Source organism: Setaria viridis, chromosome 5 (assembly GCF_005286985.2).
Source record: "Setaria viridis chromosome 5, Setaria_viridis_v4.0, whole genome shotgun sequence".
In the NCBI taxonomy this organism is placed as follows: Eukaryota; Viridiplantae; Streptophyta; class Magnoliopsida; order Poales; family Poaceae; genus Setaria; species Setaria viridis.
In genome coordinates this window covers 36,648,007-36,776,132 of record NC_048267.2, presented here as the reverse complement: position 1 = coordinate 36,776,132, position 128,126 = coordinate 36,648,007, and the positions used below count along the sequence as shown (strand labels likewise).

Sequence of the window (128,126 nt, the reverse complement as noted above, 5' to 3'; positions counted from 1 at the left end):
CTTCAGCTCAACTGAAATGATATCCAGAGTTCCAGACCTTGCTATGTCCCAGGTAACCACGCGAATGATATTCAGACATAGCATCTGCAACCTTGATGGTGGATTGGTGGTAACCTTTTACATCTGGGATGCCATGCTGATGTGCTCTCCAATCCATGCGCACTAGGCAAATCCAGAACTCTGTGGCGCCTGACAACTCCCGGCGACGAAAGAGGCTTCACTGTTTGGGGAATGGAAGCTGATCCAAAACAGAGAGGCCCGCCAGATCTATCCTAAAAGGCCTGAGCAGATACGATGTGCAGCATTGCTTTATGGCTTTATCTTTAGGTCGACACCGATGTGTGGATACCTGAAGAAGCAGGAAGACGGGAGATGGAGTGCCCACGGAGAAGTGTCGAAAGGAGAGATGGCATTCTCCGTCTGAAGAAGAATCAGATGTTGAGGAAGCAGCTCATGACGTGAAGACTTGCAGCGCACAGTCAGACTTTACAAAGCCACGAATATGTTCCCCCCGCCAAGGAAATTATTCGACGCGAGTGGAGCAGACACTCACTGCCCCTGTTTTTACCGCTTTTAACCCGACCCGGCAGACGCACCTTTCCAGACTCCAGAGTGTTCGAGAAAAATTTAAGCCCCACTTCTACCCATAATGCAGAGCTGCAAACATAACAAGGCAGCAGCCATTAGAAAGCAGGGACGATCAACTGAAATGGATAGCTCGTTCCTGATCATCGTCCCAGAAAACAAAGGCTCCATGCGGCATGAGTCACGGTGTAGGGCCGACGCCATGGAAACTGGAAAGCCGGAACTCGCGCTGCCAATTCCCCAATTACACCCACCGGGTACGCCTCCTTTTCTGAGGCGGCGTGCAGCGTGCGCGCAGGTGGAGGAGGGTCTATCTCGTACGCGTGCGGGTAGCCACGCCCGGAGGCACACGCGCGCGCACGTACGCGCCCCCACCACGATCTCCCCCGATCTCGAGTGGAATTGCAGCAGCCTTTCGACGCCGGGATGGACGAACGAAGGAGAAAGCCGACCGCCCTATCTAAATCTGGATACCGGAAAGATAAAAAGCCTATGGCAGTGAGAGTGAGTTGATGAGTGAATGAAAAGAAGGAATCATCATCACCTATTTAAGGCTTTCAGTCCAGGTCCATTCCATGCCATCACTCTCGGCGAAAAGCAGCGAGCTGGGGCGTTGCGTGAAAGTAAGAAAAAAACCTCTCCCGTTCCAGTTCCACCCTTCAACTCACCATAAAAAGGGAGATGCTGCCAGCGCTAACTCCTCGTAGGCCACATTGGCATGCCCCACATAGCAATGCAATAGCAGCTCCATCACTACTAGCTCTCGGTGAGTGCCGAAGTGGACCTCGAGTTGATGTGAAAAAGCGGATCGGCCCGCGATCCCTTTCGCCGAATGACTAATGGCAATTGACCGCGACACCGGAGCACTAACTCGGCCGTAAAGAAAGTCCCGGCGTTGTTGAGCCATTTGACTTTGACTTATGGCGAGCCACGTTGATGTATGATCAACCGGTCGATTGATCGTCGGGCCCGGGCCCCGGCGAGGCCGCCGGTCCCCCGCGCATACTCACTCGCCGCGTATCTTTACATCTGCAGATGAAGTGGAGAGATGGTGCTCTCTTTCTCGGACGCTAGAAAGGCGGTTAGGAATTCTACGGCTGGCTACAACGGCTCAGGCCGGATAAGATCGGATTGTGACGAGGCATGCATGTGGGTTCTGACCGGCTGGGCAGCGGCCAGGGTGCTCTGCTGCGACGGCAGCCGGCGGCCTGGGGATGGGGACGGCGGAATGGAACCCATAATTGGTGGGCTATGAGGGAGAAGGGCCGTTTTTGCGTGTAGCCGTGCATCATGTCACCGGCGATACTTGCGAGATGGGCTGGAGGCCTGGAACGGACGCCACCGGACATGGGTCTCCAGCTTTCCGGTGACAGCGACGGCGCAACCGGGATCACATCGGGCGAGGAATCATTGGCCGCCTGCCGCCTGGTGTGTGCGTGCCCGAAGCCTGATGCCTGCCGGCCCTGCGCGGCGCGCGCACGTTCGAAGCGGATTCCTGCAGGAATGCCGGGACGCGCGGACGAGTCAGTTCGCTGTAGCCGCGCGCGCGCGGCTTCTGCGCTGACACCCGTGTGCAGTTCGCCGGGTTGCCATGCCGCGGACGTGACTAACGCTTGATCACAGGTCAGGTCGGCACGTTCGTCGTCGGCGTGTTGCAATTCGCACGCCGTTATCTTGGTACTTGCTACGAGTACGACCTGCTCTCTTCAGGTTGTGTGTGCAGCGACAGTGCGACACTGACATGAAAGTACCGGCGTTTCGGCATCAGATGTGATCCCCCACTGTACAACTCTTTGGAGCGTAGCCTGCCATCAAGATTCAAGAAGCAGCAAATTTAGCCAGTCCTGTAAAAAAAAAGAGAGGAATATTTTAACATTGGTCAACGTCAGGGGACAGGAGCAAATTGAAACATATCCAGGACGAGAAGATTTACAACCTCAGCAAGTTTTTAGTTCGTTCCACTAAAAAGTTCAGGGTGATCATGACCAAGAGAGACATTCCACCACGCGCTCAAAGCTTCAGAGAGTTTCTTCGTCTCCATTCCATGTCCGCCACCGCCAGATATTTCGACGGGCCCAAAAGTGATAGTCCAGCACTCCAGCTCTGGTGCCCCGTTACATAGGCCGCCGGCGGGTCTCACATCGACGAACCGACTTGCAGGCTAGTCGACCCGATCCGGGACGACGGACGCAGCCAATGCAACGCCAGCTGAAGGCACGCATCGATCGAATGAATGCATGCAACCAATCTGTCGTTACAAGTTGGGTCTCCCTCTCGCTCCTCTCCTGTCTCCTGTGACCACAGGCACCTAACTGGCTGATTCAGCCACCCCTAGGCTTAGCTCTCCCGGTCCCCAAACCAAACAAGGGCAGAGACAGACGGCACTGTGCCTCAAGACCCCAGCACAGTACGTATTGCTTTCTCGACGCGTACATGCACGCATTGACGCACGCGCGCCAAGATACCTCGATCGACCCCGGGCGTCTGCTTGCGTTTCCGGCCTGTTGTTGTGCCACGAAGTCCGGATTAACACCTGTAATTGTCGCGCTGGTACTTTCCGATCGACGATTTTGTATGTGCGGTGAGAGGCTAATATGGATGGATGTCTCAGGGTAAAGTGCGCATCGATCGGTAGCTTAGCTGATGACATGGATGGATGATTCAGTGGTGATCCGCGGCTGGCCTGATTTTAAAGGAGCTCGATAGATCAGACATGGACAGCACATTCGGGTGCATGACAAAGTGCATCAAGGGTAAGGGCTGGTGCTGCCCTAATAATATATAAGTGCACTGTTTGAAAACCCACTTTCGAAAGAACAAAAGGAGGCAACAAAGCAGTAGACAACTTGTACAAGAAAAGACGAAACAAAGAGGAGGAGAAAAGAAAACCAGATGCACGCAATCATCTCATCTGAAACCATTATTGTCGCACCACAACGACGACGAAGCGCTCATGCAGAGATCTTCCTCATCAGTCTTGGGCTATTGGCAGATCAACAGCACACCAATCAATCGGCCTATCTGACCGGTCATACAACAGGACACATAGGGATCAGTGGGGAGGGCATGAATGAATGAATGAATGAAGCTATAACAGGAGCGCTAGCTTTGCGTTCACCGTTTCTGCGAAAATTTGTCTGGATCAGGACGGAACAAAAAGGTCTTAGTTTCAGATGATAATCCTGTACGATCAGATGGGGAAGCGTGGAAGCTAGCGTCGGGGCAGAGTCGCGATTCGCCACGGCAGATCTTCCCAGGCGGAAAGGCGAATCGCGCGCGCAGAAAAGACACCGGTTATCGGCTCGGATCGGACCCTGTGTCGTTTCAGCTCTGACGCAAGAGCTGTGTGCCTGTGCACTACTACGAACGAACGATCGGGTCCGTGCATATCCGTGATGCCGCGTGGCTAATCGCTCGACATTTACAACGTGCGGTTTAGACCGATCTGCCGTTACCCGTGTGTGCGGGCGTTCTAGACTTTTAGTTGAGTTCGCCGGCAGCTTCACCTGTCTCATCAAGATCATGATCATCGGTGAGATCTTGGCGGTGCCAGAAAGAATTGACACTTGGAGACGAGACCCCCCGTTACAAATTGCTTGCAGTATCAGTTATACCAGCCGTAAGAATTGACCGTTAATCTTCATGACATCTCAACGCTGCATCTCGTCTCAATCACCCGTCTCCCGCACAAGTTTGATCTCAGCGAGGTAGGTCGCCTTTCGAGCTAGGCCGAGATTTGGATTTTGCAAGCAGCAGTGGATCTACCACCGAACGGCATTGTCGCACGCGACAGTAGCGCAACAGTGATGCCGAGCTCGGGCCTTATCGTGTCGACTTTCGAGTGTCGAGAAGGATCACTTTCCTCGCTCTTTTTAGCTCCCCTGCTACTAGAACATCAACATGTTCACTGTGGCGACTCGACGCATCCACCAACGATCATGGACGAAGGATGGATAACGCTTCATGGCTTCAACAATAATCCACGCGCTCGTCTTTAACTGCTTTCTCCTATCGGCAACGCATGACCTGTGTGTGTGTGTGGTGTGTGCTTCGTGGTTTCTGACACGGATCGAGCCCCCGGCCTTTCTCTTTCCCCCTTTACCAGCAGCGAACGTGATTCCGCTCTCGCCGAATTATCCGTCCCTGACGTGTCCGTCATCTCACAAAAGTGTCGCCCTGGCCCTAAAGCAAGAGAGACAGAGAAAAAATATTCTCCGGGAATTATTGAAGCCCCCAGCTGCATGCAACATCAACTAACAAAGTCCGCGAGGACAAATTGCATCTCGCTGGCCGGATGTTTCGCGAACCACGAGAGCAATGGACAAGAGTCTTTGCCTGCGCACTGTACGGTTTGACACATCACGACCGCCCGGCGTTCATGGCGATAAAAAAAGAAAAAACAACAGGACGGGGCGAGTAGTCCTCACGTCACTGTCGTGAAGCACATGCGGAGCGCTCGTAGGCATGCTGCAGCGCGCACAGGAGCGTGTGATCTGATCGGATCCGTCCGTCACGCGCCGGCTGCTGAGGGCTGAGCTGAGCCTAGCGAGGAGCCGAAGGACTCGCTGATCTGCTCGTCCGGTTCCAAGCGGAGGGGAGGCGCCGGCACAAACGGGGGCGGCTGCACGTTCGCGGCGAGGCCCAAGTCCCATCGGGGGGGTGAGCGGATCCACGCGCCTCGCCTCACTTCACCTCGCCCGACGCGGGGGGCTTGTCTTGCCTGCCGACCACGCCAAAACGCCGGTCCGTGCCCTGCACACCGTCCCCTCCCGGCGGTCGACACGTACTACGCTACAGTATACTACTACTACCACCACCGGTACTCGCGCACAGGTCTGCTCTGTTTACGCGCCACGTGTCGTGAGCAAGAGTAGATTACTGCGGCGCACAGCATCTGTTTGACTCGACATCCTCTGACCTACCGCACGGCAGGACGAGGATCAGGCTTTACAGTAGTAATTGTGATCAGACATTCCTAATCGGTGCGGAACAGGTGTCAAACTCGGCCTAAAGCTTGAGCAGCCTTGCCGTGCAAGAACCCAACCAAAGGCAACAAAGGGTACGATCTCGTGCTCTTATCTCATGTGCAAATTATCAAGCCGATCGGGAATCACCCTGCCACGCGGGCCCTCCAGAGAGTTTGGATTGGTCCAAGCAGTCGCCCCGCGTATCCGTCCGTGGCACGTGACGACGTGAGCCTTGGTGTAGTTTTATTCGAAGCCCCGTGCAGACCTGCCCGCGCCCGCGCGCGCAGAGGATCCCATTCCCATCCCGTGCTCGTCTTCATCCCCGAGCGGTTTCGCCGTCTCATTCCACTCCGCTCTGCCGGGGCCGATCGGCGTTGCGCTAACCCGGAGACTTGTCCGCACGCGCACGAGCAGCAGCGGGAGATCGACGACGACCGGCGCAGGCGCTGGTGCTGACTGCTGACGTTCCCGGGGCCAGGCGGGGATATACACGTATATGGACGCCGGTGGCGTTGCGTGTGCTGCGTGCGGCCTCCGACGTGCGTGTCCGGCCTCCGGCGCCTATAGCTATCTCGTCTGGCCGGCCCCATGCCTTTTGTGCCTCCTACACGGACGTATTGGACGGTACCGGAATATCATATGATTGCCACCACTAGTATATTGTTCGTACGTGGATGGATGCACTGGATGTTAGCGATGGCCTTTTTATGCTTGTACATACAGCCTTTTTTTTTTTTTTTGCCTTACCCCGGCCTTTTTAGAAGAAGCGATGTATACGATTTCTCTATACTAGATAGGTACGCGGTTCATTTAGCATTCCAGTAACGATCGGTGGCTGTCCCTTACCTGATCCTGTTGAAGGATTTGAGCACACTGCACACATGATCCGCTGGCCCCTGCATTTCTGTAGAACGATCCGAGACACTCAGACAAGCACGCGCGAATGTAATCTCGGTTCAGAGCACAATCATTTCCCGCGCGATGCTAATTGTCCCCCTAATTAGCCGCGCACCTGACCATTGCATTACGCGCAGGTCGCCGGAGCAGGGACACGATCGACTGGCCTTCATTCATCGCAACAGCGACGGCACGAGCCGATGTGCGCCTCCGCCGCGGTCCACACCCGAGGCCGAGCCAACACATCATATGCCGCCGCGGACACATATGTTACTGCTGTTCGCTCCAATTTCTTTCTTCCCAACTTATTTGCAGGTCCACACTCCACAGCAAGGCGTGCTCCAGGTCCAGGTTTTACAGACGATCCTGCGATCCACCGGTGCACATGATGCGCCCATGAGAGCCAGTACGTCCAGTCCCCTACCTCGCTCGACCTCGATGACCCAAGTACAAGGTTGGGGAGGGGCGGCAATGATTTAGGGCAGGGGGTTCCACACCTCCACTACTATCTCAGAGCCAAAGGATAAGATGCATGAAAGGCAAAACAGAGTGAACAGGAGCCGGATTGAATTCACAGTTCCTACTAGTCGGTCCCTTCCAGACCACCACCACTTCTGTCTATACATCTTCCCATCCACACGACCACACCACGTTTGAATGAGTGAAGCCAACGAGAAGAAAAGAGAGTGAGCAGTGGAAATAGTAGAAGAGAAAAAAGAGAGGGGGAGCTGCAGCTGCGGCCACTGTAGAGTGGACTAGTAGTAGTAGTAGTGCTACAACTGCATTGATCGGCAGCTGCAGCGGCGGCGACTGTGCTGTGAACTCATCTCACGAGAGAGAACAAGAACCAGTTCCCTCCCGGCCCGTGGCCGGTACAAATACCCCGTGTCTGCGTGCATCCCCTTCTCCAGCTAGCTCGGCTCTCGGCTAGTAGTATCCTAGCAAGGTGCGGTGCCGCTATATAAAAGCGAGCCGCTCGGACATACCCGCACCAAAAGGACCCAGGCCAGCTGAGCCTCGGGAGCTCGCTCGTGCGCGCATCGCCCAGCTCGCGTTCGTCCTCGATCGACCTCCTCGCCACCGCCATATGAGCTAGCACGGCCGCTTGCTGGCCGGGAGCGGGTGGTGGAAGGTGAGAGGGATAGGGAGGAGACCGTCGTCGGTGAGGTCCGTCGGGGAGATCGATGGAGACCGTCAAGTGCTGCATCGCGTGCATCCTGCCGTGCGGGGCGCTGGACGTGGTGCGGATCGTTCACTCCAACGGCCGGGTGGAGGAGATCAGCGGGGGGCCCGTGCTGGCCGGGGAGATCATGAAGGCGTACCCCAAGCACGTCCTCCGGAAGCCGCCGTCCACGTGCCCGGCCGACGGCGGCGGCGGCATCGTCGTGCAGAAGCCCGTCATCCTGCCGCCCAATGCCGAGCTGCAGAAGGGCAAGATCTACTTCCTCATGCCGGTCATGGCCGCCCCGGCCGCCGAGAAGGCCCCGGCTCCCGAGAAGAGCGCGGCGCAAGCGCAAGCGCCCGCCGCCCACGCCGCCTCCGCGGCGGCCGCGGCTGCGAGGAGGCAGCGGCGGCGGAGGAAGGACCACCACGCCGCCGCGCGGGAGGGAGCGCCGGCCTGCGGCAGCGGCGCGCCCGCGGCCGGCCCCGCGGCGGCCGGCGGCGCGGAGGGCGAGAAGGAGCGGCTGCTGGCCAACGAGAGGTACCTGTCTGAGATCATGAAGGAGAAGGCGTCCACGGCGAGGGACCGGCGGCGGGGGCGCGTCGCCGTGTGGCGGCCGCACCTGGAGAGCATCACCGAGGATGACTTGTAATCAAGCAAGGTGTCTTGTTTCCATTTTCCCCCCCTCCTCTCCACCTTTTCTCCTCTCGTCCATTTCTTTCGGTTTTCATTCCTACCGGAGTAGTAGTGGTAGTTTCTTCTTGGCTTTCTCTTTTGTTAATTCCTCCTGCTTTGCCTGCCCTTTGGGCTTTATTTTTTTGCCCTCTTTTCCCCGGCCCGTCTCCTTTAGAGCACCACCATCATCGTCCTCATCTCCCCTGCTCACCTCCTTTACAAGGTGAATCATGTCTTTGTGAAGAAAAAGATACAATTTTTGCTATGTTCCTTCTCTTTACAGTACATGATTAGGTGATGAAGTGTACAGTACCAACTCTAGTAATTTTCATATTGATTCTGTTTTCGAATTTGTGAGTAAATCTCTAGAAAAAAAAAGAGAAGTGTAAATCGCATCAATAGATGGATCTTCTGCACTTCCTTTCTGCTCAACATCCCAAGCTCTATTGCCTACACTAGGAGCTCCAAATTCTATTCATTTCTTCTAGAAAGTGGAGCAGTAGTGTGCTACTCTGCTACCACCAGCTCTAACCTTGATATTGGTGCGCTCCGACTTGTAAAAATTCACCTAGAAAATTTTAGAATTCCCTCTTCCTTTTTGTGCTGCGAGACGGCAGTCAGGAGGGAGAAAGAGAGCAACTGGCTGCTGCTGCTGCTGCGCCTGTGCGTGCATGTTGTCCTGGCCATCCATCCATGATGAGCATACGAAAGTTCTGAGAGGCGCTAGCACTCAATGAGTAGACCAATCATTGCCGGCAAGGCCCCATGCATCCGCCCTCCTCCACTACCAGAGAGGCGAGAGTCCAGAGCATCGATGGACATGGACGGAGCTCCAGCTTTAGAGGCCGGCCCGGCCCCCGGGCCGTGCCGTGCTGTGGCGCCATTGACGCACATCACCCAACAACCGTCGTCGCATCGCAGCAACCAGCTGAGGATTAAGCGACGCTGTTAGGCCGGGGATTAAGGATAAACCTCGCCTGGCTGTGACGCTTTAATGGAGCTGATATGATCGATCTGCATGCATCCAAATCCTCTTGCTTGGCTTGGCCCCAATCGTGTCGATGCGTTATCTTTCTTTATGCGTTGATGAGTTAGGAGCCTTGCTTTGGCTTTAATGATTTCGTTTCATTACGGGGTTATATATGGTTGATTGTTGCTGCTGGCTAACTTAGATATCTAGTGTACATAGATGTATAGCTAGTGCTGATGCTCTCTTCAGTTCTCACTTGGGAGGAAAAGTGGCAAAGTAAAGGGTTCCTCCTTGGAAGAGCAATGGAGTATGGATTTGACGTAAAGATGGGCACGTACAATGCGTTTCGCCTCCGTCTTTCTCTCAATCAGACGTCCCAAGACCACTCATCTCACCACCCTTATCTGAATTCTGAGGACATTTTGGTCTGTTCCTCCAGCGAATCGGCGAGGTACGCGTGGACAGTGGCGCGTACGGATACATCACACTGGCACGAGCAAGAGCAACCAACAAAGCACCATGCACATTAATCTCCTCCTTTTAGCTTGCTATTAGTTGCTCTCATGGATTAGCTTTTCTGTACACGTTATTGATGGATTAGTTAGATGCCATATATACATGGTTTTGAACCATCTCTACCCACTGGCTACTAGCCATAGTATATAGTGGAAGTATGATATAGTATTAGAGTATGGATACACATGCTAGAATATACAAGTTGCGAGGCCCTAATGGAGATTGCTTTTGCTGGGGGCTGTCGACCGCTGCATGATTATCGATCTCCCAACCATTCCCACACGCACTCGGCCAGTTTATTAATCCCTCCAAGGAGAGTGCTAGCAATCTACTTGGTCGATTTACTATTGGATTTGGAAGCTCGCTTTGCTGCCCTAATGGGGCGCATAATCAGTAGTTTCGCGCCTTCTGAAAAAGAAGCCCGGGCCGTAGGCACGACGCCGTCGACCGGCGCGCGCCGCTGCCGCCGCCTCGCGGCTCGCCCCCATAACCGGAATGCGGGAAATCTCTGCATGATCATTGCTCCGGAATTCGTCGAATGATTGCCCAATAAACTTTGCCACTTTGGCCGTCACTAAGTCACCTGTTGGCCAATCACAAAGATAAGAGCGAGTGACTTCAATCAATCAGCTGTAGGAAGAAAGGGTGGTTTAATTTTCAGCTCATCATGTTTCTTTTCTTTCTCTCTTTTCATTTGTGATGACCCCTCGATCAGGTGGTGACTAGCAGGGGGTTATGTTCGTCCATGTCCATGTTCATGAATCAAATCTTGGACAAGTTATTTGGGAAGCAGGGAATTCCATGGTGGCTGCCAGTAGCTCCATACTAGCTAATAAGCCCTTGTGTGAAGCTGTGCAGCTGTCTAGTTTTGTAAAGGCAAGTGGATGCATGCATGGAGTGGTGGTGTGGTAGCTTGATATGCAGATTAATAAAAAGGGACCTTTAAGCAACTGCCAAGCTGATATAAAAAGAATTCATTGGGCGCCTGCATGTGTGCATGTGTCCCCGGAGCTCTTTTCAGATAGATATGTGCTAACCGAACTGTTGCGTAGGCGCCCTTTATTTTGCACTGCCATACCATACCCTCGCTCGCCATAGCTCGTGCCTGCAACGGCATGTACCGGAACGTGAAGGTGTCGACCTAACTAGCTGGCCATTGCCAACTTCCAAGAGATCTTGGGAGGCCGAGGCTTTAGTTTAGACTTTAGAGTCCATTTTGCCAACTCAAAAAGCTTGTAGCTCGTGTGCACGCATGTGTGCGCACAAGTAATTTTCGTGCGCGTTGAGGGAGGGAGAGATAAGAAGAAGGAGAGCGGGCGGGAAGATGGGTGTGCGGGTGGGCCGCCGCCCAAAAGCTGTGTTGATCTCGCCCCGGAGTGGGCCAAACCATCTTTATATATGCGCGCGCGAACGAGCCGTGGACCACAGGCACCATCATGGCGATCCTCCACGGCGCACAAGCTCTCTCCCGATCGCAGCAAGCTAGCTAGGTCTCGTCTCTCTCTCTCTCTCTCCTTCCTTCCTCTCGACGGGTCACCTTTTCGGTGTCGATTTCAATTGCCCCGTCCGCGGCCGATTTGGAGCTCATGTGCCCGATCGGTGGCCTTTTGGCGAAAAGCTGGAGGGCTCAACTGCTTCCAGCCGGGTAAAAGTGGGCGCCCAACGCCCCAAACCCATCTCGGAGAGCAACAACTGGGTGATCGAGCGGATGCGGAGCGGAGCCTACGGTTACCTGCTGCCACGAGCTCGTAGCTAGCGATGGATTTGACATGACAGTGCCCGCTAATCAGCGTACGTAATCCTCGTCAGACCACCACTTCTTTATTCCAGTTCCTTTCCTCCTTTTTCTTTCTTTTTTCCATCAGGTACTGATCGCATCAGTCGCCGTCCACGCACACGCTTCTAATAAACAACAGCTGTAGGTTAGTGTTACAGAAACACTCACTTCACCAGCATTTCCAACCAGCAGAGATATTTCGTTTTGGGAGGTTTGATGCCCAAGTTAGGAGTCCAAGAGATGCTGTTATTTTACTGTGCATGCCTCGTTGTGTTCTTGTCAGCCAACTGCTTACCGAGTGGCGTGGTGCCCTCGTCACTCGGCAGATCTTCGTCGTGAACTATGGAAGCCAATGGTTACTGTCAGAGGCCCGCTTCAAAAAAATAGTTCCTGTCAGAGGAACATCACAGCGCTTCAAAAATATCTTTCTGGTCGTTATACATATGCCGTCAGGAATCAGTGAAGATAAGGTACGAGCGGGACAGCAAAGAAAAGCGATACAAATTGAGAAAACGAAGCGAAGAAAGAAATGCCACAATTGACAGACTACGTTGATGGAAAAATTGGCACATTATTTTGCTTCACCATAACGCGTTGCGTGCGAACGTTATGTTCAGGCCCATGAGCTTAAAGCCCATGAGCCGAGTAAACAAACAGTAGACATGCGAAGTCAGGCCCAAATGTTTGGTCGGCCAGAGGCCGTGTGGTGGTGGGCTGAGGTTCTCTCTTTCGATGACTTTCCATGGCCCGTCCAGCTCAAGTAGCCTTTTCGCTCGCAGTGTCGTCGTCGTCGTCGTCATCATGGGCAATTCGTCATGGCGGCAGAGCCAGCGACCGGCAGAGGAAGAGGCAGGTGGGGGCCGGGATTCCTATATAGCTTCCGAAAGCCCGTTTGTTATTAGGCTTCCGGTGATTCGTGCACGTAGCTACGTCCGTTGGATGCCCATCTCTCAAATCCCTAACTCCTATCGTTGCCTACCACCGCGGCCACCACTGCTGGGCTCCGTCACCTTGCCCCCGTGCACCGTGCGCATCCGCCACTTCTGCGCCGCCCCTGCTGCCTCTGCTGGCCCCCGCGCGTGCGTCGTCGCGCATTCTGCCGCACCCGTGCCGCTGCTGCCGGGCACCGCCGCCGTCGTTGCGCCGCGCGCGCCTTGCTGCCCCCGCCGTGCAGTGCCGCCACTGCTGCCGTAGTGCCACTGTCGCACGCCGCACTCGCCTCGTCCGCCCGCGTCTGCCACCCTCGCCGTCGTCCAAGGAGGAACCATCAAGATTTTTTTTCTCTAAAATGTTGATCGAGGTTTCAACAAATGTTGTCTATTCTCTAGAAATGTTGCAATAGGTTGCGAAAAATGTTGAAGGTGGTATTTTTTTTCAAAAATGTTGACATGTGTTTCCCAAAAATGTTAATGTTAATCCATTTTTCATGAAATGTTGAATGCAGTGTCCTAAAATGTTGAATTTGGATATCTAATTTGTACTCCTCCATCCCAAATTACCATTCGTTTTGAGTTTTCTAAATACGTAGCTTTTGCTATACACCTAGATACATATTAGATCTAGATACGTAACAAAAATTACGTACCTAGAAAACTTAAAATAAATAGTGATTTGGGACGGAGGGAGTACATTTTTTTTCTACCTTTCACAAATTATAGAGGAGTCCCGGTTTGGAATCTCAATTCGTGAAAACAAAACAAGGCCATGGGATCGATTCGATTCCCACGTCCCATCCCGTCGGACTCCCCCATCTCATGGCCATGAGGCAGGCCATTGGCATATTCGCGCTCCACTCCACACCGAAAGCAGAGAACCGACGCAGAGCATAAGGTGTTAGGGACTTTCGTTAAGCACCCCCCGACGATAATGCCCCGCTTTTGAGCTGTGGGAGCGTGTCCCCCATGTGTTAGCGTACAAAAGCTTGGCCTCCTTCGCAAACGGGGGCGTAAAGCAGCCACGGTACAATGCAGTAGGTGTTCAGCTCCTGTTAGTATAGTACACCACGGGTGTACACAACCGGAAAACCCCATTGCGTACGTGTCGATGGCTTCACGTTTCTGAATTTCCCAGGGCTCGGCCCTCAGCCTCTGAGCACGGTCGGAACAGTTGGTCAGGGTCAAATGCGTCGCATGAGTTCTGGCACGTCGCGCAAAAGGTTCGCGACCGGACAAAGCCGCCCCGCGCTGACCAAGTGGAGTGCTAGTAGTAAAAAGCGGGAGAGTTTACAGTTTAGCTGCGCAAGCATGCAGCTCGTCAACGGTCAACGGTGTGCTCAGGCCTCGCGTTAATCAACGTGCTGAGACCCGCCGTCTCCTTGGAACCAATCGGCGCCCACCGCGCGCAGCTGTGCCCACGTGATCGCTGATTGCTCAGTTTTGATTCTTCAATTCAAACATGGCAGTTAACGAAACCAACACAAAAATTCTGCACCCAGCGTACCCAAATTTGCGATGACCGCGACGCGTTCGTGAAATTCTGCTACTCTCGCTACAGTGTTAACGGTCGCAGAGTCGCAGTACAAAACAACGTGAAGGAAGTGCATTCCAAAAGGAGCCCTTCGTCGGGCCACTTCGGCATGGGCCCCTGCTGGCAATTTAATACGAGTAGAGCTGTACTGACTTGGTGTGTGTACTTTGATTTCTTGCCCTGCCATCCACCCGTATCGTTCCACGCCATTCTCCAACCCCCCAAGCTTTGTTCTCCTCAAGCCGGAGAGCGAGCGGTTTAAAGGCACGCCAGCCAATCGGAATTAAAGCAAGGAATTCCCCAGCGGGCCGGCGACACGCACCAGGTGGGAACCCGAGCGCCACAGCTCTCTCTCTCTCTCTCTCTCTCTCTCTCTCTGTTGCGAGCTCTCTCCTCTCCTCCCCCTTCTCGAAGGTCGCAGCGCTCTCTCCACAGAGCCCCGCTGCACGCGCGCCGCCCTACCGCCGCCGGGGAGGTGGTGCTCCGGCGGACCCCGGACGCGCGCCGGAGACCGCCGCCCTCTTCCTCCGCGACTCCGAGCTACCTCCCGTCTCCCAGTGAGGCTACTTCCGCGCCCTTCACCGTTACGCCGCCGGAGTTCCTGCTTCGGTTTAGCGCTTAAGTTTGTGCTGTGTTTGCTCCGAATTGTTGTTGCGAACTGCGATGTTTTTTCGCCGCCGGCGGCTGGGTTATTCACTTATTCGGGGGGAATATGCACGGCCTGCGATGTTTAGCTGTCCCACCCGTCGAATTTTGTTAGCTGGAGTGGAGGGTGGCTCGGTTGTTAGTTGGGACGATTTGGGACGGCTCTGGATGAGCGGTTGCGAGCGGCAATTAATAATCCCGAGAGCGATGGGCTTGTCTGTTGCGCGGATCGATTGCGTTGTACAGGTGCGGGAACAAGGCAGGCCATAGACTACGCTACTAGTGGACTCGACAGGGCTCGTCGCCTCGTCCCGTGCCACAGGAAGGAGTACGCATGCTTTGAGCTGCGGGAGGGGAAGGGGGAAAAAACCTCACCCGCCTCTGCAGCCCTAAACGGCAAAGCCCCTCCCACCATTCCCCTTTCCGTACCCTGGCCGCGTGGGGAGGCCGCCGGTCAGCGGACGGCGTGCACAACGCCTCCGGTTCCACCCGACGGCACCTCGCTGGTGAGAACCCTAACCCGCTTTGAGTTGGATGGGTGGATTGCTCCTTTTTTTATTTCCATTGCTGTGACTGTGAGCCCCGAAATCCAAAATCCTGGGATGGGTCCTCCAATCCCTCCAGTTTGCTTTTTTGGGGAGTACTGGCTTGTGTTTGTTTTTCCAAAACTGTTTGGGGTTACCCCAGTCCCCACGTCCCGTGTTTGAGCCCCCTTTGGATGGCAGCTTATTGTTAGACTGAGCTTTGCTTGCCCGAGTTCAATCAGTTAACCATCGAGTTTTGTTAGACCAATTAACAAGGGTTCTGTTTCGAAGAACCTTTTAGAATCGATTCTAAACGTCCATTGATGTATCTGTATGTGTATTACTCCCTCCGTCCCAAATTACTATTCGCTTTGGCTTTTAGATACGTAGCTTTTGATATGCACCTAGATATATAGTATGTGTAGATACGTAGCCAAAATTATGAATGTAGCAAAGCCAAAACGAATAGTAATTTGGGACGGAGGGAGTAATTGCTAAACCATTTGTATTCATCTTATAATAAAATCTGGTCTGTTGACTATTTTGCTTTTTATTCCTATATAGATTTGACTTTGGAGTACCAGTGATGCAAAGGGACACCAGCTCTAGCGATGTTTCTGCTTCTCACACAGGGCGTGTTAGACGTCGGAGACAACCAAGTGAGGTTAGTAATTTCTTCCTTTTGCTCTTTATTACATTCTGTTTTCTCTATAGATTTAAGCTAATACTTACATTGCAGCATGGTGCTAATTTAGATCCGCAGACTGTTTTGGGTGCTCTTTGTTGTAACTGATCATGATTGTTTTCTTTAGGCTACTGCAGATGGGAATAGAGCTAATGGACAGCCGTTGCTCGTCAATGATCAGAACAAGTATAGATCAATGCTTATCCGTACATATTCAACAGTATGGATGATTGGAGGCTTTGTCTTTATTGTTTATATGGGTCATCTATATATTTGGGCCATGGTGGTTGTGATTCAAATATATATGGCTAGAGAGCTTTTCAACCTACTCAGAAAATCCAGTGAAGAGAAACAACTGCCAGGGTTCAGACTACTGAATTGGTAAGCTTTGGGGTCATTTTGATTCTACTAAGATCAAACAGGAAATTGTTAATCTCACATTTTCTTTTCTACAGTACTTATGTTCATGCACAAGTGTTATTTCCTACTGTAGGCACTTCTTTTTCACGGCGATGCTGTACACTTATGGGCGCTTTCTTAGTCGGCAGCTTGTGAATACAGTAACTTCAGATCACTTGCTGTATAAGGTCGTCAGTGGCCTAATAAAGTATCAGATGTTTATTTGCTATTTTCTTTATATTGCAGGTAGGCTCATTATCGCTTGCAACATGTAATAATTTCCTCTAGTAAATACATTACAAAAACTTCATTGTGAATTTAGAATGTTTCAAAGCGATTCTATTTTTCTATTTATGATATGGTTTTAAAGATTTTATCCAAACTGGACTATATCCTATCAATAACTTACTAACATGTTATAGTCTGCTATGCTAGAGTTTAGCTAAGGAATCCCATAGTTAATTCAATGTTACTCTGCAAAATTTTCACTAGTTATTGTTTAGTTAATAGCTGCCCAGTTTATTCAAATGGGAAAATTAACCTTTGGGTTTTGGTGTTATGCTTCATATGAACATCTGTGGATGGAAACATTATGTTTAGTTTTGATTATAGGACGTTTCACTTCATTTCAGTTATTCTGGATGGACTGGGCATTAGAGTCTGCAAATGTCCAGCGCCCAGTTTTTGTACCGTACATGCCTGCCTAAATGATCACTGTTAACTACATACTAGTTATTTTCAAGTGTCTTCATTCACTTGATCGTATGTGTTGACAGTCATGCTTTAATAACAATAAACCTACTTGTCTAAAATTTCTAGTTTGTATATGCCAAAGAGGTAATATTTATGGCTCCCTTGATCCAGGGTTTGTATGGTTTATTTTGACTCTGAAGAAAAAGGCATACAAGTATCAATTCAAACAGTATGCCTGGACGCACATGATACTCTTAACAGTTTTTGCTCAGTCCTCTTTCACCGTGGCAAACATATTTGAAGGGATTTTCTGGTAAGTGATTTATTTCTTTATTAGTACCCCTGTTGGCCTGTTCAGAGTTTCAATGTTTTGGTATATGCAGAGTGATTTGCTGTTTTTATTCACTTTTTAGGTACTAGACATGTATTTATTTGGTATTGCCATCAATGTCTGGGAGATTCCTTGTCTTTGGTGAAAAAGAATCTCGTGATTTTGTCTTTCATCTGTTAAAAACTTGCAGATTATTTAGACTTTTTGAACTTCCGTGATAGTAAAGGCTTGCAATTAAATCTTGCAGAATATCATATGAATCTTAATATTGCTATATTCTTCTCTTTTATTTTTTCCCTTTTTGAGTTGAGTTTGAACTATTTTATGTCAATGATGCATATCACTAATATATATTGTGGAAGATGTGCTCCAGTTTTTTAATTTACACACGTAATTGATATTATGCTACAATTAATGACGACCTTGCATCTACAATGCTATGTTTACTCAGGTTTCTTCTGCCTGCTTCACTCATTGTGATCAATGATATCTTCGCTTATTTATTCGGGTTCTTTCTTGGGAGAACGCCATTAATTAAGTTGTCCCCAAAGAAAACTTGGGAAGGTTTTATTGGTGCATCAGTGACAACTATCATCTCTGCATTTCTGGTGAGACTTTATTACATTTGTCATCAGGATAATTTTTATAGCAACATAGACTTTGTGAAATATGGAATTTGTTACTAGTTCGCTCCTTTTCTTAGTTAGAACCTTTAATTCTGTCTTTGAACATTAAATGTTGCCCAGGTCCTACTGATGTGCTATAGTATGGTTCACTTATGTTTTCTGTTTGGATATGTGGTCAGTGACCGTGTTACAGGTTACTAATTACACTAGCATCCACCTGTTCTCTTGCTAGTTATTAGTCACCAGCAGAACTCTGATCTCCCTTCTCATTGATCACTTGCACTTCAATTATGTTTCTCAGATATTTCTCATCCACTAGGCGCTTTTTCCTTGCAGACCTCAACAACAGAACTATATGTACCGAAGCTTTTGGTATTTTTGTTTACTACCTAGAGAAAAACGAAAACCCTCAACAATTTTTCTGTGACTCAATGTTGTATTCATGTCTCCCCATTTACCAAATTGCTAACAGTAGAAGTATTGGAAGTCTGGCAAATGAACTGTCATTATCTTCTTCTTCTTTTTGGTTCTGTCATTATCTGATAATGAAGCTGGCAACATTGCAATTAATCTAGATCTGACTTTACTCTAATGAGGACCAATGGGACAAACCAACTTGTGTTCAAACTAATTAAGTTAGTCATGGTGATTGCATCTAAAAGAGCACCGTGGGGGCATGGGGGGTGTGATGCGTCTATTCTCAATATCTCATTTTCTTTCATTGTCAACTTTACAAGTCAAAAACATGCTGCAACGTGAAGTTTTATGTTGGACACTCATGGTTTATTTTCTCCTAGGAACACAGTAATACACCTTCACACAAACCCTGAAGGGGTTGATATCTAAATAATAACCCACTACTAATTTTTTGTCTGTAAAAATATAGCTATTGTTTTAGTTTTAAATGATGTGCTGTTCACTTTCCTTTTTTTTTTTCTGTGGCAGTTAGCAAACGTAATGGGCCGCTCCCAGTGGTTGACATGTCCAAGAAAGGTTACTGAAATTTTCTTCAGAACATGATTGTTTGTTGTATGGCCAAAGTGCTATTGGGTTACTAAATTTTTTGTGCAAATAATTTCAGGATCTGTCGACTGGGTGGCTTTATTGTGATCCTGGTCCAATGTTTAAGCCAGAGCATTACTCGTTGGGAGAATGGGTGCCACACTGGGTGAGAAAAAAAATCTTTCTTCTCAATTTATTTTTTTAATATTTTTCACTCTAAGATGGCTTCTCTGCATTGTTCCCAACCATAAAGGTTGTCTCAAAATTACTATGATATGATCTCTTGAACCTTTAGCTCTTATTGCACTTAAGCTTCTCCATGGTTATTGATAGTAATCCTTAATCAACAAGTCATTCCAAAAGGAATAAAGTTTTTCTTCCAAGTCAAGAGGTGGTTGTCTTGTCCTAAAAAGCACCTGGTTCTGTTTTTGTTAAGTTGAAGGAATATCGGAATACTAGTAAAGCTAGCTCATCGATGTGGAAACGTCTGGCTCTTGGTACATATTAAACTTGAACAGAAAAAAAAGGAGGATGGAAGTATGAATTTAACAGATACCATGGAATATTAGTAAATCCACATTCAGTGAAAGAATAGTCAGATAGAAACTTTAACAAATATAGCAGATAACCTCCATGTATGTGGCCAGTACATGAGGTGACGTAACATGTCATATTTATGGAGTCAAAACATACGCATGATTGATCTTTCTGTTAATGTTGCTGTGTACAACGTGATAGTTTAAATAGCTTGCGAATTGGATATTTGGTTACTTGGTTCAAAAGATAGCTATTTGAATCTTATATAGGAATCCAATTAGACAATGGGAAAGACAACGAGAGCTGCATTTGATGCATGGCTTGCACGTGTTCTAGTAGGGCATTTGTAAGAAAAGTAGCATCTAACAATGCTTCTTTCTTTCTTTCTTTCTTTCTTTCTTTCTTTCTTTCTTTCTTTCTTTCTGATTACGTTATTCTCTGATGCCTGCCCTACTGTCAGCAAATCATAATCATGCCCCTTACATGTGCTTAATAAAGAACTGAGCCTAACTCAGTTCTTGGGAGGTGTAGGTGCACATATCCACCACCTGGATTCAAGTCATCATCAACTTGAACTTGGGTGAATGTGTGCCAATTTCTTCTTAGGCAAAATTTGCATTGGGACTTCCAACTTACGTGGAATTGGCTGATTCACACCGTGAACGGCATTTGCTATATACATTCTTTGCTGTATCACACCGCCAACTCTAAAAATTATTTTCTTATAGCTGAGGTGAGAGAATGGGTATGAAAAGTCATTTTTGCCCTCCATTAAAGTTGGGCTCACATGCTGATCTCTTCCTCCTCGCTGTCTCCTCCATCAATACAAGAAAAATTCAGAGAGGGGAGGGGAGGGGGCCATAGTTTCGGCTGGCGTCACCGGTGGTGAGCAGCTGCACAGCTCGTTCAGGAAAGTGGAGTAGTAGCAAGGTGATGTTGGGATTCAATTTGGGGTAGAAGTTGCGCCTCATGGTGGTTGGAGCCAGCCTGGCCATGGCCATGGCGTCTGCTAGCGGTGCTAACAAGCTTCATCAAGGGGAGGGATGAGAGATGCCGCGTGGGAGCTTCGGTGATGTACAAATGACCTTATCCAGGACTTGGCTGGCTTGGGGAATCGTTGGAGCTGCCAGCGCTCGGAATGGTCATGGTCTAGCTAGTGGCAGCGGCAGCTGGAGCATTGCTTCTGCTCTTGGCAGGAGGAAGATGAGAACCTGACATATGGGCCCCACTTCATTGGAAGGCAAAATGGATATCTCCTACTCTCTCCCTCATCAAATCAGAGAGATTAATATTATGATCATTGTAGTGTCCTATGGCAAAGAACAGCACTTTTGTAAGGGGTACCAGGCAAATTTTGCCGTTTGCGGTGTGAATTGGTTAATTCCCACAGCAAAATTTGCCTTCTTATATGCAATGCCACCCAGCTCCACCTGGCATTTTTTTAGTTGGTCAAGTATTTTTGCGTGTGCTCAATCCAAACAGCAGATAAAGTTTGTTTGATTCTTTTTCCTACCCCAGTACCGTCATTTGTTTTTTAGTATTATATTATAATTACTGATCTTTAGTCTACGGCTTCATCACTGGTTTTGTTTTCTCTTTCTAGAGTTTCTGGATCTTTGGTTATTGAACTTTGTTTGATTGCATGTGTCTCTTACAGTTCCCATGGAAAGAACTTGCCATTATGCCCGTGCAGTGGCATGCTTTAGCCCTAGGTTTGTTTGCATCAATAATAGCACCATTTGGAGGGTTTTTTGCGAGTGGTTTCAAGAGGGCTTTTAAAATAAAGGTATATACTGCTTCATTATTTTACTGACTTTAGGAGTACTTATTGTTTTTTACTTCAATTGATATATCTTTTTTTTAAAAAAATTGTAGGATTTTGGTGACAGCATACCTGGGCATGGTGGAATTACTGACAGAATGGATTGTCAAGTAAGTATCTCAAGAAACATTCTAGCTATAGGGAAATGTTGCTGTCTCAAGAAACATTCTAGCTATAGGGAAATGTTGCTCGCCTATATTTATTCAAGGTTTTAGCATACTAATTCTATTGATATAATGTAAGAGGCCTTTGGGCTGTGGCTAGTCCAAGCCATGAGTTATAAAACAATCATTTGAACCAAATGTTTAACCTAACAATGGCAGTAGCAGCAGCCTCATATTATGTATATCATTCCTCCATCTAGTGATTTAGGCTTTTCATTTTGTCAGGGCTTGATCTTCGTATGTTTTTAGGGATTGATCCATAAACCAACTAGTAAAATTCTGTTGAGAAGTAGAAATGGTGGGGAATGTTTTTCTTTGAAAAGGATATTTTTAATTCACCTTTTCTGTAAACATATTTGTGTGTTTTACCTTTTGTTTAGTTAGATGGCTTTGGTATTTGATTAAATACATTGTTGTAAAAATAAATCTTGGATAAGTGCAACTGGGCAAGAAGAATGACTATGCAAATGTTTCTGGTAATTGTCTTGTGGTGTTGATTAAACTCAGAACGGTCTATTCTTCTTAAATAAATTAAAGAAGGGGCAGGAATATATTAGATAATAAAATTTGCCCTTTATGAAATTTCCCTTGCCCCAAGCTGAAGAAATCTCATGTGTTAGTATCATTGTCAATTTGTTATAGCTTAACATAATTTTCTCTGTGCATTTCCGCAGATGGTTATGGCAGTGTTTGCATACATATACCACCAATCATTCATTGCTCCCCAGAACTTCTCTGTCGAGATAATCTTGGATCAGGTCAGGATCATTTTACCTTTATTTTATCTCCATTATCTTGAGTGATTCTCTCCTTTTAAGCAATTTATATTGAGTGATTCTGACTAGTGTCGACCTTTTGTCATTCAGATTATAAGAAACCTAACCTATGAGGAGCAAAAATACTTGTACCAGCAGCTTGGGGAGATCTTCCATGAGAGGCAACTGATGCAAAGTTGAGCGTTAATGCGCTTACGAGAAGCATGATATGTTGTGTATTTAAGCCTTCAGCTCATTCTGTAGCACTAGATTCGTGTATAGCAGCACTGCCCAAATGCATGGTGATATAGGGGAATCCTTGTTCAAACCATTGTACAGAATGGTAGAAAGGAGAATGAATGGGTTTTAGGTGCTTTATTCGCTCTCCACTGACGCTGCCTTCTGCAGTTATCCGTACACTTATTGCTAATTCTACCCCCATATCATCGTTTCTGCACCTCTTATATTGTGAGAAGGGGACCTGGAAAATTGTATTCTTGCTTATCACTTTGAGGTCCTTGCCTCGGATCAAATATTGGAGGATGCATAGAATAAGGGAGAGTAGGGCAAATTCTTTTTTCCTCGCCTTCTCCGCCATCAGGTTCTTCGTTGCATGTTTATTGCAAGTGTAGCAAACGAAATGTTCTTGTTCCTCTTTTCATATGCATCCATGTGTTGCATCAATTGTAAGTGTTGATGTATTATGGTATGTTTGGCATTACTGTTCACGTTTCTTTCTACACTCTGCCAGTCTGCCATAGGGAAGGACGATTTTTTACAATTATGCATGCACCTTGTGGAAGTGGGGAAGGCTAACAAGCCAGGTAGCCATGAAAGTGCTGATGACATCTACACTAATCCATCCTGGCTACCAGATTAGGATACCTTGTGTGCATACGGAAACATCATCGGAGAAAGTAAAGCAGGCGCCAGGCGGGACACATACATCATGGCCATGGCTCGAATAACCCGGTGCGTCCCTTCTGATTCTGTTTTGCCCAGTGCTTGAGGTCCACCATTACCAGAAGTGGAGGGACTCTAGTGTTGAGCAGTTGTTCGAATCAAAAGGCATCGACAATTCGACACGCAACGGTTGTACCCTAGGATATCCGCTCCGGGCTAGGCGTTGTTGCTATCTGGGCTCTGATGCCTTGTGATAAGGATAAGCATCTCTTACAATTGCAAATCATGGAGATTGCCCATGATATCTTATCGCATGATACGCAATCGATTATGATATGACCATATTACATTAACAAAACTGCGACGTGCCGCGTATGGTTTCCATTGGTACGTCCACTTAAGGCAAAAAATTCTAGTGGGGGGAGGAAACACAAGTGTATGCATAAGTGGATTATTCCAAAATGGAAATGTATCAATAATTGCATTATGGATATATATACACTGTAGTGAGACTCCACGTGTGGAAATGCACATGTGCAATTTTGGTAGGGGAAGTCCATGCAACTTATGGCTCATGTAACATGATTTATAGGTTGTGCGGTAATATCGTGTTTTATGCATGAACCAATGATAAAGTAGGGTGGACAATTCAATTGTACTTCTCTCTCCATGTGTGCTAAAATAGGAAAATAAGTTGATTGTAAATATTTTATTTAACTTCATCTGTTAAGACTTAAACTTGGGATATCTGATCTTGATACCATATCGAATTGAATTCACCAACTAGTTTAGTCCAAAAGTTTAAGGTTGATGGAGAAAGTAAAAAAATACTAAATAGTAAAGCTCCTCCTCTTCCTTTTCCTCTCTTCTCCTCCTCTTCCTCCTTTGCTTCCACCGGGCAGAGGCCCACTAGGCCCTTAGCTTGATATCCATCCAACGTCAAGTCTCTTTTCTTAGCCATGCATCGCTTAGTTCTCTTGTGTCTCGATGATGACCCTCGTGACTGTCCTTGCACCTAAGGCCCTGTGACCTTGTCTGATAGGGATTTTCCAAACCATTTCTCTCTAGAAATAGAAGAATTATCTACTATATGGTAAACTGATTTTGAAGAGAAACTTGGAAAACTCTACCAAACGAATCAAGGATTTTAGAGATATAGTTAGAAACGTTTCTCCAATTCTACCTGAACTTAGAATTTAAAAAATCTTTATCAAGATAATCATAATCAACTTCTATCTTTTTTCCAAGAATTTGAATCCGTGCCAAACGGAGTCTTCAACCCATTCTTTGCCACTAGATCCACCACCTGCCCACCGTGCCTTCCGCCTTCCTCTGATCCTAGTTCGAATCGAATGAATCTCTCTAGGAAACTCAAAATTTTAATTAGTTGCGCTCTTCGAGGTGTGGTTGTATGAATAAATAAACAAAATTCTATGAAACAAAACTCTTGCTCCCCGTCGGGCCTCCACTTGGGCTGTCACCACTACAAGCCGAGTTGGAAGGAATATACGACGAATCCAGCCTGAAGAAGCGACAGTCCCGTCCAGTCCTATAAATAGCAATCACACAAGACTCCGTCCCAGGAAACCCGCTATAGCATCAAGGAGCGTCTTTTGTCGTGTTGATCCCCCCCACCCCCCGGCGCGCGTCTTGGCCTCACCAGAAAAAAAAGGAGTTAAGCCTGTTACAGGAGAGGTGGTTTCCTCTCCTCCCCCCCTCGATAGTTCGATCCAGTAGGATTGTAGACTAGTTCCTAGATCTTGTTTCGGCATTCGTCCTTCTTGGAGTGGTACAGTCCCTAGTTCGTACAATGGGTGATTTCTGTGGGTTTTGATCGCACTTTTTTTTGCATTCGAGAAAGCCCTGTGCTTTTCTTGGAATCCGCGTGGTTAGGGCTCGGTGGATTTTCTTCTCGCCGCGGGAACTTGTCGAAACCCGTGGGATTCGATGGATTTCTGGGGTTTTTTCTCTTCCTATATGTTAATTGTGGGGTTTTGATCTGTGTGGTTTCTGTTGCAGGGTCGCGAGAGGGGAAAGGGGAAGTCTTGGGAAGAGGGGGATGGCGCGCAATGCGGTGGACAAGGCGACGTCCATTGACGCGCAGCTGCGGCTGCTAGCCCCCCAGAAGCTCTCCGAAGACGACAAGCTGGTCGAGTACGACGCCCTGCTCCTCGACCGGTTCCTCGACATCCTCCAGGACCTGCACGGCGAGGACATCAGGGAGACGGTACATAGATGCTCCGATTCATTTTTGCCCGTCGTGCTATTTGTTCCTTTCGTTTTGGTGCTGGTTATTGATTCAGGTGGTAGATAGCACGAGTATGCTCGGAATCTGTTTATACTGTTGTGCATGCACGTCGCAAAAGCAGAGGAATCAGATAGTGCATTTGGGCCTTGTGGGTTCCAATGGTGATGTTCTTCTCATATGATTGGTCATTCACTCTAGTGGTGGAAGTTAGTGCTGCGTTTAACTAAACACAGTAGTACTGAAGCTCCATCCATTTACTCTCCAGTTGGTGATCATTCCTGTGCAAATCTCACTTTGTGTTTTCTAGACTTTGAGATGGTACGCTACCATGATGTTCAAAACTAGTGGGGCTACCATGATGTGCATATCACTTGCATTATAACTATGGCCTTCTTATAATATTTTAGAGTTACATGCCCCTTTAAACTGTTTGCTGATATTAGTCTGTAGGTCAGATTTATTTCTTTTTCTGTATGTAAGTACGATAATAGGATTAAAAGCTACAGTTTTTATGCATTGGTTTACCAATACACTATTTTTTTACATAATTATATTGTAACACACTCAGTAAGTCGCTTCACCTTGACTACTTTTGGATACCTGTTTGCCCATCTCATAGTATGGCTTAATGTTATGATGTATGGCTTGATTTATATGCACAATCCTACTTTACCTAAATATATTTATAAAACGATGCAAATTTGTTGATAATCTATTATTTTGCAATGATGTAAACCTCTCCATGTTTGTAAATAGGTGCAAGAATGTTATGAGTTAGCTGCTGAGTATGAAAGCAAGCTTGATCCGAAAATGCTGGATGAGATTGGGAATGTGCTGACCAGCTTGGATCCTGGAGACTCCATTGTCATAACCAAGTCATTCTCACACATGCTTATCCTGGCAAACTTGGCTGAGGAGGTCCAGATTGCATATCGCAGGAGGATAAAACTAAAAAAGGGTGACTTTGTCGATGAAAACTCCGCAACAACGGAATCAGACATTGAGGAGACATTAAATAGGCTTGTGCATCAGCTTAACAAGTCTCCTTTGGAGGTATTTGATGCTCTGAAGAATCAAACCGTCGACCTCGTCCTGACTGCACATCCGACTCAGGCAGTCAGGAGGTCACTACTCCAAAAGCATGGCAGGTTAGTTTTAAAGCTTGCTGAATTGTTAGAGATTATAGGATATAAGATTTATTCGATGAAACTGAAATTTTGCTATAAAGAACTGTGGGCTATGTTTGTTACTTGTGTACAATGCACTGGAGAAATGCAGTTTGCTATGTTTGTTACTTGTGTTTTCCTCCTTTTTACATTTTTTATTTTTTTAGTGTGTAAATATTTCCGTGCATGGTTCTGTGGTAGACTATCCTTTTAAAAAAATAGAAAAAAATATTTGATATTCTTGAGGCATTTTGAGTTGTGCCATTTCAATGCTTTAAATTCTTCACCTTTCAATCTGCAGGATAAGAAACTGTTTAAGTCAACTTTATGCAAAGGACATCACTCCAGATGAGAAACAGGAACTTGATGAAGCACTTCAAAGAGAGGCAATTTCCATATCTTTGATCTGTTAGTGTTGTGTAATTCTATCTATGTTGTAGCTAATCTGTAAAACTTTATCATCTTCACTAAAGATATATTTAAATGAATATAATCTTATATATCGTTTCTTATCTACAGATTCAAGCTGCCTTTCGAACTGATGAAATCAGGCGAACGCCTCCTACTCCTCAGGATGAAATGCGTGCTGGAATGAGTTATTTTCATGAGACTATATGGAAGGGTGTACCCAAGTTCTTACGTAGGGTTGACACTGCTCTTAAGAACATTGGCATAAATGAGCGGGTGCCCTATAATGCTCCTCTTATTCAGTTTTCTTCTTGGATGGGGGGTGATCGTGATGGTAAATGGCATCTATTGCATGCTTTCTCTCTCTCTCTAGGATATATCTGCATGCCTTTTAATATTATGTTGAATCATGCAAATAAAAGTTTGCAAAAAGAAGTGCAAATAGAATTCTTCTAATTTGATACCCACTACAGGGAATCCAAGAGTCACACCAGAGGTTACAAGGGATGTATGCTTGTTGGCTAGAATGATGGCTGCTAATTTGTACAATGCCCAAATAGAGGACCTGATGTTTGAGGTAAAAATATTAGGACATTTTTTTATTTGATATTGTAGTTATATTAGTCTCAAAAGAACCTTTTTATCGCATGCAGTTATCTATGTGGCGATGCAGCGATGAGTTACGTGTCAAGGCTGATCAGTTACACCGTTCCTCCAAGAAAGATACTACAAAACACTATATAGGTGCAGATGATATGATGATAGTTTTTTGTTTAACGTATCTTTTTTTCTATCATCTGCTACCAAATATTTAATCAAACTAGTCACCAAAATATGCTTTCATATGGGATTGAAATTGCTGTACTTTTATATCCTACTATATATTACTTATGATTAGTATGGATGCTCATCAATTAGGAACAAAATGTGACATTTTAGAACCATAATAAGTGCAGTTCCACTTTGATAGTTTATTCTCTCAGGTTATAAATCGAGCACTATAAACCGCATGAAACTAAGTTGCTGAAGGCTGAGTTATGAGGTATGCAGGTCAGAAATTTAGTCTAGGTGGTTCTAACCAAAGTCAGCATAGGGGTCTAAAACTTCACAAACCATTAGAATCCTAGTCTGATTAGGAATTGGAAAAAAAATGGGGTGTTTCAGAAAAAAAATACAGGACAAATATATATTATGAAAAGTTTGGGCCATAAGAATCAGAAACATTTCAAGGATTTGAAACATGCAATCAAACAAAGGTAGTTGGCTTATTTAATATGATCCAGATTCCAGAAGCTATATTAAGAAACAGCTAAATATCATCAGGATTTGCAGGGGTAAATGTGCTTTCTTTCCAACGTGGGAGTCATGGTTTTGATATCTGAATTCTGAATCATGTTTCTCTCTCTCTTTACTTTGTCTCTGATATATGTTGATATCTATATCTAGTTCCAGTTAGAATCATATCACTGTGGAAGAAATTTTATTTTCTAAGATATTCTTGCCACTTTCATGCAGCCTTGTGATATTTAGCATGAATTTACTGCATGCTTCCTAACCTTGCTGTGTGCTATTTTCATTGTGTTCTATTCCTTCATATTTCTGCAGTCTAGACTAAGCTGGGTCAAGTTATGACATGCTTGAACTGCTTTTCTTGGATGCAGAATTCTGGAAACAAGTTCCCCCAAGTGAACCTTATCGTGTGATTCTGAGTGATGTCAGAGATAAACTCTACAACACACGTGAGCGAGCACGCCATTTATTAGCTAGTGGTTATTCTGAAATTCCTGAGGAAGCAACCTTCACTGATGTTGAACAGGTATCTAAAGTGAAATAGCAGTGTTCATTTGATTTGCCTGGCTACTTGGCTAGGATGACAGAATCTAAGCACAGTACACTTTTAGTATGCATTAAAATCGGATTCTATGGTGTGTAGTAATAGGTTGAAACTGTTTTGGAATATATTATGTGTCTGATGGATTGAAGCTTTCTTCTTTTGCAGTTCTTGGAGCCTCTTGAGCTCTGTTACAGATCTCTATGTGCCTGCGGTGATCGCTCTGTTGCAGATGGAAGCCTTCTTGACTTCTTACGGCAAGTGTCGACATTTGGACTATCCCTAGTTAGACTTGATATCAGGCAAGAATCTGACCGGCATACTGATGTTATGGATGCTATAACTGAATACCTCGGAATTGGATCATATCGTGAATGGCCGGAGGAGAAACGCCAAGAATGGTTACTCTCAGAACTTAACGGAAAGAGGCCGTTATTTGGTCCTGACCTTCCCAAGTCAGATGAGATTGCTGATGTTCTAGAGACTTTCCATGTGTTAGCTGAACTTCCTTCAGACAGCTTTGGTGCTTATGTAATATCTATGGCGACAGCTCCCTCAGATGTTCTTGCAGTTGAGCTCTTGCAGCGTGAATGTCATGTGAAAAGGCCACTGAGAGTTGTGCCGTTGTTTGAAAAACTGGCAGATCTTGAGGGGGCACCAGCAGCACTAGCCCGACTGTTCTCTGTTGATTGGTACAGAAACAGGATCAGTGGCAAGCAGGAAGTGATGATCGGGTATTCAGATTCTGGGAAGGATGCTGGTCGTTTCTCAGCTGCTTGGCAACTTTACAAAGCTCAAGAGGAACTCATCAAGGTTGCTAAGTTGTATGGGGTTAAGTTGACTATGTTTCACGGGCGAGGTGGAACTGTGGGAAGAGGTGGGGGCCCTACCCATCTTGCTATACTGTCACAACCTCCAGAAACTATTCATGGATCACTTCGGGTAACTGTTCAAGGTGAAGTCATCGAGCAATCCTTTGGAGAGGAGCATTTGTGCTTTAGAACCCTGCAACGTTTTACAGCTGCTAGTCTTGAACATGGCATGCATCCTCCAATTTCACCAAAACCAGAATGGCGTGCTTTAATGGATGAAATGGCTATTGTTGCCACAAAGGAGTATCGATCAATTGTATTTGAAGAGCCACGCTTTGTTGAATATTTTCGCCTTGTAAGTCTTCAGTTTTTTTTGCTTATGTTTTCCTTTTTGCATACCTTCACTTATCCTTATTGCCATGCAAATACTACTATGATTTTTTTATTGCAGCTTTTATTCAGCCATGAAATTTCACTCTTGTTTGTTTGGACTGGAATTTTTTTAGCTAGGCCTGAAGATTAATTTAAGATACAATACTGTTTCAATACCATATTTCTACTGTTGTCATTTCTCCTTTTGGCAGTCTAAATTAATTTTGGTAATGGGTTCTATTTGTGTGCATATCTAATCATGGCATTGTATTTTTCTTTGAAATAGGCAACACCAGAGATGGAATATGGAAGGATGAACATTGGAAGTAGACCATCAAAAAGAAAGCCAAGCGGAGGCATTGAATCGCTGCGTGCCATTCCTTGGATCTTTGCTTGGACGCAGACTCGGTTTCACCTACCAGTGTGGCTTGGTTTTGGTGCAGCATTCAAGCATGTCTTGGATAAGGACATACGGAATCTTCAAACCCTTCAAGAGATGTACAACCAGTGGCCCTTTTTCAGGGTCACAATAGACTTGGTTGAGATGGTGTTTGCCAAAGGTGATCCTGGTATAGCTTCTCTGTATGACAAGCTTCTAGTTTCTGAGGATTTGTGGCCATTTGGTGAGCGCCTTAGAGCCAATTATGAAGAAACAAAGCAACTTCTTCTACAGGTGATTGTCTAAGATCTTGCATTCGTCCAAGTGCTAGAATTGCATGTAGATTATGTGATTCCCCTACCTGGCTTTCTCATTGTGCATTTGAATGGGTACATATTCATAATCTGTACCAACATCATGCGTAGCTACTTTCAGAGAAAGTTTGAAGAGATAAAACTCTAAAACTGGTAGTAGATAATTAAGGTGCAAATGTTTCTGGACCTAGTATGTTCACTGCATCTTGTCTCACCCACCGCAATGTGATTTGCTGAATTTTCAGGTCGCTGGGCACAAAGACCTTCTGGAGGGTGACCCTTACCTGAAGCAGAGGCTGCGCATCCGTGATTCCTACATCTCCGCCCTGAACGTTTGCCAGGCCTACACGCTGAAGCGCATCAGGGACCCCGGCTTCGAGGTGAAGCCGCGGCCTCACCTGTCGAAGGACATCATGGACGCCGGGAGGCCAGCTGCGGAGCTGGTGAAGCTCAACACCACGAGCGAGTACGCCCCGGGGCTGGAGGACACCCTCATCCTCACCATGAAGGGCATCGCCGCCGGCATGCAGAACACCGGCTGAAGCAGACGAATTTTCAGTGCTTCTTATTTGTACTGGTGTATCTATGGTAGGGGGATCATGAAAGTCTTGGTGCACTGGATTTAGTAGCGCGAACCAGTTGCATGTTTAGTATGTAGCATGCTATATCGAACTTAAATACATGCTTATCCATAATACTTTCACATAATCTGCCGTTTCGAGCCGTTTGGTGCTGGCATTGTTTGTTTTTATACATGCTGGCATTGTTTGTGTCAAGGAGTCTAGTGAATATTTGCTGATCTATCTTTACTGCCGTACGGTAGGTTGTCGAAAACTGTGTCCCGGACAAACGGACCTCGGCGTTATGCGAGCACGGAGCCCCGGGGCTCGGCGTTATGCGAGCACGGAGCCCCGGGGGATGCAGGCTCCAGGCAGAGTGTCCCGCGGGCCGCGGCGTGTAGCAAGAGCCGCGGCAAGAGAGGCCAGGGCAACTTGGGCAAGTAGACGGCGTGCACGCTGTGGGATCGTCGCGAGCACTGGGCGGCGTCGGTCTCTGACGAGACGGTGGGCATCGATCCGATTGCTCCACTGGTCCACTGGGGAGCAGTGATGTGGCACGCACGCGGAGATCAGGTCTCTTAGCTTTTCACTTGATATGGCTAATCCCCTTTCGTCACCTTGTCACGTCAAGGCAGTTACGGAACGGAACAAACACTTTTCGGAGAACTATTATACAAAGCACGTTCGCAACATTTATGCTCCATTCATAAATACAAAACAAGTCAGTGGCACCCTTTCTCCTCAAAACAAAATAGTGTACAACTAGTACTCCAAGTTTATCAGCGTACTTTACGGCTTGAGCTCTGGGAAGTAGCCGTATCTACGCTCGGATGATGCCGGCCGGACGGACTCGGAAACCCCATCATGCATCCGCCGTGCGTTTCCGTTGTTGCTCGCGAATTTATGCGTCCTGTCTCCTTGGGCCCTTCTCGCACGCCTCCATGTCTCGGGGTCCCCGGATGCCCCTGCCCGTACTTGCCACACCACTTGGGAGGAGGGAGACTAAAATTTAGCTCCCGTCACATCGAATGTTTGGATACTAATTAGGAGTATTAAACCTAGACTAATTATAAAACTAATTACACAACCTCTAGGCTAAATCGCGAGACGAATCTATTAAGTCTAATTAGTCCATGATTTGACAATGTGGTGCTACAGTAACCATTCACTAATGATGGATTAATTAGGTTTAATAGATTCGTCTCGTGATTTAACCTAGGGTTATGCAATTAGTTTTGTAATTAGCTTATGTTAAGTCCTCCTAATTAGTATCCGAACATCCGATATGACAGGGCTAAAGTTTAGCCCCCTCCTCCCAAACATCGTAACTCCCTGCTGTTGGGTCGCACTTGTACAGTACTCCCATCCCAGACCGCCGCGAGCATGATCAAATCATTGGCGAGGTAGGTGCGGTGCCGGTGCGCCGAGGAACTGGCCGAGGACGCGTCCCGTTCGGTCCGGACAAGGCCCGAACGAGCGAGCTTACTACTACTTCAATGTCCGGAGTAAGCCAATAAGCCATTCATGCCAACCAGCACACGAACGGCATGCAGGCCGGACGGCCGTCCTCGGCTTCGCGCGCACGGGCCATACCGTCCCGTCTCCCGGCGCCGGCCAGCACACGCAGCAGGGGGCCAGCCGTCCCCCATCATGCATCAGCACAAGCAGCAGATGCGGCCGACGACCTAGCGGCGCGACACGTCGGGTGCCGTGCCCGGCTGGGGCGCTCTCGGCTCTGCGGGCGCCTGGGCCTGTAGCCTGTTGCGCCCGGGGCGGCCGACCCAACGAGGCAGAGCGCCCGGATCGTATCACCGTGGCATCGTGACCCGTGAGGCCGGACGCGGGCGGAGCCAGCTGCGCTGTACCGCGGCCGCGGCAGATGTTGACTACGTGCCCCCCCTTCCGGCCTTCCCCTGACCTCCGGCGTTCGTTCTCGTTCATTCACTCGCTCGCGTCCGCCGCGGCGCTACTACTCATTGATTCACTCATTCATTCCGTCGTCGGACGCTAGCTCTGGCGAGCAGCTCTGAGCGGCTGGCACTGACGCGCACGGCAAAAAGAGCCAGCCGGAGGGGCAGAGCGCGCCAGGGGGACCGGGCCAGGCCTGCTCTCTGGCTCTCTGCTCTGCTCTGCTCTCTCTCCGCGCTCCGGTCCGGACGTACCCTCGGCGGAGATCTCCATTAAATTGGCGGTGACGCGCCCACGTTCTCTTGCCCGCGTGCATGACCGATGGATGGATCCAATGGGACTCGCCTCGCGAGGACACGGTGGGGTTGGACTGTTTGGAGTTGGCGAGGTGGTTTTTGTTTGGAGCCCGGAGCCGGCCGGCTGCTTCACGAGCCAGAACAAAACCAGCTCCGCTCCTGCCGTTCTGCATGGGATGGAGAGAACACGGCTCTGCTTGCTTGAGCGCTGTTGAGTCACCAGCGTGAATGGCCACCGTGCGCGTACTAGTCTGTCTCTAATCAATGGCACTGGCTACGGTGATTGCGGGTCGGCCTGCGAACAACGCCGCTCAATGCGATAAACAGTATGACTCCAAGCCTCCAAGTGTAAACGGGAGTACAACTGAACAGCAACCCGTTGGGTGTCTAGAAATGTTACTGGACGCTTGATGAATCTTTTGCGAGATCAAAATTTACTCCTCATGCCCACTCTTGTCGCACGTAGGCGTTATGTCATGCGGATTTGATGATCCATCAGGTGGAACATGTCCAAGGTTGAAAAAAAAAGATAAAGGGATTGAGAGAGGCCAAAGCGCTGGGGTTGCTGTTGTTCACCCTTGGTCTCTGTTTCATAATCAGAGTGCAAAATCCTAAAGCGTCGCTTTTGGATTAACAAGAAAAGCTAACAGGGCTTGGCTTTTCCAACCTAAGCAACACCTTCTTTTGTCCTCACCAAAAGCTACTCCCATTTTTTATAGGGCCAAAGTTGCAAAACGCACGCCAAAAGCTTAACCCTTTCCACGGTAAAGAAAGGGATAGATTCTTGTTTTCGATTGTTTTATGTCCCAAAAGCAACCAGTCGATTGGAAAGCGTGGAAGGTGCCTTTGCATTTTCTTAGTAGGTCGGTTTCTTAGGTCCCGTTTGGCACGGCTCTAGTTCGCGAAAAAACAGCTTTGGCTTTAGCTCATCCGGAAAAGCAGTTTTTTCTAGCTCTAGCTTATCTTGTAGGAAAATATTTGGAAAAAACGGTTCTCCTACCTTTTTTAGAATGTATAGAAGAAGTCAATTGTCCATCGTGCCCTTGCATATGTGCATTGCTTGGAGATATGAGTTTTATGTGTTGCCTCTATTAATAATGTGATTTGTGTGAAATAAAAACATAATAAATATAAAATATAGGTAAGCTAATAATTAGGTGGTTGTTACAAAGTGTTGTTAACAAAATAATACATTCAGGGGATACACATGGCACCAACCATACAAGCAATAATACAATATCACCATCATCTAGAAAGAAATATTACCCTTGCAATGTCATCACGGAATCTATCCATGCTTCGATCATTAGAATGTCGAGTTGAACTATCTGAAGCACTTCGAGGAGGAGGATGTGCTGCATATCTCTCAGGTATAACAGGCACATAATTAGGATTCCGATCGCACTTCCGAAAATGTTTATCTAGTGCATGATTCTCACTAATGTAGTTACGAAGACACATGGTAGCTGCAACAATCATCATTTGCTTTTCCAAAGGGTAACTCGGCATCTTGAGAAGAATTCTCCATTTCATTTTCCACACACCAAAACTACACTCTACCACATTGCGAATACTTGAGTGCAAATGGTTAAAAGTTCTTGCTCACCACTTGGAGTGGGACCCCTCAGTACATGGTATCTTTCACCCTTGTACGGTGCCAAGTATCCAGGCCGATTTGAGTATCCGGCATCGACAACATAATATTTCCTTGGACACATATGTACAAAGACAAATAAGGAAGTAATTACAAGATGTACTAATGTTAGCGTTCTACGTAGAAATAGGTTAACATATTGATAAGAGGGTGTGAGAATGTGTCATGATCATGTTCCAATGCATGAAAGAGCACACTAGTATCATGCATAGAGCCAGGCTGCCCTATAGAAGCATATGTAAATTGCACATCAAAGTCAACAACAGCAAGAACATTTTGGGTTGCTTTGCCAGTTCGACTAATGTATCTAATAAGATCATGCTAAGATAATGTGGTTGAAATGTGAGTACCATCTAGTGCTCCAATGAAATCCTTAAAATGTGGCATCATACTGCAATTTCTAGTAATTCTAGTGTGTGTTGTAGAGAAATTAAGATCAATTGGACATATGTAATCCTCGCACATAGCCACCACACAAGTCAGGACCTCATCAAATTTTCTACTTATTGTCTCCCCATAATGCTTGAATACACCATGTAGATCACTATTAGACCAACCATGACCACACACCACTAGAAAGATGGCAAAGTGATTCCATAGAGTTCATATGAAGGGATGACTTGAGGCCATAAGTACTCACTAATAGATCATGCAGGCTGTAAAAGAGAGATGCAGTCAACCCGAACATCTTATGACTTTAACCTGAGTGTTCAGTTTTTCCAGATTCCAACCATATCCACTTTGACCTGGTATAGTAGTTTCATGCTTGTTATGATATGTCATAAAGTATTTCCCTGCAACAATAGCAGTTGCAAAAAGGTTGTTGTGCATAGACCGAATCAACTAATAGTCTTTGAAGCCCACTCATCAGCATCAGAAGAACCACTGTCATTTAAATAGGACACGTGAATAAGCAACAACCAATACTATGAATAATAGAAGTTACAAGACAACAAACTAGCACAAATTATTGGAACTCATACAAACTAGCACAAATTATTAGAAGTTATGCATGAACAAATGTACTACAAAGGTTCATGCAAATTAAAATGATATAAGGGTTCATGCAAATTCGAACTGTTCTACTTAGGCACATCATTTCTAGTCATCCACTCATACTTCTTCGTCAGTCACTGGAATCTCTCTTCGGCGGTGTCTCTAGCCATAAACATCTCCCTTTCTGCTCTCTTGGTAAAAACCAGGGATGCTATGAAGTGTTCATTTGTCCCACTCATAGCATCACGGTCCTTAACCAATGCCATTACATCTTAGATGGAACAACCAGATGTATCCTCCCTCCTTGTAATAGACTCACAAGATGCGGTCGCTCTCTCATTCATCTCCACAATTTTTCCCATCTATTCTTGAAACCATTGATAAGTAGCGGTCTTTGGTTTCCTTCCCCTTGTGTTCTCAATCACTTTGCCTCTCTTTCTTCTCACACTTATAGGTGTCACTTCTTCTGACTCACTATCATCATCATCATCATCGACTACATCAACAGGGTCTGGTGAATCCTCACGAGTCATGTTTGCTTCAGATGGCCGTACACCACTAGAGGCACACCAATAATCATCACCGGTGTTGCGAAGATCTTCAAACATAATCCCCAACTGGTCCTCATTTTGAAGGCCCTTATTCTTAAATCTGTTAGCTTCTTTTATAGCCTGTATAGAAACAAGAGAACAGTTTCTCAGATAACTATCATAAGATATTAGTGGCTGAAAAAGAGGTAAAAAAAATACACCAGTAATGTTGCACTAACCTTTGTTGTCTTCTTTCACTAAGCTTTTGACATAACAATATTTGTATGAGTTGCATCCCATCCAATACCTGTCTCCTTGTTGGTCAATTTCTTCCATATACCATAATCACTTTTCAATCTATCCCATTTGTTTTTGAATTGTTTTTTTGCTGTACTCAATCCCAGTCCTTTGTTCGAACGTTTTCATTACATTCTTATACCTAGCCTTATTTAAATGAGTGTTGTCACGACTTCCTATCAGTAGTTCGGCTGCAAAAAGCTCACACACTATTCGGGTATTCTCATCACACCAATCTGCACTACCGTTGGCAACAAAGTCAATTTTATTTTAAACAAAACAGCAAGTACGTTTCTCTAATTTTACCATGAAGCATCATATACATGTATGTCTCATCAATACAAAAATTTCTATCTTCTCCTAACACAAGGCATTCTCCATAGGCAAGGCATTATGGAATGTGTATTAGGAACAGTAGCATTTGTCACCTAGAATCAGTGAGGTCGACATCAACATCAGCAGGGGCAGCACGCTCCGGCAGCCTCGGTGCACGGCCAGCTCTCCCACCTCGGCCACCTCTCCCACCTCGGCCACCATGACGACGACTTGCATTAGCCACAACGGGCACTTCCTCTTCGATTCCGGCCATCTCAGGAGTCATTGACGTTGACCCTCCGGTGCCGCCGGCCTTTGGACCAAGCCAATCAGGCCCCAGAGCCTCCGTAGCCGCAGCTGAAGCCGTCCACCAATCTGGCCATTCTCTAGTGGCAACAGCAGCGGCTGCAGCCAATGCTTCAACGTCTCCCCCAGATGATGGTCCAGTCGCCACGCTCGCGGCCGTGGCAGCGAGAAACGCCGTGCGGCTGCCTCGCCATGCGCCCGCGCCCACGGAGCCAGGGCCGCCCCTGACCAGCGTGGCCTCCTCAGTCATGGCAGCCACGCCATGAGCCGCGGCATGAGGGGAGGCGGCACCGTCGGGGCGAGGGTGCGGAGCGGCGCCGGCGGGATGACGGCAAGCGGCGCCTTCGGGAAAATGGGCAGCTCGATCAGGATGCCCTCCGCCGGATCTATCCATTCCTGTAACAACTCTACCTAAATTAAGTGCCTTTAATTCTAAGCCAGTGTCAAATGAAATCCCTAAGTGAAGAAGTGAAATGACCTTTATAAACCTAAGGAGCTCTTTTTGGAGTCTGAATTAAAGCTTGGAAATTTTATATACAAACTTAAGTTTCTGCTCAAATAAGAGTTGTAAAACTTTTTAATTCCAACAACTTTTGTTAAAGGCACCTCATCTAATTCGGAGTGGAAAGAGTCAAAAACAGCAGCCAAAGCTGGTTTTTCCTACAGGACCCTGAAAATCTCTTAAGTCCTGGATTTCGAGTTTTCCTCCATCTTCTCAAGCTTTCATCTCCCGCTTTCCTATCTAAGCTCGAGTCAGAGCCTTAATAGAAGTTGTAGTACCTCAAGAGTGTTCCAACTTTGTTACACTGACCTAGATCCAAATCGGACCCGAACTTGTTCTAAATCCCAGTCAAAGTGAGGTAAACCAGCCAACTCACCCCGGATGCTTAGAAATCCTAAGTCTGGAATCCCAGCTTTTTGGCTAACTTTGGCCGGAAATATCCTTGAATCCTTTCACAATCTAAACCGACACCTTAAACGAAGTTTGAAGAACTACCAGAGTTGAACAAGTTTGTTTAAGGGAGTTTCGGGAGATGTGTTGAAAGATTCGGAGAAGGATCGCTCCAAAGCTGGTCTGGCTTGCAACCTGAAGGGAGCCTCGACGCCCGCGCGCCCGAGCATGTTCGCTCGCGCGCCGCGCGCCACGTGGCCGCTGGCCCCCGGCAGCTCGCCGGCGCCCTATCCCCAGCGCGACAGCGACCGGACGAGAGCCACGGCACCCAACCCGCGCCCGCGACAGGACGGAGCCAACGCAGGGCTAGCCAATCGACGGCCGAGCGCAAGTCGCCTTCCGCCTGCCACGGCTCTGCTCCGCCAACCCGGTTCCGCCCGTTCGCCGAGAAAGCTGAGATGCCCCCGACGTCCCGCGTCTCCGCCCGCTCGCCCAACCCCCACGGTAGCCTTTCCGCGTCGCCCGCCCGACAAACCGGAAGCCCCAGACGTGCGCCGCCCAAGGCCAATCGCCGCCGAAGACACCCGGAGCTCCGCCTCCTCCGCCCAATGGCGTCGTCGGCCAATGGCCGCCTCGCCCGAGCACTCGCCGCTCCCGGCCTTATCCTTTCCCCACCGGAGCCCCGCCTCGACCCTCCGCGCCACCCCGGCCCTATAAAAGGGAACCCCCTCACCGGCAATGCCACCCCTTGCCACCGCCCGCACCTGCGCTGCCGTTTTCTCCTCTGCGTCCTGCTTTCGCCTCTGAGCCCCGCTTTCTCCCCGCGCCGCCGCTAAGCTTCCGTGAAGCTCACCCCCTTGCGCCACCCCACACTCCGGCGACTTCGCCGCCACCCGCAAGCCGCTTCTTCCAACCCACCAGCCGCCCGCTCCTCCGCGCGGTACTAGAGCTTGCTTGTGTCCACCAGTAGCACCGCCGCCGCCGGACCACCGTCGAAGTCTCGCCGCCGCCCAAGCCTTCGTGCGTACAACCTTCCCGCCCCAGCCTGCTCCTTTTGACCCCAAGGCTTCGCCCCGGTAGACCTGGAGGTAAGCTACTTAACCTCCCTGTCTTTCCGTCTCGCCCGACCCCTGTCCTTTTTCGTTTCGTCCGACCCCTCTCCTTTCGGTTCGTCTGACCCCTTTCTGTTCGGTTCGTCCGACCCCTTTCCGTTCGGTTCGTCCGACCCCTTTGCTTCGGTTCGCCCGACCCCTTTTCTTTTCGCCTCGCCGACCCTGCCAAGTTCGCCGACCCTTTCTCCGCCTCGCCCGAGGGCTCGGGTGTAACTTTTTCCTTGACCCGAGGGTATTGGTGAGACTTTTTCGGGAATTCCTCTGTGTTGAGTCTGAGGACCTCGGTGCGGTTTTCATTAAACCTGGGGGTCAGACCCTAAGTTTTCCCCAATCCGACCCTCCCATCCTGCTCCCCACCTACAGAAGTCAAACTCCCCCCACCTTCTCTGTAGCTTGCTACAAGTGTCCGTGTTAAAACATGAATGTGTTAAAATAACCATCTAAAATATTTAACCCCTGCATTGCATTCCGTGTAGAGTTGAATCTCGCCGACGGGACGTAAGAGCTTCATCCAGCACCAGAAGAAGACCCCGCCGAGAACCAGCTGCACCCCTTCGAAGGAGAGCCCGAGCCAGCGCAAGACCCCGAGGACCTCCAAGCTTTTTCTGAAGGCAAGCCCCGGTGCATGAACTCCCTGTTTTACTTCATACCACTTATTGATCACTTGATTGCACATTTATGTTTCGAGGAGTTTTAATGGAACCTTAGATGCATAACTTAGTACCTTGTTTTTGAATACTAGTTGCTAAGGTCGAGTAGTGCAATGCTTAATAGGTCTCGGTAAAAGTCGAGTGATTTCCTGTCACTCGCGAGTTATAGGAGTTGAATGTTCAAATCTGTCGCAACTATAAGGACGACGGACGGGGTCAGGCTTGTGCTTGGTACTTGGTGGATTGCCCCGTCTGTCTAAATGAAAATGATCTAAGGTCGAAACGTGTCGGCGTTCGTGATCAAGTGTTTGAAAGTACTAATCTCATACCTAGTATGGGATGGGGAAGCCTAGTACCTGATTGAACTGGGGCGTGGCATACCTTCCGGCTGTCCTTGGAACGTCGTTCCCATGGTGCATCATGTGGGTGCAAGTACGGTCACAGTGCAGCATTAGGCCGGGACTGTGGAGCATTGCATGCCAAAGGAAGTTGGCCCTGACACGTGCCTAAGGGATCGATGGGGACGGCTGACAAATGAAGCGACCCTTCGTGATGCGCGGATGTCGTGAGATTAGGTTTGACATGCATGGTTAATAAATTCGAATCGATTCGTCTGCCTCTCACAGATTGGGATTACTTGATCGCTATTCTGCACTGAGTAAAGATGGAACATGATGGTGATTTTAATCTTGATGTTTGTCAAATATTTGCTTGGAAACCATGTTTGTTTAGTATGAGTTGCTTATCTAGGATGGATAAAGAACATAGAACATGAGCTAAAATGTTGGATAAAGAACATAGAACATGAGCTAAAATGTTGAAAGCAAGGACTAACTTTAGACGCTTTTGGCAAGAAAACCCCAGAGCCAGAAAGCCTTGCATGTCTAAGTCTTGGTCGTGTCCTTCCGACGGGTCAGTCTTGCTGAGTACTAGTTGCTCAGCCTTGTTGTGGCTAATCTTTTTCAGGTTATGTTAGTAGCTTGGGTGTTGGTACCACTTGGCCGACCCAGCTCCCTCCAGGCTGGACCGTCGAGTGGGATCCTTCCTCGGATGGCGAAGGAAGGAGTTTTTGATGTCATGATCGGCTCCGTCATGATGTCTTGTAACGACGTTTAAGCTTCCGCTAGTTTTTAATTTTGACTTCGAACCATGCAAAAATTCCGGGTTGAATTTCCAAAAACTCTGATGTAATGAAATGTGGAACTTGTTGTCTCGATGGAATGTTGTAATCTCTGTGCTACTCACCTTCGTGTGAGCGATGCTTCTCGATCCTGTTTACGTCGTTTATCGGAGGAAATCCGACGGTCGACCAGGTTGACTTGCTTAAAGTGCATAATCGCATGTCAGGCGACTTCAATGCATTTTAATCAGGTTAATTTGGACGGTTCCGCCACAATTCCCCCCCTCCCCCCCCCCCCCCGTTTCTCCCACCTGCCGCCAGCTTCCCCTGCTGGTTCATCAAACTGACGTCGTGCTGCCACCAGAGTCGCACAAGGAGAGAGGAGCGTGAGAGAGAGGAGGCGGATGGGGGAAAGAAGACGGGGTAATGTGAACCGGTATGGGGAATTGATGAGAGTATAGGCGGTGGCAAAACTGCTGTAATTTCTAGAAACTCGAGGGGTAATCATATATGTGGAGGCTGCGGGGACGGGGAGAAGCCGGGGGAAGCCACTTTTTCGGGCTTCTCACCCCTAGTTCATTTCGTGCAATGGCTTTTCACTTGCTTCTCCACTGAAGCCGTTTCCTTTTCCTCCCTTTGGCACAGCTTGTGCATAAGCCACTGCAGAAGCTGCTGAAGAAGCCGTGCTAAAGGTCCCCTTAGTAAACAAGTCATGTTCGCATTGACACTTGAACCCAAAGTTCTAACCAGAACAGAATAGGCTTTACCCCTACAAACTATTCTCGTCTGCCATTAGATATTTGCTAAGAAAAAATGACAACAAAAACTTGTCAGCTCACATGGGTGGACAAACACGTTCATGGACACTTGTTGGGTATATGCTGTACATTTAGAGTTCATTGGATACTTCACATAGTATGTTTATATAACTTAGCCAACAATTTCCTTCTTGAAATGTTAATTAGCTCTGAGGTAAAAGGAAAGTAATAACCAAACGAAAGAAGCATCACGATTGACGCATATAGGTCCTGTGGACAATCTCGTAGCTAAGCTAAGGTCCTATTTGGAGACCCCATCTAAACTTTAGTTGGCTAAAAATTAGCTCTAGGGGCTCCAAACGGGTGAACTATAATTCACCCCAACTAAAGTTTAGTTCACTAGTCCACAAAACTCATCTAATTCCAACTAAAAGTAGCTAACATGTAAGCAAAAGTCACTTTTGCCCACCCCACCAACCCATCCCTCCCCTTTCTCTCTCCTCTCCTAAGGGTAAAATGGATTTTATGCATCTCCTAGTTGCCATTTAGTTCTAGATCCAAACAGAATAGCTAAACTTTAGTCATCTAAAAGTGTTGGCTTACTTTTAGCAACTAAACTTTTTGAAAGAACAACGCACAAGATAGTGCGTGTTTCATTGATATAGTAGAAAATACAAGACTCTAGAAGGCCATAGGCAGAAAAAGAAAAAGAAAAGGAAAACAAAAAAGGCTCACCTGATTGGATTGGGACATCAACGTGGATCACCACTCAACTCAACCCGACCGGTTGGATTGGGACGTCAACGCGGCCTTCTCATTCCACTCACCAGGGCGGCACCCCCAACATACACACTCATCTATTTGCCGAAACCTCTAGGCATGGCCCTGTGTCAACAGCGAACCGATAAAACAGACTGCACCGTACCGAGAAGGCCACCGCTATACGAGACCCTCCACCGTAGTGACACTGCAACACCACACTCCACCTGACGGAGTGATACCACCAAATCCGGAACTCTTGCAGGCTGCCTCGCAGTCGCCACCACGATAACACAATGTGCGGGGGCCTAACCACATCCACCGTTGGACTCCACCTCGCTCTCGTCGCTTCAAAGAAACACCGCGCGCGGGGGTCTTGCCTCACCCGCCACGGTACTCCACGTCACAGATCTGTTTGTTTTGTCGCCGTCAGAGTGGTGAGCAATGCTGCCCCACTCTACCAGATCACCATCGATCAACCAAGCCGTCACCGTAGGTCGACTTTGCCTTGTTGCTTCACTCGCGCAAAAGCCTCCGCCGTCAAGTCAGCAAACCAGAGAAGTTGCTTGCGCCACCTTTCGACGATGTATCGCACCGGGTAGCCCGGCCAAGCTGATCAACCCACCGCGGTCCGCTGCAAGCCTAGTTGTCCCACGATGCCGTTGCCGCAAGCGTCATCCTCCAACGCAATCCCGCGCTGCTCTAACCGTTGCCAAGCAACACCACCCACCACGGTCCGCTGCAAGCAGCCAAACTGACAACCATGCGACAACCCCTGACCACCGCCATGCCTGCGATCGCCTCCACATGGCCTCGGCAACATCTGTCCAGCTTTCCACGCGGTGGTAATGCCACCACCATTTGCAGCCGCCCATGACCAATGGACCAGCAATGTCACGAACCGAAATGGGTCTCTAGAGATGATGCCTCCAAGAAGGGCATGACGCTAGTGGTGCCACCGTCACTCGTCCAGGGTCTAGACAGGGTTTTCACCTAGAGGACCCCATGCAGCAGGGTTGTAGCTCAGACATGACACCCCCAATGGGGAAAATGACGCCCTAGGGTGCCACCGTCATCTCCACCAGCAAACGCCCGTGAGGGCTTTTGCCTGGAGCATCCCAACCCCTCATTGCACGCTCACGGCTCAGGACTCCCAATCCACAGTCACGGCAGCCCATCTGGGACGGTGTCACCACCGCACATCCATGCACCACGCTGTTGTACCTCCACCTCTGCTTGCTCGCCGCCGCGTCTCCATGTAGCACATCGGACCCCACACCTCGCAGCCTCCTCCACGCCGCGCGAGCCCCCACCAGAGCTCAGCCGCCTTCCTCTCCCGTCGCCGCCTCCTCAACTCCTCAACCGAGGAGAGGTGGCTTGACGACGCCCGCAGCCCCACCTCGATGCCGCCAGCGCGCCCCTGCGCCAGGTGTCCTTACCGCGCCTCCATGGCATCACTGGCACACCTTGCACAAACCACTCCGGCCGCGGCACCACGCCACCGCCGACCCGTCGTAGAAGGCTCAGAAGCTGTCGTATCCCGGCCTGTCGCTCGTCCTACTTGGCTGCCATCGCGCAGCCACGCGCCAGATCGGCCGCCCTCCGTCTGCCACCGCTGGCCGGTCCACTCCTTTCCCCACACGGCGCCACCTCGCCTCCGCGCCCGAGGTCGGCCTCCGCGAGCCGCGCGGCTCAACCTCCTTCGCGGCGAGCTTCTCCTCCATCTCCCTTGGCCCTGGCGGCCGCCGCCTCCTCGGTGACCCGCTCTACCTCGGCGCGCCGTTGAGCGTCGATCTCCCAGTGCTCCCGCTCGGCCTTGATGCGCGCGAGCCGTGCCCCACCACGCTACCTCCGACCATCGCAGCGCCGCCCTTGGAGCTCCGTCGCCGCAGGAAGTCACCCCCAACGAGCCCCTTCATGTAGCTCTTGCCCGGAGGATGGGGGCCGCCGAAGGTGCTGCACCGAGCGCGGCCTCCTCCACCGGATCTGCCGCTGCGTCACCACACGCAGCCCTCACCAGCTACATCATCGTCCCGACTGCCCAGGCCGCTCCCCGCGAACTTCGCGGGCTCGCCGCCGTCCTGCCACGCTGGCGGATGTAGCACCGACCTTGCCGCAGCCCCCTTCGAAGTGCGCTGGCAAGCACCTCCTCCGCGCCGCGCCGGGATGGGCCGGGGCGGCGGATCCGGGGTGTGGGCTTCGGCGCGCCGCCCGGCTCTTAGCACCGTCCGCCCCGGCACCATCCGCGAGCATTGCAGGACTGCCCCCGCCGCCGCCGTCCTCGGGAGCCAGGCAGGCTTCCGACGGCCCCCTCCGACGGCGGTGAGGAGGACACGAGAGGTGTGGGGGGGGAGGGGGTTGCCGGCGGCGACTGGGACGCCGCCTGTGTCACCCGCGGGAGAGCGACGCGGGAGTCGGGAGCAAACGATTTGTTTTTAAGTTTTGTACGCACAACAACTAAACTTTAGTCCCAACTAAAGATTAGTTTTAGACATGCATCCACATTGAGGCCTTGTTTAGTTGGTCAAATTGGGAGATGCAAAATTATTGTACCAGCACTGTAGCACACTGTAGTGTTTCGTTTATATTTGTGAATTATTGTCCAAATATTGACTAATTAGGCTCAAAAGATTCGTCTCGCAAAGTACAACAAAACTGTGCAATTAGTTTTTAATTTCGTCTACATTTAGTACTCCATGCATGTACCGCAAGTTTGATGTGATGGGGAATCTTCTTTTTGCATAGTGTCAAAGTTGGGAGTTGGGGAGTAACTTGTTTACTTCACTCCCAACTCCCAACTTGTTTACTTCACTCCCAACTCCCAACTTTGACACTATGCAAAAAGAAGATTCCCCATCACATCAAACTTGCGGTACATGTATGGAGTACTAAATGTAGACGAAATCAAAAACTAATTGCACATTTTTGTTGTACATTGCGAGACGAATCTTTTAAGCCTAATTAGTCAATGTTTGGACAATAATTCACAAATACAAACGAAATACTATAGTTGCGCATTTATGGCAAAATGCTAATTTGGCCACTTCCAAATTGGGAAGTAAACAAGGCCTCAACATGGCCTGAGATTGTTCCAAAAGCTTAAAGAAGACCAAAAGCTGGATGGGCATCCATGGACTTTTGGGTAAAATAATGGCACATGCTTGGATGCTGTGGAAGTGGGATCGACGAACCCTAAAAGAGAAAGAAAAGTGACAAGGAAAGGCAGCTGCCGTGCTCGCTCTTTTGCTTTATTCAAATCAAGAGACTAGTTTAAGTCGACGCCCAAAAGTGAGCAGCACGTCAGGTCGGATTTCCGGAGCAAGCCATCCATCCCCGGCAGCCTGACAGTACAAGTAGTAGTATCATATTACGAAAAACCCGGAGAAATTCTATCTTCTGCGTGGCCTCCGTCTCCATCCCATCCTGTGGTCGACTGTATGCAGTTGCGATGCGCCAACCTGTGCTCTCCTGCAGAGGCTGCAGACCATACCCCCAGCACAATCAGGTATCGTACTCGTACAGTCGTGCAACCAGCAGGGTATCTAATGTAGCGGTACGTGTCTTAATCAAAGTGTGGATGTGTGCGACACTATACACTCAGAGATGAATGATTGACATGAATGTTGGCAAGAAAAGATCTTCAAACTTTCAGCGATCAAAGGCTGCAGCCTGAATTCGTGTAGTGTACCCGCGTTTCACCGAAGGGAAGGGAGAGAACCACCGCTCATGCTGTTATGCATGTGGGCTTTCTGGCTGTTATAGAGAATCTGTGCTTCAGCTCACTTTCCGAGCCAAAAGGTGATATGGCACAGCCTTTTGAAGTTGCCATTAGTTGGGACTTTCACTGAAGTCCCTTTTTTTCCAGAACGAGGCTTTCTCTAAAGTACTTCTCGGATTCGCTTTTCCTGCACTGTCCCCGCGGATTTCTTACGCCGAGCCGGGGGGCTGGCAGCCTTTTGCATATGATCATCACTGTGACGCCCAGAGCCCACCCAATGGGAGGGGTCTTTGTTAAAAGCAAGGAAACAACGTGTACTCGCAGGGGCGCCCACCATCAGCCCTTTTGGGGTGGTTAAACGTACGTTTCCCTTTGATGCTTGGGGAGACGATTTCTGGGACGGGTTTAGGCACCGGTGCTGGCGAAATTTGTTGCAGCGCCTCATGTGCCCTAAACAGTGATAAACTTGAGTACCTGATTTTTTTTGCCCCTAAAGAGCGAGTGCAATGAGTAGAAAAGCAGTTTTAGTTTTCTTTTCGAAAGAAGATTTTAGTAACTTGTTTGCAAATATTAGAAGATAGCATTATGTACTGTTCCTTCCGTTCTTTAGAACACGTTCAGATATGCCAGCTCGGTTATATATATAATGTCAAAAGCTATGGAATAGACCATTTGTCTTAAGTGATAAGAGAAAAGAGGAGAGAGCTAGGGCTTGTTGTACCAATAGTCTCGCTCAGAAAATAAAACGATTACATTAGCTTCAATCGATTGCCTACTTATAACTAATGCCTAACTTTTTTTTAACGAACCGAGCAGGAGAGCTACCGATTATATTGATGAAGAAGAAGGCCCAAACTGGGCAAACATGAACAACCTCGGAAGGAGTTAACAACAAAAAAATAGCTGCAACGACCACTAGGATAACTCCAACAACAAGTACGACGACCAATTGTGACACCTCCACTAACAACTACACTCACAACAAAAGCAAATACAACACAACATCCTCAGTGGAGACAAACATCTAACGAAGAGGCAAAGAAATCTCCACCACAAAGTCCCAAAAGGCATGACCTTTCAAAGTCATTAGTGGCCCAAGGAGGTCCGGTGGCAACAATTCCTTTAGACGATCTGCACAGTCTTGAATCGCATCATCATTGAGCTTCCCATCATTTCCAATAATGCCTAAATCCTTTAACACACCACGCTAGGCGAGCTAAGCATTTCAAGGAAGCGACGATCTATCGTAGGACTTACGTCGGCATCTTGTTGTCGTGGTCGGGGGTGTAGAAGGATAAATGGGAAGGCATGCAAGTTCCTCACCCTCGCTAGCTGTGGTGGCTGGTTGTATCAATGGATCCTCTATCAACCGAGACTCTTCTTCCTTGACCTTCACTGTAGATTGGATAGGATCATGTACATATGAGATAGCCCCTGTACAAAGATGGGATCCTCAACTGTCTCATGCACATATGAGATAGCTTCCTCATCATCAGAAGCGTCCTCTACTAGAACAAACTCCTCTAACCTAATTAGTTTCGGGTTCACTTTCCTAGCAACACCTTGCTCCCATTGCCGACACACCATAGTCGTGTAACTAGGGCACGCATGGCATCTGTCTGGTCATAGAATCGAACTTTTGTTGCTCGTGGTTCTGCGCTAGGGTATATGCAACGGCTCATCAGGACAAGCAAGAAATAATAGGCTTGTGGCTGATTATTCTGCAGAGTGGATCCCTTGTATGGCGATAGTTTAGAATGCCGACACAACTATTCTTGTGCGTTGTAAATGACGTCGAAGTCGATTGTCCATACTTCAAGCAGAAAATTAACGAAATGCAAATTTATACCTTGTTTGCAATACTTCGAAGAAAATTATGGCAGCGATGCACATGCTGCTCGCATATTGTGTCCCAGCTGGTTCTCCTGATGACTCCCTTCGGATTGCAGAGCGCACCACCGTATTGAGCCTTGAGGAAATTTGTTAAAGCTTTGATTGACGTATTTTGGGCAAAGAGTACTTGCATGTTCCAAGTTTCCCACTGTAGAGGACATTTTGGGTGCGCGGTACCCAAGCGCATAGAGAATCAGGGCACGCCACCCGCGCTCGGGCGACGCGCCCCCATCCCTTCGCTTTTCCGCAACAGATTACTCCCGGTCCACTCCCTCGCCGTCCCAACCCCACACGCGCGCAACAGTGCTTTATAAAAACCCGGAGATTCTCCTCGAATCACAAACTCCACATGCCCTGGTTGATCATCGTCGCCCAAAACCACACCAAACCAAAATCACCCGCGAACTGGCTCGATCACACGAGCCGAAACCCAATCCCCGCCATTACACACATTTACACGCCGCTAAATAAAGCCCAGCTCGTCCAAAGGAAACCCAGCACCGCGCCACCCGCGGCGTAACCTTTTCGCCCCCTTTTCCCCGCAGCCCGGCCGACTCATGAGCGCGTGTGTGTATCCGTCCATGCACCTGCGGCTCCCGTCGTGCGAGACGCCGAGACGGGCCTATGAGCTCCAGGGCATTTAAGTAGCAACGACCCCCCTTCATCCCCGCCCCCGCTAGCTCGGTAGCTCTCCCTCCTCTCACCGCTGAGCGACGACCCCCTCGTCCTCTCTGCGCTCCAGTCCAGCACGTTCCCTCTAGGCTCTAGCTGTTTCCTCTTGCTGGTTTTTCTTGCTTCCGAGGCGGCTCGGATGCTGTCCCACGTCGAGATGGCCCCCGCGGCCGGCGGGTTCAAGCTCTTCGGCAAGGTCATCACGCAGTGCGCCGAGAGCGCCCCGCCGGTGGCGGCGGTGCCGCCGCAGGAAGCGGCGGCGTCGAGGAGCACGGCGTTCGCGCGGGAGAGGGACGACCCGGACGAGCGGGACCAGCCGATGGTCAAGCGGGAGGCGGCGGCGGACCACGACGAGTTGGTCGAGAAGCAGCAGCAGGACTCCGGCGGCGGCGGGGCGGTCGAGAGCGGGGAGAGCAAAGGGCAGCAGCACCCGCGCCCGCGGCAGCAGCAGCACCAGGACACCGCGGAGGCGCGCGCGGCCGCGGCCGCTTCCTCGGCGCCGCCGCTGCCGTGCCCGCGCTGCCGGAGCCGGAACACCAAGTTCTGCTACTTCAACAACTACAACGTCAACCAGCCGCGCCACTTCTGCAAGGATTGCCACCGCTACTGGACCGCGGGCGGCGCGCTCCGCAACGTCCCCGTCGGCGCCGGCCGCCGCAAGAACCGGCCCCTCGGCCCCGTCGTCGCCGCCGGCGCCGTGCCAACCCACCACCTGCACCACCAGCACCGCGCGGCGGCGGTGGCCGCAGCCGCAGCCGCCGCCGGCGCGGGTTTCGTCCTCGGCTTCCCCGGCCAGCATCCTTCCTCCCCGACCTCGCCGTCGCCGATCTACGCCGAGCGGTGGCCGGTCTGCCCCGACCGCCGGTTCTGACGTGACGATCCGCCACCCGATCGCCCTCGCGGGCCCCCGGCTGGGTTCGGATAGGGAGCTAGTAGTAGGCTGGTTTGACTTGCGTAAATTTGCTGGTGAGGTGGGCTGGCTTCTTGTTGTACGTGCGCGAGGCTTGCACAATCACCAAAGGGGTATGGATTGATGGATGGAGGTGGAGGACGACATGGAAATGGCTTTTGTTTCTTCTCTTCTTTTCCCTGTGTCTAGGTCGTCCGTTTCCTTCTCTTGTTGTTTCCCTGTGTCTAGCTTGGATAGAGCTTACTACTAGCTTGCAGTCTGAACTTGCTGATGTGTGTAGTGTAATGTAACAGCAGCGGCAAGTTGCAAACTCCGTGGAAAATCTGTCCGTGCGTGCGTGTGCGTGACCCTGCTGATGATGAATGTGATGCGATCAGTGATCCCATGCACTCCTGTCCTTGGAGTCGGCGCTCACTGCTCACCTCAGCCTCAGCTCGCTCGACCCAAAGGGATGGGCATGGCCTAGCAGCTAGCTGCTGATTTACCTGCGTCCTCCTCACATTCCTTCCTGGGAAAAGGTGACGACGGAGTGAGATAAACTCTGGAACGAATCAAGGAATGGTGCTCTGCAGATCGACCTCACAAAAATTGATGTTCTTTGCCGTTGCAGGCTTGCAGCACGGATAAGAGGAGGGTGAATGAAGAAGAAGACCCATACGGCTACGGCCATACCGGCCGGCCGGAAACGTTGGACGGAGTTGTGACTGCGGCCGGTGGGTGTGCTGTTGACCGCGCAGGACAAGACGATGCGTCGGGCTAGGCAAAAGGCCCCGTCCTGGTCGCTACATGGGCGTGGTGACATTTCCGTGAGTGAGTGGCCCAGCGCTTTTCACCACCCTTTTGGGAAGTTTCATCACAATGGGCATGGGGACAGGGCACCTGGCCGCCGGCCGAGTGGCTTTCACCGGCCATCAATGCCCGCGCGCCCAGCGAAAGATCGCGCGGCCTTTACTAAAAGCGCCGGGAGATAAATATTCCAACCGTCAACTTGTCAGGGGGAGTCATGGAGTCAAGGCCAGAGGCCAAGGGCGGAGAAGGAACTGAAGCAAGGCCTAGGCTAGGCTAGGCAGCAGTAGCTGCTGCCGCTTTGGGGGGCTTTATTGCTCGCAAAGTTACTTTATGCGGTAGCGGCCGCGAGAGCGCTGGCTTTGCCGCGGGTTTACTGCTCGCTCGCCCCTCGCGTCGTCTCGTCGCGTGTGGTTGGGAGTTGCGCGGCCGGCCGGGGGACCTTTTCGGCCTGCTCTGCTGACAGCTCGCCCACACCACGGGGCCAGACCCCAGAGGAGCCGTGACGTGGGCGCGCCTAACCTCCGGCTTTGGATTTCACGTGAGCGGCTACTTAATGAGTCGTTTGATCGTATGTCAGCGGAGTATGAAATCTTTCAATGGACAAGTGTTGAGCAAATTCCTGCTACATGGAGGCAGCCACTCAGACAGCCCAAAAGCGCATCCATGACGTGCACTGGCGTCCTCCGCTTTCCCCGGCTGTCAAAAGGCTCCGAGCCTCCGACGACTCTGACCCCAAAAGTTGGCGAAGCCGGGGTGTAAACTTCACCCGGCGCCACCAGCAGCAGCGGTAAACTTCACATGTCAATTGAAATCGACTTTTTCGACCGGGGATCTTCTCACGGTCACGCTGGGTTGTTTCGTTTCGTCTGGAAATCGTAGTAGTAGACTAGTAGTATAGTACCCCGAGCTCTCGGTTGAGAAAACGACGTGTGGAAATGGACTGTGCTACATGCGCGATGGTCTCGCCCTCGTCGATCGGGGATGGAACATGGCTGGGATGGACATACATGCTAGGTGATGCGTTACCATTAGTGTGCTGCCGCTACTACTAGCTACTGCTCGTGATGGGGACGGACACGGACGGCTTTGGTGGGCATCTACTTTGATCCGGTGGTTTATCATTTAATTTTTGAAACATGGTATGGAAACAGACGCTTAACATTTGGTATGTATAAACGCTCACCCATATAACTGTAGGTACGTACTCTGTTCATACGATCGACTCTCGGAGACTAGATATTGGTAGGTCTTGAAATTAATTTGTTGATGAATACATCGTCTACTGTTGAAATTCAACCAGAGGACTTGAATTTAGGTGGACTGATTTTGTGATGGTTTATTGTATCAGGATAAGGACCTGGTACTAGGAGCCATTAATTGGCCGTTTTAGTTAATGTAGAGGGCGGGTTGCTTTCCACCGTAATCAAGCGGAAGAGCCCAAGAAAGGAAGATACATGTAGCCCTCAAGAAAAGGATTGTGCTGGGGCTAATATGGGCTGGTTAATTAGCTAGGAGCAATGTTTATACATGTTTGGTAACATCACACTGATGCCGCTGCTCGATCGTAAAAAGAAAATCAAAACGACTCAAAGAGCCCAGAAGAAATTAAGCAATCCTGAGGTCTCTGCTGTTGAGATTAGTCACCATTCAGCAGGTCTAGAGTGTATCATTGCGAAGTCATATACTCTACATACGAATATGCTGCTTTGAAATATCTGGCTTCCGATCCACAGTAAGAAAACTTTAGCAGCTAGGACAAGTACTCAGCTGTGTGATGGCCACTGATCGTCCTTTCCCCCTTTTCGACCGGCAGTGGAGCTTTTCTCAGAGGAAGGAAAAGAAAAGAGAAGAAACGCTAAACTAAAGCTGAAAGATGGACAGAAAAGTGCACTTTAGAGTACTTTGATTGATCTTTATGTGGTACACAGAAAAGGTCGCCCTTTATGATGGCATTTTGGCGATCAACTTGAAATTGCGTAAAGGCATACAATTCTGACGTGGGAGCCGACACCTTTCGCTCCTTGAGTACTGTCGGGCCAAATGTGCAGATGAAGCTTAGGGCCAAAGCAGGCTCTGGTATAGCAACACATCCTCTTATCCATTTCTGCAGTCAAAATTGTCTAGAAACTGCCATGGAAAATACGCGGTTGTGCTGGGTAGCACGCTACATGTTCCTTTCACCCGTTGCTTCTAGCAGTACTGAGAATCAGCTGCTCCAGCTAAGCTGGCTTAACTCGTCTGATTGAATGTAATGTAAGGCAGCCAAGCACTGCTATATGAGAGCAGCTGTCGACTTGTCAACTGTCAAGCACTCAAGCGTGATCCATTTGATCAGACATGAGGCGTCAGCCATCTAAAGGCTGTGACGGTAGTACCATTCGTAAAAGGGGACCAGCTGTAACAACATCTGAAGCCTGTGTATGCGTAACTGTGAAGATACCTTGTCTTTTAACTGATGAACAAGTCGCCAAAAGGGGGCACAAAACTGATGAACAGCACTGAACAATATCCGGTATTGGACGGATGAATACATCTATTGGGCCGACTCAAAAGATTGATAGGCTTTAAACATGAGTGTATAGCTCCTGGACGCGCGGCCCAGCTTATCTACACAACAAATCAGCAGGCCCGCCGAACAAATAAGTCAACTTGTCGCCAGCGTCCCCCGTCCGAGGCTCCGAGCGAGCTCCGCCGACCTGGTGTCTTTGCTGGCAGTGGCACTGGCACCCAAGAGCGAAGAGGAGCGAGCGGGACCCGGTCCGTCGCGGCCGCCGCCAACCAGCCGTCTGGCCTCTGGCATCTCCGAGACGTACCCTGCGATCCTCACGACGCGCATGCTCGATGCCCTCGTGCTGTTGCGTTGAGCCACCCCGGGAAGGAAGCAGCGCTTTGCTCCATTTCCGCCGCGCTTTGCTCTCACGAAACGCGCCATGGGAAGCCGGAGCCTGGCACTGCTACGCCCACGAACGCGCATTTGGTCCAAGTCGGCATCGCCGTCGTTTTTTATGCGCCGGAATCAAATGTGGAGCGGGAAGGAAGCAGTCGGTGCAGGTTTATTTTTTAGTACGAAAAACTCTTCGTCAACTCGTTTGCCTGCCGACCTGAGCTCGCGGCCCAACTGCCATGGCACATGCTTCCCGGGCGCGCGGTAACCGTTACACGGCACACCCACATGCGCTGAAGCGCGCATCTTGAATATATATGGGGAACACACAGCTTGTTGGCACAATACGACTACGCAAACATCACAAGCTGAACCTGCATCGCCATTCGCCATTCTCAACAGCCTGACAAGCAAGAGGATTGAAGAACTTCCGGGTTGATCGATCGTCCCCACTCGAAAGAGAGGAAAATGACAGTGAGTTTGCTCTATAGATGCATACGTTTTTCTTTCGAAATTCATTTGTATCTGGTTGATTCATCTGTTATTGATCCTCACCTACAACTGCAACAGCTCGTGGAGATGTGCGTGCACATGGACTGCCCGGGGTGCGAGAAGAAGGTCCGGAAGGCGGTGGAGCGGCTGGAGGGCGTGCACGACGTGGAGGTCGACATGGCGCAGCAGAAGGTGACGGTGAACGGGGACGTGGAGCAGAAGAAGGTGCTCAAGGCGGTGCGGCGGACGGGGCGGCGCGCCGTGCTGTGGCCGCAGCCCTTCGCCGCGGGCGGCGGCGCGCACGTCCTGGCGCAGCAGCAGCTCATGTACCAGCCCGGAGCGGCGGCGCTGGAGCACGGCGTCCACGCGGCGCGCCCGGGGTCCTCGTACAACTACCACAAGCACGGCTACGACGACTCGCGCCTGTACGGCGCCTACTACCACCACGGCGCCAACTCGGCCGTCGCTGGCACCAGGGCCACCGACTACTTCAGCGACGAGAACGCGCAGGGGTGCTACGTCATGTGATTCTAAGGGGATCGCACGATCGACATGTCATGTCAAGCACCGCGCTCGGTGCTTTGTTTTGTTGTTCCATGATACAATGACTTAAGTTTATGATATACAGGCAAGGAGGAAGATATCGAAACGCTGGGTTTGGTTCTTATTCTGAACCACTGAACATGTTCTCGGCCGCTAGCGCGGGGGATTCACATAGTAGGTCTGTAGGTGATTTCGAATCCAGGTGTTTACGTTTCCGAACGATGCGTTGCGTAGCCTCCCATGTGAACGAACGCAGACTTGCAGAGAAGCGTGATATATAATGGCCAATACATGGGCCACGCCATCCGAATTCCGAATGGAACAGTTTTCCTTTATCCCGCATATCATGCAACTGTGTTAGCAACTTAAGTGATTCACATTCGTGAGCATCGTGTAATATTCCTTCCTCTAATAGTTTATTCCGCCTGTGCGATAACCGCACGGTGACCGTGCTAAAACCTCACCGCTCACCTTATACAAAGAAAGGGGAACATACCGTACACTTGTGTATTGCAGATAATCTCGTCGTGTAGGAGTAGTGGCATCCACATCCGGGTCCTGTTACTTGTCTCGAGCAGTCATTTTCATCTTCTTTTTCAGATTAATGGCTCATGTTTTAAAGCGCATGGTGCATGCCACCTTTGAGCGCCGATGCAAAAGCTTCCACACCGGGTTGCAAAATCGGTGGAGAGGTTGGCCATCGCGAAGGCGAGCGGCGCGGTGACCCGAGCCGAGCGCGCACGCCCCGGCACGGCGTCGGTCGGCCCACGGGCTTCTCGACGGCGCCAACAGGCAGCAGCAACAGGACAGGCACGGAACAAAAGCACCCGGTGTTCGGCTTCACCCCGCGAGCCAACCAGACCCGCATCGATCCTGCAACCCCTTCGCGAATGGGGGTCTCATCCGCTCGACGGCCACGGCAAGTGGCCTCCTCCTCCTCACGCACTTAAAATCCCCCCGCGCGCCGCCACCCCGCTTTCTCCCCATCCCGCCCATCCACTCCGCGCCTCGACCAGACCATGGCAGCGGCACACCAGGTCTCCGCCGTGATCTTCGACCTCGACGGCACCCTCCTGGACACAGGTACGCACGCGGATCCATCCAGCCTCCTCGCCGTCCCGCGCTCCGTTCCACACTCGCGCCGTTCTGTACGGGACACGGACCAATCAGATAGGCTGGAATAGTGGATGCACATTTGCACGTGTGTCGCTGTGCTGCTGTAATTCGTTTATTGATCGTATATTCGTGTTGAGCGCAGAGAGGGCGACGAGGGATGTCTTGAACGAATTCTTGGCGTCGTACGAGAAGGTCCCTGACCCGGAGAAGGAAGAGAAGAGGCTGGGCCAGATGTACATGGAATCCACCACCGGGATCATCAGAGATTACGGGCTGCCGCTGACCGTCGAGGAGTACTCCAAGGCGATGCATCCACTCTACCTGAAAAGGTTCCCTTTCCGTTTTAACATCGCTTCACCATTTGTCCATTTACAAGCACTTTAAGTTGGGTTCTTACTTTCTCCCCAGGTGGCAAAAGGCAAAGCCGCTTCCAGGAGTGAAGAGGCTTGTCAAGCATCTTTACAAGAATGGAGTGCCACTCGCACTTGCTTCAAACTCCATCAGGAGAAATATTGATCAAAAGCTTCCGAAACTAGAAGGTACGATGATTACAGTTTGCTTCAGTCTTTACTCTGTACTTTATCAGTGGCATAATTAGATATGTCTTTTGGTCTATCGCTTTTGGAGCAAATGAGTATACCTATACAGAAGGGAATGAAAAGTCTTCCAATGTGATTTTAAGGATTTATTTTGGTGAAATTTGTTATGTATACTGCTTTACTCATTGACCGAGGCACGTCTATACTCAATTTCAGACAACACGATCATGTAAGTAACTAAACATTGCTAGTCCTTATGTAACATGGTTGAGACAAGTTAAAAAAAAGGAATATTGAACTAGTAAGGAATAAGGATGCTTATCTATTTTTAGTTGGTACATTTTCTTATATATTGCATCAGTTTCTTAATCCATGTATTAAAAAACTCCTTTATGGTTTTCCAGATTGGGGAGAGTGTTTTTCTGTTATTCTTGGTGGAGATCAAGTCCCTAATGGAAAACCTTCCCCTGACATGTGGGTACCTTTAGCATTATTGACCAATAATCTGTTGTTATTGCTATTTAACTCGTTATCTCAACTGCACAACCTTTGTTCTGTTTCCATGCCTCTGTATACTTATCTTTAGCATCTTGTATAGAACCCTGTTTATTACTGATCACGTATCCTACACTCTACAAGATTTCTGGAAGCTGCAAAGAGACTTGGCGTAAATCCATCATCATGCTTGGTCATAGAAGATTCTGTGTAAGTACAGGGAAGACTTCTTCTTGGCGAGTTGTTATCTTGTGCCCTCGCGAAGAAAAAAAACCCTTCATTGTGCTGTTGTGCATGATTCATAACTTATCAGAACACTTCTAAACGTTATTGAAATCTGATGGGCAGCCAAATGTTATAATTTTCAGTAGTTACCAGTATGCCATGATGAGTATGTGTAAAGTGGACCCCATATATCTTCCATTGGGTTCAGCCTCACAAATCACAAAATTTAATGCATCAAAGGTTGAAATTTCTTACCAAAAAAGGTTAAAGTTTTCATTTGCAAACCATTTATATGATAACTTCCTTCTGTTTTCAGCAGCATTCTATTTTCTATATGAAACGATGTAGCATGTTGTATAATACAAATGTAACGGTTTTTTTAATCATGTACAGTCTTCTATGGAAATACACCCTTTAGCAAGTTTAAATCACACTTTTCTCATTTGTTTTGTTATATCCTTCATGAATGATTGTCCAGGACCATTGCCAGCAAATTTTCCTCTCCTTTTTTCTAATCGCTCTCCCTCACAACTTATCTTTCATAAATGTATTTAAGTGTCATGACTTCTCAAAACCTGACTCTTCTATACACTCCCTTACTGATATCTGTAGGATGCACTTCTCGTGACCCAGTGGAAATTTATAAGGTTCACAAAATAATCAATAAGATGTTTTGTATTTATTCCCTCAGATAACCCTATTGATTATGCTGAAGTGGTAAATTGTATGATTTCGATGTCGATGCATTGAAAAGAATGCACTTGCTCTATGCTATTGAGTTACACTTTCTGCTTCCTTGGTGGTATTTCTTAGCGTTGGAGTCAAGGGTGCCAAGGCTTCTGGGGCAAAGGCAGTTGCAGTACCATCACTTCAAAGTCAAAGGAAGCACTATTACATTGCCGATATCATCCTCTATTCGCTTTTGGACTTCGATCCTGAGCTGTGGGGTCTTCCTCCATTTGAAGATCGTAACTCTCTTCATTGACTGCTGATTTTGTTTTATTGTCACTATTTAAAATCTGATGGGTGACATTTATTGTAGGCGTCCATGGTGTTTTGCCCATTGATCCCTTACTTTCAACTGCTCAAATAGGTGATAGGATTTTAAACAATCTTCATAGGGTAATTTCAGGTTAAAGTCTTTCCGGCTACTCATCTTATATGCTACTATTCTTTAAATACCAACGTTTTTTTTACTTATTTTGATTATTTGGAAACAGACGTACATACCTACGAATGTATTCCTGACCAAATATCAGGAATTTATATGGGTTGGGCCAGGTCCAAAGTGCATGGATTCTCTAAGGTGGTCATTGGTACTGGGTGGGACTTTTCACAGCAGACCGTCGAGAGAGTGATGGTTGGTACTTCTTTTTCGTATCTGTGGTTGTTTTCATCTGGGAGGCCATCTGTCTAAATGTTCCCCTATAGTTCTAAGTTTCTTTTTCTGGCACAAGATATGTGAACATTGGTGTTCTAGTAATATTTACTAACAGATTAACACATAGCATGGTTTCTGCACTTTTCTTGTACGTTCATTTAATTTGTCGTTGTTCTTTTGCAGGTAGTAGAGTTTCTTGATTCCACTGGCAAGATTGAAACAGAGCCTGTGAAGCTTCTTGTAATTGGTTACATCCGGAAGCTACAAAGCACAGTAATAACCATCTCTTAAATTTTACTAGAAATTAAAACAACGTGACTCAACTGATTTTTTTTCCATATTAGTTCAACTAGAGAAATGCCTAATAGAGCATGGCCCAACAGTATGGCATACAGATTATAGAGTAGAATGAGAGAATACGTTAGATTATTTAGAATTAATGGAAATAGATGACAGTGAAAATGATACTTATTTCCAATACAAGGAAATAGATTGCTAGGTAACATGGACAATAAGACAGGTAATTAACCAAATGGCTTGTCCCTAGCACGACCAAAATAGCTTCTGTCTGCCATTCGGTTGGCTTCTTATGGCCCAGTATGGCGTCCTTATCTTTTTTGACATTTCTATTTGTTATTGCAATTCTGGAGTTCTTAATCTATCAACAAGCATATTTTTCCTCGAACACACATCACATCTCGTCATATGACAAGGATATAATTTCATGTGCAAGCTCACAGTACGATTATAGTGACTCAAACACAACCTTTATTGCAGGATGATATGTTGCAAGCTTTAAGTGTAACTGACGAAGACAGGAGCATTGCAAGGGATGGACTGGACCTCCCAACTTTCTCTGAATATGCCCACGACCTTCATTTTCCCTGAATGTGGCCATATGATTGCAAGCTCTCACAGCACTACCTTAGGGTTGGCATTGTTATTGTTAGCTCACAAACATTATGCCAGCTTCATTTACGTCTAGGAAGACTACATGAAATACGTGTATTTGAAGAAGAGGAAAAGGGTACAGAAGGAATGAAGTTTGTTGTCATCTTAGAGGTGGTTGGATGTTACCATATGCTGTAATAATTGTCTTGGCTTCATGTCTTATTTTTTAAAAAAATATCATTGCATCTGCACCTTCCTTAAGGGGCAGAGAGATAGAAAAAATTGCAAGCATATAGATTATTCTGGAGAACGGTATAGATTATTCTTGACGACCAAACAGTGATGTTATTCTTCAATAAAAGCATGGTAATTCTGTTTTTTGGATGATGTGCTGACTTGGTAGAGGTCCTAATTCGATCGGCATGTATCAGCTAAATCTCATTAATTTTTTTTTAAAAAACACTTTATGGACAGGCTGAGATCGAGCGCCTGTACGTGTAGCTGCAATCTTACACATTTCATTTTTAGCTAGCTTTCCGTTCCTTGATGCTTCCACAGCGTTTGTGACAACGTGCATTGCCTCAGTCTGGCGTGAATTTTGTTTGGCTTCGCATGCCGCTGATCAAGCAGGCGCTTCGCCTGACCCGCACAGGTATTCAAACGAGAAATGAATGAACAGTTGAGCGTGAGACCGCGACGCAATCCTATAGGCCCTGTAGTACCTTTTACACACGCAATGCTATTCAGTTCCAGTTTCAAAAAAAAAATTGTTATTCAGTTCCATCATTCACTCCTATTTACAGAGGCGAACATAATTGATTCCCATTTCTTCGCCAGCTACCATTGTTCACGTGTCGCCTTGACTACTTGGGCCTCTATGCACTTTTACAATATACACAGAGAGAGGCCGTTTTTTTCTTCTTGCGAGTAAGAGAGCGAGAGGCCGTTGTCTAGAGAAGAATAAAGAATAAGCAGTCAAAGAACTAGCATATCAACACTCCTAAGACCTTGCGGGTGGGAAGTACGAAGAAATGGTAGAACCCCGTCTCTTCGTGCTCGGCTCCTTCGATGGACGGATCCACCCCTGTATCTCTCTCTGGATCTCCAGCGGCAGCTCCTCCACTACTGCTGGGTCGATGTCTTCAACGTTGAACAACCAGGGGTTACTGCCAGAGGGTTCACCACCACTGTTGATGTTGCTCCTATCTGCAGCTTGCCCAGACACATTGTGTTCTTCAGGTTTGTTTGCTTCCGAAGAACTCCCTGGACCTAACATTATCACAAATATTCAGCAAACAGAGAAACGTGTAAGCAGTTAGATCGGTATTTGCATCATTGCATCTGTACAGAAGTAGTCCACCAAACCTTGAGGACTGCAAATTAGTACATCAGATTTTCTTTTCTCATGGAGGGCAGATTGACCCCGTGAGAGAAACTTCAATATCGAGGAAGTTCCCTATCGAAATAAAAAATCTTGGGTGAGTCACAGAGAGGGACGCTAATAATTAATTTGAAACTTCTATACTGCCAGTAGAAAATAAGTGAAAGATTCAAAATTAATGAAGTGAGAGGGATTAGGACATGTTTAAATTAGAAACTTAGGAAACCAATGGTAGCATGATGTGAAAAGGCCATGTTTTAATCATTACTGATACAGATAGCAACATAGCACTAACTTCTGGGATGTTTTGTCATCTTCGGACTTGATCATTAAGCAATCCAACAAGCAAAAGACTAAAGAAAACAAAGTGTCGATTGACCAATGCTGAAGAATACTACCCCACAAGGAGTCAGTTTAATGGTGTCCAATATCCACAGAGGAGAAAAGGACAACTAACCTTAACTTCAGGCAACTTCTTTGGGATTCTTTTTTCTTCATTTGCTGGGCATTGTTTGGCTGAAATCGATGAATATCTTTTACCGTCTTCTTTCTCTGAGATAGATGGCTCGCACTGTTCTTCATGAATTGGTGTCACATGTACATTGTTATCTACAGAAGCATATTGGCATGTCAGTAATCTCACAGCAAACAAATAAATTGTAAACAATAGACACACTCAAACTCAGGAACATCACCAAGAGAAGGATCATCAGGTACAGATGAAGAATCAGGTATAGCTGGAGATGCAGCAGAACTAGGACCTTTAATGTATCTCAAGATTGAGCTTGTTCCCTGGTAAATGAAACAAACTGAAGGAATAAGAAGTTAACAAAATGCATTTGTGATTTTATGTGGGCCCTGAGTACATATGAATAATGACAAACTGCACAAATCTTGCAGCATGGCATTTGCTAATATGAGAATAAGATCAAAATTTAGAAATGATTGAAAATAAGGCTGCAGATATAGTAGCAAGGATTTAATAAACACATAGTTTTTCATTTTGCTGAAAGTTCATTTGTATTTCAGAATGTTAGAAGCTGGCGAAACGTTAATGTAAAAACAAAGCATCTCTGTCACTATAAGCTAGTGCAATATCAATATATTGTTTGAAGGAAGAGATTTATTGAAATCACTAATACATGTTATCAGGAGATCAGAATAGTATACTGGCATTGCTATGTTTCCTTGTTTCTTTACGGTGGCTGGACATTTAAAAATGACAATCTATCAAATCATCAATTATTAAGAAAGTTATCGTAAGCATACACTTGGTATATCAAATATTTTGCTTGCAGTAACAGAAAGAGATGTTATGCTCCATCCAGTGTTCTGAGATTCTAAAAATTCATGAAGGCCAGATTCAAATAGCTTCATTGCATCCTCTTGAATTTTCCCAGTCCCATAGCGCAATGGACAGGATTTGGAAGGGAATTTCTTCGTTGAATCACGTTCATTTTCCTGCAGAACAAGTAGAAAATGAGGAAGCTATTGTGCATAGTGAGAAGATACATGCTGACCATTTTATCAGAAAATACTCTAGATATAATAAACTAATCAAATAATAAAACACTAAAAAATTATGTATTACACAAAATACCTTAGACGCCCTGGCATGAAGAGTTAGTGTTTGAGCAATTCTCTTGTTCTGGTTCAGGTCAGACTGAATTCGTTCACTTAATTCCTCACAAAGTTGATCCAGCCAGCTTTTGACCTACAACGTATGACAATGGTTGAATCAACAGAATTTGAGTCTTAACACATTTTTTTTTTCTATTTTTAGCCATGCATATGGGATCTTACTCAGGCAGCATGAAAACTTATTAAGTCAGGTAGGGTACCGCATCTAGCATCCCAAGGCCATCAAACTATCAAAGTGCAGCATTATAAAGCTTAAAGCACCAATATAATTCCATGTGCATACCATGCTGCTCACAAAACAAGTATTTGACAGAGTAGCAAGTAATCAAGTGCAACGCCTGTTTACAATAAATCTGGCAGAGGCTCCACAAATGTGGCTGACATGGACCACATGAGGCATAAGTTTGTATATGGAATTGCCAAGTTTTCTTAAATAGCAGCTGATCATCTCACTGGCATGTGGGGGTCCATACTCCCGACCTACAATGTCACAAGGTACCTTATTTTCAAGCTTGAGAGTTGCATATTTTCAAGTTGTTTCACCCTAATTAAGCCAGGATGTCCCTGCATCAGGTACCAATTGTAACACTATGCTCTATATCATTATCACATATGGTTTTCACAAATCAAAACATGTAAGTGCTTATATGCTTATGCTCATCACAAGTAACCAAAATTCATAAGGTTCTTCACTGTTCCAAGGCCTCTCAGATACTCTGTTTCTCAAGCAGCTAAAAATAACTAAAGATTTTGCTTGAAAACAATGAAAATGACAGAGCAAGCATTCTTACAGAAGCACTATTCTTCAGTGCTTTTGGTCCAGGAAATGTCTTTCCACATCCGTGACTCTTCGGTAGAAGACGATCCTCAACTTCTTCTCCACTAATGCCTCTAGCAATCTTCCATAACCATGTTCTGCATGAAGTCTAGAGCTTATAAGATGGGAGTATTAGACATGATACTAAAAACATGGATGCAAAGAAGCATGGTTTTGCCGTGTTTGATATAATGAACCTACCATCAAGTTAAAAGTTATGTCATCCGCCAAAAGCTAAAGGGAATAACAACTCTTAGTCTTTAAAACGTGATATCATATCTTAACTAGCTTATATCTACATTACTCAAGGCAAACAAAATAATAACACATCGATACATGCATGAACATAATTACCCAGTATTTACTCCATACTGCTCTTGTAACTTTTCCTCTGCAAAACTTAGAAGATCACCAATGGTCTCGACCCCAAGATCATCCTGCAAGGAACTTCCAAGCTTACCACCAAGCTGTTTCCTGAATAATATGGTTATTCTCACCATTCAGTGTCAAACCATGCATAGTTTCAACTAAAGCACAATGTTGTGTGATCTAAATAGCGATACACAGTGTCAAAACTATTCCCAGGAACTAACAAGAACCAAGCAAGGGCAGAGGTGTCATGTCAGATCATTACATCTTCTTCACAGGTAGTGATGCTAGAAAGCCTTGAACTGATGAAGAAGGGACTACAGTTTGTTGAGCAGGCTTGTGCATTCCACTGACAAGTTTCGCTAACATCTGCACAGTATAAGAACAATGAGTGGAAGACTGGTAGGAAGAGCAAGGAATAAAAAAAACACAGAAAACAGAAATACAGGAATTTGAGCTGATTTCCTGAGCATAGCAAACTTAACCACAATATTAACCATGGATTGCTGACAATTTTAGTCAACAGAAAGAAAAAACATCTACTCACTATTATGAATCATTATAAACCTTATTGTGAGCAATCCCAGCAGAGCATGTGAATTGGGTTTCCTCCAGAACTCTGACTCGTAGCTGTGCAACAATTATAGCTCCACATGCCAATAACTTATCCTCGTAATCAGCGTCCGGTCGACAAAGCCATGCCCTCACATTCTTTTCCTTCTCGCTGGCATCCTGAACATATCATGACCTATGACCACGTTCATATCAAACCACATTGCAGTAAAACTAATTGCGAAAACATTCTTACAGAAGAAGGAAGGCCCAAGATATTTGACTTTGCTGCTTCCATAAAAATCCCCTCCGGTGAATCTGGGGGAGCTTGTAAGAGCATTTCCTTGGCTGCATCAGTAAGGTCAAGATAAACTTCGTCAATGGATGCCCGCTCGCACTTCCCTTTGCTTGCAAGTATCGCAACAACCTGAAAGTTCAGATGCAAAATATAGACTCATAATTCTATATATGCCATTGTAAGTCCGGTGCTGTTAACTAGTACTAGTAAACTAGTTTACACTGGTGAACCTACCTCAGAGCCAGCACTTCTGTAAAGATTAAGGTCGGCCTTGCCACGCGCCACAGGGACCTGAACCAGATTAATACCAGGACAAACCCTCTTGGCCTCATCTCCACGCATGGACCTGAATAAGCACCACGAATCCGGATGTCAGGACCTCAGCAAATTCCAAGGAAACGAGACTGTCGATGAAGAAACGGCACTCGCCTCTTCACACCAAACCCGCGAGCCTCGTAGCTGACGGCGATCAAACCCCCGCCTTTCCAGTCGTTGTACTGCACCACGGCGGTCGGCTGGCCCCTGAGCTCAGGGTTCCTCCGCTGCTCCACTGCGGCAAAGCAAATGGCCACTCTTTTAGAGTTTCAGTCGAAGAACGGTTGGCCATGGGCGGGGTGGGAGAGGGATAGGCAAGGAAAGTCACCAACCTTGGACGTAGAAGCAGTCCATGTCAACATGGGCGATCACCCGGGGTTCCTGCGGCTCCGGCCTCGCCACCGGCATCCCCTATCCTCAACTTCGGGGGAAAAATTAACCACTGGACTCCCTCGCCTCCCACTTATCCCCTCGTCCCCTTCCCCTTTCTTTAACTCTTTATTCGCTGACAGGCGTGGTGTTAGTAAACAAGCACCACGGCAAGTCGGGAGGTAGCAATACCTAGCCTAGGTCCGGTCGGCGGCGGCCATAGGCAGCCGTGGAGGAAGGTTTTTTCGTCGTTCGTCGAGTTTCGGAGGAAAAACTTCTTTGGCAAGAGGAAGAAGATGAAAGGAATGGGCAGCTAGGTGAGGCCCATTTACTGAAACAGCCTACGGCCCACTGAGAACAAGGGCCAAGCCCGAAACTAATATCAGTAGATGATAGGTTAGCAGCTGGGTGATTTTCCCCGAAGAGAAAAAAAAACATCTTGGGAGATAAATCCCCAGGGGATTGCAAACGCTGCAGCCGTCCGGTCGCTCCCCTCCCGACTCCGGCGAGAAGAAGCGACGGTGGCGGCAGTCGATACGCCACTGGCCGCGGTGGAGGCTGCCCATTCCTTTCCGCCTTTTCGCCCTCGAACTACGGGGCACAGCACGCCTGCTCTTCTGCTCCTTTACTAAGGTACGGCGAGAGGATGAGGTACAACTCGATTTCTTGTTGTTCTGTTTAAATAGTACTTAAAAACTATTTCATCTCTTCAGCTCCTTTGTAGAATGTTTTGCTTGGCGAACTATTGGTCGCCTGCATTTACCTTAGTGCGGGGAGGAGCTACAGTTGGACATCCTCTAAAATTCAATTCTGTAGTGGTGAGCTTAATTCCGTGCATTTTGGTTGATTTAGTGCTGGCAGTGTGGCCTATGCTGATTCTCATGTATTACAATTATGCAACAGGTTTGCGGTGCCAGGGGTCCAAGACCAAGATATCCCCGTGTGTGGAAAACTCGTAAGAAAATTGGGACTATTTCCAAGTCACAGAAGCTTGTGGAATGTGTGAGGTTCTTCTACGTTTCTCTGTTTATACTCCTGTGCATCGTCCTGTCTTAGTCACATTACCTTTATGTTAAAGAAGGTGCAAATACACATTCCGTACACTGACACTGTTGAATTGAGTGTCTGAAACTATCAATATTTTTTATCTCCTGCAGATTAAAGGTCTGTCTAATGTAAAGGAGGAAGTTTATGGCGCACTTGACTCATTTGTTGCATGGGAACTGGAGTTTCCCTTGATAGTAGTAAAGAAGGCACTGAAGACACTTGAGGATGAAAAGGAATGGAAGCGTATAATTCAGGTGTTAAATGGATTTTGATTTGAACTCTGATTCTGATCTAAATTCTTTTTCCTACATATCGCTTTCAATTGTCATGGATTTCTAGTGAAATGTTCATACTGTCTTGTAGATATACACAAATTCCCTTCCTCGGAGAATTTTACTAGTAATCCCATCCTTGGACAGGTCAAGATTTAGCTGTTTCCAGTTCTAGAGTAGAATAATTGCTCCCCTTTAATATTGTATAAACCCTTTTTCCCCGTATCAAGACTACAACTAGGATTAGTTTCTCCTTTATAGTAGCCAACCCTTATCCTGAATTGAAATAATGACCGCATGATTCATGATCTAGGTTATTAAATGGATGTTCAACAAAGGTCAAGGGAAGACAATGGGAAGCTATTACACCTTGTTGAATGCTTTGATCGAGGATGGACGGATTGAGGAAGCAGAAGAATTATTTGGAATGATATTCTCACGATATATGGAGGGATTGCCTCGTACCTTTTTCATGAGAATGATTTCTTTGTATTACAGTGTGGGAGCATACGATAAGATGTTTGAGGTTGGAAATTATGTTTTTTCTTATTTTAGCATGCCATCTTATAAATATGCATTTGAATCTAGTTGGTCCCAGTTGCATTGAGGGGCAGTCATTTTACTTCAGAGATGTGAAAACTGTCTGCTAGTAGTGATATATCAAAGGATACCATTGTACCGAAGCTTTCTAGGGATTTTTGGCTTTGACGTGACTTTCCTTGCCCACCTAGCAGTTCAGAGGTTTGGGTTGATAATTTCCTTCTGCTTCAGCATGGTGTGATATACATGGTCATCCATAATGTTAGAAATAGCATCCATGGCTCCTATCCACCACCAAAACTCCACTGCAGAATGATGTCATTACTGAATAACTTCAACCCTCTATAATGAAGTATGCCGATGTTACACTATTTATTGTGTTCTTTGTGGAATTTCAGTGTGATCATTTTCCTATGCCAAGCTGACTCTGTACCTTGGACCCTGTCTTATTTAAAGCCACTAGGTACACTAAAAAAATGTACTAAAGCCACTAGAAGCTTAGGCCTCCAAAAAGGGGATAATGCACTTATTGTGTTTCCCACGGGAATTTAGACCAGCTATAGCTTCTACATGTGGAATATCTTCATGGGATAGTAAAGCGTCAATCAATTCTGAAGCGATGTCATGCAGATTTAGTTCTGAGACAGATGGTTTTGGTGACTTTGGTCCATCCAAGGACTAAAGTTTGTTCATTCAGGGTTAAAGGTGCCTTCTTAGCACAGACGGGAACATTTGGACTAGTGTAACATGATAGCATGAGGCTCACCACTCTGCATACTGTTTTAACCAAAGTTGAAATTAGGACTTAGACCATTTTTCCCCTTTGTAGAAAAGCTTTGCTCAACAGAAATATGAGTAGGAGATAATCATCCAGGTGTTCTTTTCTAACTATATGATATCTTCCTCGTAAATTCTTCAGGTTTTTGCTGATATGGAGGAACTAGGCGTTAGACCTGATGGTTCAATTGTCAGGATGCTAGGTGATGTATTTCAGAAGTTAGATATGATGGACAAATATGAAAAGTTAAAAAAGAAATACCCACCACCAAAATGGGAATACCGATACATCAAAGGCAAGCGCATCAAAATGAAGGTTTACCCTGATTATAAAACCAAAGAGTTGACAGAAGGAGACCCTGGCACAGATGAACTGGAAGAGGCAGAAAATATACACCACCTTGGCACAGATGAATTGGAAGAGGCAGAAAGTATACACCTTGATGATGAATTGGAAGAAGCAGCAAGCTCAGGCCTTGACAGGAATGTGTTGGACGATGCAGCTTCTGGAGACTTTGAATATGTATAAATCAGAGCTTCTGTTTGGTATTTTCGCACCTGCTTAATCAAAGTGGGCAAGAGCAAAATGGACTGGTATGAATGTGCTCACTCTGTTTTGATTTGACATCCTAGGACCCGTGTTGTTATACTGTAAAGCAGGGCGTCGATATCTTCAGATCTATTTAGATTGACTAGATGAAATCTCTATGTCTAGTTTTGCCATGAACAGTGCTCTCATGACATTGTTACTTGATTTCTACACCGAGATATGTTCTTCAGAGTTTGGTTACTAGATCGTTGATTTCTCAGATTAGCTTGCATAATGCTCATGCTTTGTTTGAATGCTATAAAATGTAGTTATTGTATTAAGTACAAACTGGTATCGCTTTTCTCAGATACTAATGAGTCCGTATTTCTGCTTCCCTCAGTTGCATTGCAGCTTGAGGTTTTGGTGATAGCCAGTTTGCTACTGCTGCCATATTTGGAATGGAAAAGCAACTCTCGTGCTCAGTGGATGTCCAGCAGGTTAGCGTCGCATAATCGTCAAATGATCTGGTAATCCTAATCCATAGTTAGCTGTATCCGACTGCTTCGTGAAGAACCTGTTGTTGATTACTATTAAAGATGATATCCTGGACATCAGACACGGCGGTAGTAATGGATAACTTTGCCATAGTAGATCCCGTAAGAGTTCTGCATGCGTATTATAAACAGACATCCGAGACCAAGACCCATTATGAGCAAGAGCAACTACTAGGAGGCAGCCTTGAGCACGTTTTGCATCAGTGTGCCTTGTTATGAATGTATTGGCTGCCTGTACTGGTCGTCCGTTGCTGGTTGATCGATGTAGCGAAATCTCTGATCATGCGTATGGTCCTATCATTCAGTATGAAAAGACGCCATTGTTGACACATGGAGCCTTGTGCTATCTTAACTGCTAATATGAATGCCTATCTCTGGACTCCTTATGCTAGAGATTTTTCTTTAAGTCGGTAGATTTTGCTTGCATTCCGTACGTGCACTGGACATTTCCATGGTTTGCTTTCGGTACAAAAAGCTAAGGGCAAAGAAGATGAAAATCACCATGTCTTAACCAAAGTGTTCCTCGACTCTTTTTTTTTTGAGCAAAAGTGTTCCTCGACTGAAGGCGATCCCGCCAAAGATGGGCCGGGAGTTTGGCCCATGCAAACGTTATATGCAGGCCGGAGGGACTGCAGACAGCCCATAATCGCAAACGGCATCTAGGCCCTGGGTCGCAGCGAGAGAGAACTCCAGAAGTCCAGCCGTTCGGTTCTCCATCGTCGCCTCCGCCGACGGCGTCACCGGACAAACATTCCCTCGCCTCCTCGGAGGGTATGCCGCCGCACCCATTCATGCCACATCCTTTGCTGCTACAACCAACTACCTCCAGGGCAACGAGGCAAAGGCAAGGACCAAGCGGACATTGCCTCGGCACACCTGACCGGGCGCAGCGCAGCCCAGGACCACGGCCGTCAGAGAAGGTACCGCGCCGTGCCCCCGTCCACCAGCCTTTGCCCCTGGCTCTCTCTGTAAAAAGAGGCCTACCCCACGAGCTCAGCTTGCCACCAACAGTAAATAGTGGAGCGGTACGGCGCACGAGAGACGGGGCAGCAAAAAATATAGCTCATGCGTGACCGCCGCGGATGCCGAGGGAAACCGGACGCAAAACGGGAGGCGCTCGGCTACGCTGCCCGCGCCCCGCGAGCAAATCCGTTTCTCTTGTCCTCTGCGCGGCTGTGCTTAGCAGCATTTTCGCGGCATTTTCGCTTTAGCGGGAGTAGGGGTTAACAAAGGCGGCTTTGCAGAACAGTTTCCTGCCGCTGCTAGCTCGTGTTCCGAGGCCAATCGATTGGCCACTCGGAGAAGTATACTTTAATTCGAAATAAGAACTGGGAGAACTGCAGGGTGACCACTGACAGTGCGTTTTCTTTAATCATTTTGTTGGAGATTAATGCGCAACGGCACTGTGACCTTTGCTCCAATGATTATCGCCTGCTGTAGGAGGTAGAGAAGCAGGATTAGAGCTCGGTTTGTGCTGGAATTTTGGCAGTTTGATTGCTGTCGGAGCCTTTGTCACTTGTGTGTTCCTGTACAAACGAGACGAATTTCTGAAGAAACAAATACCGTGAGTTCAGAGCTTGTGCTTATACGTGTAGCTCTACAGTCCTAACATTATGCCGAAAGAGGTTTCAGAATCGACGTGCTCAGATCGGTCCAATATCACGTGTCCAGCTTACGGAGTTGCCGTTGCTTCACTGCATTCTGACAGAAACTTGGGAGCTACAGAAAGCGGTCTTGACTATTTTGATATTGTAACCACATGAAAATTGATTCCAGAACGAGAGTAGCATTTGACGTTGCCAAGCATGACACTATGGTAGCATCTGGGTCTATTGCAAGTTTGCAACCATATTTTCCCCCCTAAAGGTTGAGTTTTTTACTTGATTAGATCCAAAGGACATCAAAGACTTTCAGAAACAGACTTTGGAATTTAACCACTGGCATTCTTCACGATCGAGTCCGGTGCCTTGCCAACCTGGTTACTGACTAAGCGTGTTAGAGTCGATTCAAAGTTACTGCTGACCTAGACGTTTCGAGGTGTAAACGTTGCAGCCATTATCTCGACCCTTTTCCCTAAAGAAGCATGCTGTGAAATCCGGCTGAATGATGCAAATCAGTGTTAGTACGTTAGTGGTTCTGGCTAACCTCTCAAGGCCTCAAGGGAGCTGAAGACAGTTGCAAGGTGCAGCGTCCTGCGAAAAAATAAATTACAGGACCTGCAAGCACACGCATCCTTCTCACGCCGCCTTCGTGGTAGTGGCAAAGTAGTGCACCAAGCGCAGCACGTGTTTCCCGGATTTCCCTGGTGAGTGGTGACGGGACGAACAGAACTTGTTTAAAGCTTTCCTCGAGACGGTGCGAGGAAAAGGTCTGGAAACCGCGGCAGTGACCACAAACGAACCAAACCAAACCGCACCGAACATGAGCACGAGGATCCAAGCACGTACGCTCCTTTCATGGGCCTCGCGTGTCTCGTCTCGGCCCCGTGCTTGCTTGATCGCCCTGTTTTGCTGGGTAGACGTGCACTCCAATTTCCACCGAAAAAGTTTCGGCACCTTTATCCGCACTGCACCCTTCTCCCATCTTCTCCTTTGTCCTCGCCTGCCGCTATCCGAACATCTCGATAGCCAGGCTGAGGCTCGAAGAAAAAGAGAGAGCACTGCTCACTGCTGTAGTCCTGCCATCCTGCATCTTGCCTTTTGTATCATTGTACACTGCTCATGTCCTGATCTTTCATGCGTGGTGCTGAGTTGCATGTAGCCTAGTTTTCTTGGTGATTTCATTGCTCCTGCTCTAATATGAGTCCTAGTGGGAGTAGGTGCCCGGGTCGCAATCAGGTTGCGGTGCTTCCTCTTGGATCCATATCGTTTAGGTGGGCAGGTGATGTCTGAGAGCGGAGAAACGTACGTTCACACTGACATCACCCCACAATGTTGATGTCCATCCTGTAGGACATATCACATGTGAAGCTGTTCATTTAGAAAATTTTAAACAAGATGGTAGCAATATTAAAAGTCCAAATTACCTCTAATAAATTTTTTAATTAGATGGATTACCGAGTAGAATTAATTATGCATGCACACTTACAGTAGTTGTCGGACCTATTAGCCTTCCTTATTTAACGAGTCTATCTCGAGCATCGATGATGGGAGTAAATGATCGATTCGTTAACTAGCGGCCTGTTCGCTTCAGCTTATTCAGCTGGCTTATCAGCCATCAAACAGTGTTTTCCTCTCACAACAAATCAGCCGTTTCAGCTTTTCAGCCGGCTTATAAGCTGAAGCGAACAGGCCCTAGGTCAAAAGGTATTATGAAGGTCTTTGTTGGATTGTTTAAAAGTTATATGGACACTTTTTATGGGACAAGTCTTGAAAACTAAACGAACAATCTTTGTGGGATGGAGGGAGTATCATCAAGCAAAGACCGTGATCGATTACCTCGCAGCGTGGACTTTCGCAGTTTCGCATGAAAATTCTATAGTGCATATCGGTAAGCTTGAGTCGTGTATGTATGCAGAAGATATTCTCTCCATCTAACAACCGCAGACTTCTCGTTTATCCCTAATCAAAATAAGTCTTGTAAAAGGAAATGTAGTGACCCAAGATACTTGGTGTAACGAACCTCTACTGTTTACATACGTCTACTGTTTACATACGCTAGGCAGATCCAGCATCACTAGTACAGAAACGACCTTCCATACAGCTACAGAAATTTCGGTCATTTTTAAACATGGGCATGAAGGAGCTTTAGTCACGGGTCAAACGGCCACCACCGACAGGAGCTCTTTAGTCCCGACATGGAACTTAGTTGGTTGGAATTCATGAAGCCACTTCTAAAATTTTAATTTTAAGGTAGAAGAAGGGAGAAAAGAAAGAGAGAGAAGGACGACTGCCATTGAACACAATCAACGGTCTTGAAAGTGCGTAATTATTATTTATTAGGTTTGAAATCACAATTACGAGGACTCATTCACATATAGTACATTGTATTTGTTTTGTGGGTAGATCGAGTAAAATAAAAATCACCATGCAGCGGTTCTTCTCCACACAAAGCTTCACCAAAAACCCCTTCTTCCTCTCCTAAATCATCTCATCCCACTTCTTCCACTAAAGCTGTTTTCTTCCTACCATCCCAGACCCCTACAATCGAACTTTCCCTCTAACGCAAAATGCTGGTAGTCATGAGCAGTTATAAGGATCAGTACGACAATGCGTCCTGCAATGACACCTTTAACTTACGAGACGAGACGATGATGGATCCCTAAGAATGACAACCACACCGGCCGAGCTGAAGATAATAAGGATGATGATGGTGGGAGTGGCATTACCACTGATATGGATAGAGCCAGTAGGGGAACAAGGGGGCCATGCCCCCAAACATATATATATAGAGAGAGGATTATACTATACAATACCCTAGGTACGGAATAATATATATGTGTTTGTATGTCTGTATGTATATGTATGTATGTTAAATTGGTTTATGGGTAACCATTTATACAAACAATACAAGAATGTTACAAGTTAACCCATTCCTTATATGAATACAATATCCTTAGCTACCTGACCATCGTGTTGGTTGCCAATCACCAGAACACATTGGTAAAATCCAAGCGACATCCTCCTGCTCTATGCTGATGGCGAATGAGCTGCTATGTAGGCAATTATGGTGACATGGCACACTATTTATAAGGTGAGAGAAAAAACTAATTTAATAGGGATGAAACCATGTGTACACTATTTTAAAGATGTTTGTGTCTTGTAGTATTGGAAACAACAAAGGATGAAACAATGCATTATGTGATCTATTTCATCCATGAATTAAATACACTTTTGCTTATATGATGTACTTGGAAATATAAACACGAAACATTGCACTCAGAATGGCCTTACTCAAATGTCAGAGCCTAAGTTAATTAACAATTTTTTACCATTTATAAGAAATTTTATAAACTAAGGTATTCTTAGTGTATGCACTCTCCCGTATTTTGCCGAGCAGCCCGACCGACCCTTCCCTGGGCGCCTACATGTTTAAGCTGGTCCTGGGTGGCCTGCCTTAGATCTTCCTCCTCTGAGTCACCAGCGCGGGATCTACACGAGCAACCCGTGTAAAAGCAAGTTTATAGTTGAGACAAGTACTTGTCTATTAGACCATCCACATCATCTATAAAGTTTTGAGACCGACTCATACAACAGTTTGATTTCTTTTATCGTGCTTCAATACGTGTTAAATAACCATATGCATGGCCCACTTGTCATATTGTACTCATCCATGCTCTCTTATTCCTCATGGGACTAGACCCTTCATCAACCACTTATCTATCATCTTAATACAATAGTATTAAAAGAAACCATCACGTTTACCAAGAGGGTTTAGAAATTTCCACATTAATCAAAAAAGAGAAGAATATACACCATTGGATTTTATGAAGATCTATCAGCCTAGACTATCCAAAGAGTCCATATCAAATATGACTAATAAATATATATAAACTTGGAATATTTAAAAATCTACTTCCCTTTCCTAACTTAATACGTGTCTTGCTTGACATGTGCCCACGTTAAAAAAACATATAATCATCCGTTATTTGATTCAATAACGTCATCTTGCCGTCATCTTGCCGTAGCAGAAAAAAGAAAGAAAGAAAACAGGTAGAATCCGAAGCTTATAACGGAAGGGTACGGCCCTTTAGAGTTAAAAAAAACAGAGAAAGACTTGGTTTCTTTATTTCCCATATATGTAGCATGTTAAAGTGTCCATTGCATCAAAAGGAGCAACAAATGAAAGTTATGTAAAACCATGTATGTTCATGCGCACCAGATGAAGGTCAACCATTGAACGAACTTATAGTTGCGACACGTGTATCCACCTAAGAAGATTTTGTGGATATTTATGATGTAAATTTTTGGACCGAAGTCAGTAGGGAAGTCCCTACCTATCTTTTTTATAATATATTTTATTTCAGACCCGTTTAATTCACTCCCACAGGGAGTCGAATCCGGGCCACTAGGCTAGAGACTATTTCGCTATTTATGATGTAAATTGATAAATTGTTCATAGAGAGAGTGAAAAGAAAAAATAGACATGATTGGATCCCATGTGAATTGCCATGTTAATAATAAAGAAAAGGAAATATATGTGCGACTGACTCAACTAATTATTCTGACACAAGAATAAAGTGCAACAATGCAACTTTAAATTGAAATAAAGCTTAGCCTCAGACAGCGGAAAAAAAACGTGAGATAAGGGTTTGCGTCCATTAACTATAATGCATTGAGAAACTAACATAGCAGAAGGAAGATGGAAGGAGATGACACGACGGGACTGCGGGGACTACAAGATGGCTAGACGAAGAGCAACACAAGACCTCGCACTGTGAGGAACAACAACATGAGATCCATCGAAGTGGTAGCCATGTAGCATAGCCCCACGTGGTATACATGCTGGCCATGAATAGTAAGACAAACAATTTCATAGTACAATATGATCACGATGTCTTGCGTGGCGGAACTCTAATGTTGGGAAGAGAACGTGACCAACCACGTTCGTTGAGAGGATCTAGAAATTACCATATTAATCGAAAAATAAAATAATATACACCATTGGATTTCTTAAAGATCGAACTGTCTAGACTAGGCCAGAGAGTCCATGTCCAATACAATTAAGGCCAGTCTCACTGGAGGTGTCATGAGAGTTTTATGGACATTAAATTATATGACACATCATGACTTAGCAAGCTCATTATGAAGAGAGAGAGAGAGAGAGAGAGAGAATGGAGGGTTTCATCCCCATGAAACCATCCGGATTCAGCTATCAAGTCCCATGAAACACAATGAAACGTGCACCGATACTGTTATAGTTTTATCACAACACATTTGATCAAAACACCATGCACGAATTAAATGTTGCAGCATGTCTATGAAATAATGCAATTAAACTATGCACTAGACTAATTCATTCCATTATAAAGATGGCATCTTTGGTAACGGCACAATAAAATTGTGCACTAAGATTGGCCTAATCAATAGGCTAACTCAAAGAATCTACGTCCAATACAATTAATAAATATGCATAAATTCATAATTTTTAAAAAATAATAAAATTAGATGTACCGTTAGATTTTTATGTTAGGTGCTCGACAACGTGAAACTGAATTTGGATGGATGCAATCTCAATTCAATAACGATCAATTTGATTGGTGGGAGGATGCTCAATGTAGGGGCGAGAAATTTTTATTTGGACAAAGAACGATATTAGCAACAAGAACTCGATTTCGGTAGGAAACAACTCAATCCAAGGAAGGAGGACCATGATTTGGGCACCACAACTATTATTTGATGTTTCAGTATTGATTGGCACTAGATTGAATTGTTTTAATCACAGGGTTGTAATAGTCGTGTTCTTTGATGTTGTGGAGTATGCCTTTCTCATGCAAAACTATATGTCGAGCTACTAATCAAGGTACAAGAAACAACATTACGGATAGCATGGCATCATTGCTATTGAACCCAAACAACTTCTAAAGGATCATAACGACCATGAGATGGGATACAAGTACGGGAAACGCTAGCAACACATTCTAAAAGCTACAAAACGCACGATACTCTCCATGTGTGCCACCATAAAACATGACACACGTGTGATCATAATGTGTCAAGATTGACAAAGCATTAATTTCCATCTAGGGGAAGAAGAAGGAAAAAAATTGACCTTGGAACAAAAAAATTGCATGTATTATTATTTTTTAATACTCAAGTGTTAAACAAAGCCACCATTCCCTTATAGGGCCTAAATGTGACCACGTTGTACATACGTTGCACACATCTAAAGAATGCGAAATCAAGGTGACCGGAATGCTCATAGGTGAAGTGGTCAATGATGAAAAAAATCACTAGAGTGCTGCCACGCTGCAGCTAGATATAAAGCATCTTGAGGGACAAGATGACGCTCCTACATATGGTGTATAAGAGGCTAGAGCAAATTAGTGTTCAATGAGTCACGGGGTGCAACAATGAAGAGGAGTCAAAGAGATCTACCATGACCTAGGTTTCTACTTTGACGTCAATCCTACGAATGATAAGCAGAACATATGTGCTAAACCAGAAAGAGCAGGTGAAGCACCACACAGAAGGTAGAGAGGCTTCACCTGCGGATGAATACATGAGGCATCGTTGCATGCCGGTGAGATGGAAAGAAAGGATACAAAGAGGCGAAGGGAAGGAGGGAGGGAGGGGGAGAGAGAGAGAGAGACTAATTTTCCATGACACGTTCCACGACAAGAGAGAGAGACTAATTTTCATACAAGCATAGAAACAATAAATGACTCTAAAAGCTAGGAGGCTAATCGAAATTAAAGATCCATATGAGTCCAAACAAATAAACAATAGAATTAAGTAAAATAATTATTTTTATTTTCATAAGGGCATATTGCTTTAAACTAAAATAAATAAATAAGAGTGTCGTAAAATAGATATAAATAAATACTTTAGGTTTTTAAAAAAAAAAGCTAAACGGATCAGATCGGTATACAGTTAGATTTCATAACATATTGGGAAGAAGAAAACTAAACAAAGAACTAATATAAAATCTAATTCACCCAAACTAAATTTGATATTATAAATAGAAAAATAATCTATATTAAATACAATATATAGTACAAGAAAATGTATAAGATATTGGTGATGGAAGGAGAAATTTGCAGGAGTCAAAGTCTAATGTTTAAGGTTCATTCTTGATTGTCATAATTGAGGACACCCTATTTGAACTCTGTGCTAGAAATTTGCATTACAAGATTAAAAAAATCTATTACTTTTGATAAACATGAAAACTATTTTTTGATATAAGGCATACCAGCTGTCTATGCCATTTGATTAAAATGATGATAATAAAATAAAAAATCATTTGAATAAATTTATTTTTAAATTAAATAGGAGCCTAAATGTAAAAAAACTAGCTACCCGCGCTATTTGCACGGGCCATCTTGCTAGTTTGTTGTATAGCAAGGGCTAGTACCTAGGAGGAAGCCTTGCCGTGCCGAGTTTAGTCAATGTACACAACGACAAGCACCCTCGTCTCTATCTTCCAGCTCATTTTCAAATCCTACTTTTCAGGTCGATACCACCATTATTGTGCTTGCTCTAATGCCAAGATACTCATCGACATCCTATATCCCAAATCAAGGAAGAGAATAGTCTCTAACTTTGACAGACCACTATGCGGATCTCATCACATTTGCGTTCATATGACGGTACCTTAAAGGTAGAGGAGTCAAAGTTAGAGAATCTCATTCCCAAGTCGAGTGACTTCAGTCCTGCTTGGATGCCAGCCATACCCTGCCACGATGTAGGTGCAGGTGTGCAGGGACGCCCAAGTTAGGCGTGGAAAATTGGTAGCACAAGCTAGCGAGGAAAAAAGTACAAAAGTAGCAAGTTGCATGCCATAATCTAGTAAGCAACTAAACCAACCACTTGGGGTGACTTTGGAAACGAAGGGGAGCTAACCCAAGGAAGGGTAAGCCCCGGAGGAGTTTTCCCCAGCAAGTTGTTTCCCATCATTCTCGTGGGTAGGAAGTCCCTATCCACTGTTGTTGTTTGGGACTCCTCCCGATGCTACTAGACTATCGTCTGCTACAAGCCACTGGACGAGCGCAAGTTCCCTACCGTGACGTTGTGCGCGCTGCTAGTGCTGGACCGCAGCAAGCGCCTCGGTGGCCCTTCGCGTCATCCTCTGCTCCGGTCTCAGCAAGCAACAACACCCCACACACCCTCGTCACCGCGGCAAGGACGGCGCACCACTTCTTGAACGAGATGGACGCCTTCTTCCACGGTGTCATCGCAGAGCTCTTCGCCCGGACAGTGGGGCTCGACCTCAGCGACGTCGACATGCTAGTCGTCAATGTCAGCACACTCCACATGGTGTTGCCCATCGCGTCCCGAATTGCGCGCACGGCATCCCGGTGTACAACCTCTCGGGGATGGGGTGCGATGCCATGCTCGTCGCCATGAACCTCGCCCGGAACGCCCTACGCGCGCGGTCGTCACTGGCACTGGTTGTCTCCGTGGAGTGCATCATGCCCAAATGGTACGCAGGGCGGAATGGGACCATGATGCTAGGCCACTACCTATTGCGTTGCGGCGGCGCGAGCGTGCTGCTCACTAGCGACCCAGCGGTCCACGGTCAGCATGCCAAGATTAAAACTCCCGAGGGCGCAGCAATCATGAGATAGGGAGCGGAGGGGCATCGGAGAGGAGGCTCATCGACGGGAAGACGGAACCACGGCACCTGGATGGGACCGGAACGGAGAGCGCTTGGACGAGGAGGCGGAGCGGCGGCGGCACATTGGGGTGCAGTGCTCGCGAGATTCTAGACAACGAGGTGGCACGACGCTCGTGAAGAGCACGGGGAGGACGCGCGTGATGTCTCCAGGTGGGAGAGCTCCACCCCAGGAAAAATGAGAGGATTGGGTAGGCGAGCCCCGTGGCAATAGTTTCCAAATGTTGGGCTAATTTAGCACGGGTCCAGTTTTCGCGTGGGCTTCCGGCCCCTGGGAAATCGCTAGATTCCGGGGGGGATTTCAGTTTCCAAATTCACCCTAAAGGTTTCGGCAACCAAGTAGGCCCGTGTAGAACCCTGACGAGACGTACAACAGCTACTCCATCAGCGAAAAGAAAGGTGAGAAGTAGCATTCCTTGAAGGTTCGTGCGCTTGAACTGACCCTGACATCTACAGCTAGTCTCTAATGAAGTGATGACCATCATGTGCACACTTTGACGCCTTCACCTGCTTGAAAGCCAGTATTAGATTGGGCGTTGCTAGCACTCGGACGTCCAATGGGAAAACTTCCCAACGAACGCTCCGCCGGTCCATCGCAACATCAAAAAATAACGTCTGCAACATAGAAAATAAACGTTTGCAACATAGAAAATCACCATTTGCAACATCAAAAACATGTTGAAAAACATTTATTAGCCATCTGTCGATGATGAGGAAAACAATCCGCCGCAACATCTGTTTCATGTTGCATGGAACATTCAAATCTCTCATTGAAAATACAACATCCAGATAAAACACTTGCAATATGTGTGTGAAGCATATGCAACATCACAACATCTAGATCTACTTTGCAACATCCACATGAAACACTTGCAACATTCTTCTGAAACATCTGAAACACTTGAAATATACGCTTGCAACATGCAGCAACTCCTGGTAGGAGGAGCACTACACAGCGGGATCCGATGCTAGGAAACGGTAGAGGAGGAGAAGGATGGCGGCGGCCGATGCGGCTCGCCCCTGGCCCTCTGCCGCCGTCCGCCCCTCTACCCGCCGGCCACTGTCGCCCGCCTCTGCCAGCCCCTCCGCCCGAGCCCCCCACACTCCGCCCCCGTCGTCCGCCCCTCCGCCCAAGCCACTCGCCGCCGCCTGCTCCACCCCACCGTTGCCGCCTCCTCGTCGCGCCCGTGCCCGCATGAACTGCGTGGCAGAGGAAGAGAGTGAGTGGTGTGGGTGATTTTTCTTCTGACGAAAAGATACGGAAGGACTGTGGGAGAGAAATGATAAGGTGGGAGGAGAGAAAGTGTTTGTGGGAGTCGTGTCAGATATTTTTAGTGACAAGCGTCCGACGCGTCCGGATGCACGATCCATAGCATTACCGTATCAGATTAGGCAACAAAGCACTGTCCGGAGTAACTGTTGATGGGCCCCGATCGCATGTTGACCACCTGGATCGCGAATTATAGGAAGCGGCTTTCCCCGGCTAGCCTCATCTGCCTCAATTGATTTCCCCACCCATTCGCCAGTGGCCTCCCAGTTTCCTCGTTTGTCCCTGTTACTTCTTGCCAGACTCCTCCCGCAATTCCATTCTCTAATTACCCTCCGAGCATCTTGTCGGTTTGTTCAAGCCTGTGCTGTTAAATCTTGCAAAACCAAAAAATAACATGGATGGAGTATGAACAAAGATTGCTTCAGAGCGCTTTCAACATTGATGGGGATCCTTCCTGGAATAGCGGGGTTTACACTAATCTAGGCCATATTTGGATACACCCTTCTAAAGAGTAGGAGTCCACTTTTAGGATCCAAATATGGGTCCTAAAAGTGCACTCATAAACTTTAGGAGGGCCATTTTCATTAGGAGGGCCAAGGGGCACTAATGGATCATATTTCTCCTAAAAGTGGTCCCCAAGTCCCCCTTTACCCCTATTGCCCTCGCATGCATTAATGACGTGAACAGTGCAAGGGTAGTTTAGAGGAGTAATTGGGGGTAAAAATAATATTTACCCCGTAAGGTCCTAAAGATGAGTAGTCCATCCAAACAGCCATATACTAAACTTTAGGACTAGCAATCTGAGGATTGTATCCGAACAGAGTCCCTAGTAAAAAGGTGAGAGTAGCTGTAACTGTAGGAGTAATTGAGTGCAGGGAAGCAAGCCCATAGATTGCCCGCCTGATTGCTTCAAAAGCGGAGAATATCCGGCCCCATCATTCATGCTAGTGGTAGGCGGTTGAGCATCTCGTCACACAACAAATTCAGCTTGTACCACCCCCGCACGACGGGTGTTTGTACTCCAGCATCCAGTATGGTCTCGGTCTCTCGGAGTACAGGTCCTGTGCTCACCAGCTGCGTGTCCTTCTGGGCTCCTGGCCGCGTCTCGAGCACGAGCAGCTGCCGAACAGCGGCGCACAGCATCCCTGTCACGTACTACGCCTACATGCAGACGAGGGAGGACCTTTTCCGAGCAACTGTGCCGCCCGCTCACTGATCAGCGGACGGGGACAGGCAGGGTTGCCAGCCGAAAATTCCTTGCGGAGGCTGTATACCCGGGTGGGCATTTCCGGATGCCGTTAGATCTCAAATCAGCGGTAGAATAGAGGGTGACGGATTAGGCGAGGGAGCTGAGTAATTAGTGGATGCATTAAGGTATTATAGGATTTTTTATTCCTCTCCTCTCCGGCTCTCACCTGACGCTCTCTCTCCTCCCTCATTTCTGCTCTCCCCTTCTCTCTCCTCTCTATCTTCCCCCACCCGACGCTCTCTCTCCTTCCTCGTATCTCCTCTCCCTTTCTCTCCTCTCCATCTTCTCCACCATCCCCGGCCATCATTCAAGGATCTGCACTACGTGGATTTATGGAGAACAGATTCATGGAGAAAAGAGCTCCTGGTTGTGGATCCACGTGCTCCGCGGCTGGGCATGGAGGCCCACGAGATCCGTCGAGGTGGCGGCGAGATCCGATGAGGCTGCGGTGAGATCCCCTTCCCCACCCCTCTCACCGCTCACTCTCTTGCTTCTTCACGGCCACGAGCCACTGCGGCGAGATCCATGTGCCCGAAGACCGAGGTTACCGAGGTGCTCCATCCCGACTACAACGCTCGGCATCTTTGCATGGAGTAGAGGCGGACGGATCCCTCGTGGACAAGCGGGCTCCTGGACGGTGAATACCGGCGGCCGCAGGATCTACCAGCACCTTCCCCGATGATGCTCTGCTTCGACATCTTCCATTTGATTTTGTTGCCATGTTTGCGTTCGTGAAGGAAGTAAAATTCATGATGCTGTGCTTTTGGAAAATTTTCAATGTCCTGGAATGTCAACATTTGAATCTGTTCACGCACACTCATTTGAGATTTTCCATGAACATTCTTGGTGATGTTTGAGATTTATATATAAACTGCAGGCTTGAAATTGATAGCGTTGAAATTTACTATGACTAAAAAAATATTTTACGTGGTTGTTTTGATTTTTTCCCAGTAAATCAATTAGTTGGATGGCAGATTTTTTTGTGGCATGAGATTTTCAAAATGTCATCGGGAACATGAATGAAAGAGGACTACAATGTGCAAAAAATAAAAAAAAGTACCTGGGGAAAAAGAATTTTCAAAGTATAGCAAAAATATCAATAGCACAATGTAATTTGAAAATGATTAAATAATACCTGTAAAAAGATGTTTTTATAAATATTTAGACACTGACAAATGTAACCATGAACCTCGGTCCTTACTTGTACCTCACGCGACCTTGGTACACCACAACTCTTCTCACTATTCAATATTTAATGAGGCTCGATTAGCTTTAAAATATGCTTCTCGCATCTACTGATACGGGCACGTGTCGTGTTCTGGAGACCACCTCCCCGGCACACAATCTCCGAATTGCCTCGTCCGCTGCCAGCCACTTGACCATCCCCCATGCACCAACTCGGTACTGGCGTGCCATCCACCTGCGGCCCTGCCCGCCGCGACGGCACGCACAACCCCAACTCGGCGGAACCAGCCGTGCGGTGCCGCCGTGGTGGTGCCGTTCCGTCCGAACCCGAAGAGCGCGCGGGCGCGGGAGAGCACCTGCCACGCGCCGCGGCGCCTGCATTTACGCCCGGGCGGGGCGGCGTGCACCAACCAACCTACGCTCGCCCCGAGCGGGAGTAACGTTGGGCACCGCCACACCGCTCGCCGCGGCGCTGGGCTATGGGTCCGTTGGCTATGGCTTGCTCCAATGATTTTCGAATTTGAATCGCGCACCGGTCGGGTCGCAACTGCTGGCTCATGGGAGCCGGCGCTGCTCGCCTCGCGGTCGCGGCCTCGGCCTCCATTTATTAATACGCCAACAAATTCCCCCGTCCGTTTCCACGAGAAAGGAGGCAGCGCCTCAGCTCGCTCGCTCGCTCAAAGCCTCCGCTGTTGTGTCTGCGTGCGCCGCTCGCTTCCGCCTTTCCATGACCCCGACGTCTTTCTCGCTCCTGCTCTTCTGATCCTAGAACGACGCGCCGCCCGACTGCCTGCCTGCGCACGCTGCGAGGGGAGGGGAGGGGAGGTTCGACCACGACCGCCGCCGCCGCCGCCGCCACGAGCTCGCGGAGGACCATGCCGAGATCCAGGTGCGCGCCGAGTCCGTGTTCCAAGCCATCTCAGTGGTTGTGGTGTCGCGGGTTTCTGACGGGCATCGGTGCTCTGATTCCGTTGCAGGGGGTCCGAGCCGCCGCAGCGGGCGTCGCCGCGCGCGCCGCTGCACCTCAAGACGACGGCCTGCTCCGAGGCGAATGGCGCGCACCACCGCCCCGTCGTCGACCGGACCAGCCCCAAGGTCGGGGACCGGCACTCGCCGCGCAGCCCTCTGCCCGAGGCAAGTTTCCCTCTCTTCTCCCCCATTTCAGAGGAGTGTTTGTGTGGGGTGCTCTGGCTCACTGTTTTCGCCGGCGGTGGGGGTGGGTTCCGCAGAAGAAGCGCGCGGCGGGGACGCGGGTGGCGGAGCTGGAGGCGAAGCTGGGGAAGGTGCAGGACGAGCTCAAGAAGCTGCGGGAGCAGCTCGTGTCCGCCGAGGCCGCCAAGAAGGACGCGCAGGTCGCGCTCGAAGAGGCCAAGAAGCGCGTCGGAACCAAGGGGAGCCCCGCCTCCGCGGCCACCTCTCCTCTCTCTGCGCCCTCGGCGGGGGTCGAGAGCGCGAAGAAGACGGAGGAGCTGAAGGTGCCTCCACCGGCGGCCGAGGAGGAGGAGGAGAGCAGCATAAACTCTCCGGCGACTGATGTGTTTGAGGTTGTCCGGGCTGAGTCGGGGGACAAGGAGAACAAGGCCGCCGCCGCCGCCGCAGATGACTGCGAGGCGGTGAGCTGCGGCGAGAAGGCGGCGCTGGCTGAGAAGGAAGAGGTGGTGGAGGAGGAGGAGACCAAGAAGATGATCGAGGAGGAGAGCAAAAATGCAGCTGTGGAAATCGACGGCGCCGAGAAGGAGAGCCCGGAGGTCACGGAGCTGAAGGCCAAGCTGGCGGAGAAAGACACGGAGATCGCCGCCCTCAGTGCGGAGAACGCCGAGCTCAAGAAGCAGGCCTTGGACGCCGCGGAGGCGGCGAAGAAGGCCGAGGAGGACGCCGCGGCGAAAGCGTCCCAGGCCGAGCACGATCTGAAGGAGGGCGCGGCGCGGGAGGCCCGGATGGGCGAGCAGCTGAAGGCGTCGGAGGCCGCGCGGGAGGCGCTGGACGGCGAGATGCGCCGCCTGCGCGTGCAGACCGAGCAATGGCGCAAGGCCGCCGAGGCCGCGGCCGCGGTGCTTGGCGGGGACAACCACCTCACCGGGCTGGCCGGCAACGGTAATGGGTGGGGCTCCCCCGCAACGATGCCCGACGGTGACGACGACGAGGGGTTCGGCGGCAAGCGGAAGGGCGCCGGCATCCGGATGCTCGGCGACCTGTGGAAGAAGAAGGGGAACAACAAGTGAAGGCCTGCCGGGAAATGTGGGATTGCTATCACAGATTCGCAATGGTGAGCTCGCTCAGCCAACCAGCTTGAACTCCATGCCTTCCTTGCATTAGCTTAGCGCCATCATTTTACCGCGTTTTGGTTCGGATTCTGCTTATGTTTGTATGATGATGAGATGATGCTCGATCGTGAGATTGAACTATGTCTGTAACGCCCGATGCTGCATTCCTGCTGCTACCTCACTGTAAGGAGCAACCAAGATGGTTTGGTGTTTTCCTGCATTGCTGTGCTGTTGATGATTGAGTAGTGCTTGGGGTGATCTTTTTGAGATTTTCTTGGTGGAATTGAGGAATGGTCGATTGCAGCTTCTGAAAATACCTCCTGTCCCTCGAACCAATTCCAGGATATCATTGCTACGCGTGAGATCTTCAGTAGGCCTTTAGAAAAAATTCGATGGTATCAAAGTGAGGTTCGTCATGATAGTGGCTGATTGCATGTAGTAGTTGTTCATGATACTAGGGGCACATGATTGCATCTGGATATCTGATGAGAGGATTGTTGGGGATGCAGCCAGAGAGATTTTAGGATCAATGCAATAGCATCTTGGTGATGTACATAGGACCACCTGATTTTTAGTTGAAAATATCCGTAGCTAAATCTGCGATGTGTCACTACAGAAGTACAGAGGGGATCCAATCAAGCGGTACCGCGCCCATTTCTCGCTCCGGACACTCCCGCCAAGCCACAAGCCTCGAGGGCCGTCTCGCGCGGCGCGTGACGTCTCCGCCGGCTCCGGCTGGTTCTTTTGCCGCCATGGGCGAGCGGTGTCGAGGCAGGCGAGGACACTGCTTGGGGGAATCACCGGTGAGGAGGGAAGAAGGATTCAGGACTTCAGATAATGCGGCTGGTGCCGACGGGCGACGGCTGCCAAAGTGGATTGATTGACTATTTGACTGACCCTTGCGGGCTGCGGGGCGCCGTCACGCACGTTGGGCATCAGTGGCCCGTCCGTGTCGGCGTGGGTTTGGACGTCCATTGTGAACTGGGCCCAATTCAGGCTAGTGTATTGTGTTACGTTTTCTATTTCAGCTGACATTTTTGCTTCTTGTACTACTGAAACGCTGACCTGAAATCGTAACTCAACAACTGGTTAGTTTACCACAGTACTAACGTAGGAGTACTAACTAGAACTGGCTAATCAAGAGAAGGGATGCAGTATACATTAATAACATGGTATTGGTACACGCACTTCTGACTCATCTGCATATTGCATACCGAGAAAACCTCGCTGAAAGCCTGAAATTTTGTAAGCTCTGCAAATTTCCAAGGAATCAAACCGAGTTGTATGTGGCTGTGGCTGCGACTGGCTGCACAGTTTGTTAAGGGGTGTTTGGTTTAGGGGGTAAACTTTAGTCCTGGCACATCGGATGTTTAGATACTAATTAGAAGTATTAAATATAGTATAATTATAAACTAATTACACAGGTGGAGGCTAATTCGTGAGATGAATCTATTAAGCCTAATTAGTTCATGATTTGACAGTGTGGTGCTATAGTAATCATTTGCTAATGATGGATTAATTAGGTTTAATAGATTCACCTCGTGAATTAGTCTAGAGATTCTGCAATTAGTTTTATAATTAGCTCACATTTAGTTAGTGCTTGTGAAACAGGGCTAACCTTTAACCGCTTCTTGCTCGTGCCATGATTGCTTCTGACGAGCGGATTTTTCGGGGATGCAGCCTGAGATTCGAGCAGAGTAGGGCCTGGTTTGGTTTCCGCAGCTTAGGGGGTATTTGGATACGAGGTGTTAAACTTTAACAGTGTCACATCGGATGTTCGGATGCTAATTAGGAGAACTAAATATGAGCTAATTATAAAACTAATTGCAGAATCCTGTGCTAATTCGCGAGACAAATCTATTAAGCCTAATTAATCCATCATTAGCAATTGGTTCTGTAGCACCACATTGTCAAATCATGGACTAATTAGGCTTAATAGATTCGTCTCGTGAATTACACTCCATCTGTGCAATTAGTTTTGTAATTAGCCTATGTTTAATACTCCTAATTAGCATCCAAACATCTGATGTGACAGGTGTTAAACTTTAACACATGGTTGCCAAACAGGCCCTATTTTTAGCACCCGTCACATTGATGTTTAGATACTAATTAGGAGTATTAAATGTAGACTATTTACAAAACCCATTACATAAGCGGAGGCTAAACGGCGAGACGAACCTATTAAGCCTAATTAGTTCATAATTTGGCAATGTGTTGCTACAGTAAATATTTGCTAATGATGGATTAATTAGGCTTAATAGATTCGTCTCGCCGTTTAGCCTCCACTTATGTAATGGGTTTTGTAAATAGTCTACGTTTAATACTTCTAATTAGTATCTAAACATTTGATGTGACACGTGCTAAAAATAAGCAAAGGGAACAAACATCCCTATAGGACTCTAGGCTACGCGATACCGATGTCTCTATCGTGCATTCGTTTTGAAAACCTCCAGTAGCAAGAGTCTACGACTCGAGCAAATATCGTCGGCTGGACCATCCGATGACTGCAAAGTCTGCAACTGCAAGAAAGGCCAGACCGTCTAAAAATCGTGGAGTTACGAAGCAAAAGCGGCCAAAAGCGCCTCCTTTTCACCCGTGCATTCTCCACCCACAGCGCGAGGCCGCAGAAAATGCAGAAGCAAATGAAAGGGTTTGTTCGGGACTTCGGGGCTTCGGGCCACACCATACCACACGGGATCTGGAAAAGACGTGGGGGCACCAGTGATCCAGTAGGTTGCTCAGGAAAAGATGATCGTGCAGCAAAAAAAGGCTTTGATAGAGTTTGACTAGGGCTCAGTGTATCGCACGTACGATCGTCAACTAGGAGGTGTTTGGGAGGAGGGGACTAAATTTTAGCCCCGGTAATATCGAATGTTTGGACACTAATTAGGAGTATTAAACCTAGACTAATTACGAAACTAATTACACAAATCCTAGGCTAAATCGCGAGACGAATCTATTAAGCCTAATTAGTTCATGATTTGAATGGTTACTGTAGCATCACATTGTCAAATCATGAACTAATTAGGCTTAATAGATTCGTCTCGCGATTTAGCCTAGGGGTTCTGCAATTAGTTTTGTAATTAGTTTATGTTTAGTTCTCCTAATTAGTATTCGAACATTCGATGTGACAGGACTAAAGTTTAGCTCCCCTTCCAAACACCCCTAACATTAGCTAATCAGGGGCCAAATCCAAATAAGATCCCACTCGCACCGCCAGCTCCCTAGCGCTGGTAACACAGGGAACACCCGTACGCTTAGGGGGCGATTGGTAGGCTGGTTTCTGCCTGCACCGTGTCCCCAGATGCAGCATCTTTGATTTTTCTCATTTCTGTTAGCCTGTAAGCCATACGAACATGTGTCCTACCATGCAAAAAATGCACCGCGTGGAACGGAAATTTCCTTCGTTCCACGTGAGACTGGCTTGCTCTAGCGCCGAGGGAGAGGTTGCGCTCACCTCTCGTGAGCAAATGTTCTTCCCCAAATCTCTTTATTCCATGCTCTTCTTCTTCCGATCCGCGCAGGTCTGCCGGCAAGCGGGGGCGACCCTCCTCCCGTGAACAACGAGAACGCGATGAGGCCTAGAGTGGCGAAGGCGAACGAGAACGCGAGCCCAAGTGTCCTGTGCCGGCACGAGCCGCATTGCTGCAGAAGAAGAAGGTGCTGGGAGTGGAACGCTGGCGACATCGACATGGAGGATGTCTCGTCACCTCCACTGCCGCAGCTAAAGTCCGGTCCGAGCTGCCCACTCTCACGGCCGTGTTGCAAGTTCGCTCCATGCTCACGGGAGGTGAGGAGCCGGGATGCGTGGGACGGTGTTCTTGTCGTCGAAGGTGAGGATGCCCTGCGTGGTGGCGACATGCGCATTGTCGCAGCGCAGATGGGTGGCCTGCGCGGTGAGGTTGTCAAGGTGGCGCTAGTGATTACTCAAGCAAGAAACGGAGCTTCTTGTGAAGCAATGGCTTTTGATTTCTCAAGAAAGCAAGAAGCAAGCAAGCAGCTCAAGCAAGAAATGGAGCCTCTTGTGAAGCAGTGGCTTTTATTTCTCAAGAAAGCAAGAATCAAGCAAGCAGCGCTGGCCGATGAGAAACGGAGCTTCTTGTGAAGCGGCTTGCTCACGGCCTGCTCATCGATGTGGCGACGATGACTTCGACAATAGCTCGCGCTCATGGCCGCACACCGCTGCGTGAACTCAAATTGTCGTACGAGGCGCTGCCCTTCAACGCAGCGAATTCCGATGTGATGCGACTACATATTCTCAACTCAAAGGAGTGTCGATTGATAAATTCCTCTGCCTATTCGTTGGAATCTTGGGATAAAGTTGGTCGACTTGATGGTGTCCTCCTTGTGTTCGTGCGAATGCCTGTGAAGGAGCTGGCATGTATTATCATGTGTACTCTTTGATTACTGTGCGTTCATGTTGTAGATTGTGAGCAGAGCAACGACTTGATCTGAGATTCACCGGAGAAATGGAAGATAAAATTGAGAAAGGGGAGTATGGTATGAGCATATGGTGGTAAAGCTACCATGCCTAAGTGCAAGGTAAGCATATCATCATCATGCAGGCTACCAATCATAATCTAGATATAGCATGGTTAATTTAATCAGCCTACCAAACAAGACCGTACAAAAGCTCCTTAGCCTGGTTCAAGAGGGCCTGTCTCTACGGTACGGGCCAGGCCAGCCTCTGCCAAACGCGCCCTTAGCAACAGCGTGTGATGCATCGCACTGCACAGTGCAGACACCCTTGCCATGGCTCCGGCTTTTCCCGTCCCTCCCCTGCCACGCCCACGCCTTTTCGCAGCTGCCCCGGCCAGGAAGCAGGAGTCCAGGACTGTGGAAGCTTGCTGCGTTCATCCCCCACGCAGTGTGGCCTCCTCAGAGGCCCGAGGGGGGAAAGCAAAAGCGGAACAGAGCCGAGAGCAGCGGGCGTGCAGTGCAGTGCAATGCAAAGCGTGGTGGGGGCAGGGGAGAAGGCGCGGCCGGGGCGCCCGCCCTGCTTTGCCCGTCGCTCTCGCGTCGCGGGGCAGAGCGGCATGTCGGTAGCTGTTGGCGCCCTATTGCCGAGGGCCTCTGCACTGCGGCCCCGTGGGACGTGGGCCGCGGGCACTCGTCGGCGTCGTCCGTCACTCGTCGGCGTCGTCCGTCGCGCATGGTCTCGTGTGGTCCTCCTCTCTTCCCCTATCTTCTCGTGCCATGACTCCATGAGCTCGACGTGTCTGGACCCTGGGCTGGCTGGGACGCGCGCTGTTGCCATTGATGAGGACAGCCTGCTCCGGCGCAGGGCTGTCGCGTCGCATGCGTGGGGCTGGGGCATGGCCTTCCGAGCTCTGCTCAGACCAAGCCGGGGCTGCTGCCGTGCTGCCACCTCTAGCCTGATCGGCTGCTCCTCAAGCCGTGGTCTGGCCTCTCGTGACGGTGGCATTGGCATCCATGGACGCGTTGACGGGGCGCTGCCGAGCCCGGTGGGCACGAACGCGTCAGTGTATGTACGGGACGGGCTGGACTCGAATCGTTTTGGCGCTAGCGTTATCCTGCTTCGCTTTACTGCCGATGCACGCCGGTAGCTGGCCGGCAGCCCTAGCTTATCAGTCTCCCGAGTGGTTGCGCCGCTTTATTGGCGCCGCATGTGTCTTTGTCCCTCCGACGAAGATGTGCGCCGACCCCGTCCATGTGGCGTGTGCCCGAGCTTGAGCTGAGATCGATGTCCTGTTCACCCGAGGCGCCGCCGGTCTCCGTACGCACCGCGATGAGCTAGCAATCGTCAATCTCCTCATCCCCGTACGTGCTTGTACGATCACCGGACAGTGGCTTATGAGCTTTATGAGCACGACAGATCGATCACAGCACCGGGTTCGTCAGGCGGACTCGGGACGTACGTGCCGAGCAGTGTCGTGTACATGTGTTCTGTTCAACATGGATCAATGCTGCAGTAAAGTTTTGTAGCTAACATCACAGATCTGAAGCGCGTAAAGCGCGGTGTGGGTGATCGGGAAACATGTGCATGTCTCGATACGACGCCAAGGCGTTCGTCACAGCCTCACAGGTCCAAGTACACACACGCACGTAGATTCCGGGGCCTGGGGGCAATGACACGCGCACTGTAACCTGATGTATGTAGCAGCGCAGTGTGCATGGCCGCTGCTGTATACTTCAGTAGTTTTTTGCGAGTGAACAGGGCTTGGTATCAATGCCGCCTTGTCCGGGTATGAGTAGGAAACAAGCTATGCGGCCGCTGCCGAGCACAGCAGTTAGGGACCATGCACGGTTTGGTTTGGCTTGGCCCGGCTGCCACAGTTAAAGACGCGCGCGAGCAAGGCCGGGGGTATCGCATCTCCCTGATCTGTCCGAGAAATGATTGCCCGAACTGTTGCCGGCTGCTGCCGCCCGGGGCGGGCGTTGACAGCATTTAGGGCTCGGCGCGGTGACCACGATACAGCGAATGCAAGTAGCATCGAGTGTCAGAGCAAAATTGTCTGTCTGTGCAGCGAAGCGTGGGTGTGGCTGCGAGTGCGGATAAGCACGCATGGCTTTTGATGACACGCTTCACGCCGGTCGCCGGTCGGGACATGCAGTAATTCTGTTTGACACGATCCAGTAGAAAGGATTCTTTTTTCCGGAGTAAAATCTAGGTCAAATTCAAATAATTATTATCCACTCCTTACCCTCCTAATCCCACCCATATCCAATGAATAATTAATTTTGTACTACATATATATATATATATATACATACCTAATTGATTAATTATATCCTCCCTATATTCTACCAAAATGGCTATACAACTTTCTATCCATACTCAAACAGTGGGTGCAAATTCGAGGAGAGGTATGGATATCAGCGGCGGACATAGCAAAAACACCGGAATATCTCTCTCTCATCACTCTAGTGTTTTTCTTTTTCTTTTTTTGAGAGAGAGAACTGTGCGAGGCTGCGAAATGATTCTCATCCCACGTTAGCGGTGGCCTTTTTTGGCGGCCCATCACGGGAAACTCAGGCCGGAGACTGCGCCTCAGCGAAGGCCCAAAACTCCCGGTTTCGGCCCATTTCTTTGCCGCAAAATCGTCGTCTTGGCTCCCCACCACCCCTCTAGAACCTTCTGCCTGCTTCCAAAACCCGCACAAACCCTTCATAAGCCGGCAGAAACAAGCAACCGTCTCCACCATCTGCCCATAGACCACACCGCACCGAAGAGACGGGAGGCAGCGAGAACGCCCGGAAGAACCGAGAGCGCTCCGGAGATGTCGGCGGAGGAGCTGCGGCTGGAGCTGGACGAGCTGAGGCAGCTGGAAGGCCTAGCCAAACGCCCCCGCGTCCAGTCCCTCCTCGCCAACGAGATCCGCATCGTTGAAGCCAAGGTTGCATCTTTTCCTTTCCAATTTTCTTTTCATTTTCTCGGTCTCCCCGCCGATCCCATTCGGCGCCTCGGTGGATTCCGATTCGATTCTGTCGTTCTCGATTTGCGATGTCTGATTGTGATGTGCGATGACAGTTAGCGAAGGCAACTGCACCAGCGCCTGAGCCGCAGGCGGCGCTTTCTGCGCCTGCGCGTCCTGGTTTGAACTACGTCACGTTGGGGTCGTTCAGCTGGGATCAGGACAACGAGAAGATCAGGGTATGTTGTTTACGAGTACACAGCCTGATTGTATAATCCAGCATTTCATTTTTTTAACCGATTCGTCTAGTTTCCCAGGTCATTAGTCAATCAGGGAAATTAAGTTCTTTAAATTTTCTAATCTCCACTGTGCGTTAGGTGCAAACGATAGTGGAACAATGTGACGATGATAAACTGCCTACCTGTCTATTTCAGCGTACCTGATTGTATATCCGTATAATATGGTCTATTATTCATTTTATCTGTAATCTGTAGCAGAAACTATTGTCGATAGAAAAAAAGATTTTTGACTTCTTAAGAAAGCAAATTATGCTCATCTTCTAGTATGTCTCCAGTAGTCTTGACTTATGTGTGTGAAAAAATACTGGTGACCTCAGCCACATCACAGTTGTCATGATCATGAAGCTACTACTCCCTTCATTTCAAATTGTAGATCGCTTTGGCTTTTCTAGATATGTATTTTTTAACATGTAATCTAGACATAACGTATATCTAGATGCATATCAACAGCTATGAACTTAGAAAAGCCAAAATGAAATACAATTTGAAATGGATGGAGTACCTTATAATATTACTTATGCATCATGATGATTATGCATTTATGCTGAATTCATATGGTACTCGATATATTCATATCAATTCAATGATTTCTTCAGATTGATTAATGACGTACAGTTCGTGCATAGTTTCGGTCAACTACTTGAATCGCTAAACCAATGTACATCTTAGATGTCACGTCTGTTGTTTGATCATGTTTTTGCTCTTGATTGCACCCATCATCAGATTTATGTATTCCTGGAGGGAGTCGAGCAAGAGAAGGTGGAGACTGTTTTTAAGCCAATGTCAGTGGATATAAAGTTTCATGATGTTAAAGGCAAAAATTATCGGTGTGCCATACCAAAGCTGAACAAGGAAATTGTTCCTGAGAAATGTAAGGTTGTGGTGAAGCCTACAAAGGTTGTTGTTACCCTTTGCAAAGCTTCTAAAGGCAACTGGTTAGACCTGTATTTCAAGGAAGACAAGGTACTGACTGTGTTGTGCTAATTTAATCTTCTTTGTGATATTCCAGTTCCATATTTAATCTGTCTGATATTGTATTTCCCTGAATGACTGAAAAATGGTACGTAGGACACTACTTTTTTTATTGATTTTGTCTATAGGAAACTGAAATTTCGTAGTTAGACATTAGCAAATGCCTAATGGGAATCAATGGATGGGTAGTCCAGTCGATTCATTCAACTGTGCTTTCTTCCATTCCTGAATTGAGTATCCTGTTCTCTTTGAGGAACTTAGAGAAAAAAAACTGCTGACTGATTGCTCTAACTTGTCAGTGGATTAAGTTATCAAGAGCTCACTGCCCTTATTTATCATAAGGGAATGATAAACTTTTGAGTGTTTTTGTGTGATCTTGATTGACTACCTGTTAAAGTTCAATTTACCGTCATTATTGGATCACTGTGCTGTCTTCTTCTATTTCAGTATTCTCTTTGCTTGCAACTTTGGTGAAAATAGCTCAAATTTTGGGGCGAAAAACATAGTTAGAACCTTTTAAAAAAATTGAAACTTTTTATCAATGTACAAAATAGCGGGCTATGAGATTTAGCGTAGAGCTGTGCTCAACCGCTATAGCGCCGCTATAGCCCGCTAATTAGTACAACAGTGTTGTAGCGGCAGTTAGCATCAAACGCTATAGCGCCGCTATAGCCTCGCTATAGCCCGCTATTTTGTACATTGCTTTTTATAGCTCTAGGTAAGGTTATGTTCTGTGTTAATGTAAATTCGTAAGTTTCAATTTGATATGTTTTAAAGATAAAAAGATGAAATTTGTGGAACATAACCCTACATAGAGCTGTGAAAAGTTTTTCCTTCCTTGAAGACTTTAAGGAATGTTTTTCTTTTTTAATTTGCACCATTCCCAACAGTTGTGACATTTTCATTTGAGATGCACTTGTACCATGTTTCCTTTGTTGTCTGGCCTCTTAAAAGTTCCTTTTCTGTTTTCCACACGGTCAAAGTTGTTCTTTCTCTTTTCTCTGCTACTAGCAAAAAAATAACTGGTGCTTTTGCTCACTTCTGTTGGTTCAATGTGTGAACTGGGTAACAACATGTGCAAATCCTAAAACATAGACAGATTAGTTTGTCATAGCACCTGTCTGAATACTGCTAGGCTGGTCACATGACACTTGAGTTAGTTTACTGACTAAACTTCTGTTTTTGTTGACAGTTCAAGCCAAGCATGGACAAGGAGAAGGACCCAATGTCTGGAATTATGGACTTAATGAAGGTAAGTGTTTCCCCCCTCTCATGGCTTAGATCAAGAAGTTTTTGTGATCATTCTGTGACTTGTTATATGCATTCTCGTGTGCAGAACATGTATGAGGAAGGCGACGAGGATATGAAGCGCACAATAGCCAAGGCTTGGACCGACGCCAGATCTGGGAAAACGACTGATTCATTAAGTGGATTACATTGAGCTGGTATAATGGGTCGATGGACTTCTGTCTGCTGCGCTAGCCCTGCAGTGTTTTGGGATGGTTGAAACAGAGCGTTAACAGTGTGTTGTAGGTGTGCTAGTGCTGGATTGTCTTATTTCTAAAGGTGGACATGACATATGCATATTTGAATCTCCCCCTTGTCAACGGAGAAAAGATTGTGTGAAGCTCTGAGAAGTTTTATGATTATGTGTGCCGTATTTGTGAAATGATGGTCATCATTCCGCTTGCCTTTCAGTCGTGTGCCTCATCAGACGTCAGGGCCCTTCCACCCGGCAAACCGCCGTGTGCTCGGCGCCTCGCTTCACTGGTCTGGTGTTGCCTGTGCACGCCGTGCAATAACTCGTGCTCTAGCGAGCGGCGAGATGCAAATATCCGGCACCGGGCAAACGTGCAGGGCCGCCGAGGACACACAGCGGCCCCTTGGGACTTGTTGAAAACTAAAAATTGCGTCAGGTCGTCAGGGGATATCTTCCACCTGACCACTTCCAAACATCGCGTATGGGTATCAAAGTATCTTAAATCTTGCTTAAACGAGCTGGACACTTGCATTAACAATAAGCACAAAACTTGGACCTGCTCGCATTCAGTTCAATATAACCAGACAGTACTCTTCTGCGGCACCAAACATTTATTTCGACATGTGATTAAACAATGAATCAATTTTTTGCTGTAAGGTTTCGCGAAAGATCTCAGCCTGGCAAAAATGTCCCCCACAAAGATATGAGCGCTGCCAGCAACTTCACAATTCAGCCAATGTTGGGCAAATTGCAATCTACTGAGGAGGCTAGTTACTAATGCAACCATTTTGATACAATGGGACCCCATCAACACGCAAACAAACTGGTGTCCATCATGTCCATGGGCAGAATAGCTCCCTTCCAGTTCCATGGCAACCTGTAGGAGATCACGCTTTCAGAAAGGAAAAGGGAATCGTAATTTTTGTTTAGCGGACGTTTGGGTTGGGCAAATTTCGTGCAAACCTGATCAAGCTTGCTCTGAGCAAAGAACCTGGCTTCCATAGTCCTGGTTGAACTTGTCGTAGCGATGTGCATGGAGATGAGCTGATGGCCTAGTGTTCCTTAAAGCAAGTTCGATATCTTCAGGCTTCAGAGGACCAACCTCAGGCAGTTCTGCACATCAAGAAAGAACCACAGAAATATGAGATATGTTGATGATAATAGGAGGAACTCAAGAATATATATTTGGGTTATTAGCCAATGTGGGGTAAATTGCAGTAAAAATGACAAAAGAACCAAAACTAACCTTCCTCTGGCACTAACTCATTGCTGGCTTCAAGAACGGACATGAGACGTCTCAGTGGTTGCATGACAGCTTCTTTGCACACAAGCCGAATATCTGAACCAGAGTAACCTTCAGTCTTTTCAACTAGTACGTCGTACGCGACCTCTAGCTTTGAGGTAGTTTCTGGCAGAAGTTCCTCAAACATTGCTTGTCTTGCTTCGGCTTCAGGAAGCGGTACAAGAATCTGATGAAGAAAGACAGAAACAGAGGTGAGATCAATCCATTTGTCAACAGCTTTACACGACAATGTAAATGCGCTACTAGACAGTAGACACACCCGCTTCTCAAGCCGGCGCAGCATAGCAGCATCCAATTCCCATGGTAAATTTGTAGCTGCAAGGACAAATACCAAGTCGTTTGTCTTTGTCAAACCATCCATCTGCAATTAGACATTGGCATTGACATATAAATAAATGTTACATTTAAATCTGGAGGACTGTTTGATGGCACAATTTCAAGCCAGGAAGACATCAAATAAGAAACACAGCACGCACGCACACTCTATCTGGAGGTAGAAGAAGGGGATGAGAGAACAGCACACACACGCACAAACACTTTGCACAGGTTCAATTGGTGCTGCTGAACTGATTTGAGCTGCAGCTGCTCATCTACTCTTTATAGAGCACAAAGTCAAACTAGAGTACACGATGGTATGAGTGAAACTACCAACTACTAGTACTATACTGCCCTTCTACTCATGGCACTGCTGCCATATACGGCTGGCAGTGGCCACTATTGGCCAAGGAGCTTACCTGCTCCATTGACTTTCAGCAAAAGGAAGAGTGAAACAAGAGCTAAGCAATTATCCAACAACAAGCAGAAACCTGAATAAGTAGTTCAGTCTTCAAGCGACGACTAGCTTCGTGCTCACTACGAGCTTCACCACGCTGGCTAATAATGGCATCTATTTCATCAAGAAATATTGTGGATGGTGCATGATGCCTAGCAAGCTCAAACAGAACTTTGACAAGCTTCTCTGAATCTCCTGCACTTGCATAAAATACATTAGATTTTCCCTCACAAAACAAAGCCTGTTAACATTAAATAATTGCATTGCAACAACACATAAGTTCCGTGCTCTCAACTTAGAGCTGAAAGTTGAATTATGTAGGTCAAAGAAAGAAACGAGAATGTGAAGAAACGAGGGGGAAGAAAAGGTAGAATCGGGAGTTGGGGTCTGGGGTGGTGTCAAGAAACAATACCACGCCATTTGCTGACAATTGATGATGCTGAAATGTTGAAGAAGGTGGTTTTGCACTCAGTAGCGACTGCTTTTGCCAACATTGTCTACAAAAACAGGATTCCGTTAAATTTGTGAGGCCTTTGTAGCAACACTACAATAGCATAAGTGCATGATAATATATACCAATTGATCAACAAACAGTGAAACTCTAAACCACAGAACTATCACTATAGATGAAAAGGAAAAGAAATTTACATGGTTATCGTATTAAACAGGTATTCATGTACAAACCTTTCCTGTCCCCGGGGGGCCAAAAAGTAAGATGCCTTTCCATGGAGAAAGGAGACCAGTGAAGTATCTGAAAATAAGACAGACAGTAAATGTATAGTGAAAACAGAAAGAAAGATTGGTGCTCATTCATATGCATTTGCATTGTATCCCTATTATCCAAAATATTCAATACAGCATGTTATAAATATTCTTCGCTAAATTTGATTCATATTTAAAAATTAGAAGACCATTGTTTTATACAAAAGAAGGCAAGAATGGCATATTTAACTTCACCACTTCTTCCCAGCAGTAATGGGTGAACAATTGTAAAAATTATCATGAGAGATTAATATTACCCTTTAGAAAATATTTTTCTTTCAGTGAAATAGCAAACTTACTTTGGGTACTTTATGGGCATGACAACTGCCTCTTTTAGAAGGCGTTTTGCATTCTCTAGTCCTTTGATGCTCTCCCATTTCACATCTGGACTCCCACGAATAATATCCCTGAAAGAAGGTCAAATGACGGGATAAAATGTTTCAGCAGCTAAACGACGCCTTCCCTGACTCTTGAAGCCAATGCAAAGTTTGATTACCTCAATAATGTCTCCGCGAGATTACGCATTTCAGCTGACTCAAATGGAGGCAGAAGGGGCTTCTGGCTGCAAAAGTCACCTCTAAAAGTGTGATTGTTCAATAAGATGTGTTTCAAAGCAATTCAAAGATATCCGTGAGAAAGCATCATTTCAGACATAACAATATTGAAATACCACATGATCAATTGAATAAAACTTCAGAAAGTAGAAACTTAGCACTTCCATAGTTCCATATTGGCTAGTTCTGCTTACTAAGCATCATCATAATTCTATCCTTTCGAATTATTCCCTTGGCTAATACATTTCAGCATCAACGTAATAGGAACGAATTAAATTGGTCATTAGCTAATACATTTCAGCACAAAACTCCTGCTGGAAACTATCCCCTTCCCAGTTAAATTGAAAAGGTTCTTGAAAATCTGCTATACGTCACCAGATAAGTGCATGTTCTACAGGTCAATTCGGACAGCATGGAGTGTGGAATTGCGAAGCAGTAAGGCAACTGGGCAAGGGACCACAATTTTGATTCCCGTTTGAACTATGTTTGTCACATGATGCTACAGTATTAAAGAGGCTGTGCATTCATGCATTCAGCAAACCAGCCAAAATTGGATTGAGTCGGCACCCCACTGGCTATCTATATCAGGTGGTCAACTAAATCGCAGATATATCGCTCTGCTTGTTCCCAGCAGAAACATTCCGAAGAAATCAGTGCACTCACTAAGTCCAAACCCCCACTCTTTCCCAAGAAGCTACAGCTATTGCCCAAACGGCCAAACCTACGGCTCAAGATCTGTTTTAGCAACCCCGCATCACATGCAGCATCAGAGAAGCAATGCTTGAAGATCGCAGCACCGAAAGTGGTAAGGCAAGGCAATCCAGAGTGCTCACATCACATCAGCGTTCCCATCGCGGATCGCAGCAGCTCGGACCTGTGTCTGCCTGGCCTGAAATGAGGTCGTATCGGGGATCAATGCACCAGAACCAGCGAACAGCACATGCATGCATCGGGACACGAAAGTGGATCACAACAAAGTACGCACCTGCTGCTCGAACTGCTCGTAGACCGCCAAATCGGCGGTCCTCTTTGGGGCGGCCCCGTTGGCGTCCCCGTTAGCGCTCCCGTTCTGTTCCGGCTCCTTCTTGCCCCCGAATCTGGACTCCCAGAACCCCTTGAAATCCTGGGAAGACGAATTGGCAGAAGGGAGTCAGCTGACCGCGCGGAGAAGGAGGGAAGCGAGAGAAGACGGCTGCCGGGAAGCGGGGAATCCTTGCTGGCAGCCTGGCACTTGCCATTGCTCAGCGGCGGCGTGCTTCGGCGGCTGCCTGTCTCTGGGGCCGTGGGGGACAGAGCGAGCGAGAACGAGCGGAGTCGACGAGGGGGTGTACTCTCGCCCGGTCCTCCCCGGAGACTCGGGAGGGAGGGCACGGGAACTAGTACCGGGCCGGGATCGGAGGGTGGGACCCGCCGAGCTTTGTCGAGATGCCAACGAGGAGGAGGGGATCCGATCAGATCCGGCCATCTCCTTCACCTCCAGTCCTCCACCGTGCGCCGGCATACGCACATGGGAACTATTCAAAATTCCCCCGCTTCGTCACCAACCAACCAAGCAAACAAACTTCGGCCAGGTCGCTTCACCAGGGAAAAAAAACTTCGGCCAGGTCGCAGCCTTCGAGCCGTTTTGATCCGTGGACGCTGGAGAAATGCACCGTGATCTGGCGGCGGGTTTAACTGCTCAGGGCTTCTGTAGTGGCCTTTTCAAAGCGGTGCATAGGCACCCCTGGCAGAGAATGAATCGGCTCATTGCCACCAATTTTCCACAGTTGAATGAATCGGCTCAAGAAAATGAGCCGGTGCGTGGAAAATAAAATAATATACCTTTACAGTAAATGGCCAACCACTTTTTAACCGTTACAACTCATTTACCGTTGCCACCTAGCCGTTGTTTCACATGGTCTATATATCCATCAGCTTCACTTCAAAATTTCTACACGCCTACACAAACAGATACAACATCTCACCAAAAAACAAACAGACAGATTCAACAATTGCTCAGTTCCACGAAACAAATCATGGACCCATCTTCATCCTCCAGCTTCAGGAACCTATTGAACTCCTCAACCTCAAGTCCAGAATTCCATGGACCACCTAGCGGCCAGTTCCAGAGTTTCCTTCCACCTCATTTCCCCACAAATCTCTCTGACACGAGCCGGATCACTACTACGGATGGCCTTAGGGCCTTTGGCTCGATGAGCTGAGCGGAAATCAGCCGCCATCGACGCCGTGTGCATTGTGCAAGTGCAAAGTCCGGCGAAACCCACCATTTGCACTATTATGTGTGACTGAATGCACGGCTGGGCTTTAATTGTTCTGGACCTGTGGCTGTTCGCCTGTTCCATCGCCGATCGAGTTCTCGGACGGCGACCTGCCAGTACTTGCTCACTTCGCATGCCGGCTGGAAGCCTGGAAACGCATCATTTGCCCATTCGCATGCCGAAAACCAGGGGCTCGTTCGGACTGTCAGCCGCTGGAAGGTCTCCTCTCCTCGCCATACGAGATCAAGCGAAGCAGCGGCGTGAACTCATCCGAGGGCTCGCGCTCGTGAATTGCCGTAGGGGTACGTGGGTTGTGGCGATGCACGGCGTTCGGCATAGACGCTTCTCTGAAGAAGACTATGATATCTTTTTTTAAAAAAAAAAGAAACACAGAGACTATGATATTCCTATGAAATTTCACCAGATGGAAGGAGATCTGAGGCTATGACGATGAGCCTAGCCCAGTCAAGGTGAATGGCATCTTGCCAGCTAACGAATGCAGCTGTTCTTGTTCGGTTGGCGGTTGCACGTGATGGCTCAGGCTCACCTCTACTTGTACTCTTGTACAGTGATGGTGCATGGTGCCGCAATCAAGCGCAATAATGGCAATGGCAACAAGCGTCAGTTAACCATGCGCAATCAAGCAGCAGGTTTGGGTTCTTAAGCAACCTGAAGTAGAGGTCTTGCCCTTGCCCCGCACTCATCGTCTCAGAGAGGTCGCTCCTGAATTTGCATGCACCGTCTAGTTTAGTTTGGGTTCTTAGGCTAACCGCACCGCTGTACTCCTAAAGGAACCGGTAAATGAGCATGGCCTACCTGTTAAATTGGGTTTTACCGATCGGTAAAACATAAAACGTGTTGTCGAGCGTCTCTATCCTCTTCTTCAAACCACCCGCTCCCTCCCATCCCTCTCTCCTCCCCCCCTTCTCCCTTCCCGGCCGGCAGCAGGGTCGAGGCTGGCGGCGGCCGAAGCTCCTCCCTCTCGCCGACGTCTCCTTCCCCACCAACAGCCGTCACTCCTCCCCGACACGAGAGGAGCACGGCGCGGGGGCCCGGCCTCCACGGTGCGGCGCGAGGACGCAGCCTCCCTCCCTGCTTCCCAGCCGGCGGCGGGATCTGGTCCGGCCGTCGGGGCTCGCCATTGCTGCAGGGTCCCGGTGGCCAGCGGCGAGCTCTCTCTACCCCTCCCTTCCTCCATCCTCCTCCTCGCCGGAGTCGTCACCGTCGCCGCCGTGGTCGGGGGAGCAGAGGAGCGCGTCGTTGACCTCCTCTCCGTGCTTCGGCCTCATCTGCGCCAAAGGGCCGTGGCCTCCTCCCGCCTGCGCTAGTGCCTCCTCCCCGTTGGCGGCCACGGCTCCCTCCTCCCCGCCTCCAGCGCACGGATCCGGCCGTGACGGTTGCTTCGCGCCGCAATGGTTGAGGATAGCGTTCCTCTCTCCACCTCCGAGTTTGGAGGTTTGCTGTAGCAAACGGAACTGTAGAGGGTGCGATAGAGGGTTGCGCTGCGGGGGTCTCACCTCCAAATTTACAGTTGCGTTTCCTTTGCAATCTAGCGGTGCGGATAGCCTTAAGCAACCAGAAGTAGTTATGAAAAAAATGAGCACCTCACAGCCCAGCAGGTGGGAGAGAGAATAAACGATTGTTTGGAGAATACAGAAGGGACTACGTACACCTCGGTCCTCAAGTTTTTTCTTTGAGTTTTTTCTGCCTGCCTGTGTCAGTTTCTGTTGGGTCGTGTGAGATGTGTCCCTGTGTACTGCCGAGGCATGAGTGCCTTGCGTAAATTTGAACTTTTCTTCTTCTTAAGCCTGCCACTTTCGTTCAAAAAACAAATTAAGCAGTTTCGTTTGGGTAAACACCAGCTTGTCTAGTTCCACTACAGCTTTTTAGACACATTTAAGTGCTTCACTACATTTGCAAACAAGCTGAAGGACCCTGGTTACGAATGCCTAATTGGAGTGAACTACTTTATCATCCCTTTTCTATTCCATAGCTGGGCAGGGAAGATCACCAAAGATTCCACGTGACTCGCTCGCCCCTCCCCCCCAGGATCGATCGGTGCAGCCATAATCTATTAATCTATTGCGCACGTTGCCACGTTCGTTGGCTTCCCCTGGGCAGCAGGTCTGCATCCCTCGCAGAATAATTAAGGGGTGTTTGTACCGGGGATTAAGGTTCTGTTTGGAAACCAAGTGCTAAAGTTTAGTTCATGGTTAAAATTTAGCCCTCTCAAATTGAGTGCTAAAATTTAGCCTTTAATGGTGTTTGGATACAGTGCTAAACTTTAGCACATTGGTTTGCAAAAGACATATTTACCCCTCCATTCAACTGCACTGCTCTCTCTCCTCTCCAATTCTCTTTCTCCTCCTCTCCTGTTCTTCCTCTCCCGTTCTTGCCGCACAAATCTCCAGAGCCAGACACGCGAGGGCCGCCACTCCACCGCCGCCTTCCCTGCTGCGTCCGGTCCGCGTCGGCCGCCGCTCCCTGGCTGCCGGACTGCCGGCCCTTGCCTCCGCTCGCTATCAACACTGGAGCTCCTCGTTGCGGTGCCTAGCGCGGATCAAGCCTGAGATCTCAACCAAAACCAACACGGCGGGGCACTTGTTGGAGGCGGACCCCGCGACCTCCCGTCAACCCCTCCCCGGAGGTGCACGAGCAGCGGGAGCAGGAGACCCTCACCTCTGCCGCGCTCGCCCTCCCGCTCCTCCATGCCGCCTTCACCCGCCGCGCGCCGCCTTCCGCCTGCCCGAATCCCTGCCGCCGCCCCGCTTCCACGACCTCCTCGCGCGGCTTGGCCCCGCTGTCGCCTCCCTCTTCCCCGCCGACGGAACCGCTGCGGGGGATGCCAGAGAGCGCGAGGTGGCGGCACAGGAGTGGGGACGGAGGGATGGAAGGGTGGGGATTTGCGGCTGGGTGCGGAGGCGGCGGGGCCGGGCGCAGGCGGCGTGGCCAGCGGAGGGGCTGGGCAAAGGCGGCGGGGTCGGGCAAAGGCGGCGGGGCCGGCGGAGGGGCCGGGCGAAGGCGGCGGGGGTGTGGTAGGGAGGAGAGAGAGGGAGTGCGGGGGAGGGAGGCAACCAGGGAAAAATGGGACCGGGACCACTTTTAGTTCCTTTAGCAGCCTTTAGCACCCCCCTTGGAGGAAAGGAGGAGCACCCTACCTTTAGCACACCTGTTTGGCACCACAAGTGCTAAAATGGGGCTAAAAGTGGGGTGCTAAACTTTAACACCCCTTCCAAACAGGGCCTAAAGTTTAATCTTGTCACATCGAATGTTTAGATGCTAATTAGAAGTATTAAATATAGATTAATTACAAAACCAATTGAATAAATGAAGGCTAATCCGTGAGATGAATATATTAAGCCTAATTAATCCATGATTAGCACATATTTACTGTATTATCATGATCAAATCATGGACTAATTAGGCTCAATAGATTCGTCACGCGAATTAGCTTCCATTTATACAATTAGTTTTATAATTAATTTATATTTAATATTTTTAATTAATATTAAACATTTGATGTAACATGGATTAAACTTTTGTCTCCAAACACCCCCTGACCAGATATTCTCTGCTCGGATCTTGATCGATGTATGGGCTGCAGGCCTGCAACATTGCTCACTGCTGCAGCGGCAGGCTTCGTCACTGCTTCAGAGTTCAGAGAATGCATGCACCTGCATCATTTCCCCCAAGACGATTATCAGATGATAATTGAACTTTGAACAGAGTCCCCAACCGCGCCCAGTTCGATGCAAACCAGACCCCAGCTGACAAGGCAACCGTCTGGCAGCACTGCCAAGACGCGCTTCGTGATTACGAGCTTTATTAGGATGCATGAACCTGATTACGGGGTGCATGAGCTTAATCTAGACGGAGGAGGTTGAGATGGTATGAGTATGACAAAGGAAACTGTCCCCTTGCCGTTTCAGCAGTCCCAGATTTGTTGTTGAGGCCAGGCCAGGGGGGAGGAACAAGGCCTGGGCGCCTGGCCCAGTGGCGGCCCCTCGTCCAAAAAGGGCTGGCCCGATCCTTGCTGGATTTCACAACTCAGTTCTGGTGCGATGCTGGAGGCCCGATCCTTGCTGGATTTCACAAACTCCCGCATAGCACGATGCACGAAGGGCCCAAGTTGCAACCTATTCCTGCGGGGGTGGCCCGGGCCCATCCGGGAACCGAACTGACACGAGTACAGGAGCAGCAGCAACAGTAGCACAGTGCCCGCACCCGCACGAACGAGGTCGCGCATGTGTGTGGTGTGCTGGAACCTGGCATGAACGTTATCCTCTCCGGGGGGGGGGGGGGGGGGGGGGGGGGGGGGGGGGGGGGGGCGGGCGGAACAGAGGTTAATGCATGCAATGCATCAATGCATGATGCATCATCGATGGATCGCTGCTGATTCAGGTGGGTTATCTGGATTTGGATGCCAGCCCAGGCACGTCGTCGTGTGCAAAGCATCATGCGCGGCACTGACTCGTGAATCATGATGAAAGCGCTCGACCGAGAATGTATGAAGCTCGGAGAACGTACGGTCGAACACAAAAGGTGAAACTGCATGAGCGAAACAGATCCATCGATCACGGTTGCGTAGCAATAGGCCAATAGCACTATAGCAGGTGGGGCTAATCCGTAAGCGCTGGATCGATCCGGCACATTCTTGCGCTGAGCATGCCCCGCGCTGCGTGCAGTTCGATCGGGGCTCAATGGTCAATGCCATGTCCAGTGGCGGTCCTCCGAGCTGGTTATTTCTTCTGGTTAGTCCACGGGACACGAGCGGGGAGGTGTGCATGGACACAGTTCGCCCTGACGACATCCGATCGGTTTCAAAAATCGCCAGGAACGGAGCAGAAACTTCAGCTTGGCTACATCACCAAAAGCGACGGGCGACGGCATACTGCTCCTTATATCCAAAAATGCTGCCCGTCTCTTTGCTGGAAAGGGTATGGCTACAGTAGCTCATTGATCGTGGATATAATAAGACCAGCATGTCACAGGTCCCCTACTCCCGTAGCCCCGGCCCGGTCGTGCTCCTATAGCAAGCAGCTAGGTAGAACCAGGTCAGCTGCAATAAGGTCCCCATGGCCCCTCCGAATCCAGAAGCTCCGAAAGGGCACGGGGGGTCCCCGCCCTGCCCCGGCCGGCGGATCTCGCTCGCCTACGCGCGGAACACTTGCCAGCGCCGCTTGCCATTGCAACAGAGGACGCCCCCATGAGCACCCTAGGCTACTAATCTTATCTCTCCATCTCTAGGTCGGACGTGTTTTATGGCTGCCGCGCGCTGCACCCTCCCTGCACGCGCACATACTCCACTGGGTACCGGTGGCAGGATCGTGCCGCGTGCCACCACGACGTGGAGCACCGGCGCGTAAGTACGTTGCTGAATTGAAAGCTGCGTCGCGTTCGCGCTTTGGGTGGGTAATTTTGCTTCTGGACACCATTCAATGTTGCTCTCTGCTGATGAACACTACTCAAATTCATCTTTGCCAGAGGATACTCTTCAGTTATATGGTTATTTGCTATTAGACATTATGTCTAATATAATAATATTTTTTTGTAGTAGAGGGGAGAGAGAGAGTAAAAATGACCAAACTGACCTTGCTAATATCCCTAGCGGACTGCGGACCGCATGCCACCCACCCTGATGCGCGCCGCGCCGGGTCCGTCGGACGCAGCCTCCTCCGCAATCCTCTGCTGGCTGCTGCAACATAGCGACATAGCGTGAAGCCGCGTGCAGCGGAAGTGCCGCGTCGTGCACTCGCCATGCTGCTGCAGCAGTGTGCTCGGCTTCTGGTGCGGTAGGCCTGAAGTAGTAGTACTACTAGTTCCTCCTCATCAAGGATAGTTCATGCATGCTTGCTTATAGGAATGAATGGATTTTGTATATTTATGTCAGGATCGTTTATGTACTTAAATGGATGGATTCGATGATTTCTTCACTTCTTGCATTTCTCCTCTCGTTACAACAAGTTACAACCAATCCCAAATGGCCAAACCTAGCGCCAGCGGCTGAAGTTCCATTCAACGAAAGCTTCCATGGGCCATTCAAGGCTGCCACCCTGTAGAATAGATCGAGAACGAGATTGAGGGCTGGGGTGATGCCGCGGAGGACGTGACGGCTGCCGTGAAGGATTCGCTCCTCCCGTCGGGCGTCGGCACCCGCCGTGCTGTGCTCCTGCAGCAGCCCTAGCTGCGGCAAACTCTAAGGCGTGCGGGATGCGCACCAGGCAGGTGGAGGACTGACGGGTGGACCCCATGTTACTAGGGTAAAATTGACTTTTTATATGTTTTCTCTCTGCTCCATCGTAGCAAATTATTATTTTAATAGTTATGGTGTCTAAGAGTAAATATTCACAACTGAAGAGGGTCTATTAGCAAAGACTAATTTGAGTAGTGTCCACCCGAAAAAAAGATCAGTGTCTGCTAGCAAAATTTCCCTCGCGCTTTTGACCACGGCCCAGCGGCAGAAGCGGCAGCGAGTGGGCTGGCACCAGAGCCGCCACATGCGCGTGCCCGGTCGCCGCAGTTCCCGATTGGCTTGCCAGATGCCAGGGCCGGGGCGCAGCGCGCGGCAGGAGCGGCCAGCGCCCAGCGGCCGGGCAGTGCGTCGCTGTCCGGGTCCAGGCTCCAGCGCGGTCCCTCCCTCCCACGAGCGCGCGCGAGAGGTTTCTGTCCCGTGGGCCGCGGCTCCCCCTCCCCCGGCCCCCACCTCCGTCGGTTCTCGTCCAACTCGGCGCAGTACGCAGGGCGCTGGCGCCGCCGGCTTCTTATACGTGCGCGAATGACAGCGTTCCATCCCGTCTCGTGCGCGAGAGGAGTATACTCTATCGCACACGGAATATTACAGGAGAGCTGGCTGATGGATCGGCATATACGCGCGCATTTGCGAGCAGTTAGTGCGTGGCAACGAAATCAATTGTTGCGTCAAGAGAAGAAATAAAGGATGAGAAGAGAGCCGGACAGCCGGTCCTTTAAAAGAGCCCATTAAATTCCAACAGAGATATTACCATCGGGCGCATTCAAACGGCCAAAAAGCGCGCAAGCAAGTCCACTGACCGAAAGGGATCGATCGATAGGGAGAGGAATCAGGGAATGGCAGCACAGTGGATGGAAGCATCTGCAGGTCGAGCAAGAGGCAAACAGGAGGTCCACATAGGCACACAGATCCTTCCATTTACACCACAAAACACACATTACTTGGTCCAAAAACTGAAAAAAGAAATATATGCAAGGCACAAGCAGCGAGCTATTGTGAAAGCGAGCTAGGGAGGAAGGATCTCCCTTAGCTCCATGCTATTTCGGTTAACGCTAACTACCGGCGGCTGCTCATCACCAGTCCTGGCCATCCAGCAGATGCCGAAATAGGCAAGTAGCCCCCACCTCACCAAACAGGTCGTTAGCACCTTGCGGAAACCCTGCACCCACCACAAAAATCTACTCCTACTGGCTTAATTAGCTACTACTGGCCGGTCCCCAGCTGTACACATCTCCTTCTAGCTTGCCATCATTCCAAACCTGCAAGTAACTGCCTCGCCGTCTCCATGGCGTAGCTACTACCGGTAGTACCTGGAGCGCTAGCTGCCTGGCTGGCTGTCCTGTAAAGGTGGTGCTTGACCGGCCCGCCCCTGCGCGCGCGCGGCTGCTAGCCTGCTACTTCTTCTCAAACTGGGCCAGCCTGTTGTCGCCGAGCCTCGTCTTGTACGCGGCCTTCTTGTACTCGCCCCACGTGAACTCCTTGTACAGGCTCTCCTCGCCCTCCCCCAGCAGCTCCGGCAGCGGCTCAATCCGCTGCGCCAGCGGCGGCCCGCCGAAGTAGATGAAGGAAACCCTAGACTTGAGGCTGTTGGTCACCACCCGGTGCTTCACGCTCTTGAACCTCCCGTTGGTCAGCACCTGCACACGTATCAGCATGCAATCGGTCAGGCAGATCAAGGTGTATGTGTTGCTTCCGTTATTGTATCTACTCCTGCCGAGGCTTATTTTAATGCTCTGAATTGACTGACCGGCATTCCGTGCGTGGCCGTCTCAGTTTGACTTGTTCACAAAAGCAGGCACTAAATTTTAATAGTATCCACATCACGGCAGAATCTAGCCTGCTGGAGCCGGACTACTGTAGAAAGCGAGTGCGAAAAATCGGGAGGGTCACACGAAAATTTGGGTGTCACGTGTCAAAAGCGCGCGCGCACCTGCAGGGAGTCGCCGACGTTGACGAAGAAGGCGTCGCGGTCGGAGGGCACGGACACCCACTGCGCGCCGTCGCGAAGCGCGATCTGGAGGCCGGACGTGCCGTTGGAGCGGAGCACGGAGACGAGCTGCGGGTCGGTGTGCTCGCCGAAACCCGTGGCGCTGCAGCCCAGGCCCTGGAGCGCGGGGCAGGGCGGGTAGTGGTTCACGCGGAACACCTGGTCGCTCCCCTGCTCCGTCACCATCGCGCTCAGCGCGTCCAAGGGCGCAATGCCCAGGCCCTCCGCCATCGCCTCCAGCACGCGCACCGCCACCTTCCGCACCGCCGCGATGTACTCGTTCAGCGCGGCCCTGTACCAGCAAGAGCACGCAGGAGGACACGCGGTCAATGGATGTTCGCCTGAAAGGCTCAAGAACTCGGTGCCCGTACATAAATGGCTGCACCGGCGACAAGCCTGCGCGGCCGCCGATATGATATGATGGCTCCTCGCACTCACCGGAACGCGGCGTTCGAGGGCACGGAGCAGGCGTCGGAGAGCGACGCGGAGTCGACGGCGAGGAGGAGGTACTCGAGCCAGCCCATGTCGCCATTGAGGCCGATCCGCTTGCTGCCGTACCCGAACGGGTAGGCCGGGCCGGCGCGGTCCTTGTCGGCCTGCGCCTGCGCGAAGAACCTGATGGCCTCGGTCTCGGCCCTGTCCATGGTGGCCGCGGCGACGCCGTGGTTGACGACCTTGAAGAACCCGAAGCGCTCGCAGGCGTCGACGATCGCCCGCGCCGCGCCGGGGCCGGACAGGTCGACGACCGGCACGGCGGCGAAGCTATCCCTGGGCCCCGGGGACCGCAGGAGCGGGATCTGGTCGACGACAGGCGGGTTGGCGAGCACCACCATGGCTGTCTCTGGCCTGTACGGCACGCGCGGGGGTCGGAGCACAGCTCGGAACAGGGCAGGCACGCCGAGAACAGGGGAGATCGGGGTCGAGGTGGTGTGTGCGTGTGTGTAATGCGGTTGCTGGAGCAAGTGCATGTGGGGGAGAAGTGGGAGGGCTCGTGGGGGCGTATATATAGATCAGCCGGGGAGAAGGGGAGGGGGGACGGGGGCGCCCGCCCGGTGCGAAGGCGCGGCACCTGGCCGTGCGCCCGTGCCGAGATGGCCCGGCGGGGCCTAGCTGACAGGCGGAGGAAAAGGATGCATCGGGGGGTAGATCGGGTCGGGTGCACGGTGGCGATGGAGCCAGGGCGGTCGGGGGCCGGGCCGTGACGTGTCCGGACGCGATCCACCGGTGCCGTGGCGGCCAGGCCGGCTGCCCGGGCGCTGCATGCATGGCTCAACGAGAAACGCATACGAAGCGATCGCACGCCGGCCAATGGCCGTATCCCACGGTGGACGGACGGCACAGGCTCCTCCCTTTCACCACGACGGCCGGGACCGGCGCCGGCCACTGATCAGGGCAGACCCGGACCGGATCGGATCGGATCAGAGTGCGGTAACATCGCGGACGATGGTGTTCGGTTAGGGACGACGCACGGGATCAGATGAGATGAACCTGCCCTCGATCCGGTATCCTTTCTTGGCAGGTCGGTGACTCGGCTCATCAATAACTGGCGTGCCTGCTGCCTGGGTCCGAACGGCACCGGCCGTGACGCTGTCAGGCTTTTCCTCACAACCCGTTCCCGTGTCGCGCTGAATTATTCCCGCTGTCGCCGTGACGATCAGAGTCAGGGATCAGCGTCGGAGCCAAGCCCCGCCCCGGGAATTAGGCGGCTGTGTCGTCGGAAAAAGGCGGTTATGTGTGGTGGCCGTGGCTCCCCGGGTCGGGTCCCCACAGTCCACACAATACGTGCCTCATTAGTCCACTCCACACTCCACCATACCGTCCATGTTCTCCAGGACAGGCATTGCATAGTTTGACGCTCTTGTTAGCGGATACGATGTCCAGGCCAATTAAGGTGGGCAAACCCATGGGCAAGTGATAAGATCGGAGATGGTAAAGCGAAGCGCTAGTAGTAAAACATTGTCCAAGCCCACAGCGCATCTCTCGTAGTTTCAGCTGCGATGCGTTGAGCTCGCCTCGCCTAGGCTTAGCACATTGGGAAATGGGAAGCAATGCTGCCTGCCTGCCTTGCTGAGGTGGCGGCGGTAGTGGAACCAATAATCGGCGGGTCGATGGTCCAATCCAACCGTGCTCGCGGTCGCGGCTCTCGTGATCTCGCTCGCTCGAATCGGCGCCTCTCTCTCTCTCTCTCTCTCTCTCTCTCTCTCTCTCTCTCTCTCTCTCTCTCTCTCTCTCTCTCTCTCTCTCTCTCTCTCTCTCTCTCTCTCTCTCTCGCATGTTCCGCTGATCCGGCCGGATCGGCACATAGAAATCGCAGAAGAGCAGCGGCGCCTGCAGGCTGACAAGACATTGTGCCAAGCAAGGCATATAGTACCGGAAGCAGTTGTTAATCTCGGGTCGCGCAATGGTGGCTCGCCAATTGGGCCAACGGGCGCGCTTTCGATAGCATAAACAAAGTCCATCCTAGTCAAAGCTTTCTCATCGTTTCAGACACCTTTCCAATTAAACATCTCCGTACCGGCACGCATAAACAAGTTCGCATTTGCTTCCCGCAGCAGCAGCTGTGTGCTGTTGTCAATTATTGTATTGCGCACCTGCCAGAAATGCATGCCTGGTGCGCACACATGCACGGGCGCGACAGACATTCTGATCCCGAAGCTGCCTTCCTCTGAGATTCCAATGGTACAGAGGCTGACCGGGGCGGTCACATTGACCGTGTTGCCGAAGGAATACGAGATCTGACCATTTTGAGGAGAAAGTTGCAACGTGCGCGAAGCATCGCCGCTTCGGGATCCCGGAAAAGGGAGGATTATCTAATTGCTTGCAGAGGAAATCGGGGTGTGTATGCCGGCGCCGGGGGCGGGTGGTCTCTCGTGCTTGTTTATTCCGTTCGAGACTGTAAAGCGATCGAGATGCTCGAAAAGGAATCCAGCACGCACTGTGTGTCCGGCGTAGTACAACTGCACCACTCTGCGTGCTCGTGAGGACAGGGAGGGGAATGTTGGTTCGCTAGTCAAACCCGCGCGCGGCCGGCCGGCCAGGCCAGCCGGCCGGCACTTATTCTCGGTCGAAGGGACACGGATATTTTTTTAAAAAAAACTAGTACGTGCACGCCCCCTGGATGTTTCGCTGAAGGCGGCGCACTAGGACATGCACTAGCGGTGCAGTGCAGCGTGCACTCACGCACGCTGTCGTGCCATGCATGATCCACGGGGCACGGGGGAGATCGGTCGATTTTGCATGGCGCGTTATTGCTTTTGCGACCAGTCCACTACGACGAAAGCCATCACTGCACGGACGACTAGTCCTGGCCTGGTGTTCTACTGTGTAGCTGATAGATTGGTTGCATGCATCACACGAGTGATGACTGATGAGAGGCAGCCAGCGCTAGTACTAGTAGCGATTCGCCAATGCCACACACACCAAGGCGCCAACTACTCACGACGGCTGGCTTCCAAAACAATACCTACTGAAATGAAATTAAAGCGCCAGGTCTATGTCGTGCATGGCCAAATAGCCAACGTGGGAATATCTCAAAAGTCACACTGCATGCACCACCATATCTCCGGCCAGCCAGCAGCAACTTGGCACACTGCGTCTATCGAATGGGAATGGACGGACAGCAAGTAAAGCTCGAATGATGCAGAGGCGGTGCATGAACCATGCACACACGGCGCCCCTACGCCTGCGCGTCCAAATCATCTAGAGCCCGCAGGAGATATGAGGCTTGACAAAGCCTGCCAAAAAACCGAAAAAGAAGGATAATGGATTTGACGTGCTAATTTGTTGACGAGACGTCAAATCCTGCAAATGGCCATCTCTCTCTCTCTCTCTCTCTCTGTGTGTGTGTGTGTGACTATGCGAGTCTTGGTGGAGAGCGAGGACACGCAAAGCCTTTAGTTTTGCGTGCTCGCGAGAAAGAAGTGGCACGGTTCTATTTATCCAGGTTAATTAGTTTTTGACGGCGAGCTGAGTTGATCGAGCTTTAGTCTCCATTGCTGATCTAGCTAGCTAGGTCCTATATATCTATATATATGTAGTCACATGTGACGTCACCCGAAAAAAGATTACTATAAAAATAGTTCTGATGTTGGAAACCTTTAATTTGTTCTAGTTGACCTACGCCTTGTTTAGTTGCCCAACTTTGAGGTGTCAAAATTATTGTAGCAACGCTATAGCATTTCGTTTGTATTTGTAAATTATTATCAAAATATTGACTAATTAGGCTTAAAAGATTCGTCTCGCAAAGTACAGTCTGTGTAATTAGTTTTTGATTTCATCTACATTCAGTACTCCATGCATGTACCGCAAGTTTGATGTGATGGAGAATCTTCTTTTTGCATAGTGCTAAAGTTGGGATTTTGAAGTGAACCACCCTAGTTTGCAATATCTCTGTTGTGCCTTCTGTGGTAGTCCCGCGTAGTCGGTGTGTATCGTAGTGGACTTCACTGACGCGAGTGTCTCTGTTTCTTTCTCGCACAACCTTTCTTCGCGACCAACACGCAACTATGTGATGTCGCAAATGCAATGGGCCGGAAATTACATAGATTTGCCTTTAGCAAAAATAAATGCTGGTGGGAGACAAAGACAACCAAAGATAATTTTGTATCCTTTTCAGTGGAAAAAAGTTAAGTTTGCCCCACGTGGTGCTTGGGGCACAAGGGCGCTTGGATTACATACTATTGGACTACAGCAGTTAGCCTGCAGGTGAACATGTCCATACGGTTACTACTACCAATTGATACTAAGATCACCCTTTTTTCGAAAGGCCCGGAATGATTCCCGGCGTTAATTAATAAGAAGAAGAGCAAGTTTTAGGAACCCATGCTAATGGACAGGCTGGGGCATCGGAATAGCCTCGTAACAGAAGGGAAACTCATTACAGAGATTACTCATGAATGAATGGGTCTATCAACTAGGGCAGCCAAGTGCTTGGCACCCGCCACACCACAAACGAGCAGCGTCCTTGATGTCATCAACGATCTTGGCTATCGGCGGCTTCTCCTGATTGTTGAAGATTCTGCCGTGACTAAGACCACTCTCAAATACCAACAGTTTCATTGCTTTCCAAAAGTGCCACACATCATATCATATTAAATAGAATGAAATCATGGATGACATAGCCTCTATAGTACAACATTTCATTTCACTATTTTTAACGTTAGCCATAATATTAATTCTTGAATGATGTGGGAAGTTTTAATTGGATAAGGGATAGAATGAAATGAAACTCTTAGATTTTAGTGATATGTGAAAGTGTTTTACCACGTTGGTAACCATGGAAACCGAGTTTCATCGAAATAAGTTTTGTTCGATCTCTTTTCAAAACTCCGATGTCATGCTACCGTACTGGCACGCGATGTACGAAGAATGGAAATAATCTGCGTGCACGTACCCCGGCGGGCAACAGTGCGGATTCTAGAACAAGTACTTCAACTGGCCACGGGCGCACAGCATGACTACTGTTGGCCTGGTGATGGTTGTGATCATGCCGCCGGCGCTGGAGCCTGCTGGGCACTGTCGTGATCCCTCGCACAGGACACGTTACGCGCGCCGCAAAGAGGGAGCGCGGCGCCCTGCCGGGGCGCTTTCCTGACAGGACGTCTGTCTCCTCGGGGAACGGCGCCGCTGTTTCTCCGCGCTGTGCTCGGCACGCGGTGCGTACGCGCACATCGCCGCCCCGGGTGGGAGCCGCTGCCGCTGCCACGATCGCGCGCGTGCGCGCTGGGCTCGCTACCTGCTGCACATCAGATGTGCAGCCGTCTATCTGATCGTGCCCAGGAGATTGTGACATTAGTGTGTGGTGCGGCTGCAGATGCTGATAAGAACTAACGTGGAAGGGATCATATAATTGGGATCTCCGCGCATGCACTGGATGGAGATGACATTCGATGGAGCTAGCCATGGACGAGACGCCTCTTACTCGCATCGAGCAGAGATCATCATTGTTTTGCCTAGCCATCTGGTCACATCTCGCTATGGCCCTCATCATGTGCGGAACGATCAGTTTGCGTTAGGTGGCTGGAGGAGACCCTGGAGTATATAAGGTTAGCCGAAGCAGAAACTCTTTGACGGACTGTGCTCCGTAACTGTTCCGGAGATTATCCATCTATATCGCCTCAATAATCCACCACAAGCTAAAGGTTCACGCGGGTAGCGATGTGTACTCATCTTCACCACAAGCACCGCCGCTCTTCCTTTGTTTATTGCGCCGGGTGATAGACATGCATGATATGATCATGCAACGACCAATAATCAAGCACAGGAAGGCAGCATTTCTTTCCCACGACAAAACTGCGCGTCCAAATGATCGGGCTCGTTCTTTGGCGTCCACTTGGAGCAGTGGGCGCTTGCTGTCTGAAATCTGAACTGCCGAATCCAACATCAGGAAGGAATTATCCGTCCGCGAAACTGCCGTGTCGAGCACTGAACTGGGACAGCTGTGGAAACAGAGGAATAAGCGCATCCTCTGCACAAAACGAAAGCAGAGCTTGTGACACACTCCACTCGACATGACATTAGGGGGGAACTGTTTCATGAGAATTTGGGCACTGCAACCTAGTACCTGATTCGTACGATTGGCTTGCTGTACGATGCTAAGCCGTGGCAAAAAACTGAGTCTTGATGCGTACAGTCGAAACGTAAACTCTGGTGCAATTCTGCTCTTGATGCGTGCCACGTGGATGGCCAGAGGATCTGACGCTTGCCCTGGTCTTCATGCCGTCGGAGGCCCATCAACGCGCTGGCCCATCCACGGAGGCATGGGAGGCATAGGCTAGGCAAATGTTAGATCCTCTGACCATTCATGTGACACACATCATCAGAGGGAGTTTACAGCCCGGCTGCACCAAATTTTTTTCCGAGCTAGAGGTGACGCACCGGAAGACTCAGTTTTCAGTGGTTGACATACGCGGAACTGTGTTCCTGTTCCTGTTCAGATATGGGATATCTTGCCCGGGTACTCCTGTAGCCATAGACTAATCTGATCGTACGTAAAGGAGATTTTTATTCCGATCGCTAGGCTTGTCATTTCGTGTTCGTGATTGATTGCGTGGCCGCGTTTAACTTTTTGCGAGTGGTGGCCGCGTACTTGTGTGGTGGTGGTGCCCGAAGAGGCAGTCGATTCCTCGGCAAATCCCTCTGGAAAAGCAGGAGATCGCGCGTGATCTACCACCTGATCGACCCGTCGCTTTTGAGACCGGCGGGTGTGGTAACTCCCCGGATCAGGATCCATGTTCCATGCCGCTTGGAGAGAAGACGCGGCAACAGCGCTTCTGATTGCCGTCAGATACGCGTAAAGTGACAGCCGAGACCGGATTCAGTCGAATCCTAGGTAGTAAATGATCACCGGTAGCAGAAGTAGCGTCTGTCTAACAGCATCCTTGTACTACACGCTCCGTTTTCAGTTTGCAGGACACTGTCATGTCCGAAGCACTTTATTTGCTCGCAGCTCAGTGGCCAGATCCGATTCAGCTAGATTTGCCCAAAGGAATGGTTCAGCCGTACGGGTAAACGCAACTGTCATCGGTCTAGACAAGTATTATTGTTGCGCAACCATGTCTCGTCAGAAGTTGGCGTCAACTTGCTGGGAGTAGCAGCCAGTACGAGCGGCTTCTTTCCCCGGCCGGCCCCCGATCGGATGGCCTGGCCGAATCATGCCACGCGCATATCCGATCCACCACGTTTATGGCGACCGGCCGGCGGTATCAAAGATAAGCTCTCGATGGAACCAACGTCACTCGCCCATCGCGTCATATCATCGCCTCATCGGCTGCTGCAAGCGGCTGCCGCTGCGCCCGCCCCTACTAGCAGCATCAATCATGTGCCGTGCCATTACTATCTGCTCGGCGTGCCCCAACCACGCGTTATCAGGATTCAGGTCACTGTGAGGCTTCACCGACGGTAAGTAGATGGGTGTTTGGATACCAGGTGCTAAACTTTAGCAGTGTTACATCGGATATTCGGATGCTAATTAGGATAACCAAACATGAGCTAATTATAAAACTAACTGCAGAATCACTTTGCTAATTCGCGAGACGAATCTATTAAGACTAATTATATTAATTAGTCTTAATAGATTCATCTCGCGAATTAGACTCCATGTGTGCAATTAGTTTTATAATTAGTCTATGTTTAATACTACTAATTAGTATCAATTTTTATCAAACATTCGATGTGACAGGCGCTAGTAGAAGCTAGCCAATGCAGCAAAGACACATGTTGCTGTCTGGTTGGAGGCACAGGCTACGTGAATTTACTTGTGGTAGCATGTCAAATTCCTCTCTAGAACCTTCGTACAATGTTAGGTTGCCGGTGTAGACGCCACAAAATTTGCCAAACTTGTTGGGCCAACAAAATTGGCGCTACGCTTATTTGAGCAACCAACTTTGAGGATATACTATTATACTACACTCCACTTGGTCAAGTCATTGCCCCAGGGCCGCACAGGATGGATCGTGGCAAGAAATGAAAGGAAAAGAAAAAAAAATCTGATCACAACTACAGCCACAAACCAAGAAACGCTAGCTCAATCCCGGCCGCACAGGTTCATCTGTTTTTAAAAAAAGAAGTCTCCGACCTCTCCAACCACACGCATCCATATTTCTACACAATTTTTAGCTCACAAGCTGATCACATATAATAGAAAAAAGAGTACACATGAGAGGAAGAAATTAAAAGTAATGTCTATTATTGCTTCTCCGTCCATTCTTAGTAAAAATATCCAAGGCGATGACTTCCAACGCCTTACTTGCTAAACAAATGGTCTTCCTTGTTTCCTCTCGCCGCTATAACAAAGACCGAAATCTCAGCCAATATGTCCCCCTGAACCGCTATAACAAAGACCGAAATCTCAGCCAATATGTCCCCCTGAAAACAGCATGCGTGAATGGTTTTTTCTCAAAAACCACATCGTTTTGTGTACACCGAATTGCCCACATGAGAGCTGCAACCGCAACAAAAATCAAACTTCTATCATTCTTTCTTATGCCTATTAACCAATTTTCAAGCATATGCACTATTGATTTTGGCGGGGTTAACCCAATAGCTATATTAACAACTCTCCAAATTGTCATGGCATGTTGACAATAAAAAAGAGAGGCTTAATTGTTTCATTACAATCACAGAAGCAACACTTTTGACTTCCAGACCAGTTTCTCTTATCTAAGTTATCCTTTGTTAAAACAACACCTCGTTGGAGGTACCAAAGTAAAATTTTAATTTTTAGAGGGATCTTTACCTTTCATATAAATTTATTAGTGGGAGAAGTATCCTTTATATAAATTTATTGGTGGGGAAAGTATCCTTGTTTATGAGATATTGATACATAAATCTTACAGTAAAATCACCTTGGCTATGTAATTCCCATGTAAAATTGTCCCTCCCTTCAGAAAACTGGTATCCCCAATTAAAATTCTTCTAAAAAAGATATTCCAGGGTGTTTGGTTCATAATATTTACAACTGTAGTGTAAGGATAATAGATTATATTATATAAGTTAGGAAATTGCTTTTTGAGTGATTTATAGCCAATCCGAGTGTCCTTCGTACGTACAATATTAGGTTGCCGCACAGGTTCATCTGAACACATGGGATGCCTCATCAACAACTGGCATCGTGGCCAAAGTGGCGATAGTGGCGGCAGGAGATGAAGACGATCCCCCGGCCGTTCTCCTCTCCCCTGAAGCGCATCACGCGCTAGTGGTACCGTCACCTCAATAGCCCTGGAATTAAAAGCACGTGCGGCACTGTTAGCCGTTTTCCTTCTTTTTTTGCGCCCTGGATCTGAATTCATGATCAGGTTGACGAAGGGGGGCGCCAGCGCCACAGCCTTCACTACGAGACGCAGGAAAGGCTGCAGCGGACGAGCGGATCACGAAATTATTGCCTGGAGGCTGGAGCCCCGGTGGCTGCTCAGGGGCGTGGATATATGGTTGGGGGTGGGGGCGGAGGACGCTAGGAAAACCGCAGCGAAAACGCGCGACGGGTCCCGTGGTCTGTGGAGGCGTGGGGAATGATGGTCCCGATCCCGAGGAGATCGAAGGCGGCACCCAAAAATGTTTCGCCCATGCGTCGCTGACTCGCTGAGAGCAACCCTGCGAGATTTCGAGCACGCAACGCACAACGGAATCGCACGAATGGCGGTGGGCGGGGAGAGGCCGACGCCGAAGCCGAACGATCGATCGTTCATTCTCAGCAGGCGAGCGAGTGCTGTTTCGCTCACTCGATCTTGTTGGGCTGCCATTTTACCACCTGCTGCCAGGCCGAACGAGCAAACGGGCCTACATTATTCAGAAGTCTTATGTGGGCTAGTAGACAGCTGGGGCCTAATGAAGCCCAATTAAGGGGTGGGCTAAAGAAAACATTGCAGCAGCCTCGAAGATTTCATTGATGATGCTGCTGGTCTGCATGCCGTTTTGCAGTTCACCTAGAATGTCTGCAGGGTGGAGTGGTTCTTGACAAAGAACAATGCAGTGATTCTAGAAAGTAAAACACAAATTGACAGCGCGATAATTCGAGTTGCAGTCAGAGTCAGCGACAATTAACACTCTCTCGCTCTGAATCGTCTTTTCACCTACGCATAATTTTTAACCGCTGCCCCACTTTTGTGGCATTACCAAATTCTGCCGCTGGTTAATTTTCCTTGAGCAAAACATAATGCCAATCGAAGGGATCACCATATTGTAAAAGAATAACTAATAAATGATATTATTACAAAAACATAATCCTCTCTTATACAGGCAAAAGAGAGATCAGCAGCACTGGGAACGCCTACACCAAACAGAACGAACACAAATATTCCCCTCCCCTCTCCTCTCCCACCAATCCAGATCACAGGATTCTCCTTCCCCCTCCATTAATCGCTCCCCGCAGATCCCGAGAAAAGGCCAGCCGCGCCCCCTCAGTGCGCGAGGAAGGCGACGAGCGAGACCAGGGCGGCGACGGCCCACGCCCCGGGCGCGGCGCCGGCGATCCCCGCGGCGGCGCCCACGGCTGGCGCGGGCGCCGGTGCGAGGTTGCCCAGGAGGGCGGCGTCCTCCTCCAGCTTCCTGCTGGCTGCCGCGGACGCGACCAGCGCGAGGAGCACCGCGGCGAGGAGGGCGGCGACGGTCTTGGTCGAGGCGGCCATTGAGACAGACAACGGGCGAGAAGGAATCGCGAGCTCGGGCGGCGCTGGGCAAGCAGCAAGAGACCGGAGACCGAGGATGCCGGGGGACTCGCTGCTGCTGCTGCTGCTGCGCTCTAGGGGGTTTGTGAGTGTTGTGTGGGGAAGAGGTGGCGCGGCGGATTTATAGCGGGGACGAGAGGAATGTAGCCGTTGGGGGTGGGGACTGGGGGAGGGGCCGCAGCTTGAGCTTCGGAAACGTTCGAATTCGGCGGGGCGGGCGGTGGGGACCATGCCCAGGCCCAGACGGCTGGTCGTCGAGTCGAGTAGTAGCCGTTAAAAAGTTAGCCGGAGGAGAAGGCAGGTGGCCGGTCAGCAGCTAGCCGTTGCGCTGGAACGGTCACGCGAGCCGGCGGAGGGAATCCAAAGCAGTACGGCACGGCGCTGGCCAGGGCCCAGGTGAAACCGTGAAAGGCGATGCTTTGCCCGTTTGCCGGGCTCTCGAGTCTGGCCATCGCGAGGAAGGCCGTCCGTGGCGGCGCGTGCTTCTCTTCTGTTTTCTGTTCTGTTCGGTTTGCGCGTGCCGTCGAGGACACAGGACAGGTGGTTTGAGTTTGAGCGTGCCGTCGAGGACCGGGAGGGTCCCCGCTTTGGTTTTCAAACGTGTTCCCCCCTCCTGCGCCCTGCCCAATCATGGCGGTTGGTGGAGTAATGGTAGCGGCGGTCGTGTTTGTATGTTTGACAAGCAAAGTGGTTTGGTACGATGAACTATTGTAGCGGTGATGTGCTTTGTTTTACCTCTGCGAAAATTTGATGCGCAGTAGTTCAATGCAGACCGTGTGATCGTATTTCCCGTGATCGCATATTTGATTAGCGTTTTAGGGCTATGAACTGCACGAAGAGTGAGTATGTGCGTTTGATACCATTGGCGTAGCCCAGAAGCAACTAGCAGAACAGAAGAGGCCCATGATTAGTTGGACATGTTTTGCCCAAGAGCAGCCTTTGACGATAATTGCGAAAGGCCCAGTCCTAGACAAATCGACCCCGCTCACTATTCCTAGGCCGAAGAGCCGAAACTAACGGTACTTTCGGCCCATCTTGTCTTGGTCTTCTCTGCTGCTGCTATTTTAACGCAGCGAAGGCGCTACTACTGTACTACACTAAGTTTGTGCTTTAAAATACAGCAAAATTCAACACTCCACGTAACACTTTTGAACGTAATGTTAATTTTGCCCAAATATATAGCCTTAAGCTTATTCGAGCAAAACTTCAACATGTTGCGTCCTTTGACCATCAGACCGCCTCAGGGATCCAGCCTCTGTTCAAATGCAGGGACCGGATCGGCTTGATGCATTGCGACCTACAGTCGTTGCTCCATACGGAGTTTCTGTACATTCGAAGCAAGAAGCAGTTAGATTATTTGAGCTCATGAGTTACTAAACGTTAAATATGGTCGTGCTCAAGCGTTTTACTTGCTGGAAGTTGCTGCTGATGGTCTGACCGTCCTCTCTATTTTCTTGCATGATGTCCATCAGCTTGGACCTGCTGATTCTCAGAATCTGGGAAAGTTTTGTAGCCCGGAAAGTGAACGGCTGTGGCTTGTTGGACATGACCCCTATCTCCCCTAGTAGCTCCCCCTCGGCTACTTTTCCATAGATCTGGAATATGAACAGTAGTATCGTTAACAGTAAGTACTTCAGAGTACAGATGGCATTCTTTGCAGTTTCGTATGTGTGTTATCTTCGTTTTAAATTTTAAGTGAGGAACTAAGGATGCCACATTACCTGCTCTGTTCCATCAAGGAATGCCAGAATGTCCTGCGAATGAAATGCACACACATTCGGTCAATCATGTAGTCAAAAGTTCAAGGAAATTTACACATTGACCATAAGCAATGTTACACGTACCACTGCTCCGGATACAAGAAGATACAGGTCTGACGGTTTGTCGTTCTGCAGCATGATATCCTCCTTCGGGGCGAAGTACTCAGCCTGCATCTCCGTCACCTGCACGTTACAGTTCCACCAACTTTGTAAGCGTCCGTCCAGGCCTCCACTGCTGCATCTCCAGAGGCCAGAGCGCTAATGGCAGGTTTCCCTCACCAGTTGCTGGATGAAACCTGAGGAAACTCCCTTGAACAGGTAGGACCCTTGCACGACCGGATAGAAGAGATACAGAGAGGTGCTGGATCGCATCGCCTTGGGGAGGATATCCAGCATCTCCTGCTGCTTGATCCCCTCCGTCCTGAACCTCAGGCATATGTGGTTTAGCATCTGCTCCTCGATCTGCTGTGGCAGCTGGTTCCTCGCCGTGAACTCTGAAGCCGCCTGGACCATGTCCCTCTGCATTTCATGCAGCAGATACAGGTCAGTCATATCCTGCGTATCATCAGGGGCATTTAGAGATTGATGAAGGCATGGGCATACAAAGTCCCTGGTGCGGCTGGTGCTGTGGACGACGAGGTTGGTCATGTTGCCGATGAGGTAGGCGGTGAGCCAGAGGTTGAAGAGCATGTAGGCGACGCCGAACAGCATCTCCCGGGTGTTCTCGGCGTGGAGGTCGCCGTACCCGGTGGTGGTCATCGTCGTGATGGACCAGTACAGGGACGTCACGTACCGGACCCACAGCCCGGCCTCCCGGAAGTCCGGCATGACGGCGCCGATCCACGTCCGCCGCGGGTCCGGGTACCGGTCCGCGATCAGGTAGTTGATGCACCCGGCGCAGTGGATCGCGAACAGGGTCACCTGCATGGCCAGTTTGGTGCAGAGACTGCAGGTCAATGATCCTGCACGGCGATGATGAACACGGTTCTGCTGCAGAGGAAGAATGATCTGACGTACCGAGATGAGCTTTGTGCAGCGTATCACAGCGTAGTTGAACCGGATGTCCTTCTCAAGCCTACAGCATGGCACTGTTATTAGTTGGTTGCGCTGACCAGTGTCATGATGTGTTCATCAGTGTGCACTGTGCAGTGTTCTACTATTGCTTACCTTGCAAATAAGGAGCTGACCCTGCGCAGCCGCCAAAGCCTGAGAACGTTGAGGAACTTGAGTCCAAGGCTGTGCTCGTGCCTGTTGAACAGGAGGCTGATGGAGTGGAACGGGAATGTCGAGCAGACATCGAAGACAAACCAAGACGACAGGTACCTGCAGACAGCCCAAGAACAGCAAGTTCAGACTTCAGAACACTTGTGCGTTGCCATTATTCAGAAACTGCAGAAAAGTTTAAGTGCGAGCACTGCACCTGGCTGCTATTTTCTTGGGGTCGTCGACGAGGAGGTGGGACTTGCTGTCGACGTACGGGACGAAGAAAGTGAGCACGATGTCGACAGCGAAGAACCCGTTGACGACATCGTCCACGACGAAAGGGGCCCTGGGCAGGTACCTCAGGAACGCGAACTCCAGCGGGCATATCCACGCCGAGTACACCACGAGCAGGATCAGAAATATCTCCCAGACCCTGCAACCACAGGAAGAAAATATAAACCAGTTCCTGATCGTGAATGGATCATCAGTCCATATACGAAAATGCAAGAACTCGTACTTGTAACGCGGATCGTAGGGTGACACAAGGTATTTCCTGAGCTTGGGAGGCTGCTGTGTCGTCGCACCAAGCGACGGCAGGAGATCGCCGGCGAGGTTGCGGCCACTGAATCTGTTGCTACTGTCGCCATCGAAGCACGGGAGACGCCGTGCCCACGAACTCGTGCAGGAAGAAGAACGTGCCATTTTTTTGGCTGCAGCCTGCAGGGCCAGTAACGATGGTGAATTCTGCTGAGGGGCGCCGCAGCAACATGGCGTATTTATAGTGGAGGCTTGGAACGGGGGGTGGGGGGCACACCGTGCGTCTCTTAACAGCATGTGGCTCTGAGCCTCTGACTAAAATGGCCTGTGGAACATCAGTATGAAAACGATACAGTATCCTGCTTTGGGTCTTGTCCCGTAGCAGAGACATGGTGATGGTGAATTGGAATTGTCGGGTGCTTCATGATTCGCGGAGGGAGTTGTCGATCGCCGATTGCATCCAGGGGCCATTTGGTGGCGCGGCCATCGCTTTAGTGGGCGAATGCAGAGGCCGGGTGCTAGTTTACCACGTTTTCACGGTGAGGAAGGGTGCTGGTCTCAAAGGACAAATGAAAGGAATTTGATACCGAACAAATTCGAGTTACAATGAAAATAATACTTGTAATTGGAAAAACTGATCTCCCTTCATAATGGAGTAGGACTCTCCTTTTATAGTGATTCATGACCTACTTTATATTTCAAGAATGTCCTTACCCAACCACTATATTCCTAGGATATGCCGTACATAAAAGTCATTAAAGAAAACATGTACAAATTGAACTCTTCCACGTGGTCACGTTTCTCACGCCGTCCGCCTTCTAATTTCGACACTTCATCTTCACTCGAAGTCGATAGTCCAGCCTCGAGGCTTCATCCGCGATCTGAGGCGAACATTCAGCCTCGAGGCGCCTCCTTCGTTGAGTCCCGTCAAGAGGTCTTAACCTCGCATAATATCGGTGTTTAGACCCGGCAACCTATTAGGGGGTGCCTGAGGTAGTGTTTAGTTTGTGGGGCTCGTCGAGATCAGAAACTCGAAGGTGAACACATACATACAATTTAGACAGGTTCGGGCCGCTAGATTGCGTAATACTTACATCATGTGTGTTGGTTGCATTGAATTGCTTTAGAGGGGGTCCCTACCTCACCTTATATTATTGGAGGCAGGGTTACAGGTCGGTTGATTTACAAGAATACAAGTTGGATTCGACTAGCCGAGATATATTCTGATTGTTACGAGTACTTTTTCTAATCCTCGACTAGTTTCTATCTTGTTACGTAGACTACGTCGTCCTACGCCATATCTTCCATGTCAAATAGGTCTCGGTGTTCAGCCCTGTATTTAGGACTGTCCAAATCTTCTGGTGGGCTAATAGATGTATGTACGACAAGCTCCTGAGTACTTTGTAGTCAAATATAGTAGTCTTGAGTACTTTTGTAGGCTTCACCGACTAGTTTTTTTTGTTCTTCGAGCACTTCATCAGGTTGAGTCTTCAAATGTACTCGAGCACTGCCATGTGGCTGGAATGTGCTCAAGCCTCACTTAACTCGATCTTGAATCCTTCAATGTTCAATTTTTATATGGACATGTGACGAAAGTCGCACTCCATATGGAGTAGCCCCCGAGCCTTAGGTTGAATCGAAGAATCAGGCTTAGGGTCAATCTTGTAATTTGCATTATTTTCCCTAAAAACCCAGAGAATTTTTTTTTGCTAATGGACACATGGCACATAGCCCCTGAGCCGTTATCCGAGTAGTTTGGTGGGTATAAGGGTCAACCTTCGGTCAACGTGACCATCTCTGAATAGTAATCTTATTTCTTTCGAATATTCCTAAATATTCCTTTATTCCTACTGTTGTTACCGTGCCGCGGTTATAAATAACGGAGGAAAACATCCCTTCCATTTTACCATTGCCATCTGCTCTTTCAACTTCCACACTGTAGCCCTAGCGCCGCCGCTGTTCGATCCTCGAGCACTAGCGTCGTTGTTTCCCACTACTCAGCCCCTGAGCGTATGCTAAAGAAGACAACCGTGGCAACAAGGATGGGGACGAAAGCAGCTGCAGCCAAGGCGGTTGAGGGTGGGAAGAAGAAGGCGGAGAAGAAGAAGGAGATCCAACTCCCGACACCCAAATACAGAAAGACAGATCAATCTGCATCACCGACTCCTGCCTATGCCTAGAATCGATCGTCACTAAAGGAGGAAGATATCAAGGCGCTGGGAGCGACCAACCTCTTCCAAGAAAAAGATGTCATCAATTGGAGGCCTGCCTTCGGCAACCCATGGCCTTTGGAGACATACACGGAGGAAATAGTAATCTTTGCACATTTCATTGAGCGTGGTCTTGCATTGCTTGCCTCCGACTTCTTCATTGGTCTCTTAGATTACTACAAGTTGGAGTTTGTTTACCTGAATCCTAATGGCATTCTACACGTCACATTTTTTTGTGCATTTGTGCAAAGCCTTCTTGGGGATCCAAACTCACTTCTGTTGTCCCACAAGTTCTTCCATGTAAAGCCACAACCTAAGAGGGAACACACCAAAGTAGTCAGAGGTGCCGGGATTCAAATGAGGGAGAAACTCAAGGGCCTCTGCTTGGATTACGTGTTGATTGATTCACATTCTGGATGGAAAGAGAAGTAGTACTATATCGGCAACCACGACCCCAAGCTCCCCAAGTTAACTGGTCATCGCCCAACTTAGAACAACAGATGGTTGGATGAGCCAAGCCATGGAGACTGCTTGCAGCTACCCGAACTCCTGGAAGGATAGCCAAACTCAAGCAATAAGGATTAACAGGAGTTGGAGTAGCTTTTAGTTTCATGAAGTGGTGAGTTCAACCCTTGCAACTGCGATGCCGCTGGGGCTACAAGTACTCAGGTGTCAATGACCTATCCAGGCTATCTTTGGAGGAACTTAGTGTAGATGAGGTCATGGCGTGGTTGAGGCACATGTTCAAGAATGCGGGTGAAATCCTCACAATTGTGCGAGAGTTCTGCGCTGCCAACCCGCCAAAAAGTTGTAAGTACCCGTGGCTGCAGCCTTCGAGTACTCATTTTGGTAATGTTTGGATGTACTAACTTATCTATCTGTGCAGGAAGATGTATATTTGTACTCCCTCCGTATAGGAAAAGAAAGTCGTTTTGGACAAGGTTTGGGTCAAACATTGGGAATATAAATCATGAATAACTTTTAAGTTTTTGAGTTTGAAAATGTGAAAGCCATATAAATAGATTTGTCTTGAAAAATACCTTCATAAAAATATACATATATCACTTTTTGATAAATATTTTTATAAAAATAAGGAGTCAAAGTAATGCTTTGGAGACCGTGTTGCTGTCCAAAACGACTTCCTTTTCCTATACGGAGGGAGTACTGCTCTACTCCTCCTCCTCCTAGATTAGAAGACATTAAAACTGCTCCTCGCGTCCATACGGTAGCGAGCGTGGGGAGTGAAGCTGAGGAGGAGGAAGAAGAAGAAGTGGTCGAAACTTCCAGTAGCTCTGATTTTGAAGCTACAGAAGACTTTGAACTGAAGGCCCAACCATCTGATAAGCCTAGGTCGTCCTCTAGATCATCGAAGTGCGCAGCTAAAGATGATCTCGAAGCTGTGCTTGCTCCGCCGCCTACGAAAAAACGGACCATCACTGTAAGGCGTGCCGTGAGGAAGCCTCTTACTGTAGAGGACTTGCCCCTAGCGGTAATATCCTATGAAGAAGGGCAGGATACTGAGGATCGAGTACTCTCAGTAAGTAAATCCAATACCACCATGTCTAGTCAATATGGCATTGGTTGTTTTTAGATAGTTAGGGAGGTGACCGAGGTGGAGAGGGCGACTACTGAAGTTGCACAACACCAGCTGCCAGCAATCGAGCAGGTCATTGAGATTGAAGATGACCTGGAACCTCTCGTTGTTGAGGTGGACCCTGCCAGTGCAAGAACTACGCGAAGAACAGAGGCGGTGTTGAAGGCTGGCGATGATCACACTGCAACCTACCAAGCCAGGCCAAAGAAGCCGTCTTCGACCATCAAGCCACTGCGCCAAAGAAGCTGAGGAGATATTCAAAGTAAGTCTTGCTACTCATTTTGAGTACTAATTGTAATTTGCGATCGACTTGTTGTATGTATATGAAAAACTTGTCTTATGTAGGAAATTCTCTAACGTGGAACTTGGAGGGCCGAGCTTAAAGTTTGTGACCGATGGTAGTAGCCACTTGGTCCAGGATATTACCCCAGCGTCAACAAGTCTGCTGTCAGAAGAACATCCTTTGCCGGTGAGTACCCCAGGTGCCATATCTCTCGTAGCAGCATTGATGTAGGATATAATAGCTTCCTTGACTGACGATGTAGTGCTAGCCTCGAGCAACCAGTGCCCGAAGCTGCAGTGCAACTACCTCTAGCACTGTGGCTACTCTTGTA

General features: G+C 48.6%; 14 protein-coding genes across 21 annotated transcripts; 9 read left to right on the top strand and 5 right to left on the bottom strand.

Annotated features, from left to right (window-relative positions):
• The first annotated feature begins 7,075 nt into the window (after positions 1-7,075).
• Positions 7,076-8,551, top strand: LOC117854599 (uncharacterized). The gene has a single exon (XM_034736828.2). The coding sequence runs from the start codon at positions 7,634-7,636 to the stop codon at positions 8,261-8,263; it is 630 nt and encodes a 209-aa protein (XP_034592719.1). The 5' UTR covers positions 7,076-7,633; the 3' UTR covers positions 8,264-8,551.
• Positions 8,552-14,181: 5,630 nt separating this feature from the next.
• LOC117858342 (phosphatidate cytidylyltransferase 1) lies at positions 14,182-22,779 on the top strand. Of its 3 annotated transcripts, none has more exons than XM_034741397.2 (12): positions 14,182-14,340; positions 15,749-15,848; positions 15,997-16,250; positions 16,363-16,514; positions 17,133-17,274; positions 17,744-17,900; positions 18,864-18,911; positions 19,000-19,086; positions 21,115-21,243; positions 21,333-21,389; positions 22,118-22,201; positions 22,310-22,779. In XM_034741397.2, exons 2-12 carry the CDS (start codon positions 15,771-15,773, stop codon positions 22,397-22,399), a joined length of 1,278 nt encoding a protein of 425 aa, XP_034597288.1. In that variant the 5' UTR covers positions 14,182-14,340; positions 15,749-15,770; the 3' UTR covers positions 22,400-22,779. The 3 variants fall into 3 exon arrangements, with proteins under 3 accessions (XP_034597288.1, XP_034597290.1, XP_034597289.1); XM_034741399.2 differs by lacking the exon at positions 14,182-14,340 and adding an exon at positions 14,358-14,572; XM_034741398.2 differs by lacking the exon at positions 14,182-14,340 and adding an exon at positions 14,648-15,166.
• Positions 22,780-24,672: 1,893 nt separating this feature from the next.
• Positions 24,673-31,339, top strand: LOC117858341 (phosphoenolpyruvate carboxylase, housekeeping isozyme). Of its 2 annotated transcripts, none has more exons than XM_034741396.2 (11): positions 24,673-24,796; positions 25,121-25,328; positions 26,106-26,497; positions 26,817-26,901; positions 27,035-27,257; positions 27,397-27,500; positions 27,577-27,667; positions 28,585-28,739; positions 28,923-29,921; positions 30,225-30,611; positions 30,877-31,339. In XM_034741396.2, the coding sequence occupies exons 2-11, from the start codon at positions 25,161-25,163 to the stop codon at positions 31,171-31,173; spliced, it is 2,901 nt and encodes a 966-aa protein (XP_034597287.1). In that variant the 5' UTR covers positions 24,673-24,796; positions 25,121-25,160; the 3' UTR covers positions 31,174-31,339. The 2 variants fall into 2 exon arrangements, with proteins under 2 accessions (XP_034597287.1, XP_034597286.1); XM_034741395.2 differs by having other exon boundaries at positions 24,725-24,890.
• A 17,413-nt stretch (positions 31,340-48,752) lies between these two features.
• Positions 48,753-50,301, top strand: LOC117855225 (dof zinc finger protein 5). Its single transcript, XM_034737532.1, has one exon. It carries the CDS (start codon positions 49,207-49,209, stop codon positions 49,936-49,938), a length of 732 nt encoding a protein of 243 aa, XP_034593423.1. The 5' UTR covers positions 48,753-49,206; the 3' UTR covers positions 49,939-50,301.
• Positions 50,302-53,719: 3,418 nt separating this feature from the next.
• LOC117858981 (heavy metal-associated isoprenylated plant protein 28) lies at positions 53,720-55,002 on the top strand. The gene is made up of 2 exons (XM_034742142.2): positions 53,720-54,124; positions 54,221-55,002. Exons 1-2 carry the CDS (start codon positions 54,119-54,121, stop codon positions 54,668-54,670), a joined length of 456 nt encoding a protein of 151 aa, XP_034598033.1. The 5' UTR covers positions 53,720-54,118; the 3' UTR covers positions 54,671-55,002.
• A 520-nt stretch (positions 55,003-55,522) lies between these two features.
• LOC117855181 (bifunctional riboflavin kinase/FMN phosphatase) lies at positions 55,523-59,719 on the top strand. The gene is made up of 10 exons (XM_034737475.2): positions 55,523-55,768; positions 55,944-56,130; positions 56,210-56,340; positions 56,745-56,814; positions 56,980-57,045; positions 57,874-58,028; positions 58,103-58,192; positions 58,281-58,420; positions 58,625-58,714; positions 59,219-59,719. The coding sequence occupies exons 1-10, from the start codon at positions 55,705-55,707 to the stop codon at positions 59,327-59,329; spliced, it is 1,104 nt and encodes a 367-aa protein (XP_034593366.1). The 5' UTR covers positions 55,523-55,704; the 3' UTR covers positions 59,330-59,719.
• A 360-nt stretch (positions 59,720-60,079) lies between these two features.
• Positions 60,080-65,361, bottom strand: LOC117855180 (DNA polymerase eta). The gene is made up of 14 exons (XM_034737474.2): positions 65,038-65,361; positions 64,820-64,940; positions 64,625-64,736; positions 64,349-64,519; positions 64,108-64,272; positions 63,806-63,909; positions 63,526-63,645; positions 63,146-63,269; positions 62,314-62,427; positions 61,983-62,174; positions 61,409-61,505; positions 61,171-61,322; positions 60,698-60,788; positions 60,080-60,601 (listed from the first exon to the last, which is right to left on the bottom strand). Exons 1-14 carry the CDS (start codon positions 65,111-65,113, stop codon positions 60,333-60,335), a joined length of 1,908 nt encoding a protein of 635 aa, XP_034593365.1. The 5' UTR covers positions 65,114-65,361; the 3' UTR covers positions 60,080-60,332.
• Positions 65,362-65,511: 150 nt separating this feature from the next.
• On the top strand, positions 65,512-69,199 carry LOC117855182 (pentatricopeptide repeat-containing protein At4g21190). 5 transcript variants are annotated; one of them, XR_004640467.2, is made up of 7 exons: positions 65,512-65,725; positions 65,799-65,892; positions 65,978-66,076; positions 66,232-66,375; positions 66,707-66,919; positions 67,853-68,304; positions 68,640-69,199. XR_004640467.2 is itself a non-coding variant. In XM_034737476.2 (6 exons), exons 1-6 carry the CDS (start codon positions 65,721-65,723, stop codon positions 68,237-68,239), a joined length of 942 nt encoding a protein of 313 aa, XP_034593367.1. In that variant the 5' UTR covers positions 65,512-65,720; the 3' UTR covers positions 68,240-68,503. The 5 variants fall into 5 exon arrangements, 4 of the variants coding, with proteins under 4 accessions (XP_034593367.1, XP_034593369.1, XP_034593368.1 ...); XM_034737476.2 differs by lacking the exon at positions 68,640-69,199 and having other exon boundaries at positions 67,853-68,503; XM_034737478.2 differs by lacking the exon at positions 68,640-69,199 and having other exon boundaries at positions 65,513-65,707; positions 67,853-68,503.
• Positions 69,200-83,276: 14,077 nt separating this feature from the next.
• On the top strand, positions 83,277-85,253 carry LOC117858457 (interactor of constitutive active ROPs 4). The gene is made up of 3 exons (XM_034741527.2): positions 83,277-83,658; positions 83,747-83,903; positions 83,999-85,253. Exons 1-3 carry the CDS (start codon positions 83,645-83,647, stop codon positions 84,989-84,991), a joined length of 1,164 nt encoding a protein of 387 aa, XP_034597418.1. The 5' UTR covers positions 83,277-83,644; the 3' UTR covers positions 84,992-85,253.
• Positions 85,254-92,159: 6,906 nt separating this feature from the next.
• LOC117857187 (uncharacterized) lies at positions 92,160-95,349 on the top strand. Its single transcript, XM_034739701.2, has 5 exons — positions 92,160-92,391; positions 92,526-92,648; positions 93,432-93,671; positions 94,873-94,932; positions 95,017-95,349. Exons 1-5 carry the CDS (start codon positions 92,275-92,277, stop codon positions 95,119-95,121), a joined length of 645 nt encoding a protein of 214 aa, XP_034595592.1. The 5' UTR covers positions 92,160-92,274; the 3' UTR covers positions 95,122-95,349.
• A 404-nt stretch (positions 95,350-95,753) lies between these two features.
• On the bottom strand, positions 95,754-99,947 carry LOC117857186 (uncharacterized). The gene is made up of 12 exons (XM_034739700.2): positions 99,787-99,947; positions 99,537-99,674; positions 99,385-99,440; positions 98,494-98,559; positions 98,297-98,404; positions 97,920-97,986; positions 97,648-97,732; positions 97,270-97,430; positions 96,723-96,824; positions 96,407-96,629; positions 96,124-96,273; positions 95,754-96,037 (listed from the first exon to the last, which is right to left on the bottom strand). Exons 1-11 carry the CDS (start codon positions 99,787-99,789, stop codon positions 96,128-96,130), a joined length of 1,155 nt encoding a protein of 384 aa, XP_034595591.1. The 5' UTR covers positions 99,790-99,947; the 3' UTR covers positions 95,754-96,037; positions 96,124-96,127.
• Positions 99,948-107,956: 8,009 nt separating this feature from the next.
• LOC117854792 (gibberellin 2-beta-dioxygenase 3) lies at positions 107,957-110,032 on the bottom strand. Its single transcript, XM_034737045.2, has 3 exons — positions 109,485-110,032; positions 108,990-109,338; positions 107,957-108,696 (listed from the first exon to the last, which is right to left on the bottom strand). Exons 1-3 carry the CDS (start codon positions 110,012-110,014, stop codon positions 108,454-108,456), a joined length of 1,122 nt encoding a protein of 373 aa, XP_034592936.2. The 5' UTR covers positions 110,015-110,032; the 3' UTR covers positions 107,957-108,453.
• A 9,689-nt stretch (positions 110,033-119,721) lies between these two features.
• On the bottom strand, positions 119,722-120,319 carry LOC117855597 (uncharacterized). Its single transcript, XM_034737977.2, has one exon. The coding sequence runs from the start codon at positions 120,167-120,169 to the stop codon at positions 119,942-119,944; it is 228 nt and encodes a 75-aa protein (XP_034593868.1). The 5' UTR covers positions 120,170-120,319; the 3' UTR covers positions 119,722-119,941.
• A 718-nt stretch (positions 120,320-121,037) lies between these two features.
• Positions 121,038-124,102, bottom strand: LOC117855845 (potassium channel KAT3). The gene is made up of 10 exons (XM_034738242.2): positions 123,689-124,102; positions 123,389-123,604; positions 123,136-123,291; positions 122,986-123,043; positions 122,572-122,889; positions 122,248-122,487; positions 122,053-122,151; positions 121,930-121,962; positions 121,618-121,803; positions 121,038-121,532 (listed from the first exon to the last, which is right to left on the bottom strand). The coding sequence occupies exons 1-10, from the start codon at positions 124,003-124,005 to the stop codon at positions 121,506-121,508; spliced, it is 1,650 nt and encodes a 549-aa protein (XP_034594133.2). The 5' UTR covers positions 124,006-124,102; the 3' UTR covers positions 121,038-121,505.
• Between the last annotated feature and the right edge of the window lie 4,024 nt (positions 124,103-128,126).

Bases quoted from the DNA above. Each gene is read 5' to 3' on its own strand.
- LOC117854599 (XM_034736828.2), top strand. From the start codon at position 7,634: ATGGAGACCGTCAAGTGCTGCATCGCGTGCATCCTGCCGTGCGGGGCG.
- LOC117858342 (XM_034741397.2), top strand. From the start codon at position 15,771: ATGCAAAGGGACACCAGCTCTAGCGATGTTTCTGCTTCTCACACAGGG. The intron at 15,849-15,996 runs GTTAGTAATTTC...TGTTTTCTTTAG, and splicing joins GTCGGAGACAACCAAGTGAG to GCTACTGCAGATGGGAATAG. The intron at 16,251-16,362 runs GTAAGCTTTGGG...TTCCTACTGTAG, and splicing joins GGGTTCAGACTACTGAATTG to GCACTTCTTTTTCACGGCGA.
- LOC117858341 (XM_034741396.2), top strand. From the start codon at position 25,161: ATGGCGCGCAATGCGGTGGACAAGGCGACGTCCATTGACGCGCAGCTG. The intron at 26,498-26,816 runs GTTAGTTTTAAA...TTCAATCTGCAG, and splicing joins CTACTCCAAAAGCATGGCAG to GATAAGAAACTGTTTAAGTC. The intron at 30,612-30,876 runs GTGATTGTCTAA...CTGAATTTTCAG, and splicing joins CAAAGCAACTTCTTCTACAG to GTCGCTGGGCACAAAGACCT.
- LOC117855225 (XM_034737532.1), top strand. From the start codon at position 49,207: ATGCTGTCCCACGTCGAGATGGCCCCCGCGGCCGGCGGGTTCAAGCTC.
- LOC117855181 (XM_034737475.2), top strand. From the start codon at position 55,705: ATGGCAGCGGCACACCAGGTCTCCGCCGTGATCTTCGACCTCGACGGC. The intron at 56,341-56,744 runs GTACGATGATTA...ATGGTTTTCCAG, and splicing joins AAAGCTTCCGAAACTAGAAG to ATTGGGGAGAGTGTTTTTCT. The intron at 57,046-57,873 runs GTAAGTACAGGG...GGTATTTCTTAG, and splicing joins TTGGTCATAGAAGATTCTGT to CGTTGGAGTCAAGGGTGCCA.
- LOC117855180 (XM_034737474.2), bottom strand. From the start codon at position 65,113: ATGCCGGTGGCGAGGCCGGAGCCGCAGGAACCCCGGGTGATCGCCCAT. The intron at 63,910-64,107 runs GTTTATAATGAT...TATACTGTGCAG, and splicing joins CTGGGATTGCTCACAATAAG to ATGTTAGCGAAACTTGTCAG. The intron at 61,506-61,982 runs GTATGCTTACGA...TTCATTTACCAG, and splicing joins AAATATTTGATATACCAAGT to GGAACAAGCTCAATCTTGAG.
- LOC117855182 (XM_034737476.2), top strand. The intron at 65,893-65,977 runs GTGAGCTTAATT...ATTATGCAACAG, and splicing joins TAAAATTCAATTCTGTAGTG to GTTTGCGGTGCCAGGGGTCC. The intron at 66,077-66,231 runs GTGAGGTTCTTC...TATCTCCTGCAG, and splicing joins CACAGAAGCTTGTGGAATGT to ATTAAAGGTCTGTCTAATGT.
- LOC117858457 (XM_034741527.2), top strand. The intron at 83,904-83,998 runs GCAAGTTTCCCT...TGGGTTCCGCAG, and splicing joins CGCGCAGCCCTCTGCCCGAG to AAGAAGCGCGCGGCGGGGAC.
- LOC117857187 (XM_034739701.2), top strand. From the start codon at position 92,275: ATGTCGGCGGAGGAGCTGCGGCTGGAGCTGGACGAGCTGAGGCAGCTG. The intron at 92,649-93,431 runs GTATGTTGTTTA...ACCCATCATCAG, and splicing joins AGGACAACGAGAAGATCAGG to ATTTATGTATTCCTGGAGGG. The intron at 93,672-94,872 runs GTACTGACTGTG...TTTTGTTGACAG, and splicing joins TGTATTTCAAGGAAGACAAG to TTCAAGCCAAGCATGGACAA.
- LOC117857186 (XM_034739700.2), bottom strand. The intron at 99,441-99,536 runs GTGCGTACTTTG...ACCTCATTTCAG, and splicing joins ACGAGCAGTTCGAGCAGCAG to GCCAGGCAGACACAGGTCCG. The intron at 96,274-96,406 runs GTTAGTTTTGGT...CTTGATGTGCAG, and splicing joins TGAGTTAGTGCCAGAGGAAG to AACTGCCTGAGGTTGGTCCT.
- LOC117854792 (XM_034737045.2), bottom strand. From the start codon at position 110,014: ATGCACTTGCTCCAGCAACCGCATTACACACACGCACACACCACCTCG. The intron at 109,339-109,484 runs GTGAGTGCGAGG...TTGCTGGTACAG, and splicing joins CCCTCGAACGCCGCGTTCCG to GGCCGCGCTGAACGAGTACA. The intron at 108,697-108,989 runs GTGCGCGCGCGC...ATACGTGTGCAG, and splicing joins ACGTCGGCGACTCCCTGCAG to GTGCTGACCAACGGGAGGTT.
- LOC117855597 (XM_034737977.2), bottom strand. From the start codon at position 120,169: ATGGCCGCCTCGACCAAGACCGTCGCCGCCCTCCTCGCCGCGGTGCTC.
- LOC117855845 (XM_034738242.2), bottom strand. From the start codon at position 124,005: ATGCTGTTAAGAGACGCACGGTGTGCCCCCCACCCCCCGTTCCAAGCC. The intron at 122,488-122,571 runs GTATGCCCATGC...CATGAAATGCAG, and splicing joins CCAGCCGCACCAGGGACTTT to AGGGACATGGTCCAGGCGGC. The intron at 121,804-121,929 runs GTAATGTGGCAT...TTCATATTCCAG, and splicing joins TCCTTGATGGAACAGAGCAG to ATCTATGGAAAAGTAGCCGA.